Here is a 137,135-nt window from a genome sequence, read left to right on the forward strand (position 1 = left end):
GGATGCGGTGCCCACGCCAGGACGTGGTACCCACACCGTGCCCTGTCCAACCACCAGCAGCAACCACCCCAGCATTGCCACAGGTTTCTGTTTACCATCACCTTATTAAGGGATTATTCAGGCTGCGGTTTCCTCGCGCGTCCGATCTGTTTGTGCTCGCGGCCGGTGGCTCGCTGCCATCCCCTGAGCTGCACGCCGGGCTATATAAGCGCCCTCGCTGCCTCGGCGGCGGGCGGCTCGCACACAGCCCGGCTCCGCTCGGCGCAGGGGAGGTGTCGGGAAGCCGCAGCTCTCTCTTCTTCCCAGCCGGCTGCAAATCCCTGCACACGCAGCTGACAAGCCCTCGTCTCGCCCGCGGATCTCAGCTCGGCTGGCGGCTCTGTGGCGAAAAGACAGGACTCTCCTTAAGTGGGGTTTTTATGGCTTTTTAGGTAAGAGAAAAAAACCCCAATCCTGCTGTTTTCACTTCTGTGGCAGATAGTGGTTATAGAATTCTTTTGTGTTAAGGCGACGTAATTAAGAGTAGCTGTGATTGAAGGTGAGGTGGAAATTAATTACTGGGCAGATGACGGCACAGAGGCTGAAAAACATGGATGGGGATGCAGTTCCCTGCGTCCCGCTTCTCCCTTCCTCGTCCCAGGAACGGGCTTGGGGAAGGGTTACGGGACAGCTGGAGCGGGGCTCTGGGAGCTCTGCTCACGTGGGGCTGTTTCATCTCCCGCGGCTCTGTCCCACACTGGCTCGCACAGCCAGACAGGGGACACAGCTCAAACCCTCCCTGCTGCCAAAACCCGGCCGCTTGAACCCCCCTTTTTCAGCATCGTGTGTCTGGGTACGGAGGGATGTATCCCAATCCCAAACCCAGTGCTGAACAAGTTGCAGTCAGCTCCAAAAATAGTTGCCAAGTGGGAAACAGGATTAATTTTTTCCTGGTTATTGTCTGGCTGAGAGTTCATGACCCCACCGTAAGCCCACAAAACACCGCTCATGTGTTGCTTGTTATTTTTGCTTGACTGGGATTTGCTGAGCCATAATCAAAGTATTTCCTAGTCCCACATTCCCTGGTCCCAGAGGGGATGGTTAGTACCACTTACAGATAAGTGTTCTCGCCAGTGACTGCTCTTTGTCAGCCCCATTTTATGGGTAAACTGAGGCACCAAACGACTAGGGCAATATTTTCCCCTCCTCCCAATTCATTAATTTTGGGTGCATAAAATAAAGCACCTGGAATTCCAGCTGGTGTCACTAGGGATAACACCAGCTTCACAGGTACTTTTCAGAAATTAAATACCCAAATACTTGATGCTCTAGGGCAAAGGGACTCACTGAAAACAAAATCTGAAGTGGCTGAGCTGGTGAAGAATGACACAAAACCCGTCCCACATTTGTGCCTGTGGGAAAAGGAAAATATTGAGCTTCTTGCTACATTTGCAGGAAAGACTTGGCTTGTGCATGGGTTTTTCTGCTTTCAGAAGTGCTCAGGAACCTTCCCTCTCCTCACACTCTGGGATGTAGTGGGATAAGATGCTATCCTCACACTATGCCCAGTTTGCAGGCAGAGGGATGGAGGCATGGGGCTGTCCCTGCTCCTGTGGGGAGCAGATCTGGGTGCTGGGGGGCCTCCAGAGCTGTGTGGGCTGTGAGAGATCCCTGCAGAAGTAGTTAAGCTGTTCCTAGGCATGTTAAGGAGATGCTGTTACAAAGCAGGGCTCTGCAAAATAGATTTGGGCTCAGATGTGATGGTGAGAAGCAGGGGGGATGCAAGCACAGATGTGGAGCCCCTGCTGCTCCCCACTGGGGAGGTAAATGAAGAGCTGCTGGGGGTGGGTGAACAGGGGGTATAAGTGCCCCTGTGGCATGTTCTGGAGTGGTTCAGCCTGGGAGAAGCTCCCCAAAAGCAGCAGGATCTGGGTGAGCTTTGACACAGTTGGGCTTGTCTCTGCAGGACTGGGGAAAGCGTGGGACGGCTGCGGAAACTCCAGGAATCCCCTGGTCACCTCTGGACACAGCGATGGTCACCATGAAAGGCTGGATCCTCCTCCTCCTCTGGGGAGCCACGTCTGTTTTAGGTGAAGGTTAAACGTTTCCATTCTGGTCTCTGCTCTGTCCCCTGCCCACGCCAGTGCAGGCATGTCTGTTGGCAGCCGCTGAGGCAGCAGCCGCAGCCCGACATCGATGCCGGGCGCTGCCCTGGGTCACTGCGGCGTTCGCCCGGCCAGACAACTTCCACACAAGGACTGGCTCCCATCCAGCCCCCAGGGCTTGAGCAAAGCCTGTCTGCAACTCAGTGAGCCTCTGGTTGGCCAGGGATGAGCTCCCCAGCCCACTAATCATGCTAGGATCACCCCTGCCTGCTGTCTCTGAGATCCCATAGTGTCCAGTCTGCACCCAGAGGAGGACAGGGGCAGAGCTGGGCACAGGGGAGAGCTGGTGCTGGGGCTTAGCTTCCCAATTCCCAGCAAGCACCCCAGGAACCAGCCAGGGCCATCAGCTCCCCTCACCTCAGGCATGCAGGTGGCCAGCAAGTTCAGAAACCAGCCCTTGTCCCATAAAAACAACCAACATTATCCACTTTGGATTAAATTTTTTTTGCACATGGACAGGAGGGACATATTTTATCTCTCCAGCTATAAAAAGATTAGTTGATCTGAGCTGCTCCAACACAGGAAGTACAAAAAAGTTTTTCTGGGTGATAAGGGAAATAGAAAATTTGTATCATATCTGAGCTGCAGTGATGCTGTGGGACATATCCATTATGTCCCTATCTTGGTATCTCCTGCACTGCATCCTACAGGAGCTCTAACCAGACACAGTCCAATGGGAAAGCTGTAATATTGAGCCTAAGGATGTCCAATTCCTTGAATCTAATTTATTCTTTCATTTATTGACCCTTAGGACAAAGGATTCTGAAACCAGCCCTCAGCAGGATCCAGATAGGACAGAGAACCTTCAGCCCGCTGGTAATGCTCAGCTTGGAGAGTAAGTTAATTCCCATCTTGGGTGGATTTTCCTCACTGGACAATTTTCCCAACAATTTACAACTAACCAGTATTATTTGAGTAGAAGAGGACATTTAGGGTTAGAATCACTCTATGATTCTATGATTTAGGCAATGGAATAAATGTTAATCATCCATGACCTCCTGTAGGCTTTTGGCTATCACTGACACATGCTGTTGGCTCCTCTCCTGGAAAAGGGAAGGTCAACGTGTGACCACAGCCCCAGCTCCTGCGGGAGGCACGCGCAGGCTGGGAGGGTGAGAGGAGCCCAGGGATGGGCCAGCACACGCTCTGACCTGCCCCTACCCTGCCCAGCCTGTCCCCACCCCCTGGGTGGTTTGTGACACCATTCCTTCAGAATTAAAGCCTGGGGGGAATTAATTAACCTGCAGAGCCCACTCTGCTCATTAATCCCTGGGAGATGCCCCGACCTCTCATCTTTACTGTCCAGAACCAAGAATTTAAATTTCAGCAGGCTGAAATTTAAAGGGCTGGCCATGCTGGTCATGCTGAAGGATTTGGGGATTTTCCCATCCTTTTGCCTAACTCCCAGCAGCTCTCTTAGCCACTGGGAAGAATCAAAGCACCAAAACTATGAACACTGAGAGGTCCCTTCCACTTGCTGAGAGGTATTTTTTTGAAGCCCACTGGCAAAATAGTTTTCCCCTGAAAGTGGATGGCACAAGGCAGTGATACTGGGGCTGGCTCCCTGGCTGGCAAACCCTGCCTGAATCTCCCCTCTGCCCACAGGTACGAGGAGCAGCTCTCGCCGGGGAGACCCCACCTTCACCTACGTCAGACGCAGTGCGTTCCTGCCCACCAGTGCCACGGGCCAGCCCTGTCCCTTCCCACATCCCCACCAATGCTCCATCCCTCAGCTTCTCCCTCATCCTCCATGTTCTGCTTTTTCTGCTGTCAAAACGCTACTTAGATAATGCCCGGGATTCCCCTGCTCATTTCCTATCATCAGCAGCCCTGCAGATTAAAGCAGCTGATCCCAAACAAGCTTAGGATCTTGCTGAGATCCCGCTTTAATCTGTTGCACATTCAGTTTTTGCTTGGGGCAAGCACAAATAGGCATTCATCCACAGGATGTGATCTCGTCCCCAAGCCCACCTCCTCCTGCATGCCTCAAATTGCTAAATAAGTCATGGATCCCACTACTTGGTATGCTGAACTAGAGATGCTGATGTGCCAACAGATTAAAACCCTGCCCATTTAAGTGCTCCCAGACATGACATTCCCATATCTGCTCTCATTTAAAGGGTCTTTTCCACCCACCTGCTTTTATAAGCCAGGATTGTTTTCAAACACCCATTCACAATTTGAACAGTCCAGCCCTGTGCCTGTCTGCCTTTCTAGGAAACAAATCAACCTGCTCCATTACAAACTGTGTGGAAGAAGAGGTATGGGAGATGACATAGCACACGTCTCCAAGAAACTTCATTTTTAGAAACTTTGGTCACTAGTGCATCCTCATAAACATTATTAGAACACTGTCATTTTTAAAAAAGCCCAAACCACAGACTTGGAGTGGATCTCATCCATTCAAAGTAGCTTAAATTAATAACATCTAGTAGCCTGTTTAAAGAAATTCCTTTAAAAATATAACCTCATATTAAACTCCCAATGTGTTTTGCAAATTTTCTGTTTTACCAATCAGCTGCCTCCTGACATGTTCAGCCTGCTCGGTAGCATCTTAAGCTTTTGGTTTGCACTCAGTAAAAGTGGTGCTCACAATAGGACACACGTTGCCCCTATAGAAAACATATGCTGAAATTTGGTTAAAGACATTCAACATGATCATACCAACAATTTTATCCTTTTTTTGTAACTATTTAATCATTTTGCCTTCTATTTAAACATTTAACCACATTTGAAACAGACAAGTGCTGTCCCCCAAACAACATTCAAACGAGAATGTGTGTTTGATTTCCTTAAGCCAAAGTTATTCAACACTAAGCATGAGCTGCCTGCACTTTGCTCCCCCTGGGTTTATCTTAATCATCCTGAATTTGGAAGCCTGCAGGGAATTAAGCCAGAAGCCTTCAGACGCCTTCTCATGCTTTAATTCCCAGCTCCCTGAACATGCTCTGAGTTTGTTTAATCCATGTGGTATGTAATATCCAAATGTATAGTCTGAGCTCTGTAGAAGCTGCTAAAACCCAACTGCCCGTTTTTGGGCAGCTCTATGTGTAATGTGTCTCTCAGTAACACACCACTGATGTTATTCAAGGTCCACTGGTGCAAGATTCAAAAAGGTTTTTGTCTCCATGGTCGAAATGGAGCGAGTGCTCAGCCAAGTGTGGCCAAACCGGGGTGCAGAAGCGCACCAGATCCTGCCTGGCTGAGCCTCTCTGGGGCGTGCACTGTAATGAAGCAACTGAGGAAGGGCGGCTCTGCATTGGACATGTTTGCTCAGGTGCTCCTCTAAACTCACTCATGGGCAGGGGAGGATGTCGTGGTCTCACCACTGCCCAGGTGTTGAACTCCCTTTGCTGTCATTTTACCATCTTTCTCTCCTCTGACAGAATTTAGTGATTTCCAAGCAGGGTTGGACAGTGCAAAGAGCAGAGCAGGGTGACTTTATAGCCAAACAGAAAGATAACAGGGATTCACAATATCTTGGGGATATAGAAAAAAATCCCATTAATCTTTTTATAACAGCAGCACTCAAGGTAGAGTCAGTGACTGCAGACAGCTGTCTCCATAAAACCCCCAGGAAAGAGATGATTCAGGAATATCAAATTGCCATAGTCCCTGCTGAAGGGGCTTGTAATTAATTTTATTATTCTTATAATCTCCTTTTAACTAAATAATTCTGAAAAAATTCTCAAAATATGTTTTGTGCAGAAAAGTTGTTTCAGGTTTTCTCTGGTTTCTTACATTTATTTTCATCTTTGAAATATCAGATAGTTCCTGTACAGGGATGCTCTGTGATTGTAAAAGTAATGACCTGAGCCTTGAGAAACGACAGATGATTATTTAGGATTAATAACTATAGGTAAATGAGACTAGAATAGTACTTGTAAGCCCAAATGTTAAACCTGTTGGGTAATGCTCACTTGGCAATTATCCCACATTCTGCCCAAGCCAGGATATCATTGAATAAGGGAAGACAGCTTTTGGGATAGACCAAAATCACAACTTCTGAGCATACACTGGTAACAGAAACCTAGAAAGTTTATGACATTGAATTTGTAATCTTGCCAGGGTTGAGCTAAGAGCTCACATGCTGATCTGGATTCAAATTCCCCTGAAATTCAGCCCTTTGGGGAAGGTAAATAACAGTTCCTAGCTGTAATTATATCCACGTGGCTGCTTTCTACTAATTGTCAGGTTCAAAATGACATCGTCCCTGCCTTTCTAATGCACAGCTGTGGGTAATCAGGAAAAATATGTTTTGGATACAATTTACTCCTTATGAAGTACTTGCCTTATTGCATCTAAATGAAAAGCAGATGCAAGAACACGCTGTGAGTGTTCTGGGAACTTGGGGCTATTTTTTGACCTGTCTGCTTCTCCTCCAGCCTGCAACATCACCTGCCCCATGGGCCATGTCAACGCTGACTGTGACACGTGCATGTGTGAGGATGCCACGCTGCATGGGAAGGTGTCTCTTGAGGATGGGTCACCTGCTGCCGATGCCCGGGTCTACCTGCAAGCCAAGAAACTCAAGCTGTTGACAATGGCTGATAACAGAGGCATGTTTAGGATCCCAGGGGTTTGTCCTGATGGCAAAAACACCCTTAAAATAAAGAAAGCCAAATATGCAACAGCGACTGTCACCGTGCCCGAGAGCAACCGGAGAAACCTGGCGATCCAAGTGCAGCTGCACCGATCAGGTAGCCCCAAAGAGGGGGGAGCAGGAAGCCTTACGCAGGCACCAGAAATAAACTGTGGTTTTATGAGAGGAAGAGTAATGAGATGACATTTTCCTTCTCCTGCAGGCAAACCCTATGTTTTCAGGAGCCCTGAGGACAAAGCCAGGAGAGTGGGACAGAGTGTGTCACTCTGCTGTGATGCCCGAGGGAGCCCAGCTCCCGACCGCTACCTCTGGTAAGGAGCTTGAATTTGATCTGCCAGAAGTCTTAGCTATCCCATGGATGCCAGTTTTATTTCCTTACAATCTCCATAAATTGGGGGTTTAGTTATAAAACAGTTAAATGCACTGAGAACTGATGGCTGCAAGTGATCCTCTTCCTTAAGATGGCACAGCAATGTCATCTGCTGAGGGATTCACTGGAAAAATACACAAAGAGTTTAAAAAACTCATCAGACACAACTGGCAGCTCTGCCTCCCTGCCGGCTGTCCAGCAATCACAGTACTGCCAAAAGTAGGGGGAAAATTTTTAGGTGATGCCACCTAGCCAAACTAAAACCTCAGGGAAACTGAGGCAGGAAATCTGGCAAAATCCACATAGTAGGATGCAGGATTAGGCCATTGCTGTGCCCCAGCCAGATGGTCAGTTTCTGTCCCTTAACTGTTCCTGGCAGGTACCACAATGGCTCACTGCTGGATCCCTCGTTGTACAAATATAAAAACAACCTGATTCTGAAGAACCTGAAGAGAGAACAGTCAGGAGAGTATTTCTGCAAGGCCAGCAGTGCTGGGGGGTCAGCAAAGTCCCAAGTTGCCAAGCTGGCTGTCATAGGTAAGAGAAAATGTGCCTGGTGTTCTCCAAGCAGCTGGGGAGGTGTTGGTGTGCAGGAACCAGAAACTGTTATACATCTGGTAAAGAAAAGCCACAGGAAAAATTCTTGAGGTTTATGTCACTCATCTGTTTGCAGATAAGCTTTAGTGAGCTGGTTATGAACCAGACGCTCCCTACAAACCAGAGCTCTGGCTTGCAGGTGGCCTATCAACCTCAACCTGCTCCTGTCAGGAGATTTCTCATTGTACTTGCTGCCTGACATGGGAACATTTCTGCTTGTTTAGGGTTGTTTTTAAAGTCTTGGGATATATTCTAGTCTTGCCATAGTCAAAAAGCCAGGCAGCAGCAGAGCATGTAGCTGAGACTAACGAAAGTTGATAAGCAGGAGCAGGGAGGATTCTGCAAACAGCTCTTAATCAGGGTCCTACAGCTAAAGTTGAGCTACTTGCTTCACTGAAATGAGTTAACCAGTTCACCAAAATCCTGCAAAAACCTCACTGCTTTTAGAAGCAATGTTTAGCTCTGAGGTTTCAGACAACATAATGATAACTGTACAATTATTTCATGCTGCTCATTAAGAAATCCTATTCAACAGGAAGACAAGAGGCAGCCTGTGACTCCCAACCCCAAAGCCACCTCATCCGACTTCCTCACGATTGCTTCCAAAAAGCAACAAACTCCTTCTATTACGACGTGGGCAAGTGCCCAGCAAAGACCTGTGTGGGGAAGCTGGATAAGGGACTTCGGTGTAAGGACAATGTCTCCTACTGTTGTGGGGTATCCAAGATGGAAACCAGGGACATCTCCTGCGATGGCTACACGCTCCCCACTAAAGTCATCGTTGAATGCGGTTGCAAAATATGCACCGAGACCAAAATAATGGTTCGAGGCAGAGCCACAGCAGCAGATAATGGTGAGCCACTGAGGTTTGGCCACATCTACATGGGGAACAAGAGAGTGAGTATGACTGGCTACAAGGGAACCTTCTCCATCCACGTCCCAGCAGATATGGAGAGACTGGTTCTAACTTTTGTGGACCGGCTGCAGAAGTTTGTAAACACAACAAAAGTTCTGCCCTTCAAGGAAAATGGAGGTGCTGTATTTCATGAGATCAAGCTACTGAGAAAGAAAGCCCCTGTTACACTGGAATCCACCGAAACCAATGTGATTTCTTTGGGGGAAATGGAAGAAGATGATCCAATTGCTGAATTAGAAATTCCTCCCAATGCATTTTATAGGAAAAATGGAGAGGTCTACAGTGGCAAAGTGAAAGCCAGTGTGACATTTCTGGACCCAAGAAACATCTCTACAGCCCCTGTGACACAAAGTGACCTGAACTTTGTAGATGAGGAAGGAGATGTATTTCCGCTCCGCACGTACGGCATGTTTTCTGTGGACTTCACAGATGAACGTGGCACTGAGTCCCTCAATGCAGAAAAGGTGAAGGTTCATTTGGATGCTGCTCAGGTCAAGATGCCAGAGCATGTGCAAGAGATGAAGCTTTGGTCCCTGAACCCAGAGACAGGGTTATGGGAGGAAGAAGGGGACTTCAACCTTGAGAAAAGCACACGGCGCAAAAGGGAGGAGAGAACCTTTTTGGTTGGGAACATGGAGATCAAAGAGAGGCGTCTTTTTAACCTGGATGTCCCTGAGAGCAGACGGTGCTACGTCAAAGTACGAGCCTACAGAAGTGAGCGATTTCTGCAAAGTGAGCAGATCCAAGGGGTTGTGATTTCTATTATAAACTTGGAGCCAGAACCAGGGTTCTCCTCCAACCCCAGAGCATGGGGCCGTTTTGACAGCGTAGTCACTGGTCCCAATGGCGCCTGTGTGCCCGCCTTCTGCGATGAGCAAAACCCCGAAGCCTACGGAGCTTACATCTTGGCAAGCCTGGGGGGTGAAGAGCTCGAAGCTGTGCCCTCTGCTCCCAAACTCAACCCTGCTGCTATTGGGGTCCCACAGCCATACCTCAACAAGCTTAACTACAGGAGGACAGACCATGAGGACCCCAACATCAAGAAAACAGCATTCAGCATTAACATGGCCAAGCCAAGCCCTAATTCCCCAGAAGAGAACAATGGCCCTATTTATGCCTATGAAAACCTCAGTGAATGCGAGGAAGCTCCACACAGTGCTGCTCACTTCAGGTTTTATAGGATAGAAGGAGACCGGTATGACTTCAATACTGTTCCCTTCAATGAAGATGACCTCATGAGCTGGACTGATGACTACCTGGCATGGTGGCCCAAGCCCATGGAATTCAGAGCATGCTACATTAAAGTAAAAATAAACGGACCCCAAGAAGTGAATGTAAGATCTCGTAACATGGGTGGGACACACCCACGCACCATCGGCCAGCTGTACGGCATCCGGGACGTGCGCAGCATCCGCGACCCTCAGCAGCGGGACGTGTCGGCAGCCTGCCTGGAGTTCAAGTGCAGCGGAATGCTCTTCGACCAGGACCGCGTGGACCGCACGCTCGTCAAAGTGATCCCACAAGGCAACTGCCGCCGAGTGAGCGTCAACAGCATGCTCCACGAGTACCTGGTGAACCACCTCCCCATGGCCACCAACAACGACACCAGCGAGTACACAATGCTGGCACCTCTTGACCCGCTGGGACACAACTACGGCATCTACACAGTCACTGATCAAGACCCGAGGATCGCCAAGGAAATTGCCCTGGGCAGGTGTTTTGATGGCACGTCTGATGGCACATCCAGAATCATGAAGAGCGATGTCGGCATTGGGTTGACTTTCACCTGTTCAGAGAGGAGCACGACAGAGCAAAGCATCTTCCAGTCTCAGAGGAACTTGGGCCAACAGTCTCCAAGGGACCCGGGCCGGCAGTCTCCAAGGGACCCGAGCCGGCAGTCTCCAGGGGACCCAGGCCGGCAGTCTCCAAGGGACCCGGGCCGGCAGCCTCCGAGGGACCCGGGCCGGCAGTCTCCGAGGGACTCAGGCCAGCAGTCTTTGGGGGACTTGGGCTGGCAGTCTCCACGGGACTCGGGCCGGCAGTCTCCGAGGGACTGGAGCCAGCAGACTCCGAGGGACTCGGGCCAGCAGTCCATCCTGGTTCTGCCAGGGCAAAGCCCTGTGTACCAGAGGCCACCGGCAAGCCGCCATAACAACCAAGCCAGGATCCCGATGACGGGTCAACGTCCCACCTACTAGAGCTGTGTAGGAGCATTGGTAAAGTCACTCATGTTCAATTAAATATGATTTGAAAGTAACATCAACCTGCTAAATAACGTAATTGAAGGCTGGTAGGTGTCATTATTTATGAGACATAATTAAGGTGCCATTTTTTTCCCCCACTTGAAAGAAAAGACGTAAGGCGAGAACTGGGGGCCAGCAGAGGTAGTGAGTTTGTGTCTTATTAAATGCATCCATAAAAATCTTCTTTCTGCCTGACATTAAACAGCTTCACATGATAGCCTAAAGAGAAGACTAAACATATGATTCAGTTAAGTCATGTACATAAAACGTTCTTCTGTTCTGCATCTGCAGACTTTGCCAGCCCAAGTACCTGTACAGTAGTTGGTAACATGAAAAGGAATAAACTGATTTCCTCATACTGAATTCAACTGCAAGGTTTCGTACTTGAAATGTAAGTATTTTATTTATTTCTAGCTTGTTTTAGAATGACTGTATTCAAGCTAAACTACTGGCAGCTGCACTTCTAAGAACTCACATGCTCAATAGCACAGAGAAGCCATTTGGATTTGTAGGCTCCACATAGATACAGATAACTTTTCTCTTGCTTCTTGCATTGTTTGACAAGAAAATCTATGCTCTTTGATAGGGTAGGTTAATAAAAAAAGTAATTTTGTAACTTTGACAATGTGTGTCACTTTTGTGTTTGAAATGCCCAAGTAAATAAACCACAAGTAGAGCTGAGCAAAGAATAACCTGCAGGATTTCATCTTTCTGTTCACAAACAGGTCACAACTTTATGAGACTGACGCTGGATATGTGTGAGGGGTTTTGTGGATGCCTGGTTCTCCTGCAGCTCCAGGGTTTGTCCATGACATGCTGCAGTCAGGGAATCTCTCCCCAGCTTGACAAGTGGAGAGTCAGCAATGGTTCTGGGAGAATCAGAGCAGCAGGTCTGGGCAGGGATGAATTAAGGAGTGGCACAAGACAGAGGGAAAGGAGGGCTGGGAATTTGTGCTTTAAGGATGACAGGAAACCAGGCAATGTAGAGCAGTGCTGGGTGGAGATAGGGAGAAGATGGGCTTCCCTCCACACTCAGCAGCAGTGAGCATAAGGAGCTGGCAAGAAGCTGCTCTTAGCTGAAGGTACAGCTGGCCACAGAAGGGGTCAGTGATCCCTCTCCAAGGGACCTATTAAATTGTCCTTTCCACCCCTACCCTTCCTAGAGTGAAATCAAGGACCTCACAGCATGGAAGACACCTTGTGTTTACAGGCAAACACTGGCAATAAAATTTTGGGGTGCAGACAAACCAGCAAGTCTCTGACACCAAAACTCCCACCAAGAGAGATAATAAAAAGGTGGCAGTGCAATTGGATGCAAACTGGAATTCAAACACATGCTCCAACACGGATTTCCCATTCCTACCTAATCCCCTCCTATGGATATGAAACCAGTTCTAGGCCTATGCTGCCATACCCACTCCCATCAAGAGCATCAGGAATATTTCAACAGTGTTTAGCAAGCTTGTTCTCAGGTTCAACACAGGACAGGCTGAATTATGCTTTAACAGGTTAAAAAAAAACCTTAATAATCCACCCTTTTATGCAAATTGACAGTTATCAACGAAAAGTAGAAAAGGAAGAGCTGTGGAATACTCTGGCACATCCTCTTCATACCAATGAATTTAGACTCAGTGTGTTTTCTTTTGTGTCTAGTCTGCTGCAAGGGCTTGGCAGGAGCTGGAGCCAAGGCGGCCAGTGGGGAGCATTAGCTTGGACCTTCCCACAGAGCTCTTGGCTTGTGCAGGGAAATGTCTCTTCCCTCTGCTCCCCTCCTCCTCTGCAGACAGACAGCCAAATCCCAAACTTTGTTTCATCACTTTGAAAGTGAAGTAACACAAATGACTTCTACAGACAAACCCAAGAGATAAATGGATGAAAGCAGGCTGAGGATCTGATCCCTGTGCTGCATGTGGGCTTGCCAGTCAAACACAGCAGACTACAGAGCTCTTCCTTCTGGGGAGAAAAGTGTGTTTAACAGCACTGAAATAGTCACGGCCCTACAGCCTGGAACAGCCAGAAGCTCTCCAAGTTTCCCCAAACTGTCCCCCTCTGCAGCTTAGCACTGACTTGGAGGAACAAACTAATCTGTGCACTCACTGAGTCCCTGAGCTCTCCCAGGAGGCTTCTGGCAGACTGTGCTGGACACGGAGCAAGACAGAGGTTTCCATCACGGGTGCTTAAGCACTACCAACAGAAAACAACCATGACATAACCACCACTCAGTGCTAACACTTCACTGTTACTGATGAGCCACCATCCCAAATACACTAAAAAAGTTTACATAGGAGCAAAGCTACTGCAGGGTCCTGGCATCTGCTACTCACACAAATTTTATGCTACAGTTCAGTGTCAGTTCTGACTCCTCCAGCTTGTGTTTATGGTCAGTGTATGGCTGTGTCCCTTCTGCAGCCTGAAACCCAACGTACATTCCCACATATCAGAGAGCATCAGCTGGAGGAATGCAGCAAGGCTGGGACTCAGCTCCTCCCTTGGCCTTAGCCTTTGGACCACCAACCTTGAGGAACAGGCTGAAGAAGGAGACCTGGCTCCTCAACATCAGCAGGTTTGTGGCTAATGGCAAAGCATCTCCCATTAAGGTCACTTAGTTTCCAATCCAGAGATAAATCCAGTGACCTATCCCTCCTGTTTTTGAAGGAAACTATTGCTTCCCAGAAGCCATCAGGACACTAGCAGATAGGATAAACAAAAGGAGAGAGATTCTTGTCTGGCCTCAACCAGCAAATTATTGGGGGATTTTGCAAACAACTTTATAAAAAGGCTCAAGTACTTCTCTGATTAGTCACTTATACTTTTTATTTATTTGTAATGTATTCAGAAAACAGGAATAAAGAGGTTTCCTAGGAAGCAGGGGGAGTAGTAAGGTTGCGGAACATGAAACAGATGCATCTAACCGTGAGTCACCGGCATCCTAGGAAATATCACTCCCTCTACTAACATTTATTTGAAATCCATGATGAAATCATCCCTATCCAACACCAGAGCCCTTCTGGTGCCCAAATATTTTGCAGTTCTGCCAGTAATTTGGTCTCAGTGATGTTAAACTGAGCCATAGTGGACATTGGGTCTGTCAATACCTCTGTTGCTTTCCCTCTCTCCTCTGAGAGGAGGACAGCTGTTTTATTTTCCTAAGATCCCATTCCAATGGCCAGGGTAGCTGTACTCAACCCCATCAGTGGTACGGGGGATCGAATCACTGTGCACTGTGTCTGTGTTCCAGAGTCAACCCTGACATGCTATTCCACAGCTCATCAGTGAATGCCCTATTTTTGTTCTGTCTGTTCTGCAAAAATAATCAGATTTTCATTACTTACTGAGTTAAATCCCTGCAGAGCCAGGTGAAAGCAAAGTTTCCAAAGAGACATTTTGGCTAACAGCTGCCTGGGGAACACCAGTTCCATTTAAAACTTCTCTACCATGCCAAAAATAGCATGCCGAAGACTTTCTCCATAAAAAAATAAATTAATCTTACCTTCTTTGTCTCCATAAAATAACTTGGGTAAAGTTGTGTATATTCAGAGCTAGGACATTAGCTATTAAACAACTCAGAATGGCCTTATCTTTTATAACCTCTCACACAGAAAGCAAAAGAAGCCTTATAGCAAACTCTGCACAGATCAAAAGATTAAATTACAAGTACATGGGATCCTGGCTGAAATATGGTTTAGACATTATTCACTATTAAACAACTAACTGAAGGCATTCTGTACCAGATTTTCACCATCTTCTGTCCAGCTGTCCTTGGTTTTCACCCAAAAGGGATGCAGCGAGCTCCATCTACAGGGATTCTGGGCACATGCCACCTCAAACTTCCCAAAACACAGGCAAACTCTTCCTGTTGCTTTATGCTTTAGTGAGAGCCAGATTAGCGTCTGCCAGCAATAGGTCTCACACCGGACGTGACCTAAAACTGAGGATGAGAGATACACAAAGGAGTTAAAAGAATTTTCCTCATGGCACTGCTAGGAAGCAGCTATTGATTTAACACTTTGGTTATCTAAAAGACTTTAACCTGGACTATTCTGTCTGAACTTTTGTCACTGTATTCTTTCTGTGGGAGTCATGCCTCGCTGTTCATTTTGTTCAGGTTATAATGAACAAGAACTAATTTTCCAGTGCCTGAGGACCTGAAACATCTGAAAAGTTGGATCCTGAAACACTGAAATTGTTGAGTCCCAGTTAAGTAACACTTAAGTCCAAAACTCTTAATCATTAGTGCTTAAAATTATCTCTAAATTGTGGTGGTGGGGTTTTGCCATACACTGAGGTAGCAAGCCCCAGAAAACTCTCCAAACCACCCACTATCCCCACAAACCCACAGAAAACTCACTGACCCACCCACCCTTCTAGTGGCATAAAGCAATTACTAACATTTCCAGACTGATCTGAACAGAATAAAAACAAAGTGACTCCACAACTTGCACTTGCAAAAGGTAGCAGGGAGCAAAACACAAAAATACATAATTTTCTTGGAAGCAAACTTGCCAGATTTAGAATTTCTGCAGCACAAACTGCAGAGTCTGCGGTCAGGAACAACAGGAATTCTCTACAGGAGCCTGACTTCCACCTTGCTGTTGTTTCCAGTTTTTGACTCTGATTCATAGGCTTGGATTTCTTGGAGGACCATGTGTTTTGGAAAACCTGTCAGAGGCAATTAATTGATGATCTAATGGCAGTAGAAGAAAAATACTGCAGCAGCTGCTTTAACAGATGCTTCTTCAGAAACATTTTAATCCTTGTGATATGACATTTTTCTAGATTTTTTGCTTTTACTTCAGTAGAACTCAGAAAAAGGAGGAAAAAATTAGCAAATACTAGAAGAGCTCCTAAGATACAGCCAGTCTTTGCTCTGCTGCTATGCTCAGTGCTATATTACCTCTTCTAAGACAAGAAAGTGTAAGAATCAAAAGTTTTGGGGTTCTTGACATGAAATATTTCTTGTATATGCCATTAAGCAAAGACAGATTGAGGAAAATCTTGGATTAGATTAACTCCACATCAGGTGAAAACCTCTCCCACCAGAAAGTGAAATAGCAGAACAAAAACTTTCTGGATGGAGGGCACAAAAATTTTAAATGAGATGTATCTGAGGACATGAAAACAGAAAGGAGAGGGAAGAAAATTGTGAGGGACAGGGAAAGGTTCTCTTATGTTCCCAGCTAAGTTATTCACCTCAATGCAGGGATACAAAGTGAATTTTAGGATTCACAAGAATATCAAACTACAGTCTAAGTCCCAGTGAGCATTAAAAAAGCTCACTGGATTTTAGTATTTCCAGATTAAAGTAATTGTCCAAAACTTACACCTGAAGAAAATTATACCAAAGTCCTCAAAAAAACCCCCTGAAAATATTGTATAAAAATAAATTTATTTCTCAACAGTGGAAACAGGGATTTATTCAATATCTACAGCACTCATGGAGATTCTCTTCCTTAATGGGGAAAGAGAACAAGTATCTTCAGGAACCCACCATGAAAACATGTAGATGACAATAAGATCAAACACTATGGGAAGAAATCCCCTTATTAAGTTGACTGTTATAGTTGGGCTTTGAAATATTTTATATTAACTTACAGACATTAAAGAAATACATTTATTGCTTTATATCCTGTGCCAATATTCCCCTCTCTTTCAGAGTCTTTTTTGCCATGCTAAGTTTGAGTGTTTGAAATCTGCATTCCTGATGAACTGTTCTTGGATTCTGCTGGAACCAAGAGTGCATATATCCATTGTAGAAGTCAACTGCTGTAAGCTTCTTCTTTAAAACAACTGTTTTGATTCCAACCCAGCCTTCCTAAAAACAAAAACAAACAAAAAAAGCAGTAAGCTTCTTGTTTAAAGCTATCTTTAGCTCCCATAGGCTGGCTCACAGAATACATTTTATTCAATGTTAACAGGCTAACAAGTCCAATTCTTGCTTGCAAATGTGCAAAGCCTGTTAATGGAAATTAAAAGTTTAAGGTGTCAAATAAAACATCTGGTGCTGATCTAAACTAGCACAGAGACTAACAATGGATAATTAAGACAAAAGTTATGCACCACACAAATACTAAAAATCTCATCTTTAGGGCAGTGAATATAAAACAAATGGGGAAAGCCTACCTTGCAGCGAGCTATCAATGTTTGGGACATTTTATGGAACAACACTGAACCAGGAACAACTTCACAGTCATTTTGTATTTGATCTAAAAGCAAAGAAAGATCATCCTGCATTTTTATGCCAAAAAGTACAGAAAATTTTTGAACCACTTCTGTTCCTTTGAAGCTTGATAACCATCTTGAGTCACTATTTTGCTGAAAAATATTTTATTGTATTCTGTGTTTTATTATAACCAAATGATCAGAAACAATCAGAACAGTCATTCTCTGGCACTACTCCATATCTGATCCATGAACACTCACTAAGCCCTGATCATTCACACACCTTGGCCCACATGGCACTCAGATTCTTAAAGAAAATGGTTTAAAAATTTTAATAATTTAAGAGTAAATACCAGAAAAACCAGGGATATTATCCACTTCCACAAAATCCAGAAGTTTAATGGTAGTACCCTTCCAGAGTGTCTGCAAAGGAAACTGGAAGAAGAAACAAATGACACATTCAGAATGTTTTCACATTTCCAGGCTATTTTTTCCTCAGGCAAAATACCTGTGATAATAACATTAAGGGAAAATTTAGCTTTATGTTTAGATAGGAGATTTTCCTTATCAGACTCAGTTTTCCTTACCCTACCTCAACTCAAACCATTATCCTATGCAGAAATGAGTTAAGCAATTAGCTACAACAGCTCTTCACTGGCTGTCTGCTGTTTACTGCCATGCAGAGCTCTCACTGCAGCATTCCAAACCTCCTCAAATACATCAGAAAAAATCTCAGAGCTAAGGAAACAATGTAAAATTTTTGAGCTGATTTCACACTTGGGATCGAGCCCATGAAAATTCTCCTGCACATTAATTTCACCTCTAGTGACAAACTACCAGGACTTTCAAAAACAAGCTAAAATAACTAAAATTGAGGTATAGTGATTAGTTAAAATATCTACATTAAACTCAGCCATGCTACAGGACAGAAAAGGGTTGCAAAAAATCCAGTCTCACCATACTCCCTATTGCACGATGCAGCTGAATTATCTGTGCAGCTGTTTGCTCTTCCCATTTTATACAACTCTTCGCTATAGAGATTTTAGGAGCTGTGGGGAAAAGAGAAATTAGCGGACTTCTTAATTTGCTTTGCATCTTTTAGCAAACAGCTGTACTACTTTATCCTGTTTTAAACCTCATTTTTTCCTGACCAATAGTGGGTCTACCATCCAGCCAAGGCAGCTCAGGCAAAAACTGGAGAAAATATTTTGTAAACACCTCAATTTGGATTATTTTTTATTCCCAGTTGTTCTCTTTATTTACCCATTGCACCGCAAACTTACATCATGCTTATAAGTACAGTTCTAACCCTTCTGTCTGCATTACAGCAATGAAAAATAACAAACTCAGATCTTGTGACATCAATAGTGATTTTGACATTGTACAAGTAACTGGAAAAGAAGTCTGAAGAACTCTGAAGCATTTTTCTCCTGTATGACATTTTTAAGCCAGTGAAGGCCGTGAAGAGAGCATATTGAGAAATTCATCTAAAAAAATATAACCCAGTATGGCAGAAAACTTCAATTTTCCTGCTGATCAAAGAAGAAATGAACAAGTCACATGAAAAACAATGTGTACCTACCAAATGTTACTCCTTCTTTTGGCTGCTCTTTTTTATTTTTTAAACTTTCAGGCAAGTTCTTCAAAACTGCTAACAGCTGCAAAATTAAATTTTGTACAGAGTATTAGTCAAGCTAAGTTTAATCAATAATAAACAAAGTAAAACTTAATTTTTCAAGAGTGAAACTGTCCTGTGAGCTTCTAGAAAATTGGCTCAGTATATTCAGAAAATGTGTATCCTTGACACAGAGAGAGTAACGACATTCTTCCCACTGAATCACAATGAAAAAACGCAATTATTTTTTTATGGATGATCTCTTCTCTGATATTAATTCCAGAAGAGAACAAAAGCTGATTATTCAAATAAAAAAGCAGATATTAATTTAAAGAACCTGCACTGTTTCCACAGACAGCATTTGGGTTCTTCACTGAACAGAAACACAACAGCAACACAGAGGACTGACACTGACGCCTGACCACAGACCACTGAGCTCTCCTCTCAGCAAAGTCATCACAAACATCAAGTTTCACATCATCCTCCTCCTAAAGCTGAAGCCAGCTCAGAACAAGATTAGCAAGAATTCTGTTTGCACACATTAAAAGCAAAAGTACCAGTCAGAAGTGACACAGCAGGCAGGACTTTACCATGTCAGCCCCCATCTTTGCCAACATCCCTTCCAGCTCCTGTGCCGTGCAGCGGGGAGGAACAGCAACCTCTTCTTGCTTAATAATTGGACCTACATCAAACCTGCAAGGCAGAAAACACACAACCTTACTGGAGAAGCTGAAGCTTAATTAGCAGCTCAAAACTCTGCATTCAATACATTAGCTCAGTTACTAATTATCCTTTTTTATCCCCTCTAAAACTATTTTCAGATGTCATTTCACATCATCAAATGTTTGGTTCACAAGACAACACAAGGAAGAGAATACCAATCTTGGCAGCAAGATTAGACTGATATGAACACACAATTTACAGTTCAGAACATGAGATCTAAGAAGAAACAACATGAAATACTTAAGATGAAATTTGCTTCACACTTTCCTGGGATCTATTATTAGACAAGCATCTCAGAAAGAAAAGGTAACCAAATAATGTATTTTCACAAGCCTTTTAAGCTAGAGCTCGGGCTGAAAATAAAACATATAATCTTCCTCATGCCTAGACAAGTAATTTCTTGTCTTCTGTCCACTTACAGGATGTTACAGGGGACTCTGAAGTCTGAAAACCGTTCTGTCCTGTCATACCAAGCCTATTGATAAAGCTGTGTGACTGTTCTCTGTCTGTTTCTTGTGACAGTGCTAAAAATTAGAGAACAGGCCTGAAGTGCAAATTGCACACTTATTAAAATACTGTAATTGTGGCAAATGTCATATAGCTAGATGAACATTTTTAAGTGTTTCAAACCTTAATTACATACGTGAAAAAAATTGTGGTTATGTAGAATGAGTCAAATAATGACTTCAGCAGTGATTATTTAAAGCCCTGAGAGGCAACAGCAACAGTGAGTTGTCTGCAAAGGACACCAAACCCACCTTTTTGGTCTTATTTCCATAATTGTCACCCCAGTCACCTTATCACCATGAAGCACTGTGTGGACTATGGGTGCAGGACCACGCCATCGTGGGAGACAGCTGGGATGGACATTCAGCACCCCACTGGAATGAAATATTCACAGGTTAGAACAGGAATGGTACCTGAAACATACGTAAATGGAGTGCAACATATATTACAGTGAACTACTATCTGCTCATATGTTCTCATGTGTTACTGGCTTAAATACGCACCTGAAGGAAAATTCACACTATATAAACAGTTTATCAGCGAACACAGAAAGAGATGTGAGGAATAAAGGCAAATGTTCTGCTGAATATTTGCATAAATTTACACCCATGTGTCAAAGAACACTGAATTTCACCATGACAGCAATAAGGCTCAGGCTAAGCATATGAACCCAGGGAAGCTGACCTCACCTACTGCAAGTCACAGATGCTGCCTCAAAAGGAGAGTGCAGCTTTGCTAACAAAGCAGTGACAGATGTCTTGTCCACACACTTACTATGGGAACTGCAGAATGAGCTCCTCGCTTAGAAGACGTCCAAAAGATGCCACCACACCCACATCAAACTGCCCCGCGGGTCCCGTGTGCGGCCACTCGTGCACAGGCAGCTGGAGCTCCCTGGCACAGCTCCTGACGGGCAGGTCCCGGGCCAGGCGGGAGGGCAGGGTCACCACCTCCAGCCGGGACACGAGCGACTCCTCGCTGGGCTCCCTGGGGTGGACAAGGTGTTGAAGGCGTCGCGCAGGCAGACTGAGGCGAGGGCTGGGTCACCTCCACCCCTCGCTGTGCCCCTGTGCCAATTCCCTCACTCCATTATTCCGGTCCCTGTACCCACGCTCAGGTTCCTTCCCCGTCCCTTCTCTGCCATCCTCCCTGCCCAACCCATGGTCCCTCCCGCGCGACTCCACCTCATCCCTCAATAACCTCTGAGCCTCATCACCAGCCGTCATCTCCCATCCCTCGATGCCCACCCCTCTCTCACCCTCCCCAGCCCCGGCCGTGACCCCTCAGGCTCCGCGCCCCTCAGGGTCCATCTCCCCCCTCAGGCTCCTCCCTCACGTCCCCGTTTCCCGTGTCCCCTCTGCCCCTCTCTGCCAGCCCTGTCTCCCCTCAGAGCCCTCTTCCCCGTGCCCGGGCGGTACCCGGCGGCCCGCAGGGCTCGCAGGGTGGTCACGGCGAAGCGGTCGGTGCCGAAGAACAGGACCCGCCATGGCGGCCCCGCCGCCCTCACGCCCTCGCGGCAGGCGCGCAGCAGCCGGGCCCGCATCGCGGGGCTCCCGCCGCGCGCGCCGATGACGCAGCGGGACCCGCCCCGCGGCCGGGCCGCCCTCAGCGCTGAGGCGGCGCCGCCGTAGTCATAAAATCACAGAATTATCAGCGAACCTGAGTTGGAAGGGACCCAAAGGGATCATCGAATCCAACCTATAGCCCTGGTCAAGACACCCCAATAATCCCATCCGGTGCCTCATAGCGTTGTCCGAACGCTTCTTGAACTCTGGCAGCCTTGGGGTCGTGACCATTCCTTGGGGAGCCCCTTCCAGTGCCCGACCAACCTCTGAAAACCTTTTCCTGACATCCAGCCTAATTCTCCCCTGACTCATCTTTATGTCGTTCCCTCGGGTCTCATGTCGCTGGTCATGAGAGTGAAGAGAGCAGTGTCTGCCCCTCGGGGGGATGTTGCAGACCACAATGAGGTCTCTCAGTCTCTTCCAAGCTGGAGAAAACAAGTGTCCTCATGCACTCCTCATACAGCTTCCCTTCCACACCCTTCCCCATCCTCCTGGCTCCTTTGGACGCTCTCTAAGAGCAAAGTGCCTTCACATTAGCCTGGAGAAGACTGACAGGGGATCTCGTTAATGCATAAAAATATCCTAGGGTGCTAAGATGCTAGTGCAAGGGTCTTTTGGGTGGTGCTCAGCAGCAGGATGAGGAGCAATAAATTATATTGTCCATTAATTAAAACACGAGAAGTTCCATCTCAACATGAGGAAGATCTTTATGTTGAGGGTGACAGAGCACTGGGACAGCTGCCCAGAGAGGGTGTGGAGTTCCAAACCCTGGACACGTCCAGCTGTGTCCATGCTCCGCATGACCCTCCCTTGGAAGGAGGTTGGACTGGGTGATCTCCAGAGATCCCTTCCAACCCTAACAATTCCCTGATCTTGGTGTGGGGTGGTGGAAGCCGTCAGGGCTGCCCTGACAGCTCCAGCTGCAGTGTCGATGATCCTGAGTGGTGTCACCCATGGGCCCTTAACCCTGACCAGGAATTGTCCATGCTGCCTCAGTGCAAAGATAATGCAGAAAAACGTCAGGGACTGGAAGGGGTGTTGACCCCAAAGCCACTGATCTGGCTCTGACAGCATTTGAAAAACAGAGTTCAGTTTCTGACTCCACGGACAGCTTCATTTTAACAGTGACAGTAACTCAGAGAATGTTTTCTTGTAAACTATGGGGTCAGAATCACCACTTAAAGAACTGTCTCCTCCCATAACGTTAGTATGAAAATATTTTATCATTCTGCTAAGTACATTCTTTCCCCCCATGGGAAGATGGATTATTTGTGTAGCTTTTCATGTAAATCACATACACAAATTCCCTGCTCATCTAAATCACAGTCTGTCCTACAATCTTTGACACTAGGAATTTCTGCAGCATGAAGTGTGAGAATCTGTAAATGTCCTATATGCCTGGGGAAATATGTAAATTATTTGGAAAATTGATGGCAGAATTTTATGTCGGATACATGAGGGAAGGATCCATTAAAAAAGTGAAATTTTGTACTGCACTAAGCAGTGTTGTATGTGTTCCTTCCCTTTTTCATGTCTGTTTGCCCATCATTAGGGTTTTCTTCTCTCAGACATTGAAGATGCCATTGTCTCCTGTGGTAATAAGAAGAAAAGAATGAAAAATTGCTGTTACAAGTTAAATAAAAGAGTCAGGCCATCCTAACTGGGGTGCTTACATTCCTGTACCCTGAGAAAAGGAGAATATGCTACCAAATACTGAGGTAATTTCCTAATCAGTATGGAAAAATCAAATGCTCAAAAAACCTTACAATTCTCTGTTAACTGGGAAGTTCCATGAAAATACTTAGTTTAGTCAAAGGCAGTACACGTCAACTCTAGTCACCTCATCTTAGTGCATAAACGAAAGGTTATAGTTAAAATAAAATATAAACAAGAGGCCAGCGAGGATGAAGGAATGGCTTGTGCTTGAGAAGAGATTAAAGCTCCCAGCTTGGTTCATGTTGGAAAGTGGCTTGGAAAGAAGGGAAGGTGAACAGTCTGACTTATCACAAACAGGGAACAATTCGTCATTGCACAATAACTAAGTGATTACAGACACTCATGGCTGTCAGGCCCCAAACATGAGGAGTGCTGTTCAGCACAGAGTGTAATTTCAGGCCTTATCTCAGATGGTGAAAAATTTGACCTTGTGATATCTCAGATGCTGAAAAATACTCATGGTTTCCAGAGGCAGCGAGGGAGATTGCTGGAAGAAAGGCTGGAAGGAGATGTCCTGTGTGGTGATCACAAATACCAGTTTTCTGAGGTCTTGGGTGAAGCCCTGGATTTGTCACCAGCACTTCAGAAAGGCCAGGGATGTACGTGTATGCCTGGATTGCCCAAAAGATGTGAGTTTGAACCCAGAATCCAACTGCTGCTCAGTGTTAATTTCCAGGTATCAGATCCAGGCACTGAATATGTCATTGACACTGTGTGTAGAGTTTCACCTGCTGTTCCTCCAGGACTTAAGCCCAGAGATGGATTCTCACTTCTGGCTGTAGTTAACGCTCCTGGAAATGCTGTAACTCCACGCTGAGCTTTTGCCAAACATATGCACAAAGTGATTAAAGTTTCATTTGCAGTCAGTTTTTGAAGTGGACTTAAATTCCTTCCAGTACACTTGCTCCCACGTAATTCATCCTTGGCTCTGCTGTGACAGCACATTTCAAACACATCATGGCTGTTATTCATTATTATGCCTTCGACGCAATGTTCGTGAATTTTAACTGAAGATTTATTTTGATATAAATTTTTTCAGAATGACAGCAACTATCTGATTGTTTCACAAAAAAAAAAAAAAAAAATCTGGCATTCCTGCTGTATTTGAACTCTCTGCTTTTGTACATGGAAAGAAAAAAAATCTCCAACCCTGAATGTTTAGTTATTCTGTAACCAGGCATTTCAGGTCAAAGACACTGAAGGGATCAAAAAAGATAAGCAAAATTAAAACACCAAGGTCAGACAAATTCTTCCCAAGAGTAGTGAAGACAAATCTGAGGAGGAAACAGAACACAAATCAGATAAATCAGATCTTATCTCCACTTTGCTTCCTGGCCAAAGATGCTGAAAGTGTCTCCAAGAAGTAAAAAGATATCTCACAATGACCAGTGCCAGTGTTGTCAGGAGACACAGAATCAAGCACACCCTCACTGGAGAGGAGCACTCCTGAGCATGCTTGTGGTTCTCTGGAAAAGGAGAGGATTACTGGGCACAAGAGCCAACTCTAACCAGTGGGGAACTGGTTTCATTTCCATGTACATCATGCTGAGTCCTAAACATATCTCAGCCACCTACCTGCATCCTGACCCTAGATCCTGACCCTAGATATATACGTGAAGCCATGTAGAAAATTGGGATGAAAAGGAACCTTCTGGGGTTTTGCAGTCACCATCCTTATGTTAGTCACCTCTTCACCATGGCCAGTGTCTCTATCCCTCTACTCAGAGATTGTTCTGTGGGGGCCAAGTGTCTTCTTTGAGCTTTCCCAAGGCCAGAAGTTTGATTGTGAGACCACTTATGTCCTATTGCTGTGCACCCTGGCAAGAAAAAGCTCCAAAGATGCTAGAAAAGTGTTCCCCACACTGGTGGCACTTCTAGAAAGATCCAGCTGGAATTGAGAAGGAAAGACAGCACGATTTACCATGTGGTAGGATGTCCTGCATGGACATGCTTCCAGCAGCAGGGAGCAGCTCTTGTTTCCTGGGGGATGCATTTCTGAGCTCCCATCTCATTGCTGCCAGGCTGAGGCTGAGCAGTGAAACATCTCTGTTTGGGGAGCACACGTCTGCTGGGTGTATTTCACAGGTGCTGCCCAGGGAAACTCTGGATGTGAGATGGGATTCAAAGGATTAATCACAATTAACAATTAACATTGAACAAAGCTTCAGTGCCAGAGATCATAAAATCATAGAATGGCCTGGGTTGGAAGGGACCATAAAGATCATCTCATTCCTATACCCTTGCCGTGGGCAGGGACAACTACCACCAGACCAGATTGCTCCAAGCCCTGTCACACATGGCCTTGAGCACTTTATTTGAAGCTGAAAACCACCGAGAACAGGACAAACACGTGGATACTACACCTGCCATCTGCAGTTCAGCTGGAGCTAACCAGAGCTAGCTGTGTGTCCCAAGCCCATTGGTGAGATGCATCTCTCTTGCTTTGCAGTGTGCAGCTCCATCCATGAATCAGCTCCCCATTTCAGGGGGGAGGAATCCTCCTTTCCCAACGTGGCTGTCACAAAAAGCAGCACATCAGTCTGCAGAGCCTCTTAGCAGACTATTGACTTAGCCAGGCATTACCAGTACCTGTAAAAGTGGGATGGCAAAATCTCTGACTGCTGCTTCAAGCTTTGCATGCAAAGTTTTTTCCTCTGGTAAGATGCTCTGACAGCCTTAGAATGGCCATTCACTGGAAAAAAAAAAAAAAAGAAAAAAAAGGATAATATCTGCTTTATCAGGACATGCTTCCTGTATGCAATGAGGACTGAGCCAAGCAGAGTGAACATTATAATTTATTTTCACTGAAGAGTAACTTATTACTGAGTGTCATTCTACTCAGCGTGCTCTTCTAATACTGATTATGCCAATAACCTGAGCAAACAAACTGGAAGTTGCTACAGCTCATGCTTTGGCAAAAGGTCATTCACCTCGTGCTGTAAATGGTCCCACTAAAGAGGTGTGTTTTTCAGGGGCTGGAGTGTACCTCACCTGCTGAACTGGCCTTCACACATGACTCAGGAGCAGAGTGAATCACAGCTGGTAGCATACCCAGAGCAGCAGCACAGGGAGCCTGGTATTACCACGGTGCTGGAGGAGATGTCTTCGGATGACAGGGCTTAAAGAAGAAATGTAGCTTCCTCCCTGCTGGGAACTCCACGTTTCTGGTGAGTTAGCAGAGATTAACGGGCATTCCTGCTACACTGGCTGCTGGGTTAATTTATAGCTATCTGTAAAAAAAGGATTATTTATTTATTCCAGTTAGAAAGCTTGAATCCTTGGAAATTTTAAGTGAAGGCAGACTTTTCAAGGAGAGACTGTCTGAATGGCGAGTAAGAAGCAGGCTGAGGTAACTCCTGATTATTAAAGCAGTCAAAGAAAAATAACTTAGATATATATAATATAACTTAGATTTTTTTTCTTTAGCTTTTTAAAGGTTTTAGAGGTTAAAAAATAGCCCAGACTGCCTTCTTGCCTTAATATTTTAAATATTAAACAATTCCTTGTGTTCCTTAATGGGGCTCAGACCTTAATGTGCCTTTATAAACCTTACCATCCATTTGTATGTCTGTGGTGTGACATTGTATATATATCCTCTATGAATCCCAAAGACAGGACATCCCACTTTAATACTGTGTTTGAAATAACTGACCCATTTTAACACAATCTGCTAAGATAGGACAACCACCAGAGAGAGAGTCTGGATGACAAGAGGAGACTAATTTAAAAAGACTGAGATGTTCTAAATGCATTGTCCCATACTGTGTAGTGAGCTTTGAATACGGAGCCCAGAGGGACGTTATCATCTCAACAGAAGCTGTACTTGATGGTCTTTCCAAAAGATTTCCCCCCATCTTTACTTAAACCAGTATAATACATATCTAAAGACTTCTCATTTGCAGAATGAAGGTAAAATGTGTTTTGGTGAGCAGCCATGAATATCAGAGCTGACAAAAACCAAGCACAGGGTGGATTCACAGCACCACGTGCTGTGCCCTGGCTGGGAAGAGTCCACGTGCAGCTGTGAAGGTGTGTGTTCCTGTGTTCCCACATGGCACAGCCCCCTTGCTGGATTATGCCAGCATTCAGAGCACCAATCCCTCAGCTCTGCCTTCTGCATGTGACATGTCTCAGATCTTCAAGGGCTTTCCATTATGAGAAATGGTTTTACCATTTAAGTGCTGGGATCAATGCATAGAGCAAAAAGCAGTCCCTTGACATTTTCCTGTAGTATCTTGAGATTTCATTGAATGCCAGCAAAGTCCACAGATCCACAGGAGGATTTGAAATAGCGTTGTTGTGTGACTCTTTGTTCCTGAAATACATAATACTGTACAGATTTTGCAGCTTTTGATGTTAAAATCCCATTTGTAAGAAGAAAAAAGACGTTCAGGAGTCAATATAAACTCAAAATAACACGGTAAAATGTTTCCTGAGAGGCACTGGCCTCTTTGTTCTTTCTGCCTCCTTCCATAGGAGCATAAAATGGATGAGCTCTCTCTCATTTGAGTTTCCCCTGTTGTAAAGTTGGGGAAGCAACCTCAGAAGGGTCTTGGGTGCCTTCAGAGGGACAGGAAAACAAAGAGCACACTTGGAGTTGCAGAGGCGTGGATCTAAGGGCTCGTCCCTGTCCATCAGCCACCAGAGTCACTGCTGGATGTGCACAGGGAGCCATGGAAGAACATCCCCCACCTGTCCCAGCTGGTCTCGTGGAGCAGTGCTCGCCCACGGTGGGATGTGGGCAGCAGGGCAGAGCAGCTGTGTGGGGGAGGCTGCAGGAGATGCCTTGAACAATCTCTTCCAGCTGGAAGATCCAAGCTCCTCAGAGCATGTCCAGCCCAACTGTGGGAGTCACTGTTTTCTTACTGGGGAAACTGGTGGTTTAGGCAGAATTCTGCCCAGTCTCTGCTGGAGTAGACACACTCACCTGAGAACACTTTGTTTTGTAGCTTTGGTGAATGAAACTAATTTTGTTAATGTGATTTAGATGTAAAAGATCTCTAAAATAACAGAAGTTTCCCTTAAGGACATTTTACTTAAATGTCCTATTAATGCACAATAAGGGTCCATTCTGTTGCTGTGTTTTACCCACAAAGTTCTGGCCTCCCATATCTGGGGAGATTTGGCTGCTGGTCACTACTTGATGAAGTAGCAAAGTACTTCCAGCAGCTTTCCAGCATCCCTGCTGTGCACAGACACCAGGAGGTAGCCCACAGCTTATGAAACACCTTGGGGGAAAATCAGCAACATGCTTGTCAAATATCCCTCTTTGAGCAAATGATTACTCAGAAGCCTTGCACAGCAAGATTTAACACATTCAAGTGCCACTTCTTATTAGGGTGTAGCTGACTTGTAACTTATTTTCATTGTCACCAAGGCCTTATTTCCTCCTTTGTGAGGGGTGATCCATGTGAATAAGCTAAAGGTTACCTGGATGGAAGGGTAATTGGCACGCCTAACTGCAGGGAGCAGCTTTACCCATATTTTCTGAAATACAAAGGGGACCACATACTTGAGAGTCCCCTCCTCTAAGAATTGCTAGCAGGTGGTTTTCTGGCAGCAGGGAGTAAGCCTGCATGCCTGGTTAGCTATAAAATGTGAACTTTGAATTGTGAAGACATTGAGAATGGGGGGGAAAATAGTAGCAATCATTAGGTCTATAACCGACGGGACAAATGTTTCCCTGAGGAGTCAGCAGCAGCGTTGTTGACACGCCTGGCACAGTGGAACATGCTTGGGAAGCAAGTTTCAGACAGCACCAGGCCACACAGCAAAGGCAGGTAAAAGCTGGGAATATCAGACTGTCATAAAAGTCTTCATATAATAATTAATGGCCTGTGGGGCCAGAATGTCTGGGGGATGCCTGTGTGTTGTGGTGTGGCTGACCTGCCAGTGGGCGATGGCCAGTGAGCCATGGGCTGGGGAGAGCCACCTCAACATGTCACCAACTCACAGTGGGCAGCCAGGAACCCCTGCTCAGGGCAGGGCCCTTTGAAGGACGCTGAAGAACTAATTTGAAGGAGCAGCCATAAAAGTTGGATGGATGCCACTTATAAATGAGGGACTAAAGGTCAAGGAGGACTTTCTGTTTCCTTGAGGGATGGGAGACACGGTAGCCTCAATGGCAAGCCAGCCTTGCCTCCTCTTGGAGCTCAGCCTTCCACTTCCTCATCTCCACGCCCATATTCTGCCATCCATGGGTTGGCAATAGGTAGTCACATGCAAAGTATATGTTCTCTAGGGATTATGGCAGGGGAGCAAGCAGGGAGGCTTTGTTAGCTGGGGAGGGGCTGGCTCACAGCAGCTGAGCTCACATCTGTACAGGCTCACCTCGGGCAGCAGATGCAGTGCCAGACCCCTCTGCTGTCACCTTGGTGGCCCAGGGATTTCTGCACCCTGTCCTGGCAGGTCAGACTCATGTTCTCAGGAGGAAACAGATGCTGGGATACATGAGATCCCCTCTCTGCATAGAGCTGGAGTAGGGAGGGGAATCAGGTTCTCTGTCAACTCCTTAGTCTCTCTGTCTTTTGCAGGCATCTCCACGCTGAAGAAATACTGTGAAGGTGTGATCCATCACATCTGCATACACAAATATGAAGTTCTTCTGGATAATTCCATTTTTCCTGCTGCAAGGTAGAGTCTTGGCTCAAAGGATAATGGTGTGGGTAAAGTAGGTGCATGTGCACATGTGCAAAGACCTTAACTTCCTGGAAATATAGTTTCTTTCTTTCTTTCTATGGGGCTATTTTCCTCAGTGTACACCAGCAGCAGCCTGACTGAGCCAAGGAAAAACTCTCACCCCTGTTCCAGAACTGGGTGTCATTCCCATCTGCATTCTGTGTGCATGTTCTGTTCTTGGGGTTGGCCACACTTATATGTTGGTTTCTCTGCAGAAAGAAGCTTTTCTGATAAAAATTACTAGAGTCAAGCTGTGTATACAAGCCAGCCTGATAAGTAAGAATTTCTTGCTGGAGGACTGCAGTCCAGAGTCGGATTTCCAGGACTGGTCTGGGCAAGGCAACTCTTTGGTGAATTGTGGCACATGGAGCTGCCTCTCTGTGGTGGGAGATGGGGGATGTGGAAAGGCCTTACCAGCATTCTGAAATCTTTGCAGCCCTGCTGCCTCACCATAATGGGGTCTGCAGCCAAAAACACTCTCCACTTCTCAGTGCATGAGTTCAGGCTGTGCACTCAGGGCTGTGTTCTGCCTGCTTGGAGAGACATGCTGGGCAACCCTGGGAGTGAAGGGGAACGTCACCTCCAGTCTGAAGGGCTGCAGTGAGTGACTATTGCATCTTTGTCTTTCCACCACAGCTGAGGCAGAGCACAAGTACCTCCCAACCACCCTGGCCAGCACACACATGGATGAGCACACAGCAGGCAACATTACCCTTCCACTGGGCTTGGAACTGGAAGAGCTGGAGGAGCTGCTCTGGTTCTTCCGCAGAGAAGACCGTAAGTCCCCATTGGTGTTCCTGGGCTGAGACACAGTCCTTGGCTGTCAACTTTCTTGCCTAACAGAGATGCCTGAGGAGGTGATTTACCCCAGACACACAAACCCTCAGTCTTGCCTCTGGAGTAAGCAGGCCATAGGTGAAGATAGGCAGGAGGCTTTGCTGAGATTGTGTCTTTGGGGTTCAGCCTCTTTCCAGGCAGAGCCTGCCAAGAGAGCAAAGGTCTCCTGTGATTTTGGCAGGGTGGAGGGAGCAGATTGACATAGCAGCAGGTCAGCGTCATGAGGATCAACTTCAAAGCCACAAAAATCAAGGACAGAGCATCTTGGATGTCCTCAGAAAACCCCTGGCCAGGCCCTATGGGTCACACTGTGCTGTGCCTGCTAACACTCCCTCTCTGCTTTCCCTCAGCCTCAACATGGAATTACTCTGTTCTTGCGCTGTCCCTCGCGACCATGATTTTGGGTCTCGTTCTTCTGACCATTAACATTGTGCGAAACAGGTGAGACAGGAAAATTTGAGAATCTTTTGGTCTGTGGTGGTGCCCTGAAAGCCTCCCAGGCAAACAGCCACAGGGGTTTGGCAGGGCAGGACAAGCCCTGAGTGATGGGGAGAAGAGCAAATTCCTTTTGAACCATTTGCTCGCCTTGTGTCACTTGGAACAAGCCCCTTCTCTGGGCCCTGGATGGAATAAAGGTCTGCACGGCTCTGCCCAGCCCAACAGGGCTGCTGGGAGGGAAGTGGTGGTAACTGTGGTGTGAGGTGCTCTCCCTCTAAGTACAGGGCCTCTGGGGCAGGACTCCCAGCCTTTCCCCATCCACATCCCCACAGAGTTCCCCGGTGGCTGCACAACCCCGCAGCTGAGGAGCAAGTCACTGTTTGCTAGGGCACGAAAACGTAGCACTGAGTCAGACGAGAGAAGCGCTAAGGCTGCGAGCCTGCCTCGCTCTCCCTCTAGTGACGGCTGGCTGCGTGCTGCTCCTGGCGTCAGGAGCTGGGCGCTCCAAGTGTGAATCGCACAGCCGTGTGTGCTCAAACACTTCAGAGCACTTACCTGGCACAGCTCACCTGGCGGCGTTCGCCCACACGCAGCTGGCGTGTTCCAGGAACACGGTGTAAATTGATGGCTGTGACCCTCAGCGGGGTTGGTGCCCTCAGATGTGGGCTGGGCTTGCTGCTTCACTTCATGTGTCCTTGTTGTGCCTTCCCTGCAGGAAAAGGAAAATCCTCGTGAACGGAGAAACAGCTCAGCCCACACAGGAGGCTGACCTCGATGCTAAGCAAGCCCTGATGCCTGTGCAGGAATACAACCTGGCTGAGCCACTAAAGCAGCAGCCAGGGCCCCAGAGACCAGGGGACGTGATGGTCCAGTGGAAAGATGGGACTGTCACATCCCTGTACACAGAGACGTCTGAGGAGGCCATATAGTGGCAGCTGGAGTCAGCCCATTTAGGCCTTAAGGAAGGTATCAGAATGTCTCAGTTCACAGGGGTGCCAGTTTAAAAATGCAGTTTAACCTGGAGAAAGAAAAGCGTGAAACAAGAAAGCAGCAGAGTTGCACCTGCAGGAGAGGCCCTGGGCTCATCTCCTGTCTGGCTGGTGTTCCCCCACTGCTCTGGCTGCTTCCAGCCTTCCCTCCAGTGCCAGCTTCCTCTCCTCCCTCAGGTGCTGCAAACAGGTTTGACCTGAGCCAAGGAAGTAAGTGGGAAGCTTGGCCTGCAGTCAGCCAGGGAAAGCAGCCTCACTTCCCATCAGGAAAACAGCAACACTGAAGCTGAGACATTTTTATTCTTTTCAGAGTCCTCTTTATTAAAATACTTTCCAAAGTGGTTGATCAAAATGCCATATTGAATCTGTCAGTAAGGTCATATATATATATTTATATGGCTATATGTACAAATATACACATGGATATTTTACTCTGCAAAGTAACTGCAACTCCAGGGAGAAGCAGAACATTTAATCTGATAGAGCACCTGAAACCAAACATCCAGCCCTTGACCCTGGCTCAGGCACAGGTAGAGCCTGGTCTGCTCCAGGATTCCCTTTGTGTCCTTCACTGGGCATGCGTAGAAACCATGAAATAATTTAGGACATTACTGGAAATACATCAGTCTTTTAAACACAGACTTCGCAGACCATGTCCTTGTCAGCAAAGCATCTCTTTGCAAAGCCTTTGGAAAGGGATGCTATAGTGTAAAAAGCTGAGCAAAAAAGCAGCAATTTTGGTGTGACTTAGCTTGATGTGTGGATATAGGTTACAGGCCACCTGAGGCCTTTAAGCAGCTGAAACATTATCTGCACCTTTTTTATCTGGATTTTAAAAAAAAATAAAATTTCCTCCTACTTATTGCTTAGTCGGGGACCTGTGGGATGAATGAGATGGGTGCCTCCATGCTGGATTAATGATTAGTTCCTCATTCCTGGGCTTCGGTAGTTGTGGGCCAGGTGCCCAAGCTGGCTGGTGGCCGTGGAGTTGTCCCTTCCCCTCCCAATGGTATCCAACAGCTCTGGCTCCTCTGGAAGCTGCTGCATCCTCACAGAAAACTGGGCTGGCTGCAGTGGCAGTAGCAGGACAGGGTACAAACAGCGGGCAGGGGCAGGCAGAGCGATGCCACAGCCCATGTCAGACCCCGGCACTTTGCCTGCTCGCCAAGTTGCCACTGCTGGCTTTGCCTTGGCACAGAGACCGGGGCTGCCGTGTGCCAGCGGCTGCTGCAGTGCCCATGAGTCCATCATGGAAGGTCCCAGCTCCTGTGGAGCTGGGGGGATGGATGAGGGTCTCTCTCCTCCCTCTCTGCAGCCCACAGGGACGTGTCCTAAAATATCTTGAAGCCTTTCAGCAAGGTGAGCGTGGGAGCCTTCCTTTTGCTCTGAGCCCGCGAGGACTTGACGGTGACCAGCTTGGCCTGGGCCACCGAGGGCATCTCCTTGTAGTTGACGGGGGCGAGGGTGTTGAAGGTGCAGGTGGCCAAGCTGTGGTGGGTGGGCAGGGCCACGGGCGTGGCCACGGGCGGGCAGGGCCGCTCCTCGGAGATGAAGAGCGGCCGCACGGGGAGGCTCCACTCCGCCTGGCGCCGCACCTCCCGCACGGCCTCGTGGAACACGTGCTGCACCCGAGCGAAGTCCTGGCATGCCGACACCTCATGGAAGAGGCACCCGAACCTGCTGGCGAGGGACATCCCTTCTGCTGAGAGCACCTGCCTGGCGAGAGCAGAGGGGATGGGTGCAGGATCCCTTGGGGCACGGCAGCCACCCGAAAAAGGTGCAGGTAACAGATCCTGCATCCCACACCTCCTTCCCAGAGAGCACCAAGGTAGCACCTGCCCATCCCTGCCCTGGGACATGAATCCAAAAGAGTTCTGCTTTTCCCAAAATCCCAGAATAATGGTCTCTTTGTGTCCCTGGGGAATCACACAGCTTCTCCTGGTAGGGATGTGTTCCAGCAATCCAGGGGTGGGTGTGATGACAGTGCACTGGGAAGCAGGGAGGAGGAGATGGGGCAGGTCCTTGCTGTGGGGAGGGGGATACCTCCATCCTGGGAGCACGAGGGCTTCAGCAATGCATGTGACTCAGGGGCCCGTGGGACCACAGAGCAGCACAAAAGGCCAGAAAAACATATTGGGCACATCCAGTCCTGGCAGTGGGGCTGGAACTAGAGGGCTCCAGGGAAAGGAAGGGCATGTCCAGAGGGGCTTCTCTGGCTCAAGCCCTGCCAGGGATGTGACGCTGCCTCGCCACTCAGCCAAAAAACATCCTACTGAAAATACCAACGGGCTCAAAATAAACACATCAGCCCTGGGGCAGGAAATTCAGGGATGTGGGAGGATGTTCAAATGCTAATGGGGGTGGAAATACCCGTGAAGAAATCAGATTTGGGTCGGGCACGCCAGCAGGAGGGATGGGGATGTGTGAGCTCTCTCCCACGGGGAGCAGGCAGCCTTACCGCGTGCCCGGTACCTGTACTGCTCCATGTCCAGCTTGTTTCCCAGCAGGAGCACGGGGCAGCGGCGCTGGCAGCCCTGCGCGTGCAGGGCGAGCACCTCGAGGTAGCGCTGGCAGCCCTCGAAGCTCTTCCTGCTGTCGATGCTGTAGACAACCAGGAAGGCGCTGGCCCAGCACAGGTAGCGCTCGCAGTTCCCGGGGCCATCCTGGCGTGGGAGCAGTGGCTGAGCCCCAGTCCAGTCGTGGTCCAGCCATGGTCCAGCTGGTCAGCACACCCCCAGTGCCTTACCTGGTCAGCAGTGTCCATCACCTTCAAGAGCACAGGCTGCTGGTCCACCAGCTCCTCCGAGGAGTAGGTGTCCTCTGCAAGAAGAAGGGTGGTTGTGAGGATGGGCTGGCACATCCTGTCTTCTTCAAAGCCAAGCAAAACTCAGGATGCTTCGGATACCATGGAAAAATTTCAGCCCTGATGAGGAGCATCCTCCACCAAGTCCTCCCACCTTACTCCTTCCTGAGACAACATTATTTTGGGGGGTTGGTGGTGATGTTGCTGGGCAAGCCTGGCTAGGAGCAGTTATTTCTCCCCATGTGCTGCAAGCGTGGGCTCCCACAGGAGAAGGAGGGAGGGGAAGGAGCTTGGCACAACAATCGCTGCACCCAGGGCTCGGCCCTTATCTAAAAGCCATGGCCTGATGAGATAAAGCAAGCTGGGGGCTTGACATGGGACTGTTTCCCAATAAATCAAGCGAGAGGAATAGTCCTTTCTTATGGAAGGAGGGCAGGCAGGGAGAGCCGTTGAGCCATTCCCCCAGGAGAAAGATGCTTTCTTTGGGCCAGCTTTTAACCGATGCGTTTCGGAAAGGTTTTGACGTGGGAAGATAAAACCACATTCCCAAAAATATCTGAGGAAGAAAGGATTTATCCTTCTTTCTAAGAGTCACTGAATTATTAGCGGCTGGAGTTGGTTCTTGGACAATGTCCATATCTCCTTAATGTCCCTGATAAATCACTTATGGTTCTTCCCCACAGCCTGGAGTCAGGCCTAGGAAAATAGTTATTAATTACTCAAATGAATGGAAAAAAAAATACCCAGAACTGCTCACTGCAAAACTCAGCCCCAGGGTTGCCTGCTGTGCACCCGTCCTCATTTCCTCAGCCTTTTCCCTGCCCAACAGACATGAGATGCTCCTCAAAGAGCCTCAAGAATTCAGCTTTTGGTTTTTTGGGGGCAATGCAAGGAGCCAACGTTCCCATGGGAAGTCCCCCCAGAGAGGGCACTGCTTTCACCTCTGTTTTCACAGATGGTTTTGGGTTAAATCCAGCCCTTGTTTTCTGTATAATTTTGGGTGGGTTGTTTTCTTCTTTCCCCTTAAATTCATGGGAAACGTGGGAGATGGGAAGGATGCTCCATGGGATAAGAATGTGCCTTACCCAAGTTGGGATCATATTCACTGATGAACCTCTTGGTTAGAAACTTCACGGTCAGAGCTGCAGGAGGTGAAAGAGGCAGGTGAGGCAGGTGTCCCCTGGCAGTGCGCTCCCCGATGCCCTGCCCTGCCCGTCTCACCTGACTTGCCGGCCCCTCTGCACCCCAGGATGGCCACGTTGCACTCGGGGAGGGCGCTCTGGGGCGGCCGCTCGCTGCTGGCTCGGGGTTTGCCGAACATCGAGGACATCCTCGGTCCTGCGGGACAGAGCGGGGGGACATGGAGCACCCGCTGCCCCGTCGGATGGGCACCTTCTCACTGCCTGGCTCGTGGGTGCCCCAGCCTGGGGGAGAGAAGGGTGGGAGATCCCCTCTCCTCCATCCGCATCCCGAGGCTGGCTGGCATCCTCATCCCACAGTGGCGGCCAGCACCCCACCGAAAGAGAAGGACCCCCCAGCCCTCTGGCCACCCATCACACCTCAGAAAGAGAAGAGAAACGCAGCCTCCCACCTTAAAACCCAGGCCCGGAGGGGACGCGGGGCTCTCCGTGAGCGCGGGGCCGGGGCAGCAGCTGCCCCTGCACGGCCGGGGCTGCGATGAATGAGGCAGGCGGAGGCGAGCGCGGCTCCCGCTGCTCGGGCTCCAGCCAAACTCCTTGTAAGGAAAGCTGCCACGCCGCGGGGCCGGACACGCTGCCCCGGCCACCCGAGGACGGTCCCCGCGGCAGAGCACACGCGGCACCCCGAGCTGCCCCGGCTTCGGGCAGGGACCCCCGGTCCCAGACCTGCCGTGCCTCGGCTTGGCGGCCACCTGGCCGTGTCAGGCACCTTCCTGAGCGCGCAGCTCCTCGCCGTGTCCCGGCAAGCCCAAGCCTGGTCCCTCTGCCCCGGCTGAGGCCGGCGCACTCATCCCAGCTCCGGCAGGCAGGAGCAGACCCGGAGCTGCCGGTGCAGCCGCTGCCCGGCTCCTTCGGACACAACCAAGCCCTGACACCTTCCGCTGCCGGCAGAGGCTTTCCAGGGAGAGAAATTCCCTTCTGCCACCCAAAAGCCTCGGTGCCAAGAGGAAGAGGGAGCCCGGGGAGTACTCACCAGTGCCCGTACCAATCCATCAGCCGGCACCCAGCGGCTCTGAGCCCGAGTAGGTGGCGGAGGCTGAAGTCAGCGTTGTCATGGCGATCACAGCCATTTGGGATAGGGCTCGATGCCCGGGACCACAGGATGCGGCCCCAGGGCCGGCCCCGAGGGACTGCGGGGGGGCCGAGGCTGCTCCGCGGCCATGCGGGGCTGCTGCGCCCTTGGGAATATTGCCCGGTAATACAGGCAGGGTATTTTTTAGCCCTCCCAAAATAGTCTGGGAGTGTGGAAGCCCCTGCAAGCCCCAGGGATGGGGAGGATGGGGATCACAGGGATAACTCCCCTGCAGGAAGCAGAGCTCCTCTGAGGAGCCTTTACCACAGACCCCCTTTGGTCACAGAGTGCCTAAAAGCAATTTGAACTAAACATGGTATTTTAAGCTGGGTATCTATGAGGATCAATGACAGTGGTGTAAGTGCAAAATTCTTCTGTTCTTCCCTAAACTTGGATTTTTGGGGTAACCTGCTGTGGCCATGATCCTGAGGCAACAGCTTTGCCATCATGCACTGCCTGGAAAGTTCCCAGCTGCTGGGATGAAGGGGTTAAGGAGGGAGCAGAAAATAGACCTTCAACAGGATGAGCTGCTCAGGTTAAATTATTCATCAAAACAAAACACCAGCTGCAAACTAATCACAGGTAGTGATGGGGAGATCCAGGAAGGAGCCCCCAAGTGAGCCCTCTTGTCAGCCTTCCTTGGCACCCCATGGCAGAGCTGAAATGGGATTTCTAGCCAGAAAAATCTGTGATTAGCACACTAACAAGTGATGTGCCACAAATAACACTTTTCCTCACTGCCAAGCTCTGTGTCAGTAAACAGGGGTTTATCTCTTCCCACAGCCAGGTATTAGGGGGAGCTGGGCAAGCCCTGAGGCCAGAGGGGAGGTTTGTGGTGAGAAGAGGTTGCTGCACTTCCTTTTTCTCACCTTGAGATCCCCAGGTGAAGCACAGGCTGGCTTATGGCTCCTTACAGCTGGGATGGGTGTTGCAGATGCTGCTGCCATAGAAAGGGTCACAAAAGGTCTCTCTCTGCCCATGGTAACACTTGAGGAACAGCCAAGCTCCCTTCCCATGGCTGAGCTGGGTGGCAGTGAAATTTGCTGATGTTGTTTACCTCCCTGGGCTGTAAACTCCACATTTTAAAGAGAAAAAAAAAATAGTGTGGCCAGATCTTCTTCCCAGCCAAGCAAGTGTGTTGCCCTCCCCAGGCTGGGGACTGTTCCGTAGGGCATCATAAGAAGGATGCTTGAGAGTGGAGAAAGCAACACCTGGTTTCTCCTGAGTGGCTGGGCATATTCCATGAGATGATCCTGGCACCTCTGCCGTGCCCAGTGCTGGCTGGTGACACTGGAACCCTGCCTGAGCTTGGGGGGGCAGCTGAGCCTGGTGGATGCCTTTGCAGGGCCCTGGTCACGAGCTCAGCTATCTTTAGCCCAAGGTATTTATATTACAAGGCCACCGGGCAGCTCAGCAAAGGCATCAAAGGCTGGAGAAGGCCGAGGGGGCTGTGCAGGGGTACGGCACAGAGGGACATCGGGTGCTCCCCCAGCCCTGAGAGCTGCTGAGGTCCCAGGCGAGGATGACCCCAGAGGAGGAAGGTTCCCAGGCAGGGCCCCCGGAGCGGGTGCGTATCCGGGTGGAGGAGCAGTCGTTCTCGGTGGAGAAGGCCTTGCTGGTGGAGAGCAGTGAGTACTTCCGTGCCCTCTTCCGCTCGGGCATGAGGGAGAGCACGCAGGAGGAGATCGGCCTGGGGGAGCTGAGTGCAGCTGGGTTCCTCGCCATGCTGCAGGTGCTGGCGGGCGAGAGGCCCATCCTTGGCAGCGAGGAGACCTTCCAGGCAGTGGAATGTGCTGCCTTCCTGCAGGTGAAGCCCTTGGCCAAGTACTTGATCCACTCCATCAACTCTGACAACTGCATCCTGCTGTACCAAGCCGCTGCCATATTCGGCCTCCTGGATCTCTTCCACTGTGCCGCACTCTACATCAGGGACAGCTACGCTGAGCTGGAGGAGTACCTGGACTGCCTCCCCGATGACCTGCTGGCCTATGTGGAAGCCCTCCTCCCCAGCACCTTTGTGGCAGTGGGAGCCCATACACCCACCTTCGAGTTCTTGGAGGACCTCTCCAGGACCATCTGCTACCTGGACGAGGAGACCAACACATGGCGGACCCTCTCCTGCCTTCCGCTGAGCGCCAGCACATTCCTAGCCGGCATGGCAACCATGGATAACAAGATCTACATTGTGGGCGGCGTCTACGGGGCCAACAAGCAGGTGGTGGAGAGCAGCTTCTGCTACGATGCTGATGCCAACGCCTGGAGCGAGTTCCCCAGCCCTCACCAGCTGCGCTACGACGTCAGGCTGGTGGGCCACGAGGGCTACCTCTATGCCATTGGTGGTGAGTACGAGAAGATCTCGCTCAAGTCCGTGGAGAGGTACGACCTGGCCTCCAGCACCTGGACCTTCGTCTCTGACCTGCCGCAACCGAGCACGGCAGCGCCCTGTGCCCAAGCCTTGGGGCAGATCTTCGTTTGCTTGTGGCAGCCACTGGACACCACTGTCATCTATGAGTACGAGACCCAGCAAGACGCGTGGCTTCCCGTCACCGAGCTCAAGCGGCACCAGAGCTACGGGCACTGCATGGTGGCCCATCGTGACAACCTCTACGTCATGCGCAACGGCCCCTACGATGACTTCTTGCGCTGCGTCATCGACTGCTTCAACCTGACGTCCCGGCAGTGGAGTGCCCTGCCCGGGCAGTTCATGAACAGCAAGGGAGCTCTCTTCACCGCCATCGTCAGGGGTGACACCATCTACACTGTCAACAAGATGCTGACACTCCTCTACTCCGTGGAAGAGGAGACCTGGAAGCAGAAGAAGGAGCGTGCAGGTTTCCCACGCAGCGGCTCCCTGCAGACCTTCCTCCTGCGGCTGCCAAGACGTGACCACGACATCGCGACGTAGCTGCTCCCCCGTCCCACGTCAGGATGCTCTCCTTGCACATGGCCTCAGCTCTGCACTCACTGCTCCCCTGGGCTCCTACTCTTCCACAGAGCTGTGCTCAGGCCCAGGGATGCATCATGTTGGACCTTGGAGGTGACATTAAACCCTGCCAGAGGGAAAGGGCAGCTGCTGTCCCCTCTTCCTGCCCTGCACAGGCACAAAGCCCTGTCAGCCATAAGCTCACAAGCCAGCTGTGTGCAAGACATTGTGGCTTCTGCAGAGGACAGATTCCATAGAGATGCAAACATGGAATTTATTTATTCTGACTACACTCTGAGGGTGTGCAGCATTCCACCTCCTTTCTGCCTTGATGGGAAATCATTCATTACATGCTGGAATTAAAAGGAAAGCTATAGAAAAGCTTCTCATTACTGTGTTTTTCATTTACTCTTGAGTTTGGGGTTTTTCCTCCTGTGCTTCTGAAGGAAAATACCTCCTAACAGGGATCTGTGTCAGGACTCGCTTCTGCCCCTGAATGCTTTTTCAGCTGTGGCTCAGTTTCAGAGCCTTACGTGGGAGTGCAGTTCCCACAGAGCCCCACACTCCCCTGGGAATTCTCTGTGGCTGCAGCGGGGTCCTGGTAGGAGGAGGGGAGATGGGAGTGAAGGAAAGCAGGTCCTGGGCATCAGGTGCTTAATGTGCCAAGGGTTTTCTGGGACCTGGGAACCCTCAATCACCCCCCTCAGGCCCCAGCACAGACCCAATGGGGTGGCAAGTGCTGGCTCTCACCAGAACTTTCTTGAGCCAAGTCAGGGTCTTTTGAGGACATGGCAAAGCTTGGAAGTACAGAGTGCCAAAAGGGAATGAGGGCTAGGGAGCCATTACATGGCGATAACAGGCTTGCAGAGCTCCATAGCTTCCCATCAGATCCCACCACCTGGTGCTGAGGGCTCACAGCCCTCAACACCAGCTCTGGGGACAGCTGGTAGCACAGAGCTCCCCTTTGTGACCACAGATCAGGGCAGCAGCAAACCCAGACCCCAGCTCAGCTGGTTTCCCATCCATGGGGCAGGCTTTGGGCTGCCTGTGCTGTCCAGGCTGGGAGGGAACGGAAGGGATACCAGCTGGGATGCCTCAAATAACTCCGCTGCTGATCCCGCCAAGTTCTCAGCATTTTCAAAACAGTTCCCGCATTTGAGAATAAACCCACTCAATGCAACTGCAAACCAAAACAAACCAGAAAACCCCAGCCTGCACCCACAGCCAGATGGAAAACCACTGGATGTGCCTTGTCCCCATTTGCTCTCTGCCACTGGGCCAGGCCACCACCCCGATGTCACCCATGAGGGGACTGCTGCTGCTGGAGCTGCAGGCCTGGCGCGGACACAGGGGAGGCAGGGGACACCAACAGACCTGTCCCTGTCCCTGTCCCCTGCACTGTGGGCACTGGGAGCTGAGCAGCATTGCAGTCCCCAGGTGGAATGTTACAGCAACTTATCAAATAATTTTCCCCTTCCCAGACAAAGCCAATTAACATTTCACAGAATTCTGTGAATTAACATTTCACGTTGTCTTCTCCTGGGAGCAGCACATGGAAACATGTTGCTTTAAAACAATTTTAAGCTGAACAAACAGCTTAAACATCCATTAAAATGAAGTTAAAATAATTCTGTTACTAAAATATTTATGTTGGGCTCCTGTGGCCAACCTTAGACCACAGAACTTGGCAGGCTCACCCATTCCTTCCAGCTCTGACACCAAGTGATACAACCTCCTCCCCACTTCCACATGCTGCTCCACAGTTCAGGGCTTTACAAAGATATTTGTCAACAAATGCAAAAGGTTTTAAGATTTTAAGTGTAGCACTTGAGTGAAAGTGTGAGTCTTGGCAGGCAGTTGAATATGGCATGGATGCTCCCAAGAGCCATTTGTTGCATCCATCAGTCCAGACTGTGATCCAGAAAGTAACACAAGATAATTTTAGGTGCAAAGGAAGGAAAAAAGATACATTTCTTACCTCTGCAAGAAACGATCCAATATCCAGGACCAAGCAAACCACTAAGGAGGGCGAGAAGCTGCTCAGCCTTTGCACAGTGAGTTGGCACAATGCTGCCAGTGTGCTTTGCTCCACCAGAATTCAGCACCACTGGCACCAGCACAGCACCCTTATCTTCCCCTTTCCATCCACACGGTGCTCGCTCCGCCAAAGATCACAGTTGGAGGGACACAATCTGCCTAATCACAGCTTAACCTTCTGCAAGTCTCGTTTTTAAGGTGACATCATCTTGGCAAGGGGGAATGTAAGGAAAAGCTGTCTGTAGATGGACTTGCCTTATATGGGCCGTATCAAAAATAAAAGCTTGTATAACCAAGGGAAAGCAGGAGGAAAAACAGAGCTGGGAGTTCCAAAAAGAGCCTGTGAGCTCCCCAGGAATATCTCCCTAGGACATACAGGGTGCCACATTTTCCATTTCAATGCCATTAAAGAAGAGCAGGAATAAAGCATCCTTGGGGATGGATGGGTCAACTCCCCCAACACTTGGATGTCAAGTTTCCCTGTTGCACCCAGGCAAGAATCAATGCAGCCATGGAGAGCTGTACCTTCCTGTTGTTATCTGGCACCCACCTGGAGATCCAGGAAGAAGGGACATAGTGTTTTACCTTGATGGCAGCACATTGTGCTGGGAGATTGTTTGGAAGGGTACAATGGAAAATGGTACGAATGCAAGTAAGGATTTTCTCTGCTGGGTTGTGCCAGCTGGCATCCTGACAGAAAAAGACAAACATGTTGCAGAAGAACCCCCCAAGCATCTTTACTCAAAGAAATTACATCTGTTTCTAATTCACAGGAAAATAACATACTTTATGTGAAAACACGGTCCACTGTTCCACTGCCAAGCCAAGACACACATCCTGTACAGTGATCTGAATCTCCCATTCTCTGTCCTTCAGTTACATACAGAAATTCCCTTGGGCATACAGATGTTCCTGATGCTGATATTCATGCTTCACTTCATTTGGAATCACTGTCTTCACAGTTCAGGGACGCATCCCCTGAATTTTCCTGATTTGGGCAGAGCATGGGAGCAGTGAGCAGTTCCCCATCTCCCTGTTCTGATCTCATGAAGTTTCCTGAGGACAAACCTTTGCCTCCACCATTTTTCATTGCACTGGATAAACCTCATGTATTTCAGAGCAAGGGCAGCTTGTTTTCTTTCTTTATCCATATGGAACTGTGTATTTTCCTCACATGTCTGGTTTAAAAGGAGAAGCTAATGCGATCAAAGTGGATTTCAATTGACTAAGTCAGCTGAGACTCTTCCCAAGCCAGGACCAACACATGTTCCTGCAGGAGCCTTCAGATTTTAGGAAAACAATTTATTCTGTTGATTTATATAATCTTTTAAGAATCCCCACTTGGTTGTAGCTGAAAACCTACACCCATCACCCCAGGTGGAGGGAGAACACTGGTTTGGTTTGGTTTTTGCAAAAATCTAAGCCAAAGGCAATTTGGATCTTCTCTAATCTGAATAGCTGAGATGATCAAGGGTGGGGATGTGTGGGTGAGGAGATAAACATTCCTGCTATGCAGTCAGTGCCTGCATGACAAACACTCTTATGATCGATGTCCATAAAATGAGACTCCAAGGCAGAGCTTTGAAGTTGTGTGTCTGGTGCTTCCAGGGGTGGGGATGGAGCAGCACAATCACCTGAGTCCTTCTGGTCTGCTGTGGAGAGGGGAAGCTGTGACTGCTCCAGGATGCTGCTCAGTGAGTTTTCATCACAAGCTCTTCCAGCGCCCTCTCCCTCTGATTCCCACAAAGCAAAAGAACTTCTTTGATTTCATTTTGCTGGAAGCCCATATCATTAAACTGAGCCAACAGATGCAAGAATTCAGCTGCCTGGAGGAAGAAGGAGGAGAGAAGAATGATGCTATCATGGATGGATATATAGTGTAGCTGCAGAAAAAGCAGTGCTGTGGGACAAGGCTGCACTCAGAAGATCTGAGTTGTATCACTGTGACAGCAGATTGAGGGCACACATATCCCTGGTAGCATTGAAGTTTCTTAAATAGGAAATATTTAATAAAGTCAGCCTCTAGCTTCACTATTCCTTATAATGTTTGTATCAGTTCTATGCAGTGTTTGCCTGCACTATGAAGAGAGCAGGGAATGTCAGTGAGCACAACTGGAATTCATTTGTCCTCCTCCCCTACTTTGCTCACGCTGGGCCCCAGCACCACAACATCACCCAGAGCTGTGTCCTTAATAAATAAACCCATCCCTGACACTCAGACCCAGGTGCCCTCCCACTGCCACTGCCCTAAGGAGTGGTGACACGGCAATCCTACAGGCATCAGCATCCTGGCAAACACTGCCAGCCTGGATTTCATGCAGTTCTGCCTTCCCAGGCTCTCCATTACCCCCAGAGGGAGACTGATGATGGAGACAAATGCCCAGTTCTCCATGGTTCTCCTCCCTGGGGCTAGAAAGGAGAGCTGGCAGGGCTTGAGACAGAGTAAGTGCTGGTGGGCTCGGGACAGGGTTCCCAAGCAAAGGCTGAGTGAGCATCATTCCACACAATAGGGTGAGAAGAAGGGCAGAGAACAGTGAAGGAGCAGGTGTCCTCCCCCAGGGGTTCTTATGGTGACACTGCCCTAGAGGTCTGGCCCTCCATGAGGCTGCAGGAGGGCCTGTGGAGGCAGAGGGAAGTGTGCAGCCCACTGAAAAGGAGAGCCTGGAGGACACAGCACAAAGGGCTGGGCTGTGCCATCCCATTCTGACCTTCTTCTCCGAGTACTGGAACATTTCCATGGCTTCCTCCACCTGCCCTTCCTCATAGCCCTGCTTCAGCAGCCGATCACAGGCACCCAGGTAGCTCAGGAACTGCAGAGGAAGACAGACAGGTTAATCCAACCCTGCAGGCATGGGGAGCAAGGCCAGTCAGGAGCCCCCCTGCCACCTCCCAGGGACACACCATGGGGGCACATCAGCCACCACCATCTTGCCAGTTCCCATCTAATGCTCAGCCAGGGTGGTCTCTCTGTCTGCAGGATTTCCAGTGGGAGACAACATCTTGGTCCCCCTTCACCCTCCCAGGGTGGGAATGGGAACAAGGACGAAACCAAACATGTGAACACTCGAGATGGAGAGCAATGGCCTCCAGGGTGAGGCAGGGCCTGTCCCGGTGGGATGACTTTGCTCAGCTGACCCCGCATCCCTTTGATGTGCGGGGGTTCAGGCACATCTCTGCTGGGTTTATGTTTCAATAAATGGGTTTGCTCCAGGGTCCAAGAGCAGAGCCCACCCAGGGGAAACCTGTGTGCTATCATTACTGAAAGTAAACAGTTATTTTTGGCTTTCCTCGTTGTTCTTGGAGTGCTGACAGCACAATTCCCAGCAGCATCTTTTAAATACCGCGAGAATCACTCGCTGTCCAAAAACATATGGGACAGGCAATAATAAATGAGCTATACAATAGCAGGGGGAATAAAAACATCCCACAGGTCTCTCCAAAGAGTTTCCATTCAAGGAGAAGCTGATTCATTTCTCCCCAGATTCACCAGCACACAGACCTCCACCTTTCCCAGCACTGCCAGAGACAAGGAGAAGGACTCAGTGAAAGGCCATAAAACACAGGAAAATGACAAAAAAGTCTTTCAAACATTGAGTTGATCTATTTTGGCTGAAGAGTTGGGTAGGGATTTTCAGAAGTGTCAGCCTTAAGGAGCCCAGTAACTCAGAAAGGAGACAGGCACTGGTCATTGGCATTCCTCACCTCATGTTATTTCCCTTGTTACCAGGCTAATGACAACCCCAGATCATTGCTGCATTTTCTTCCCCTGTTGTGGCAGAACAGCCAGTCATCCACAGCATAACACAGACAGTCCTGGCAGCCTGGTCAAGCCCAGCATGAAATCAGTGCCTTTGTCAACTCAATGTTTTTTCTCACTAAAAATATTATATATATGTGTCCTCAAGACTAAACAAAAAAAGATTTTTTAACAGTGACAGCCTTTGTCATGTCTCAGCTCACATGTACATTGAGGGCTCCATGGACCAACAATGCATTTTGAATTGATCAATGACCATTGATCAAAATGGAATGGTGCCTTTTCGGCCATGACATCCTACATGACGAACCACTGGCATGCTGGTGCAACTAATCCTACCTGAGCCTTTCAGAGAAATTCTTCCACCAAAATTAGGAAAGCATTGCTTCTAAAGAAGGCTACAGAAGGCCTTGCCTTCTCTACCAGGGGGCTCTGCCAGTTTCTCTTGACACTGCAAGGAAGTTGAGCAATTTTTGGATACCATCTGGTACTTCCATCAATCCTCACAGTTGAAGTAGTCATTGTCACACATCAAAACCTCAGGCATCACCAGCAAGCAATAAAGAGCACAGGTCTTCTTTTTGACTTCAACTAGAACATATTTTCCAGGAAGATTTAGACTAATTTGGTAGTTTGGTACTTGTAAAAAATGCATGACAGGTCAGGCTTCATATTGGCTGCATTGGGCATAAATGGGAAAGATAGGAACTGCTGGTGAAGAAGGCATGGTATAGAAGGCAGACCTTGTCTTTTGGTGCAGTAATCTCTTCTCCAAGGGAGTGGGAGTCCTGGTGTTTATACAGAAGGGAGCAGGCTGTACCCATTTCCACCCTTAATAAGATGCACTGTTTCTTCATTTTGAAGCCAGCAGCTGCTACAAGACACCCTCGCATGGCTCTGTGAAACAACATGGGCAGGGCTCTGCCCATCTCTCTGTCCTAGATGAAACCTCTGTGGATTGAAGACATAAAGCTTCCCTTCCCACCTCAGCTCACCTGAAACTCCAGGGAGCTCTGGGGAGCTGGGGTGAGTAGGGAGGGAGCCGGAAGCTGCGGGATGACTCAGCCACAGAGCAGCTCTGGCCAGGCTGGCCCATGCAGCTCCCGGGGGAATGGGAAGGAGACTGGCAGCCAGCAGTGGCTGCTTGGTGCTCTGCCTGCTCATGCCCTGCCAGGATCTGCTCCTGCTCCCTGGCCTGACAGCCCCATGGAAATTCTTCTTGCTCAGCTGTAATTAAGACCCTTCTCTCTTTGCAAGAACTACTTGGATAATTTAGCCCTAAAGTCCTCTGCTGGGATGGGCAGTCCAGCCCCAAGTTTGCCAAGGGAGTCAGAGCCAGCAGCTTCCCTCATGTTATGGATGCTCTGAGCCCACCTGGACCTTTCTGACATTCATCTGGACAAACAGAGACATTGGGAATGGGGATGCAGCACAGCAGGCAGGGATGTACTCACATACCAGGGGTAGGAAGAGGCTGCATGTTATGTTTCAATAAATTTCAAGTTATTCTAGAGGGTTCCTTGGGAAAAGAGCTCTGGGACTCTGCTGCAGTGTTTTCATGGATTCCGTGCTTGCTTCAGCACAGGGAAGTTGTGTTTTGGAGAGAGCCCAACCAAATCTCCAAGGTATTCCTACAGTCCCACTCTGACAGGATGAGCCATGGCAATAATCACACGAATCCAACAGCTAGGAAAAATGATGTGCAAAAAGTTTCCATATATGGGGGCAAAATTTGTACCTCAAAAGGACATGACGCTTCACACAACAGATTGAACAGATAACAAAGCCAGCCATGATTATGCGCTGAAAAGCTGAGGGCGGCTCATTGCTATTTTATTACAGCAAAAGTGGAATCTCATGGAAAATCCTGTCAGCTGTGGCCCAACACCAAAGTGGAAAGGCAAGGTCGTCAAAAATCTACCCCAAAGAAGACAGCCATGCCTTTCAAAAGTTTCTCACAGTGCTGTGCCAGCTCCACCAACCTGACTTAAGCTTTGCCTTCCTGTCTTCTGGAGGGTGAGGATGGCTTTCTGGGTGGGGTAGCCCAGGGCTATGACGGGCTCGATGAGGTCTCTCTCCTCTTGGCTCAGGGCAGAGAGCAGGTCAGCCGAGGAATCTGGCTGGGATCTGTGGCAGCTCAGAGGTCGTCCAGGCGTGGAGGCAGGGGGGAGGCAAGTGTAGGGGCTGAGGGACTGCAAGGAAAAAACAGATGGTGTTACTGCTCCAGGTCATGGAATGAGGTGAAACAACCCGGGCTGGGGCAATGCTTCTGAATGCTGGTGGTTACCTTGCTCTCTCCAGAAAATTCCCACACAAGGAACATCAAATGAGCATCAAATGAGACTGGACTTAATTAAATCCAGGGTCAGCTACAGATACAGAAGTGTGCTCAGTGTGGGTGTTGTACAAATACACATGGGGATTTAATCTCTCCTTAATTACTCCATGTCAAATGCAGCTGCATATAAATAACCTGGTCATTCAAGTGTCTGATGGTTTTACTGCAGGTTTTCAGTAATTCATCTCCTACACCTCTCAAGCAGCTGGATTAGATTCAATTTCTTAAAAGCAGGGTGTAATTCAGATTTAAGTTGGCATAGTACTATTTACTCCATCCTTTCACATCACTGTCTCTATCACTAAATGATCTGTATTTCTAGTAGAAAGTCCAAAGTTTCCTAGAAAAGACATAATGACTGTAAGGGGACATTTCCCTATAAACCCTGGTTATATCTGTTAGAATGGGATGATGTAGCAAAAAGAGGACAACCTCTCCATATTTCACTCTTTTCTTAGTGTTTCAATTGAAAATCAGATTAGATCTCACTTCAGAAAAACACAGATGTTTAGGAGTAAAAGTAAAAGTGCACCCAGAAAGCTTCTTTCAACCTCAGCAACAAAATCAAACCCTTTATTCACTTCTGGTGAAAACTTCAGCAATTCCTCATGGGTCCAGTGTTTGCAAACCCCATTTTCCTTCCTTTTTGCTGGCCAGTCCCCACCAAATGAGACCAATTCGATGCCCTCCACCTCCCTCATCTCCCAGTGATGAACAAAGGGCCACCAAAGGAAGCTTCTCACCGGTACTGTGGGCTTGTGCTGCTTGATGGGAGGGATTGGTGAGGCTGTGTCTGGAGGAGTTGGCACAGCAGTGCCCTGCTGGGACACGTCTGGATCTGGCCTGTACTTGACGCTGCCGTTGGTGCCGGGGCACTGGGGCAGCAGCCGTGGCACCAGGATCCCCCTGTTCCCGGTGGCAGCTCTGTTCAAAGGATGCACCAAAGCAGCCAGCTTCCTCCTGGCGGCTTCCAGCTCGTTCTTCATGTTGTTAAATATCACCATGGATCTTCTCTGCTTGCTGGGGTCTGGGCTGGCTGGGCTGTGGACATTGTTCTCTGGCGAGGGCTCCAGCAAGCCGGGCGATGTCTTTGGTCGGGTCTGGTAAAAGCCGGGCCGTGAAGACACACTTCTCGCAGAGCTTCTCCTCCTGGAGAGGTGTGACTCGTCCTTGTCATTCTCTTCCCAAGAGGTGGAGGAGTACTCATCATCCGAGTACTCCCCCTCGTCTGAGTGCCAGGTGTCGCTCTCGGTGTCGGACAGGGCCGCCCTGCCCCGGGCGTGCCCGTAGGAGCCGTCGGCAGCGCTCAGGCTGATGGAGCGCCGCACCGCCCCGTCCCGACCCCGCCCCCCGTAGCTGTCGGCGGGGTCCACCAGCAGCAGCCAGCACGGGGGAGCCGTGGGGACGACTTCGGAGGTGACTCGATGGCGGGAGGTCTGCTGCTGAGAGGCCACCTCCACCCAGTACAGCACCTTCCTTTCCAGCGAGAAGTCGTGCTGCAGGAGAGTGAGAGGCAGCTGGTGAGGACATGTGAAACCAGACCAGGTGGCATGGAGCAAACCATGCACTCCACGAGGCATCTTAAGGGCTGCAGTCTTCCCATATCAGCTCCTATTTCCCTGAGCACTACGGCTGGCTGTAGGATTGGGCAGTACCAGCCACATCTCTGCAGGGAATCCCCAAATTTATATTTGAAAAAAGTCTTACCTATGAAGTCATTACTATGGTGAGTTGCACCTACAATTCTTTGGAAAAATATTTTATGCTTGGAGGTGTTTGTGTCACTTTGACTGTGGAAAGCAGCAGTGTGCAGACATCCCAATTTTAGGCAGCTGCAGAGAGGCACCGCATCCAGCCACAGGCTGCCCCCAGAATGGTGGCAGAGTTTGTTTGTGACCTTCATTAGCAGCGCTTGGCAGAGCCACTTCAGGGGCTCAGAAGCCACCAAGAGGGCAGATGCCACCTCGGGCAGAAGCAGAAGCAGCCATGGCATTATCTAGTGGCGCCAGGGTCTCGGCTGCTCCCCAAACAGAGTTGTCATTTCCACATAGTTCAGCTTAAAATATAAGTGTGTTTGTGACTGAAATCTGAGGGTTTTCCTGGAACAAACAAGCCTTGCCCGTCCCAGAGCTCTCCAAACAAGGTCTCCTCCTGACAGGCAGGCAAGTACATTCACAGCCCAGGAATGCTGTTTTTACTGTTCTTGCCACTTGGGTCAGCCGTGGACCCAAATCAGCCTCCCCAAGGAAAATACCCTCACGTCTCTCCATAAGGATCAGCCTGGACCAGGAGTACAATGGTTTGGCCTCAGAGGGGAGCATCAAATCATCACTAAATAGGGAGAAAGATGGGGTATATATATATATGTATATAAACTCTATCTATATGCTTCTGGCACAGGTAGTATTGCCTGATTACAGCTGGTAGATTTATTGGTAAATATTTAATAAATATCATTTATAAATGAGACAGTGATAACTCCAAAGGAGGAAACAACCCCAGAGCAGAGCCTGAAGTTTGTCCTCCTATCCCAGAAAAACCTAGCCTTCCTTCTTAGAAAGGATTTTTAAAAAGCAACCCCAAACCAACCCCATCATCACTGCCACACACCACAAATCATCCTCACCTCCTCCCAATATGGCTGCAAACCAGCCAGTGAGGAGGAGAACAGTTAGGTTTCCCTTCTTTCATGACAGCACTGCTGATTTCCTTCCAGCATCCCCCAGCAGTGGCTGGGTGTGGACTCACCATGGTGCTCATGAGGATGTCGGTGCAGTCAGGGAGCTCAATGTCTGGGGCAGTGACTAAAGGGATTTCTCCCTCTGAGTCCCCACTGAGGCTCATCGCTGTCCGGAAGGGAACTTCATCCAGGTAGTTCATTGCTGCTGCCTGATTTCTCGCTGCTGGAGGAAGGGAAACAGAAACTGTAAGAACATCTTTTAAGCTGGCTGGAAGGAGAGAAAGATGAGCTGTTTCAAGTGCCAGCTGGGTAAAAAAAGATTGGCAAAATCTTATTTACTGACACCAGGAAGCTTTGTCTGAACTAACCTTTGCTATTCTCAGCTTGAGCCAGAAGGACTTGACCAAGCTTATGGCTTCCTTTGGCAGAGATCCTGAGCATTTTTTTCCTCCATCTCTCCCATCCCTCCTGTCTCTCCCTCTCCCTCTGTTGCCATTGCACACTCCCTTCCCCAATCTGGGGATGAGCTGAGAACTTTTTCCAGTTCCAGAGGGAGAAAGCACAGCCAAGGAGGACACCTTGCAAGTCTCCCCTGTCTGCACAAGCGGTGGTGACAGAGCTCATGCACATGGCCTCATGCTGCTGAGCCATCACACAGAGCATCCCGAGGGACGTGGGGTGAGGGCATTCCTTTGACTGGGAGCCAGGCAAGGAGACTGTGCAGCAGGCAAGCTTGGGAACTAGGAGGATGTCAAACAATCCTAATTGTTGACAAGCAATTTTTAAGATTAGCTTTTAGGACCCATGCATTCATTTTAAGTGTGGTGATGGTTTTAGATTAGGAATTGCAGAGGAGAGGAAAATTGCCGGTGAATTGGGAATGCTGTCAGGAACATATTACTTCAAGTGTCTCCATCAGGTCCCTACAAATGTCTCAATTTACTAAAAAGCCATTACTTGCTACATGAAGCCTCGAGCTTTCAGCTTCCCAGTGATGACAGTGTGTAAAATCACTTCTTTTATAGATTATAAACTGTTAGGAGCTGGTAGCCAGTCTTCACTGAGTTCTGGTACTGGCAGCATGTGCCTGCTCATCCCAAAGTCCTCAGCACTCATCCTCAGGTCACACAGTAAATATGTATGTGACATCCCTAAGTGCTTTTCCCAATTATTTTTTTCCTTTAAAAACAAACAGCTTCTATGACAACAAGGATAAACATTCCACTAAAAGGAAATATGCAGAAGAATATACACAAGGATGACAAAACTGCCTGTTTAAAGCAAAAATAAGAGTCTATAATGGGAGATGGGGTTCAGGGAAGTTTCTTGTGTTGGCAAAGGACTCACAAAGAGCTTCCAGGCCAGAGAAAGTGACACACACAATCAACATGCACAATCACTCAGGCAGTGATATCAGAATGACAGCAGGGCTGTCACTTTGCCTGCTTACGCCAGGAGCCTTTAATGCCCCTGCAGAAGCAGAGCCCCAAAGGAGCTTTGTGCTCCTGCACATGTCCTGCCACTAACACACAGCACAGGCAACGTGCTGGGGTCCCACGTGGAGCCAGGCCACCTGCTCAGCTTAAGAGGGCTCAGCCTAAGGGACAATCCACGTCAGCACTGACAAAGGTGATGCCTGAAAACATCTGCAAGCAAAGCCACCTTCACTCAGCTTTCTGCTACTCCCTGAGCAGCTCCTGCAGGCAGGGGGACTGACCTTCCCTGCAGCTTGGGCTGTAAACTGGCTCTCCCCAAAATCCCAGGGTGCTCAGGAAAGCAGTGTCTCAGCATCTGTCACCCAGAATGGCTCCACTCAGGTTCAGATTTTAAGGGATGGTGATGGGTAGTGAGTGTGTCTGAAGCCACAATGAAGAAAATATGAGAGGATTATGGTATTGTAGCTCTGTATATGACTGCATAAGTACTGTGCTTTAAGAGAGGCTCACGCAAGTGTTAATTCCCAAAACCACAGTTTAGAAAACAAGAATTACTTTGGGGCAGGAGCAATCACAACAAAAATGCTACTAGAAAAGGATAAAAGAGGGTCAGTGATAAACACCAACTCCCACCAGAAGGCAACTCCTACAAGGGCCCTGACCTCATGTTCTCCAGAGGAGCCCTGCCCACTTTCACATCAAAGACACTGGCCAGTGCATGAACCAGTGCACATCAGGAAAATGATGTGCCTAAACAGCAGGAAAACCCAAACTGCACCAGGACCGGGGGAGGAATAGGTTACAAATGAATCTTGGAAACTCACAGCCAAGATCTCTCTTCTGATCTACACTAAGTTTTTAAAATTTAAAAACAGTGGGAAATATTATACTCAGAAAAATGGGAATGAAGTCTGAACACACACTTTTTAAATTAATACCATGTGTCCATGTATTTTATAAGTTGAGATTTTAAACATTCCTCCCCATCTGTGGCTTCAACAACTTCCTCACTAAAGCTATGAAACATTTTAATGCAGATGTCATTAGACAGGAGCAAATACACAGAACATACCCCAAGGTGGATCCTCCCCTGGCATTTCCAAGCCCTATGTTCATTAGCAATATGAAGCAGTCCTTACCATCAGATGAACTCATGGAGCTCTCTCCTCACAGAGCAGGGAGAACAGGGCTGCTGCTTTGCTGCCTCCTTATCTACTGCTCAGCTCTTTAAATTCCTGCAGTGTCAGACAAGCAGCTGACTTGGACAGCTTTAAGATAATCGTAGCTTAAGCAGCTGGCCTGTTCCATCAGACATGCTGATGGGATAAGGAGCCTAATTGTTTAAGCAGAGCTTCCTCTGGTCACTAAGCTGACTGAACTGAAAGTGTGGGGTTTGTATTGGTTTTATGCAGCTGTTTTTATTTTTATATTTTATCTTGTGCCTTTTCATCAGGGAAGACTCCCAGGATCTGACTCAGCCTTGGGTCTGGAGTAATGAGATGCTGGAAGTGACATTAGGGATGGGAGGATGTAGGGAAGAGCAAATCAGAACAGCACCTGCAGAGAACTTCATGGCAATCTGTATGGTGGGCATACAGAGCAAGAACTGCAAACTTCTGCACTCATGTTCTGTCAGGAACCACCAGTTCATCTCTTACTGACAGAAACCAGAGCAAAGGTTTAGCCAGGACACTACTGACATTACCCCTGAGGCCCAGGTGCTGAATTTAGGCAATGACACACGTGAATTACGCACTGCTGTGACACCAAGAGGCAAAGCATGGAGAGATTAACTCCATTCCCACACACTGGGGCTAGCAAGAATAAGGACTGCAGCTCTGGAAAGCTGCCACAGCAATCTGTGCAGAACAGCAAAGCTCCAAATCCATATGGCCCACCACAGTTACAAGCAAACTGTCCAGAACATGGAAAGCTTTGACACCAGGTGTCACCTCTGTCACCTTGCAGGAGGGAGAAGTTCCTTCACACAAACCTCCTCCCAACAATTCTCTCCTAGCTGGAGTTGTATCTGATGCAAAGTACTCAAACAAATCTCTTCCCTTGCGTGAAAATATTTTAAACAAAAATCCATTTTTCTCTATTTGTTCTGTACAAAAAAAACAACTTACAAAATAAAGCTGTGGTTTTTAATCAAGTATTATAGACATATACAAAAATATCTATATAGTCAAAACACAGTACGTTAGACTGCAGATTTTATTGGGTTTTTTCCAGCAGGCTTATTCATCAATTTTGTATTTATTCACATAGCTGTCTGACCTATTTCACCACAAATGGGAATTTTTTCCATGTTTTGGTATCAGCTTTAGTCCACAAAAGTATAAGTCAACAGCTGCCTTAATCAACCTTGAAAAACCCTGTCTTGTTTGTACTTCAGAATTCGTTTAAACTTGTAATAGGTTTGTCTCTACACCCAAAAATACAGGAACTATTTTGACAGTGATGCTTGACATGCTTCATTTAAGAAGAAAAACATGTTTACTAATGATCTCTTCTTTATTTAAAATTTTCTTCTTTTCTGAAGCTTTCATCATCCTTTATAAAGATAAAAGCCACTAAAAATATGATGTTAATACTGGCACAAATACCACCATCAGCAATGTTCCTTTATTAAGACTGAGATTTAGCAAGAACTCGCAGCTGGATTGTAATTCCACACCACGAGAGGCCTGGCAGCTCTGGGCTTGCTCAGCTATCTCCCTGCACAGTCAATCAGCAAAAACAATTCTTAAACTTTGTTTCAAGATGTTCTAGTAAAGACTTTGCAGTACCTGGCTGCCGAAAGAGAGGACGACACTTCCTCTTTGGGCCCTCTCATATTTACACGCAGTTATAATGAAGCAATCCTCCAACACTGAAATAATTTATTGCAAAATTATCTGACAGCAGTGGCCCAGGTGTCACTGGTGGGGAGACTCGGGAGAACCCATCCTGGAGGGATGCAGCTTCCTTCGGGGTGGTCAGCGGGCACCAAGTACTGATCCCATTCATGCCTTTAACAGAGAGAGCGTTGTTTGAGAGGAGAGCTGGGGTTAACCTGGTGTAAGATTTATTATACACCCACACAGATATTACTGACTGATACAAAACCCACAATACTTGTACTCTTAAACTTGTTTTTCAAAAGACAAATGTGAAAATTCAATGTTCTGGTTAAATGGAATGGTTATGCATGAAGTGCTCTTTGCCTCACAGGGGCATCTGTTCGATATGACTCAAGCAAGAAACTTGATAAAAACAGAACAATCCATTGCATAACCATATTTGGAAGCTGACAAACCAAAAGGGGCACTGAATTTACAATTGCAAAAAACAGTGTTTGCCATCTCTGATGATAAAATCCTTTCTTTGGTTTTACCTGATCTGGATTAGAGCTGCTACAGAATGTTCAGCTTGTAAGTAGTAGTCTCTGAAAGGCTGCAGCAGGTGGGCAAGGGGGAATTCAGCTGTAAAACAGAGACACAGAAATTGTTCAATAAGCCAGAAAAACCTTCCATTCTAGTGAGTCTCAGAAGCCCATAATTTGCAAAATCATTTGCTACTGCCCAACTGTAATCTAACATCAGGTCCTTAGGTAACATATAAAACTCAACTGTTTGTATGTTACACATTTCCTGGTCTGTACCACAGCTGTCAAAGAAAAGCCAAGACTAGCAAAACTTCCTGACTCCACCATCTAAAAAAGGGGAACATATAGACACTGAATCTTTACAGATTACCTGAGTCACACTTATCAAAGCACCAGACTAAAGCATCTATGGTGCTGGAAGTCTTCAATCTATTCTGTTTATTCTCACTTCGGTTTCATCTAGAACCTGTTCTTGCAAAACAACATGAAACCAGCTTGAGATGTGCTGCAGTCCATGTTGAAGAGCTCAGCAGTTCCTCTTACACCACAGGTGTTAACAGCACTATGTTTATCCCCCATTCTCAGACCATAAATTACTCCAGTGGATGATTCCTTTCCAAACTAGATCTGTGCCTGCATTTCAAATCGTGTCTGTGAGATGGGGATGTGATGTGGAAAAACACTGCTAAGAATGGGAGGCAGAATTTACCTGGATCCCCAAAGAGCTTAGAATCCATTTCCAGTTTCTGCTGTAGTAGTTTCTCCCTTTCCTTCTTCTGTTTCTTTTCCATTTCCCTCTTCCTTTCCTCCTCCTGTTCTCCCTCCAGCATAACCCTTAATGCTCTTTCCTCAGCTTCATACAGTTCTGTGCGAGTTTTGAGCAACGTTTTGAGACTCTCCACCTGATTTTCAAATGCTTCATCTGCTGAAGGAGGTGGACAAACACCTGAACAGAAAGAGAAATGATTTTAAGTTTTCAGATTCAAATGGGGGTTTGATACCAGATTTGAGAGCAGAGCTGGGAAAATCTCAGAGGAATATGAATTTAACCTTGTTAACAGACAGAATTCTTACTGGAATAATCGTTCTTCCAGGAAGATCTTGGAAACATATGAACACAACAAATGAATTCAGCACTTTGTACCTATTCTTGTAATTAAAATCACAATGAAGACACAGCTTTGTGAAGCTGTGCCTTGCTAGTCAGCACAGGGCACCCTCATCTTATTTCCTGTGTGTGCAATTAGAAAAGTTTAGACCAATCTTATAACAAACCTTTCCTGGCAGCAGCTTCTTTCCTCAGCTTCCGAAGCTTCTCCAGCCCGCGCAGGACGTCCGTCATCCTCTTTGTGTCTGCTTGTTTCTTCCTGACTTCTGCCAGGACACTGTCAGCAGCAGCCTTCAGCTCTTGTTCCTAGGAAAGGAAGGAAAAAAACACATGAGGTCTGTGAAATATCCCTCAAAGACACAAATCAAATGGTATTTTCAGAGATTAGCAAAGCACTGGAGAACAGAGTGACTTCACAGTAAGAGCAACAAGTCAAGCCAACCATCCAGCCATGCTTTTTTATGAAAAAAGGGCTAAAATACCACGGATTTCAGAACAAAAAATGCTTTGAGACTCATAAATTTGGGCTAAATCACAGAATCATGGAATTGTTAAGGTTGGAAAAGATCATCAAGTCCATCTGTCAACTCAGCACCACCATCATGTTCACCACTAAACCATGTCCTCAAGTGCCACATCCACACATTTTTGAACACTTCCTAGATGATTTGTGAATGATGAAAGCCTGAGAATCTTTAACCACAGAAACTTAGGGTAAATATTTTACAATAAACAGAAACCATCCTGATTCCACAGTTCTGCAATTAAGACCATTAACCTGCCACAGTCTGACCACAAACCCTACCTCAGCAGCTGCTCTGGACCAACCCAGCCCAGATCAGCAGAAAGGGAGTTCTTTAGCCAAAAACAAACAGAAGAGTTTGCACTTCCCAATCAGTCTAATTTGAGGTGGTATTTTTTGCTTTGGAGATGTTTTACTTCCCCATAACATCAAAAAGCTTGTAAACCACAAACTTTAGAAGGATGAAAACAGGAGGGAAGGCCGATGGATACTGAAACAGCACCGACCACCACAAGGTAGTTGTGTGGACAGGCCGACATTTGGACCACAGAGGAAAACCTCCAGGAGTTCAGAAACAACTTAAACCCCAATTTCATGCCAAGGCCTAGAAGATGAGGATGGCAAAACCGAGATGCCCACCAAGACTTCAAAGCAAGAAGGGCTGCAGGCCTTGGAAACAGCACTTCTCTCAGTATGCTGAAGTCATGGAGCACCTCAGTGGCACCCGCTGAAGCAAAGGGGTCAAAGCCGGGTGTGGGAAAGGCACAGCCCACCGTGACCCCGCTACCGGCAGGTCACCCCTGCCCCACCGCGCTGCCCTGGAGCCCCGGGGAGAGGCAGGGCCAGGCACTGGGGACCATACCCGGTTCTTTTCCTCCACCTCCTGGATGCACTTAGCCCGCCACTGGTCGATCTTGGCCTCCCGCTCGGCGGCCCGGGCCGCCTCCTCCTCCTTGGCCGCCCTGGCTTCGAGCTTCCTCCGCTGCAGGCGCAGCCTCCTCTTCCTCGCCCTCTCGGCCTTCCTGCGCAGCGCCTCGCCGTAGCCGGGCTCCCGCAGAGGCCGCACGACCTCCCGCAGCTCCCGCAGCGCCGCCTCCGCCTCCTCCCGCGCCCGGGCCCAGCCAGGCTCGTCGGGCTGCTCCTCGCTGCGCCGCAGGGCCCGGCAGAGCGCGGTCACCCGGGCCACCCGCGCCAGCGCCGCCACCGCCACGGCCCGGGCGCTGCTGGGGCTGGCGGCGGCGGGCGGCGGCGGCGGCGGGGGAGCGGCGCGGCGGCGGCCCAGGAACTGCGAGAGCCACAGCTCATCCTGCTGCCGCTGCACCGCCTCCTCCTCGGCCGCTGCCCGCGGCGGGGCCGCCGCTAAGTAGGGGACGCCCGGCGGGAAGCGCGGTCCCCCCTCACCCGCACTCGGCGGCGGCGGCAAGAAGAAAGGCGGGGGTGCTACCGGCCCTACCGCGAAGGGCGCTGGGCGGACGGAGGGGCCGGGGAAGGGCGGCGGGAAGGCGCGGAAGGGCGGTGGGAGGCGAGCGGGGAACGGCGGCGGCTGGGCCATGCTCCCGCCGCAGGCCTCAGCGCGCCGCCATGACAGCGCCTCAGCGCCGCCTCAGCACGGCGCCCCCCTCAGCACCGCACCACAGCGCCCCCTCAGCACCGCACCACAGCGCCCCCTGGCGGCCCGGAGGACCCGCCCCGCCCGCATCGCGCTCCCCCCGTAAACATTAAATTTCAAAGACTTCTCCTAAAACTTAAAATATGCGGGGATGACGTCAGGGATGACAACTCTCCACTGCTTGAATATTCGCTTTTATTCAAACGCCAGAGGTGAAGTACAAACTGTAGTTACACGGCATTTTTATTTCCTTAAAAACAGTTCTTGGTTACAGAATTCCAAACAACTTTCAAAACTAAGTTGTTGAACAGTTTCACCTAAAATGTGGTGGTTTATTCTATCTGTTTAAAAAAGGATTTGAATTAAAGGATTCAGAATTAAAAGCTGTTATGTTTTTTCACTCTACAAAAAGGAAAGTGAGGATGCAGTTACAGACAGTTCACCACAAATTCCCATTGAGAGGGGACCAAGCTTCTAGAAATATCCTCAACTCCAAACACAGCTTTTTCTGAACCATTAGTGGGTCATTTAACCTGAAAAGATCTGTAATCCCACGGGAAGTATCTGTTGCACCTGGCTACAATTGCATGTCACACTGCTGCTAGGGAAGAACACAAATATTACATAAAATTTACATGACAGAAATTAATGACAAAAATAGGGTCAATAGATTTTCTGTATCCTTTCCTGTCCTAAAACAGTCACTAGACTAAAAAGGATGAAAGTTTTATTTAAATAGCGTGAATTAAAGTTTTAGGGAAACTCAAGTCCACGTTTTCACCGAAGGACAAAACAAAGTTTTAAGTGACAATTTTAATTCCAGAAACAAATCAAAAACATACAGGTCCTTTAGTGTTTTTACAAAGACATTCCTAAAGGATCGAAATAATTTTGGTGGAGAACAGAATAGGGAGGATTGCTTGCTGTGAGATTAAAATCAAAGACAAACCCACAAGATGCAATACTAGCATTTGAGAATATAACTTAAAAAGCACTGTCATGTGAACAATCACTACTGATTACAGCAAAAATATTATACATTTACTTCTTTCATCTCTTAACATTATAAGATAGGTTGGGCAAATACCTGGCACCAAAAAATTGATGCATGATAGTTCCAATACGTTAAACAAAATGTACTATATTAGAACATTAATATTTAAAAATTTATGGCGACTTCTCATCCAAATTTAGATGGTTTTACTGCTTCCTAGGAATCTTGTTTACCCCTCTGGAAAACCAGACTTCACCTTCTTTCACAGTATCCAAGGTGATTAAAGCTCCCAATGGAGACGTGAATGGTATTATTGGATATTCAAATGACTGTAACAAACCAGTGTCACATTTTAGCAGAATCTCCCAGCAGTGTCACAAAGCGTGTCCCCTTTTCCAAAGGGCTTCCTCCCCCACCAATGTAACAAGCCACTCCAGTGCCCACTGGGTTTCACACCCCAGCAGGACTCTAACACTGACCTGAACAGAACCCCCTGTGAGCCGTACCAGGAGCTAAGATAGTTTACTCACCCTCTACTAATTATTAATTTTGATTTCCCACTTGTAGAGTAACATTATTGTTAAATCTAACTATTGGCAGCACCTGCGCTGCTGGTTTAGTTTCTGGCAAGGGCAGTGCAGGTGCTGCTGCATTTGCTATACATTTTAATTGAACAAGTGTAATATACAATTCATAGTTGAACATTATGCCATCCCAGTCCACACTCTGTCCATCAAATCAAGGTGATGCTGCAGTAAAGTACACGATCTGATTTAGCTAATGAAGTTCCTCAGCAGGAATTGTATCCGAGGCAGATCTGGTGCCCTTGGGGCCAGGCTGGAGCCAGAGGCAATCGCAAGGAAAGAACCGAGTGAGCTTTCTGCAGGTCACAGTTCTGACAGTGTTTAATGGTTTGCAGCATCTGCCTGGCGAGGCCAGCCCTCCTCCTCCACTCCAGAGTCATACTCCTCTTCTGATGAGTCCTTGGTGGGAGCCCTAGGATTGGAAGGAATGATCAGATACCTTAGACACAGAGGGAAAAAACAAGAGGCACTTTCCACAGCTTCTGACAAACGTGTCACATGCACAGAGCCCCGTGACAAAGTTCTGACCTTCTGATCTGGAAATGCTGCTCTGCACATTTGCAGTGCCACCAGCACACAGGCTCATTAGCTGAATTCAATTAGCCTCCTGACTTTCAGTAAGTTGTTGGATTTCATCACTAAATTTAGTATTTATGGTGCTATACAGAATCACTTCAAGCAACCATCAGTGTAATACTTTTCACTCCAACAACACAAGACTGAGCCAAGCTTCAGCACAGACAAGGTGCTGGAATGAGTAAATGTACCTTAGTGGAGAAAGCCACTCAAACAACATTGTCTTGGTTTCTATCACTGACACAGGTCCTAAATTTCAAACCTGAAATTTGGAAATTAATTTTTTAACCAGTTTTAATCTGACCCACTCTCTCTCAATTCCATCCTTCATTCATGGAAATTGTTGGATTTTTTTTTTAATGCAGATTTGTCCAGTGTTTTCAACATTCCACATCATTACCATACTCTTTACAACATTAAATTGATTATTTTAACAAGAGTTCAGCAAATCAATAGATGTGCCTTTGTGGCTCTCCACTGCTGCAAGAGTAATGTAGAAAATTGTTGCAGCCTGGAGCTTGTATAAAAACCCCACATATGTGGTAAAAAGCAGGAAGAAAGAAACTGTTTCATTTCAGAAATTTCAGTACAATCACAACTGAATTTCAAATTTTTACTGTTACCTTAAAATTTGCTTCCATTTCTACAGGTAAACACACACAAAAGTAACTTCACATATGTTTATTTTAAAATTTCTGCTTAAAAACTAAAGCAATACAAATCCAAAGTCTCTAGGACAGAACAGGCACTAATTCAGCTGTGTACAATATACAGAGCATTGAATCTTTTTTAGGTTGTGTGCATGGATTTGTGCTCATTCCATCAGAATACCTGTCTAGTTGTATTACTGGTCTGTTCTGCTACTTCTGTTACCGTTTTACCTAATGTATCCTGGCTCTTTTTTGCCTTCTACAACATCTTTGTCAACTTCCACACATACGATGTCAGAATTGGGCACTTCAAACATGGGCTCCAGCAGCAGCTTTTCCTGCAAGAAAATAGAGGGGAAAATATTTCTGTAGAAGAGGGCATACAGAAACAAGTGATTTTCAGAGAGTCTTCTTGGAAGAACTCTTGAATACTCACAGCTTTAGAAAGACTTACTGCATCCATGTAAGGGCCAGAACTAAGTGTGGCTGTCACTGGAAATGGGCAAGATTAGGTCCATACACACAAATCCAGGAAGCTTCACTTGTTGTTTATAAGATTTAATTTACTCACCATTATAGATCGAAGACCTCTGGCACCAGTTTTTCTGTCCAGGGCCAGTCTGGCTATAGCCTTCAATGCATCTTCAGTTACATTTAATTCACACTACACAGAGAGAAATGGGAATAATTTCATTTATAACTCAGTGTGGCGAGTACAAGCATGACTGAAACCACTGTATTTATAAAAATGAACACCAAGAGTCACCAAATGAAAACTCAAACCTTATCCATGCTGAACAGTGCCTGGTACTGAGGAACCACAGCGTTCCGTGGCTCCGTCAGGATCCGCACCAGGGTTTTCTCATCCAGGCTGTGCAGGGGAACCACGACAGGCAAACGTCCCACAAATTCAGGAATCATGCCAAACTCGATGAGGTCCCTGGCTTCCACGTGGCGCAGCAAGCGATCCTTCTCCTCAATATCCTCCTGTGGGTCAGACTCTCCACTGATATTGGCAAGATCAGCTGCTGCTGCAGCCCTTCTGCCTTTCCCCATGTTAGATGGTGTCCCAAATCCCAGGTACTGCAAAAACAAACATGTGCTGCTTAGAGAACTGTAATAACAGTGTTCTTACTCACTTTCCACGAGTATTAAAAAATCTGCAGTGACTGATTAGGTCATTACATACTAATTCAAGCTCAAGAAACTGCTTAGAGTAAAATTAGACCCCTTGCATACAATCAGTTTCTTATAAGACTGAATTTCCTCAGTGAAGGATTAATGCATCAGTACAAGAGCAATTTTTTCTTAAAAGATTATCAACCTGTTCTGGTCATTTTACAAGTACCAGTGACACTTCATAAGTGAAACAGGCAAGTTTGCTTACATGGGAAGCTACATGAATTAACATGAACAATAACTTGAATTTCAGTCACTCCTTTAGTGTTAGAGACAGGAGCATATTTTGTCAGAATGCTGCAGCCAGAACTCTGTCCCCAGACATTAATCTACAAAGCAGTGAACTGCAGGATCAGGTATTTTAAGATGATTATGGTTTTTAGCACCACTTGCTGAAATAAAGAAATTTAGTGTGTTTACAAATACAGCGAGACCTGTAAAAGTCAGTATTGCAAACAGTGATCAAGATGATGATTTTTCAGCCTGGATACAGACTGATGCACTCACTTTTTCATTTTTCCTCCTGCTGATAATTCTGTCAAGACCATTAAAAGCACCAGAAGCTACAAACAGAATGTTTGTTGTGTCAACCTGCACCGTTTCTCCGCGTAGTTTCCGAGAATTCTTTTCTGGAACGTTCACTATTGTGCCTTCAAGTAATTTTAGCAAGCCCTAAGAAGGAAAGAAGAAATAAGCAATAAAAAATTTCCATTCTGTAGCATCATGTAACAGGGCACACCATGATATGTTCACTTTCACAAATATACTCATATTTTTTGCTCCCTTTTGCCTTTATAGTAACAGTAAGTGTCCAAAAAAGTCAGTTTTCCCTATGAGATGATCCCACTCAAGGACAAAAGCATTCCTTCAATGTGGCTCCCATGCACATTTTGCATACAATGATTAGCTGCTTTAAGAGTTTTGTTTAAATGGGAATTGTTACCTGTCCTTGTCTACATTATGAACTGGCTGGCTGAATGCTGCAAAGACATTAAACTAAAATGCTTCCATGAGGATGCCTCAAACTGCTTTTGAGATTATGTTTTTTAATGAAGTCAAGAGGAAAGCTGTGTCTTTTGAAGGTGAATAATTAAGGAACTGAAGAACTGCGACTCCATACATTCCCATGCTGTTTGACATGACAGGATCCCATGTTCTGTTCACTCAGTAAGTAAAATCACTCCATGGAAATATTTACCTGTTGAACACCTTCTCCCCCAACGTCCCTTAACTGATGGATACCAGGAACACTGCCAATCTTATCTACTTCATCCAGAAAAACAATTCCTGCAGGTACAGAAAATGGGATTAAAGATAACCCTACTTTTAAAGAGAAGCAAGAGTTTACAGAGAATAATAACATTTGAGGGAGCAGCAGCTTGTTCTACTTCCCAACTGCAAAAGCATGTGTAATTTTGCCAAATTGTGGACAAAACCAAAAAAATACACGTTGAGCTCTTTTCAGTGTTATTCTATCTGATTTAAAATTTGGGTACATGCACAGGACACAAACTTCAGGAATACTGCTGGTCTCAAAAGCTTAGAGCACTTCAACAAAATGAACAGTCTCTGTACCACACATGAGAAGTTTACCTTGCTGTGCTTTTTCTATGTTGTAGTTTGCATCTTGCAGGAGTTTAGCAATGACAGATTCAATGTCTTCTCCCACATAGCCAGCTTGAGTCAAGGTGGTGCAATCACAGATAGCAAAAGGGACATCTAGACATTTAGCCAGAGTCTGAGCCAGCAGGGTTTTACCTGGTAAAATAAAAGCTGCATGTCAGAACTGACACACATTTCTGTTGGAACACACAAATCCAAGTACCTGGACAGGGACTTCTAACAAGGGCATGTAGTGACAGGACAAGGGGGAATGGCTTTAAATTGAAAGAGGGTGAGTTTAGATGAGATATTGGGAAGAAATCCTTGGCTGTGAAGGTGGTGAGGCCCTGGCACAGGGTGCCCAGAGAAGCTGTGGCTGCCCCTGGATCCCTGGAAGTGTTCAAGGCCAGGCTGGACAGGGTTTGGAGCAACCTTGGATAGTGGAAGTTGTCCCTGCCCATGGCAGGGGTGGAACAAGGGGAGCTTTAAGGTACCCTCCAACCCAAACCATTCAAGGATTTACCACAGGATCATCATTACTCTTATTAAACATTCTGAGTCCTACTAGCATCTTAATATAAGAATATTTTCCAAGGGAGATAGCTTTCATAAGAAGTGGTTTTTACATTGGCAGGCTGTATTTCCGGTTTTAGTTTAATAATACACATTTAAGGCAGCTTGAAATGCATACAGTACCACAAAATGTCACACAATATAAAAACCATAATACATGTACTTGCAGAGTTTAAAGATTAAATAAATCAGTAGTCCTTTGCAGACACTCAGGGTGCAGTGCAAAGTCCAATTGCTCCTGCTTTGAAGTTGGGAAGAAACAGAATTAAAATATTGTTTAGCGAATGTTCTCCCAAGAAGTCTGCAAAATGCCATCACTTCAGCACAAACACTCCCAAGTCTTATGAACATACAAAATAATCTCTCTTTCCAACCCCCTGCAACTAATCTGCCCCAGAGGTGAAACAGCACTAACTGCAGCATCTCAGCTTGCCAGCTGAAGCAGTGGAACTGCATCTGCCACTTTTTAGTCAAAGTGGCATCTTTTATTCAGTCAGTAAATAAAGGTGTTAAAAAAAAAAAGAAAACCACACAACTACAGCTCATTCCTTTTTAAGGCCACTAGCTCATCATGTTAACATGGCATGAAAACACTGGAATCCAAATCTGAAATTCACAGTTTAGTTTTTTTGTAAACCAAATCTGAATAATTACAGAAGAGGAAAATCACCCATTAACAACAAATTCCATGAAAAATATGACACCTATGGAAACATGCAGCTGTATACCTGATCCAGTTGGTCCAAGCAGCAAAATATTACTTTTTTCAAGTTTAATGTCATCATTGGCTGAATCTAGTACTTCTCCTCCCCGTTTTTCCTGAGGTATCTGCTGGTTCATCTGTTGCTGCATTGATGCTCCCAAAGCATTACCATGAGGACTGATTCCAGCAATCTGCAGGAGTTCTGAAGAGAACAATAACAGCACTGTTTGAGCACCAGCAAGCTCTGTCACTACTTTAAACACACAGTAACAGCAAGGTTCTTCTGCAAACCTAGAATTCTCTCTGTACAGAAGCTCACAGAGAGGAAAGCAACAGAAATACAGCACAATTATTGCACAAACAGGAGTTCCAACCACACTTTTGCAGAGGCATATAGGAAAAGAATTTCCAGTAGCACAGTGGATTACCTAACAGCATTCCTCTACATTAAAAAGCCAGAGAAAGTTTCAGTCCTTATAAATTTATTCACTTTTACTATAATTTCTTATATTTCTTTTTAACATAAAAGAAGAAATAAACCCAAGCTGTTGATTTCCATGACAAAAAAAGTACAAGCACTGGATTTCACCCAACATTTCAAACTAGCAGTCACTAAAGACTCTTCTCCATGTCATAAAGTAGGTATTGCAGAGGAGGACATGAGGAGAGGGTTCACTTACTTGTAAATCTGTACTCATCCTCCCGTCTTCTGATTTCTAATTCTAAGAGAGAGGATGAAAACAGTCATAAAAAAGTAAGTCTATAAAAGCTTATAAATTCTCCACCTCTTGCCCTCTTCTGAATACATCTCATCACTGTCTATGAATGTATTTCTGACAGGAAATCCCCACAAGAGCTATTTTTATTGCTGTCAAAATTAACCCAAAACCCAAACATGTTTTTGAAATGCCAGCAAGATATCTACTTCTAAAAACAACAACACTCTATTACCTCTAATTAGATTTCCACTTTACAGCCAATTATAGAAGGGAAAAAAATAGAACAACAATTTTGGTTTGAAGAGGCTTCCTTAAACTCTCCCTGAGTGTTACAATGTTCCTTGTTATAAGGCAGAACTCTGAAATATGTAAACATTGACTGTCAGTCTCTGTGGGTATGGACCATGTTATCTCCCTGAGGAGGGTCAGGAATTCCTGGTGCCAGGTATACAACTGCCCTTACCAGAACAGTGCTACCAATGTTCCCTCCTCATTTAAAAGACTTAATTCAAAAAAAGAAGATTTCTGTGGTAACTTTTGCAAGACAGAACAAAACACCTTTTAAAAAAACCACCGAAGGTACACTTTGAGTCAGAGATGGCAACTTAATCCTACTTCTAAAAATAAATTAGATCAACATAGCTACACACTTACTCAGCAGCAAAAGTACTGCCAAGAGTAACTCCATCTACACCTGCTAGATGTGGAACAATACTGTGGTGCCCAGCAGATGCTGCCAGCAGGAGCAAGGGAAGTTAGAAATCTAAGTACTCATCAGTTTACCTATGCAAAATATCACCTTCCTGATCTGCATTGTTGCTGCAGATTCAGCAGCAGATTTACCATTAAGTAGTAAATGAGATTAGAAAGAAAAAATTAGGAGACTTGGTTAGAAAGTTAAAGGAGAATACCCCATAATATGTATCAGCAAAAAGGGCTAAGCATTTCATATGGAAAGCACCATAAACCTTCTGATTACCATTTAAATAAATCACAGAAGTTCACAGTGAAAATTATATTTAGTAGAAATTCTTATAATTTCAATTATAGAACATTTAGTGTCAAGGTAGAACCTTTCTTAGATTTCTCAAGTTAGAGCCCTGAAATGGTAATTGTTTTGACCAGAAAAATACCAAATATCATACAAACCTCTTGGTGTTAAAGAAGTCTGCTTCTCAACTTCTGCTTGCTGTCTCAGGTTAGATGGGATATTATTGTAGATTCTCTTGTAATGATTATACACAGCAACTGAAAGCACCTTCTTGGCAAAACACTGACCAACAACATATTTGTCGAGGTAGTTGTAAATCTGCAAAACAGATTAACCTTAGTAACACTTCTAAATCATCTTGCAGTAGAAAAGGAAAAATAGTATATTGTGCCAAAGATAGACTTTGGTCTGAATGGTTACAGACCTGAGAAATAGAAACTAACATCTAAAATACAAAATATATTCCTGTTGATAAGTTCACTTAAGAAAACCTGATGCTTACACACTCATATTGTGTTAATACATAAGCCCATTGCTTATTTTCACCCAAATTTTTAAGAGGAACAGAAATTTTAAGAACACTTATTTTCTTAAAAGAGGCCTATCAAGGAGCTGTGTGGAGTAACCATTACAGTCCATGAAGAACTCAAACATAAAAAGGTTTCCTCACTAATCTCCAGAGGGAAACCAAGTGACTTCAGAGGGACCATGGCCACAAATTAATCAGCTGCAGCTCTCACCCAAACCCACACCAAATAAAAGGCTCTGCAGCTACAGAAAGAAGCTGCTAAAATAAAGACACAATGCAAGGCCACAGTGAAAAAGAAAAGTTACTGTGGTTGGTGAAGGCTGAGGTCAGTCTCAAGGACACAGGAGAAAATGAAATCACAAGACAAAGAGGAAAACAAGCTCCAATACCTTTATTGGATCTACTTGTTCCCTTTATCAGTGCCCTGCTGGGTCACACAGCTCACAAAGGTTTAATCTTGAGCTAATCATCTTTATTGTTTGTTGCTCTGTCCCAGCAGCCATTACACACCTGATGCAGATTAAGGGAAGCATTTCTCCGTGCTGCAGCAGGAGGGGGCTCTGGGTGGAATTAAGAATGTACCTTTTTCGGTGGAGGGGGTGGCTTCTGCTGGAATGCCAATTTCACAGCTTCTGCTGCTGACTCGGGCTCTTTAATGATGCTCTTTTTTGTGTCTGCCTCTGACAGGACAACAAAAAAGTGGTGACACTTTTCACACTTCACAAAACGGGTGGAAGCTGCAGAAAAAGTCAAACAAGGCAGTGAGAGGAATTGCTTCTGTCCCAGCTCATCACACAGGACAAGCACCTGCAAGACAGCACAGCCTCCCTGTGTTTGCACAACACTTCTCCCTCACTCACCTTAGAACATTTAAAAGCTACTATTGGCCTCTGAAATTTGACACAGAGAGAACACAATTTGCCCCCCCAAAAAATCAGAATGCTGGGCAGCAACCAGACAATGGATTAAACACAAAACTCCTTTTGATACTTCTCCAGTAGCATCACACTCACTTCTGAGAGAGACAAAATTAATGAAGGCTTTAGCTGTGCAGGAAATGTTCCTCACTCTCCAACTGACAGCAAAATAAGATATTGTGGTTAGGCCCAGACTAAAGTGCAGGGAAGCAGTGTAGAATATCAAAGACAGCATTACAGGAGGGCTCTGGCAGCTGCTGCTCTCTGCATCCCTCTGGCTTTGGAGCACTGTGGAAGCACAGGGGGTCACCCAAAGGGTTCATCCCAACAAGAGGCAGCTGTGGTATGCAACAAACCATCAAGGACTTTGATGTTTTGCAACATCTTCTGCTTATTTATTTTTACTGTCAAGACTAGGACAAATTTCTTTCAAATTCCAAAAGCTAAACCCTCCTACTGCTGACTTTGTAAACTATGTCTTAAGAAATCTGTAAAGGTTGGTTTCATAAGCCTGAAAATGAGAACCTGCATTGCTCTTCTTTTCCTCTGGCCAGGCAAAGTTGAAATAATAAAAACAGACAGTAGAGAAGAATAATAAAAGTAATTCAGAATAGATCCTTTCTAGCCATATTACTGTGCTGCTAAATGCAAATCACGAGCAGTAGGATAGATTTAAAGAAAATATACTAGTAAATGAATTTAATTAAAAGTAAAGTAACTGTAGAAAAACAACCCTTTGAAAACTTCAATGTCAGAACTTCTGAACTCATAAAAAGATTTTAGAAAATGGCTTGAACACTACAGCACCAGCTGACTGTAACAACACCCTGTAGCAATAAACAAGCTGCTTATTTATAACTTGTTGTCTCCCACAGGACTGGCATCAGCAAAAGAGGAGTGGGTGGGGTTTTTCTTACCATTAATCCCACCTTATACCTGGATAAGCAAGACCAACAGATTACTGTAAGAATGTAGCAACTAATACCGTGACCAACACAGCTTTATTAACTTTACTTCAAAGAAATTCTGGGTAACAGCCTGGAAGTTCTCCTGGCAACCTTCCAAATTACTGTTATCTGCCTCATGGGAGTGTGATGGAAATCCACTTGCACAAACCCATTCCTCTTATGTAACTATTATTTAGCAACAATATTGTAGGGAAAAAAACAACCCAACCTTTCTCCTAGGGCTCACTGAAAACACCTCTGATTATTTGTGATGACCACAGTGCCATGAGGCTGTTTCTTCCTTATCCTTATTTAGGATAGAATAGCCATGAGAATGGTTGGTCCCTTTACAGATCCACAGGAATTATTTAAAAACCTCAGAAAATAAGGAGTGCACTGTAAGAGTAAAATGGGGCATCTTTAAAATTTCACTAAAAAAAATACACAAATGAGTTGCAGGAAACTTTGCTAATCCTAAATACTGGCATGTTTTCATATGTGATTTTAGCAAGCACATAAAAGAACAACAAAGAACATCCATGGCAAATTACCTCCCTGTCATTAAGGTGTCTGCAAATATTTACAGTGTGCCAAAATGCAAGTCAAGTGTTGTTTTTAATCAGACAACATTGCCACAGAGGCTGCATTAGCACAGGCACTTATAAAGTCTGTGTGAGTTGATCTTGCCAAAGAGAAAATGCAGGTTTTTACAAAACATACAGGAAACAGAAACAATCAGAGGGTTAAAATTAAAAAAGAGTTGTAGGGTTGAGACAATGGGCTGCTATCAAATTGCTTTAAGGTAAAAAATAAACCCCAAACCAGGAAAAAGAAAGCAGGGAAGCTTCTGAGAATGTACAATAGCAGGGAAGTGCTGCTTGGAGGGTGGAGTAACCTGATGGCATCAGGTGGAGACAGTAAAAGCAGCATCCAGATAAGGCTTCTTATGCCAATCAGCTTTACAGCTATTGGATTTCAATCCACATCTGAGGATCAAGTCTTATTTCACTGATCACAAACTCCCCTTACAGACTTTCACAACCCAAAACAATAATACAGGAGCTGCTGAGAAGGGAGGGCAAAGCAAAATGACTTTTTGTTTGCCTCACATTTTCCCTTCATTGTTAATTACTGGAAAACCATTGCCAAGCAAATCTTTCTGCAAGATTTGCAGATACAAAGAGAAGCTCCATCAAAAACAAACTCCACTGGAAAACCAGCCTGTCACACTGCCACTCACTGGCAATTAATCTTCTAATGAACATGGCTTTTATTCAGTATTTTGCTTTCCTACTTCTCTCAAAATGACTAAAAATCTAATATTTAAACTGAAACAAATGCTAATTGCATGTTTTCCTTTGGTTTTAGATATTTATTTAAGGCTCTGCAGGTTGTTAATTCTAACCAGAACTGTGCAAATTCATCATTTTTCCTGACTAAGCAACAACAAAAAAATCAAATTACAGTAGGCTTAATAAAACTTGCAACCCATTCATTTTGGGCAGAATGGGACAGATTTATTTTTCTTAGTTTTTGTTTTCTTTTTTCAAACAAATTTTAAGATAATTAGAAATTCTGTTTTCCAGCTGCCTTACAGAGTGTGGTTGGGAAGCAGTTTGCTCAAATAACCAGAATAAACCAGAATAACACAGGTCCAGAAAAAACTCCACCAGGACTCACAGGAGCTTTGGAAAAAAGTGTGTTTCCAGTCCCCAGCTGTTTACAGAACCTGTGTTATTCTGATGCTGCAGCTCAAGTGGGTTCACTACTTGGGAATTTTAAATTGCATTTATCAAGGTATGTTCTCCCATGGTGTTGGTATGAATAAATCAATAAATCCTGCTCCCAAGGCATGCTTAAGAGTTCCCAGCAACACTGACAAAGCACTAAATCACATCTCTGCTTTCCAGGGATCGTTCTGGGACAATGCTTGAATGGTATTTCCAGACAAAAGCACAAACTGCAGCACCAAGGGAAACACACAGTGAAGTGAGAGAGTTTCAAAAACATCTCTGCCTGCTCATGAATCATAAGAAGGTAAATGAGATCAAAAATCCTTCTAGCTTCCAGCCACACCTAGTCCAGGGAGAGACCACATTGAACACAGACAGGATCAGGTTTCCAGTTCCATGAACTAGTGCCAGGTTTTGCAGAATATCTTGTTGCCTATAGTTTCAAACAAACTGGAAAAACAACCTTATTTCTGGGGAGGACAAGGACTAAGGACTGATCTTTTCTCTAAAGAAATCTATTGTTATTATTATAGAGCTGCCTTGTGATTTATTGTGACATTTGATCATTTTAAATATTATTTTATACGAGTAGCAGCAGATCACAGCACATCCACTCATTATTTCTGCCAGCTGTTCTATCAACAACTGCTGAACACTTTTATGCTGACCTTGTCTTAAGCCTCTTAGTGCACAAGTCTGATTATGACTTGATACTTCCTCCTTGAGCCCCACCACCCAACAGTGGGCATTGGCTTTCTGACAAAAGTTCTTGTTTACTAAGCTGGTCTCATCAGTGCTGAAATAAGGTATGAAATATCTTCAAGACTGATAGAACCTAAAGAATAAATGGCATTAATTTGGATTATATTTAGAAAAAAATAAAATAGGAGCAATTGCTGCTGGAGAACAAGGATTTTGGATTTTCTAGCTGGACTTTCCAGCCTGCTATTTGGAATGTATTATAGCTCTGACTTTGCCATGGAAGACTGTTCTAGTAAGCCATCTGTCAGATTCTAATTCCTCTGCTGGATAAGCACTTTGGGTATAGTACATGCAGGATTGAAGTTATATTATTTAGGAAAGAAAGGACAGACATTACAAACGCACATATATAAAGTATATACTTATATAACAGAGATATGAAAGTGTCTTTAGTTCAAATGGTATTAAGTATAAAATGCCATGAACCATTTTAAAAATGCATATTCCCAGATGTAATGTGAATTCCATTGCCACATCCCCACACATGACGGGAATTACACAAATGTACCCACAGAGACAATCAATGCTGGTCACACCAACAAGGCCAAACTAAGCATAACAAAATTTGTGACACCATGGAATTAGGCAGAAAGGACTGTGTTAAATCACAAAGTCACATCTGTGCCCCTGTAAAACAAGGAAGATTGAAGGCAAACTTACACACAAAGGTCTCCACGTGTGTGCACAAGTCCCCACACTTCGGGCAGCGCAGTTGGTTCCCTCCTTTCCCAGAGCTTCCAGAGCTGGACTTTTTACCACCACCCTCACCAACAGATTTCTAAAAGAGATTTCCAGACAATTAGCCCCAAACAATGGAGCTGGTACAGTAAGCATTTAGTAGCATGCTTCTGGAAGCAAATAATTTGAATTTTGCAACAGCTGAATGACAAAGTAGCTATTGTCAGGATTTTTTAAAGGCTTTGAAACATAGAAGAATGTGACATAAACACTTGGAAATGTTTTACATTTACAAATACATCTGCATTTCCCAGCTCTGCCAGTCTTGGATGCCCATGGAAGAGGGATCCCACACCTGCATTAGAGCTGATGACTGGCACTAGAACAATAACAAGCTCTGTCAAAGGTGTTTTAATAGTGTGTTTTAATGTTTTAATGCCAGACAAGAAAACAAATCATATTTAGAGAGTATTTTATTATCTCAACTGCATGGATTCTAAGGGTTTCTGAGGCCACAGCTCCTCTCATTTCCTTGGCAGGTGTAGCAATCTGTGCTAAAACATGCATTTCAAAGTGCTTGGAAATACTCATTTTTTACTTGTATCTCTATCTATGCCTTCATACTCTGATTATTATATTTTAGGAAACAGCAAAAATCTCTCTTCCCATTTCTAAGGCAGTTCTTAATTTTTTAAACCTGTCTTGCCTACTGATTTCTCCTTACAACCCTTTTCAAGAAAAAAAAAAAATTAATTTCTTTTATCTTCTTTATTTATTTTGAAAAAAGTTTAATTGCACCTTCAGAACAGACCTGTGCCATCTGGACAGTTCCTCAGGTTCACAACACACCACACTAAGGCAAAGTAATTGCCTGTGAACTCTCAAAATGTTATTTGCTGACTAAAGAGCAGTTTTATTCTCAGGTAATCATTTATTTGAAGAAGCTGTTTATTAACCATAATTACAGAGAATGACTGGGATAAAAATAGACTACAACTGACTAACAAGAGGTGAGCTCATGTCCTCACTGACTTGTCTTAAGACAAACCAGTTCTAAACCCAGAAACATTTAAAATGGAGTTTTAAAAAGCCTACTTGGGAGCACCAGGCTTTTGAAGGAGAACAGCTCTGATTACTCCTCTTTCCTGAAATCCTGTTCTTGATTTATGACATCCAATACAGTTTTCAAGTTTACACCAGGCAAAGAGATTTATAAAACTGGGAAAAGCATTGTAGGATGTGGAAAAGGTTTATCTCCTAACAAATTCACAATACAATTTATTTTTTCTTCACTGCCAGTTACAGCAATTTGAAGGATTAGAAATGTCATGAATTGGACAAAATTTCAAGATTAATTCTAAGTAAATTTTTTTTAAAAAAGTAAGGGACATTTTACATAAATTATTGAAACCTCCAGTTTGTGGAAATTACCTTGTTTCCATCTCCAGAACCATCCTTGCTTGCACCATCCTTTGAAGCAAAATATGCTGGTGTTTCTGAAAAGTTCCTAAGAGGAATTCGTTTTAGAGAACAAGTTTCAAAAGTCCCAAGTTTTCCTAAAACAGGGATGCGTGTACGACCACAAGTAATACCTAAAAAAAAAAAACAAAAAAAAACCCCAAAAAAATAAAGTTAAATACTAAAATACTCCTGGTTTAATTCCATTGCTATCAAATCTCAGAAGTGATTTACTTTAAGTGGAGCTAAAAGGTTTTGGCAACAGAATTCAGCTCTGAACATATTTTAATTATCCAAAATAAATAATCTTTGCCACCCCAATGTTCCCCTTGTTGAAAGCTACCTTGGTTGTCCAAAAAAGACTCCAAAATAATTTAAGGCCCTCTAACATCAGACAATGGAGAGTCCTGTTGTGGCATGAAATAGGGAACATCCCAGTTATGAAACTGATCCTCAGAATGATAAACACAATCAACTCAGAGCTCATATTGTGAAATAATCCAACCCCCTGAGAGAAACCTTTCAAGAGTCTCTTCATTATGCAAAGATCAGGTGTTTCAGACTCAGTGACTGCACGGCTGGACTTGGGAACTCCACTAAAAATTCGTTTCCAGGAATCTGAGGCACCTCTTGGCAACAGGAATTGTGCTGAGGGAAACTGAGCTGTGTCCCATTTGGCACCCACCGACAGGCAGCACCGGCAAACTCAGCACAACCTGAACTCTGCTGAAACCCCTCCCTGCCCACGTGAAAAACCCTCCGAGACACTGAACAGCCTCTTCCTCCTCCTGCAACACGGCAGGATTGCATTTCATGGCAGGGAAGACGTGAGCCAACATATGCTGTGCTTGTGATTTCAACATCAACAGCAGCCTGGAATCCACATCTCTCATCTCATTTAAAGTGGCAAATTTCTCACTCGGCTCGCTGGTTCTGATAAGAACTCTGTGTATTACTGACAGCAGAGCTATGCAGCAACAATGGCAACTACAGACCTGCTGACAACACACAGTGTTATTGTTAAGGGATCAGAGAATCCTATGGAAAATCCAGAAACTCTTCAAAAAAATAAGAAAAAGTAAGAATAGCAAGAAGAGCACAGCTCATTTGTTCTGAAAGAGGAAACAACAGCAACCAAGAGATGGGAGCTTAGCTGAAAGAGGACACACTGAAAATTCACCTTGTTACTTTAATAAGAAGGGAGAAAAATAAAGAAGAGGAACCTAAATTCACCAGGAAAACTCTTACAGGATCTGCAAGCCACAATGAAGATGACAGTAACAAATGAGATTTGAAGCTGGTTTATTAACTTACACACTGCTTAAGAGTCCCTAACCTGAAGATGACTTGTACTATTTTTAACATGACTGAAAATTAATCTTTTCAAAATCTCTTAGCAGCACTGCTTCTGTCTGTAAACGTGAGGGAGGAATAACAATCAATGAGCTTCCCCATTTTAAATTCCTCTGCTCAGTGCCACTGCAACACATTTTAGATTACACAGGGTAAGCTACAAAAACATCACAGCAAAGCTGAAAACACTGGCTGGCTCTCAGAAGCAGTTGTGCCTTTTAGTGAATGTGCAGAGAACTCTGAGAGCCCCGTGTGCCAAGTGCACTTGTCAGTGAGGAACAAGCTGTGTAAGTGTTTACAATGCAAGAGCTGTGCTGAGCAGCTTCTTGGAGCCCCATTCCTCAGAGATGGCTCCTTTACTGAGATTTGGTTTAGGAACTGAGAAAAGACCCCTTAAAAATCAAACAATGACCACCTCTCCTCCCTTGAGCAAAACCTGGAGTCACACAAGTGACACGGGGGGATTTGGCCTGTGGAGAAAGGCTGAAGCACTCCACAAAAGCTGGAACATTTCAGTCCTCATTTTCATTCAGAGTGCTCTTGTGAGACAGAAAATGCACTGAGAACTGTATGGGCTGAACCATGAAACCTTACACAGCACTGAGCTGTGAAAACTAAATCAGGGGGAAAAAAATCATATTACTGCTACATCAGCTTGTGGCTGAGCATGAAAAGCCACACGTGCTTATCGTGAGGTCTGAGTGGTGTTTTTGGACAAAATATCATTGTATAATTACACAGTGAAGCAATAAGAAAGTCATCACCACAACTTCCTTGGGTCAATAAACCCAGAGGGAGATTTCCAGGGGAAATCAACATTCCAGCTCAATGCCTGGCAGGTGGCACTGAGGGATCCAGCCTCTGATAAATGTTCCAAACCGTAACAGCTGGCAGGACAGGCTCACACACACAGGACGTGCTCACACACACCTGGCAGGATGGGCTGACACACACACACCTGGCAGGGTGGCTCAGGTGATGTTTTTTGGAGCACTGACTTCAAGGGATGTGTCCCTAGCTGCTGGCAGCCAGGGAACCCATCCAGGGTGCTCGGATTTGTGAGTTAAGAAACTATGAAAAGCTCCTTAACACCTTATTAATTGATACTTGACAGAATAAATATTGACTTTTGGGGCAAGCCTGGGGAATCTTGGGGGCGTCTGCCGCTCAGGAAAGGGAAACTGTGACAAACTGTAGCTGTCCCACATAACACTCCACTGATTACACTGATCTGTGCACTCTGAACTCTCTCAAGTTTGCCCCAACCAGCAACAGCAAACAAAGCACCTGCCAGATGACACAGTTTAATATAAAATACACACAAAAGTAAGGTATATTTCTTTTTAAACAACCTTCATTGAAAGCTGATGGATCAACAATTATATTGCTCTCTCTGCATTTTATTCTCATTTGCTCTTTTACATAATCCTTTCAAATCTTAGTTCTGACCAAAAACCCCACAAAACTTTTTAAAGATAATTCTGTAATGAATTCCAAACAGTACTTGCTTTAAAGTTGGTTGTTTCAGAGGGGTTGCATAAGGGCAGACAGGCTGGATTTGAAAGCACAGGTCAGAACCTTTCAGCACAGCTGATATTTGAGATACAAATGTAAAGGCACCTACAAAGAGTTAACTCACCTCTTTGGGGCAGTAAATGATCTCTGACTCATCAGGCTATTGCTGAGGGTAGAGTAATTGAAAATATTGTTGCAAATGTGGCAACACAGAGATCTTTCAGCACAATTTGGGGGTGCTCTACCTTTCACCAAAGCAGAACATGGTTTGTCTGCTCTCAGCACCCCAACAATACCATAAAAAGGGTAAACAAGGAAAAACAGTAAAAAAGTAACAACCTCCCACAGCCCTCAACTTCTAGTGAGCAGCTGGCACAGTCTCGCCCTTCTACCAAGTTGGAAATAATGAATTTTGCTAACTAAGCCCATCTTTATGAGAAATATTTCAAGCTTAGGCTACCACAAAGGTAGGCTTTTAATTAATTAAGGAAATTAAGCCATTTTAAAGCCAATTAAACACATTTACTGGCACTGCAGAGTAGCACACACTGGCCGGCAGCTGCTGAGCATCACCTCTGCTGAAATAAACTCTTTTCTCGCGTTACATTTCCCCACAGCGAGGGCGAATTCCCCGAAACTTCCCGGCACGTAACGCTGCCCTGCCCGCGGCCCGCACCGCGCGGGTGCCGCCAGCAAACGGCTCAAAGAGGGAAAAGGGGAAAGGCCGCCGTGCCCGCCGCTGTCACGGCGCGATAAGGGCAGCGCGGGGCCGGGGCTCCCCTCAGGCCCGCGGCCGCAGGGCCCGACCCCGCCGGGCCCGGGGAGGGAAGGCTGAAGCGGAGCGCGGTTACCTCTGCGGGCGGAGGGCAGCGTGGAGCCGAAGAGGCGGGCGGCGGCGGCGCAGCTGTGGCAGGCGGACATGGTGCAGCGGCCGCGGGCCAGGCCCGCTCCCCCCGCCACCGACAAGGCCTCGCTGGCGACGGTCCGGCCCCGCCCGCCCCGGTAACGCCCCCGTGACGGCGCCGCGCGTCACCGCAGGACTGCAGATCCCGGCGGGCATCGCGCCGCAGCGCGCCCTGCGTGAACCCACTCGCCACGCCGGGTATCATGGGAAGTGTAGTCCCAGAGGCGAATGGGTGCGTGGGCGCCGCGTGGCATTGGGGGAAATGTAGTCTGCGACCAGCAGCGCCCCCCGCCTCTCTCAGTCTGTCCTAGGCACACCGTCCAGGTGTGTTTATTCCCGGTGATTCCGCCCTTTAATTCCTCTTTCCAAATACGATATGAGAGGAATATTTCCCTTAGATCACAGAAATGGGGTTATTTAAAAGCCTTTCGTGAAAAGATCTGGCTGAGACAAGAGCAGAAAAGCTTCAGGCAAACTGAAGCGATATTGAGAGCAAATAGAAAATGATGCCGCGTGCTGTGGGGTGGTCTTCAATCAGAGAAGAGCACTATATAAATATATGTTACCTAATGGAGTGTATCCTTTAGACAGGCCTTATGAAGAACACACCTATAAGTGTGAACACACTATAAGTCTGGTTTTTTCAGCTCACCTTCAACTCCTATTTATGACATACCAATTAAACGGGGCTAATTGACTCCACCTGCTCATTAGAGGAATGACTCAGTATCACCTGTCGCTCTCCTCAATTAACCTGAGCTGAGGGAAGTGTTCAAGGCCAGATTAGACGGGGCTTGGAGCAACGTGATCTAGCAGCCCCTGACTGTGGCGGGGTGGAACAAAACGCATCTTAAAAAGTCCCTTCCACGCAAATTATCACATTAATTATCACAGCGGGCACGTGACTTCCGCCTCAGTAGCAATGGCGCCCGTCTCACTCACTTCCGCCTCGGTAGCGATGGCGGCGGCGCTGTTTCCGCCCCGCCCGCGCCCCGCCCCGGGTCACGTGGGCGGCACGGCGCAGCACCCGGAAGTGGCGGCCGGCGGGTGCCCCCGGTTGGGCGCGCGGGGCGGGAGGGGCAGAGCGGCGGCGGCCCCGGTGCTCCCAGTCCTGCTCCTGCTCCTGCTCCTCGTTCCCGGGCCCTGCCAGCCGGTGAGCGCCCAGCAGCGATGGGAACGGCGGGAGTCTCGCTGTGGAGACGGGCCTGCTCTGATCTCAGCGCCGCGCACCGGGGAGGGGGCTCTGAGGGGCCGGGTGGGCGCTGAGGCGAGCGGGGCGGACTCTGCCCCTCGGGACGGCTCCGCTCCCCGCGGGACAGCGCCAGCCCGGTGGGCACGGGGCACCGTGCGGGGCGGGGATGTTCTGGGCTCGGGAGCGGGCTCGTTCTGCCCCTGAGGGAGGGAAGGGAGAGGGCCGGGCCGCGGCCCGCAGCGAGCCCGGAGCCCCCTGGGTCTCTCGGGGGAAGGGGCTGCCTCGGCCGGTGCTGCCCGAGCTGAGCGTGTGGGGTTTGTCCCTTCCCCCTGCAGAGCTGGGAGCCAAGGGTGGGTGGGGAGGGGAAGGGGCTGGGGGCAGCTGGGGCAGGGTTGGTGGGAGCGGTGTGAGGGACAGGGGAAGGTGCTGCTGCCACATCCCGGTTACCCATAAATCTTCTTTCTCATTGTCTTTTAAAATCAATAATGAATGGAGGATGTCATTAGTGTAGCGGAATAACTCACAGGGAGACTATTACCAAGTGCTCTGAGCACATCCAAGATTCTTCCTGAGGAATTGTTTTTAAAATGTTGAAGTTCCTCATGTTGTTTGGTTTTACGAAAAATGAAACCTGGGTGTTTAGAGGCTGACCATGACCAGCATCAGGCTCTTTGTGATCTGAGTTACCTTCAGTAGCTGAATCCCTGTTTTGAGTTCATGGTTCAGCTTCTCTGTGCCTGGAAAGCACATGCAGTTGTTGTTAATGTGAGTATTCATGTGTACAAACTTAGTGCTGCATTTCTGTGCAAAGGAGAAAAAAAAAAAACCAATTTCAGTAAGAGGGCAGTGTCTAATGCAAGTTTCCTGTTGCCTGGAAAGAAAGGCAGCCCTTAGGAGTGGCAATCACAGATGCTCCTTCAGAAGAAAGCTGGTGGCAATCAGCCCAGGTGTTGGTGACCAATAGCTCCCTTCCATGGGTGATAACAGGTGAACTGGCAAGTTCAAGATTTGGGTTTCAGGTGGACTCTGAAGTCGCTGTGGTAGCAGCCAAGGTGCAGGGCCAGCACAAAGTCCTCCTGCACGGTGCCTTATCCTTACCCTGGCACAGCTCTGTGCTCCCAGCAATTAGCTTTAGGGTGCTGAGGGACTGGGGTGGCAGGAGCAGAGGGGTGATCACAGCAGGAGGAGGTTGCCAGCCCTCTGTGGCAAGCAGAGCCCTCAGAGCAGCAGGAGGAGTCTCCTCTCTGGTGCCTCTGTGTCCCTGCAGGGCCCTCACTGTGACTTCTGCTTCTCAGCCCTGCCAGTGTAACAGTCCAAGATAATGTGTGTTTTAAGGCATTTCCTGTCATTCGTCTGCCACAGTTTTGACACTCTGTTGTTTGCTGAAGAGCTTTTAGGAAGCCACTGATGTGTGGTTATGGGAAGGAATTAGTGTGAGCTGTGGTTTCCTCTCTCCAGTGGCTGCAGACCCCAGCCCAGGAGAGCATCCTTTCCCCTGCTCTGCTTTGCAGGTTCTTGAATAGATACTTTTTACCCTAGCTGTAATTTTACCTGCTGCCAGACTCTGATAGAAAGCAGAACAGTTGGTGCAAGCACCAGAGGGAAACCACACAAAATTTAAACAGCAGCCACAGCTGAACATCCCACCTCAAACCTTTGAACATGGGAGGTGTAGCATGTGCTCTGTGGAAGGTGTGTGTTTGCAATTTAGAAAGTACTTTCCCTTTTAAAATTAATGTTTTCTGCCCTTGGAAGATGGCAAATGAAGACTGAAAGATGAGGAAATTGTAGTTCCCTGTTAATCCAGCTGTAACCCCATAAACTGGTTAAGCTGTCCACCAGCAGCTCTCCTGCAGGGACAAATGAATTGCAGTGACTCACAGAACACAACAAAGTCTTATTTTATGAAGAATTAAGAAACAAAACCTATTGATTTAGACTTGGCAACTGTTAAGTAACAAGAGCAAAAGTTTCTTTGTTTTTCTATGCTCAGTGCTGTGTGTGAATGCATGAAAATAATCTCCCAAGGCAGCTGGCTTTCAGGGTGAAGCTATTGAGTCTGCAAACTTCAGAAGTGTTTGATGCCATTTGTTGTATAAATGGAAGCTAATGGTCTCTTGCTGCTTAAAAAAAAAACAACCCAAACAGTTAAATCTTGGAGCTACCTCAGTGTTTATTACTAATTAATGGAGTATTATAAGATACTCATTATGTATGCTTGGACATTCTGGCTGGGGAGTGAGTTAGTGGCATTCCTGTGTGGATCCAGCTCAGAATCAATTTGCGCTGTATTAATTGGTGTGCTTCAAGGATTTCTTCATTGGTAACTCCTGACAAGAGCCTGCTTCTGTGTGGATAGAATTAAAATTTCAAGGATTTTCTGTAAATTAAGCCTCGGATCAGGTGATGTTCCTGATGTGCTTTGGGACTCGTTTGGGTCAGTTATACTCAGATGGAAAAACGTGACCTGAATACTGAATAGGTTCATAAAATAATGTCTGTGATGTGAATTCCTGAGTGAATTGTATGAATATTTATTAGCTATAAACTTGGAGTGCCTTATCAATTTAAAAGAAACCCAGAAGATGCTTTAGGTTTCGAAGGCACTTAGAGCCTGCAACACAATTGACTTTCTCTGCAGCTGTCACACGGGAATGCTGCTACAGAAGCATCATCATTTCATAATTAGGTGGTGCAGTAAGGCAGTCAGGTGACTGCCTCTTGGGAGAATAATTGCATGCTTTGATGAAAACTGAGCAAAAGTGAACTTGTTGTGAGTCAGAGGTAGTGCCATCAACTGGTAAGAGCAAATCAGCCTGCACTGCTTTATTTACACAGCACAGCTTTTGAGCTGCCCATGCTGAAACTGTGCTATTGATTTCTCATTCTCTCTCTTTTGCAGGCTGACCCAAACTGAGTTTTTTCTAAACATCATGGGAGAGATTAAAGTCTCTCCTGACTATAACTGGTTCAGAAGCACAGTTCCTCTTAAAAAGGTATGTACATCTAGTGGGTGAAATATCTCCTCTTGTGTTTGAGGGGAAGACACTCAGTGTGGCTAATGCAGAGCAGTTGTGGCTGTGCTACTGAGCTGCTTTATCTCCTGAGCTGTTGTCCCACATGTCATGTGAGTGCATGAAAGCACACCCTTCATCTTCACATGCTTCTTGGAGGTCACTTCTGCCTCTGCTGGGGAGCAGACTCTCAGCTGTGAGCCGTGGCCATGCCAGTGCCATCCCAGTGCCATCCCAGTGCCAGCCCTGCTGGGGAGGGTGCTCCAAGGCAGTGCTGTGTGCTGGGCATCACCTGTGTGGCCTCTCAGAGCTGCCTGGGGCACTGGACTGAGCTGCCAGAGCCACCCCCACTGTTCCTGCCCATTGTCCTCAGGCCAGAGCCATGTCCAGGGCACCTCCCCAGCAGTCAGGCAATGTTCTTAACCACGGGGAAAAACCCAGACAGTTTCTTCTGCTTAGTCACACTGCCCAGCCACTTTCTCCTCTTGCTTGGATTTCCCCACTGCCTTTCCCTGAGCCCCAGGAGAGTGTTTGAGGTGTGCAGGGCTCCAAGTTCTGCTCTCTACGTGCTGGTGGCAGAGGGCATGCAGTGCAGTGTGTAACTGCTGACCCACTCAAGCACTGTGTGCCTTCTGCAGGTCAGGCTTGCTGTGCTGTGGTCACAGAGTGACCTGCAGCAGCCCAGACTGTGCCAGGCAGAGGGACAGCCCTGCCTTGGCACCCTGCTGCTGTGGCACAGGCACTGCTGTGGCTCTGCAGGCTCAGGTGTGTAATGGTTTGATTATGGGCTGAGCTGACTTTGGTGTGCTTCCTTTGCCTCCATGACTGTGTGGGCTGCAGAAGCACCTCTAGGGAAGGGCTGCAGGATTCTCACTCATTTTTGCCAGTTTGTGTCCTGCAGATGAGAAAGGTGCATTGCTGCTGACCCCACGTGCTCTGTGGTTGCCCTCAGACAGAGCCTCACTGGGGCACCACAGCCAGGGCCAGCACAAAGATGTGAGGGTGCTCTGGGGCTCTGCTTGGTGGGATGCAAGGTGGTGAATGGAAGGAGCTGCAGGTTTAATTCCAAGGAAACATGGTTCTGCTGCAGCTCAGGGCCAGCAGCCACTGCCTTCAGCTGCTGCCAGTGCTCAGGGTTTCATAACTGGGGATGTGTGTAAGCTGAAGCTGATGGTGACCTGCTGACCTTCAGCCCCGGGAATGCCTTACCCTCCTGAGTGCTGCTGTCTCCTCAGAAGGCAAATGATGCCACAGGGCTGAATGTGGGGGATGAAGAAATAAACTGACTAGTCCTGGTTAATGGAGAAAGAATTTTAAAAAAAGCTCAATTTGAAAATGTAATTAGTCTCTGAAGCAGTCTAATGCATTTGCCTGCACTATCCCCTCAGAAGTGCAAAGCTTGTGCAGTACAGAGGAGGGAATGACCAGCCTTGGTAACTGCTCTCAGATCAACCTAAGGAAGCAGAGCCAGAGCAGTTTGTTTGAGAATGTGCTGAGATGTTTCTCCTGACAGGCACAGGAAATGCACAGCTCCATCTTCTTTCCTGCCCTGGTCAGATATAGGAAGTACAGCAGAGAAAATAACATTTTTTTAACCTAATCTGCTTTGCCTGTGTGCCTCTGTTTGCATACACCACTTACTCTTATCTGAGTCCTTCCTGAAAGTTTTCATCAAGGGACTCCCTGGCCCTGCTGAAAAGTTCTACTCTTTGTTTTGAGGCAGTGCAGGTTTTACCTTCTGTGTGAGCTGTAGCTGATCTTGATTGATCAACCAGAACAAGAAAAAGGTTCTGACCTCCCAAGTCAGGAGTTAACCACACTGCTGCCTACACAGCTCAGGAGCTGGGGTTAAACTGTCCAGCATGTGGCTGGAAATCAACCAGAGCAAGTGCTTAAACCATTGATTCACTGTCTGGGCTCAAGGAAAGAAACATTGCCTGTCTGCCTCGGCTCTCTTGCCATGAGCTAACTTTGGTGTTGTTTTTCCAAAGACTGTGGTGTGCCTTTGGAAACACTCCTAAAGGTAAACCTGGTAGCAGGCACCCAGAATGGATCCAGCATTGCTGATGGAATTACAGCTGAGAGCAGCAAGGCTGGAGCCCAGGGGCTGTGTGCAAGGAGTTGTTGTGGTGGGGATTGGGAGGGCTTTTGTGCAAGGTTTATGTTTAAATGGTTTCAGTGGTCTGGAGGCTCTGGTATGCAATCTGTCTGTTTTTATAAAGACTTTAGAAAACAGCGTTACCATGTGATCCCTCACATGCTCCCAGAGCCTGAAATACTGGCTTTATTAGGAGCAGATTTGTTAGTCAAGCAAATCTGATTTGTGATACACTGTTCTCCTCTGATTGCTGAGAGGCTTAACTGCTGGGTTTGAAAAGCAAATTGTGCTTGTATATTACTGTTCAAAAAGCTATAAAATCTTGATATAGAGGAGATGCATTCTGGCTGCTTAACTCAGGCTTTCTCCAGAGGTTTGTGCTTCTTGATCTGGTACAAGATGCAGCTTCTTCTGGGTTGTGGAGTTGAAAGAACATCTGGAGTATAGCAAGCAGTTTCTGGTAGAACAGGCCTTGTCAAAACAAGTCAGGCTTTGGTGCTGCTAGAAAAGAATTCTTAACATTCCTGAAGGCACTAATTTTGCTGGGACTTGTGGTACTGTATGAGGAGCTGCCCATTAAGGATGGCACCTTAATGAGTGTGAGTACTCTCCCTCAGCCAGCCGTGTGTCCTGGGCAGTCCAGAAGCTCCTGAGATGCTGCCAGGTGATTGATAGAAGCATTTTCCCCTCCAGGTCAGCCCTGCAGTGCTGCCCTGGGAGCTATGTGTGTCTCTGTTTCTGGCAGGCAGCTCTAAGCATTTCAGATCAATAATTTGTGGGGCTAGCTGCTTAATTCCAAAGGCCTGTGTGGTTCCAGACCTGTAACATCTCCTGTCTGTGGGTGCAGATATCAATGGTTGTTTAAAAAGCTGTCCCTGGGGCAGTGCTGGCTCTTGCAGCCTCCAGCTGCTGCTCTTGGTACCCTGAACTGACCTCCTGGGGCTCTCCTGAGCATGTGGCTCCTTTCCTGAGGTGCAGTTCATTATCCAGCTTATGTCACCATGCACAAAATATTCTGTCTGATGGTGTGTGGCCACAGTTCTGTTCCAGCTGTATCCACATTGTCATTCCAGTTAGAAAACAGCCTGAAAGCTATTGTGAAGAGGAGTAAAAGAAAGTCTTGAGTGTTATAACATTTACTAGAAGTTGGAAATGTCTAGAAGCCATCCTGGAAGCTGGCAGAAGAAGAACCTCACCTGTCTTGTGTTTCTCCTCCCCTCTGTGCCTCTCTCCCCAGATTATAGTGGATGATGATGACAGCAAAGTCTGGTCACTGTACGATGCAGGGCCAAGGAGCATTCGCTGCCCTCTCATATTTCTCCCTCCTGTGAGTGGGACTGCAGATGTGTTTTTCCAGCAAATTCTGGCACTGACTGGATGGGGCTACAGAGTTATTGCTGTGAGTATTCTCAGTCCTGTGTCAAAGATGGTGTACTTGTGCTTGTTGCTCTGATTAGGGGTTGGATAATGAACTTCTTCGTTTTGACTTAGGGAATCCACCGAAAAACTTTGTGCTAAGTTGCACTACAGAGTATATGGATCCAGGCTGGAATCTGCTATATGTCCACAGCAGCATTTGCCAAAACCTTGTTGACCTCTCAGCCTACTTTTCTCCTTGTGTGTCCTGGACACCAGTACTTTTTGCCTCCAGCTGCATCTTTGTTAGCCCTGAGGCAAGCACATGAGTTAGTTCAAGGTTTCCATATTTTCCTTTGGGAATGTGGATAACATGGTTCTTAGACTGTATAATAGCTGCAGATTCACTCCTTAAATCCTACCAGCCTGCTCTTCTGGGGCTTCTCAGCTCCTGAGCTGAATGTTGATTTGTACAATATATTAAACAGCCTGGCTTTAGGAGTACCACTGTCTTTTGCAGCAGTTAATGACTTTAGTATCTGTTACATGCTGCAAAATCACTGAAGAGCCACTCCAGCCTCCCCTGCCCCTGATCCCAGAGTGAGGCAATGCTGCTCAGTGGCACTTTGTGTGTTTTTGTGTAACTGAGGGGGAGGTGTTGGCACCCTCGGGCTCTGGGGACCTTGAAGAGGAACTCCTTAACATGGGAGAGGCACAGCACTGTCTTGAAACCTTTCATGTGAGAGCTGGTACAACTTGGAAGCAGATTGATCTCAGTTTTTTCTAACTTTGTGCTATTTTAGTTGCAGTATCCAGTGTACTGGGATCACCTTGAGTTCTGTGATGGATTCAGGAAACTCTTAGACCACCTTCAGCTGGATAAAGTGAGTGCTCCGAGACAAGGCAGTGGACAAATTGTTGTAATAAAAACCTGATGTTTGAAACAGTCTCATTTAAGAGCCAGTGCAAAAAATAGGATACAAAAATACAGCCTATAAATAAAGAGGCTGTGTTGCAATTTCACATTTGAAACCAGTTTATTTTTGAAGGTGAATGCCCTTGGAAATTGTAATACTTGGCCTAAATTCAACTGCTATTCCAGGCCTATTAAATTGTATGGGTTAACTTCATTTTTTGTGAGATGCTGTGGAAGTTACCCTTCCTAACTCACATAGTACAGAACACCACAGTCAAGTCTGTTGGGCTGGAATAGCTATGGAAATAAAGTGAAATATTCGGGTTTTTTCTTAAGCTTGATGAACACAAAGAAATTAGCACTGTGAGTCTTTGGGAAACATTTCCTTTTGTTAGTATTTATCACATTTATATTGCACATAAAACCAGGAAATGAATGGAACAGTGATTCTTTCAAAAAATGGGTTATGAGGACAAGGTAAACTTGAATGACCTATTTTTGTAATGAAACACTCTGCTCAGAGGTCACATTTCATCATCTGTTTGGTTTTGGTTTTTTTTCCTTGCATTAGGTTCACCTTTTTGGAGCTTCTCTGGGAGGTTTTCTGGCTCAGAAGTTTGCTGAATACACACACAAATCTCCCAGAGTCCAATCTCTGATCTTGTGTAATGCCTTTAGTGACACTTCTATTTTCAATCAGACATGGACAGCAAACAGGTAAAGCAGACAGACAAGCAAACAGACTCATGGCATTAATTTTTTTGCAGTGAAATGTCACATTGATTAGTTGGATATGTGTCTAACCTGATTCCAGCCTGGGGAGGGAGGTGTGGGATGGAATACTTGTGACTTTTAAAAGCACACCACAAGGAGAGTGGAAATGTTAACAATTGAGAGTGTGGAATTAGACAAATTGTTCTGTGATCCTCTGCGGATGTGTGGCCAGATTTAAGAACTCTGCCTTTTGTCTAACAAAACCATTTAGAGCAAGAATAATGTTGTTCGTCATGTTTTTTGCCATGTAACTAGAAGTTTCTTCAAGGATTTAATTTGAAGTTAAAACACAAAGCCTCTGCAAGGAAAGAAAGCATTTACAATACAGCATCTTGATGTTGAGTCCTTCGTGCTTGAAGATATCGTTCCATCTTATTTCTGTTTTAGCTTTTGGCTGATGCCTGCTTTTATGCTGAAAAAAATTGTCCTTGGGAATTTTGCATCTGGTCCTCTAGATCCTGAGATGGCTGATGGGATTGATTTCATGGTGGACAGGGTAGGTGTGCTCTGGTGGCTGTGGTGTCACTCTGCAGTTACTGAGAGGGAGGTTGGAGATATTTCTGCTGCTTTCTTCATTCACTGACCCAGGAGGGAGGAGTGGGAAGTGGATCTTCAGCAGTGTTGACTGTCACAGCCCCAGCAGTTCAACTGATTCACTGACCCCCTCTACTTTAGTTCTGTTTGTTTGTGTCAATGAAGAGGAGTTAAGGAACTGAGGTGGAAAAGGAGAAAATGCTGGGATAGATCTGTAGGCCACACTCTGGAGACAGGAACAACTCATGGAATGTGATTTAGGCATTTGTCTCCTGCAGAGTAATACTAAATTGGAATTATTACAACCTTCATCCCTTTAAAACTCTCTCCTCTTTGGCTGTATTATTAATATTGCATTGACTTCCTGCAGTGAAATATGTTGTTAATCAGTGTTTCTCTCTCCTGTAAGCTGGAGAGCCTGGGCCAGAGCGAGCTGGCCTCAAGACTCACCCTCAACTGCCAGAACTCCTACGTAGAACCTCACAAAATCCGAGACATCCCTGTAACCATTATGGATGTAAGTGAATCTCAATTTTTTTGTTAAACACTATTTCCTCCCTTTGGCAGGTGCAGCCACACTATTCAGTCAGCAACTTAGCAAGCATTTGCAGCATGTAACTTCCTATTTAGGGAAGCCTTCTGCTGACTGGGCAAAGCTGTGACTTTTCTGTGCTGCGTTATGAATTAGATATTCTGTGCCATATGTTTCAGTATTACAGTATTGGCTTGCTAGCTGTCAGTGCCCAGGTTTGCTTGTTCTGTTTCATTAACACCATTCCACAAAGAAGCTGAGGGTCTCCTCTAGGAGCAGCATGCAGCCAATCTGATGTAACAACACAATCTGAGGTTCAGAACTCACTGCTGGGACTTGTTGCACAGGTGTTCGACCAAAGCGCGCTTTCAACAGAAGCAAAAGAGGAAATGTATAAGCTTTACCCTAATGCCAGAAGAGCTCACCTCAAAACAGGAGGCAACTTCCCCTACCTCTGCAGGAGTGCTGAGGTCAACTTGTACATTCAAGTGAGTTCCTGAATTCAGTCTATGAACGTGTTTAGCCACAACAGCAGAAGGAAACTCCTGTTGAGCTTCTTTTGTTACTTAACTTCCCTGTGTGCTCTGTGCTGTGGTACCAAAGGGCAGGGCTGGGAGCAGCTGTGTCCATGCTGGGCCAGCTTTGGGGGTTTTCTGTCTCTGAACTCCTGTACTCCAGAGCCATGGTTTTACCTCACAAAAGTTACTCAGAAGGAATGTTTCTATTTCACCAAAACACTGCTCCTACACCTGTCTCTGTGTTATTTCCTGTGCCCAACAGATCCATTTGCTGCAGTTCCACGGCACCCGGTACGCAGCCATTGATCCCTCCATGGTCAGTGCAGAGGAACTGGAAGTCCAGAAGATCAGCCTTCACACCAGCAACGAGCACGAGGAGCAGTAGGCTTGGGAGTGCCAGTGGAACAGAGGCATTGGCTTGGTGGTCTTCCTGTGTACAATCAGCTGTTCCCACTCTGCCTTTCCCTTGTGTCGGCCGATTATCACTGTGTGATTCCAACAGGATCAACAGTCGGTGAACTACCCGTGGACAGCAACCTCCAGCAGTGTAATGGGATAGATCTGTTTCATTTTTAGTCTTTGGATTCAAGGAAGCATCTTAGAAGACTACACTTTTAAAAATAAAAGACATTTTTTCTACCAAAGTCTTCACTGTATCATGTTCTTAAGCAGAACGGTATTTCTTTTTATATTTTTCACTTGGCTGTATATATTACCACATGCAGATTGTGTACTTATAAGCTGACCTATATTTTTGTTGAATATTTGATTTAAAAGATGTTTAAGTGTCAATATTGCCATCACTTATGTGCTTCGTACATTGTGTTGTAAGTTAGTTTGTTTCTCTTTGAAATAAAGCATTTGAATTTTTAACTTTCTTGCTGCATAAAGATGGTTTTCAATAAAACTTCACTTTCAGCAAGTGTCTCTTGTTTTGACTCCAAGAAAACAGCAGCTGAGCTCACTGCAGTACTGGTTTGCCTCTACAAACACCTCTGGAAATGAAGACAACCATCACCACCTGCTTGAATTCCTCTCAAGCTTTAACTATAAGGTTGTACTGGTTTAGCTCTAAGAAAAAATGCTGTAGTGTTTTTTTAATAAAGATAACAAGATATAACTTGCAACTTTAAAGGGTAAAATCTAGATTTATTGAAATACAGACATTATTTTCCCCTTGAGATGCTGTAAAAAATAAATATGAAGGATTACATGACAAATGAAAAGATATTTTGAAAAGGTCAGTCACCTATTTGATTCATAAACATACACGTTAATGTACATTTATAAACAGCATATGTTTATATTCTTCTCAAACTTTTTGTGAAGAGTCAAAGCATTAAAAATCACGACCCCTCAGCTCCAAAAGGACCAAAGAGTGGCTTTGATTTTGCTTAAATTCTCTTATGGGGAGAATGTATGGACATGCCTAAGACATGAGACACCCCCATAAATAAGGTATGTAAAGAACATTCCTGAGAACAAAGCCTTTGCCCCCATTAACTTAAAAACTTGACAACTGAAAATTTATATACAAAACTGTGCTGTAGACAAGTTACAGTAGAACTGTAATATTTCCTGATGCAGTATGGCAAGTAAGGCTTGCTCACCAAACTCATTATGGTGCCCAGACCATTTGAAATTGCTGATAAAAATCTCCCTCCCTGAGGAGGCGTTTTTGACCATGAGCATTTGTTTTACCCTTGTCACTTCCTGTCCAGAAGGGTGCAGCAGTGCCAGCAGTTTGTGACAAGAAGCCCTTAGGTTGCATCTGCCTTCTCTCAGCAGCAGAGAAGTGTTTCTCTCTCTCATCCTGAGACCAGCTGAGGATGCTCCTGGTGTTACATTGCTGTGCATTTCCGAGGAGAGGTGGAGTCTGCATTTGCTTTTTTCCTGATGCTTTCTGTAAGAGAGAATGATCTGCTGCACAGAACAATAAAGCCATGGCAGGATCTGTTCATTTATCAAACCTGAGAGAAAGAGATTGCATGTAATGGAAGCAAGGGGGCAGAGCAGGTGCTTTCAGCTCCTGTGAGTTGGCTTCACTGAAGTTTTCCTCTGTGCATTTGTCTAAGCACAGAATTTGGGTAAATTAATTCAAATAATGCTCAGTGTGCATTATTTGAAGGAAGACAAAAGTATTACCTGCTAAATCTCTTCTCCCAATCCCCACCAGGCCTTCGTACAGTCCCTTGATTGGATTTTCTCCTGCAGTGATCACACCATGGAGCCAGATCAGCAACATTCTGTGCCCGTGTTCCCTGTGGCTTTTAGTGCCTGGATCAAAGCACAGATGAAATCCCACACTCAGAGTGCACAGCCCTGACCAGAGCAGATTTCTGCCCTGGTGGGTTTGCACATCCCTCCCTCCTCTATGGATTTTACTAGGAGGCTGTAAAGCATGGTTTTAATTCCTGCTTGTGATGGGATTGCTGGATTTATGTGGAACTTAATGGAGTGGCTATGGCTGAGCTTGGGTTTGTTGCACAGCCTTTCATGGCAATACAGTTTCTGCCTTCAGAACACAGCTTGGCCCCTTGCTCACATCATCCAAACTACAGCCAGAACTAGCAGTGATCTGTTCTGACCCTCAGACCCTGCTTCTGCTAATGTATTTCTTAAATTCTAAAGAATTCACTTCACTGCCTTCTTGCTACTCCAAGGAAAAAAGTAAAACCAGCAAGTTCCTTCTGTTCTGTAGAACAAGAATTGTAGCAAGAACTCACAGGCCTGCCAAATGTCTCCTAAGGAGTGAGCAAAGAACTCTAATTCCCCTGCTTGCATGCCTTATTCCTAGACAAATTACTGTGTGTAGGTAATTCCACATTCAGAAAAACCAGAATTTTTAACCTAATCTTTTGGTTGCTTCAAATAAACCAACTGGTTTTCTTCACGCTTTGCTCTTACTGCAGCTTTATCTCCTAGAAACAAAGTCCAAGGAAAGAAAGGGAAATACCTGGGAAGCTTTTTTATACCTGTCCATTGTTGCTCAATGGCCCTAATGTGGTCATCAGTGAATTTCCAGTAATGTGCCAGCTTCTTCCATTCCCCGGGTTTGAGGTACTTAGTGGCTAATCTCCACATGACTGAGCGGATGTGCTGTGTTTCCAGCCTGTGATCCTGCTTAAAGGTCAAGTGCTTTGCCACCCATGAGCCGGAGTCGCTGCTCAGGTTGTCCTGCAGAGCCAGAACAGGGGTGCTGCAGCAGTGCCTGTGGTGCTGCAGCCTCCCACACCTTCAGCTCTGTGGTCCCTGCGAATTCTTTCTGGCACAGCTCGAGTTTTTACTCCCTTAATTCTCGTTTCACTCTGTGCTCATCGGGGTTAAAACGCCGTTAATGGCCACTTTGTTAATGGCATCTTCGCTGTGGAAGCCCATGCGGATCACAATTTGCATTTCTACATTCCCTTTCATCTGGGGTTTGGGGCAGAATCATTTAATTAAATCTGCTTCCCTGCAACATCAGCTGTGCTCACAGTGCTTTACATGCCAGGCTGCATGACATTCTCTAGGGCTGCATGGAAGCCAATGCAAGGGCCTGATCCAGTGAGCATGACCCTGAAGCTGCACCTGAGCCACAGGCACATGCTTTCCTTTCCTTCCTTTGCTTCCCCCTCTGGAGCACTGCCATGGGAGGACAACCAAACTCTGAAGAGCATGCAAGGGATGTGACATTGGGCTGTACTTTCAGCTCACTCTGCTCAGCTTGGTTTGGGCACAGGCTTGGGGTGGGCAGGGCTTCAGAGGGGAGATGGGGCTGAGAGGCTGCACTTGGAGGGAGAAGTTGGTTGTATGACTCCAGCAAGAGCTGTCTCCTTCCACTGCTGAAAAACTCTCAAAATCCCATTTTGGTGACCTGAGGCCAAGCATTTTTTCACTCAAGTCCTTCAGTTTCTCCTTCTGGGAAAAGGAACTAATTCTATCCCTTTGGGAGCAGCTGTTAAATAATTTTTGGAAACCTCTATTCCCAGCAGTGCCACCTGGGATTTCTAACAGCAGAGGCCTTTTTAAATAAGGAAAACCTTAAGCAGATGCTGCTGGCATGGTGAGGACTTCTGTTTTTCTTAACTAAGGGGATGAAAATAGAGGTCACAGGATGTCCTGTATTTCTTTTTCTTTGACAGCTGGTATGTGGAGTGTCAATGGAGAGGAGAAAGCACAGGGGCTGTTGTGTAAGCTGCTCACCTTCTCCCATTTGTAAAATCGATCAGCTTTGATAATCATGTCCACCAAGATGGTGTGATTGCCTCGGGCAGCAACATCCAGAGATGTTTTCCCTTGCTGAAATTAGAAAGGAAAAATGAGCTGGAAAAGACTTTGTGCCTTAGGAGGTACAATCTCCATGACCTGTTCTCCACCTGTGAACTTCAGAGGTGAGCTGCTGTCAAGCTCCTGCATTCAGGGCATGGGGAGTGGTTTTCCAGGCTCTGCAGCATCTCCTCTGGTGCTACAAGGGATCTGCCTGTTTTGCAGGAGCCACTGGAAAAGCTTCACCAACCAACTGGAAAAGCTGCAACCCACCAACATGAGAGCAACCATCAGAGAACCAGCTCAGCTCTGCAGTCCAAGGTACTTTACAGCCTTTTGCACAGCAGGTTTGCTGACACATGAAACCAAAATGATTTATACAACCTCATTAACTTTACAGGCTCCAGATATACATGATTAAAAATGGTCTCTTAGGAGAAGCACAGGCTGATGAGGCTATGAAAATGTGGCTATGTTCCTTTCATGAATATGATTTTGGATTGGGCAGGGGAGATTTGTATTTCTATCTGAAATCAGAAGGCAGAAAAGAACGAGGTTTGAAAGTTGCATGAAGGAAAGTAAGCCAGCCCAGGCACCAGGCATAACAGGAAGAACAGTTCATCTGCTCAGATGTGAGCAGAAACCCAATTTCATACAGGAAAGTGTGAATGTGTCCCCTGTGCTGAGTGTCACTGCAGTTCCACAGAGTGCTGAAAGGTGACAAACATTCACCACAGCTGAAGGCCAGTTCAGCCAGGTGCCTTTCAGGTCTGCACTTGCTCTTACCCACTGCGAATGGCAATCCCTATTTTAATCCCTGCCCAAGGGCCTCCAGCATTTTTGGGCACATGTTACATTTTCAGAGCTCTTGAAATTCATTCTGCTGATTTTATTAGATGCCAAAAGCCCCAAAACTGTGCCAGATCTATACCAAACAGATCCTTTCAACCTATTAGAATATGTGTGCTGTAATTTTTCAGGTATATCACTTACCATTATTTGAGGAAATCTTTGATATTACTGTTCATGATAGTACAAATAGAAGGAACCAGAACAACTTTGAGAAAGAAAACATTGTTCATTGCGTTATCTATTTTCTACCTGTCTAAGAACCAGTCACTTATTTCCTAGAAAACACACCAAAATTACCTACTCAGCTGTGTTTTAAGGGCTTATCCCTGGAAATACCTAAATTTTAATATTACTAGCCTGCCTTGAAAATCATGGAAAACATTAGCAAAGACCATCTATGTATATTTTCCCTCCATACTCCCACAGAACCTGCTTCACCCATGGAGACCTTTACCTTGTCTGTCAGCTTCAGATTAACTCCTGCAATGAGGATCATCTCAGCAATGTCCTGCCTGCCGTGCTCTGCAGCAATGTGGAGTGAGGTCTGCTGCCTCTGCAGAAGGAGGGAGAAAGGGCCACACTTCAGAGAAAGACAAGTGTGAGGCTGGAAGGGCAGAACACTACCAGGAGGAGCTTGGGAGTGTTTAATGGAAACCACTAAAACTGAACATAAAATGTGTCAATTTTATGGTATCATCAATAGAGAACGTTGCCACAAGTATGAAGACTAAACAAAACAAGCTACACAAAGCCCCTCATTCAGAAAATTACAGTTTGGTGAGACAACCAGTTACCTCCAGGCCTGCCTCCTATTCTCAGCCCTCTAGACATTTTGCAGAATATATTCCATCTTGAAATTTCTCCTACCAGCTTCCAGCAAGGATGAGAGAGCCTGACTATGCAATGTTGCAGTGTTGCAATGTTGCCCTCATGTTGAACACCATCAAGTGATTACCTCACTGCAACAATTAGAATCATTTCACAGGTTTCACATTTCCTAAGCTGCACTTCCAGGTTCTCCACATTTTAAAGCACTCCTTTTTAATCCTGTCCCCAGGGTGATAAAATCCCCCATGAAACTGGTTCACATTTCAAACACAAAGAACAGGAGCTGCAGTCTTACATTATCTGGAATGTCAAGGTCACACTCTGCACTGATGAAGAGCTTCACCATGGCTGGGAAGTTCTGCAGGACTGCAATGTGCACTGCTGATGCATTTTGCTGTGGAAAGAAGATCCTGCCCTTAGGGAGAGCTTAGCTCATAGCACTGAAAGGACCATGCTGTGCCCAGTATGTGCTGTTCTATCCCAGCTGCCAGTTTGCACTGGGGGCTGACAAGGATACTGCACTGGTCCTTCCAGAGTTGCTTTGTGCTCTTGAGCAGCTCCACAAACCGGTTTTACCTTATTTTTAGTGGTGAGAGCATTGAGAGGGACTCACATGATTGAGAGCATCCGTGTGGATTCCAGCATCCATGAGGATCCTGGCTATCTCCTCATAGCCATGCAGTGCTGCATAATGAAGGCAGTTCATCTTTTTCTGAGAGGCAAGGCAGAAGAGAGGAGTGGTACTCAGGGATTCTTCCCAGGGGCTGCAGTGGTTACAGACTACCCACAAAGAGCTCCCTGCTCCCTCCTGCAGGAGTCCCATGGCCAATCTCCCAAATTCATGGAGATTGTCTCCAGCCAAACCAGTCCTAGGGAGCTTCACCTGCCTCTTTGTACACAACCACGTTTACCTTCCTCTAAACTCCCTGTGCTATTCCTCAATGCAGGGCTCCACATGACCTCTGTCTATAGTGGGTGACCTGGGAAGCCACAGGTGTGGGCATAAATCCACAAAGAAGGGTTTGGGAATGGAATCACCTCCATGGAGCTAACCTGGGTTTGGGCATTGACATCAGCACCCACTTCCACGAGCAGCTTCACACAGTGGCTGTGTCCCCCCTCAGCAGCCAGGTGCAGGGCCGTGAGTCCTTCCTGCACAAGGCAAGAAAGGACACAAGCAGCATTTCTGTAGACAAGGCTGAGACAGAGCAGCAGAACGAGTCACAGACTGCACCCCATCTTCTGAATCCATGACATGTTACAGTACCAGTTCTGAGGGCCAGGGATCTCCAGTTGATTGTTACAAAAATACAGGACACAATTATCTGCCCTGGACATACCAGAGTACTGCTCTGTTCTGAATGTCACTGGCTGTGGGCCACAAGACAGACATTGTGTCCACCATCTTTCCTCCCCTCCAGCCCGTCAATAAACCAAAAAGGATTTCACACAGACAGCAAAGACAAACCATTTTCCTGGAATAGCCCAGAGATAGAACTTGAAACCTGTGACCCTCTATCACTGGTTTTCCCTTCCAAGGGTTGCAGCTCATTTCATTACAAGAAAACAGAAGCAAGCAAGCAGAATTCCTAAGTGATTTCATCTGGTTTTATTATTGCTCTTTGCAGAAAGGGCAGCTCATGTGGGGGTAGACAAATGCTGCCAGTTACCACAGAAGGTGGCTCCCCCTTTCCTTCAGATCTTAATCACAATCAAATACACTTTTCAAAGACAGTAACCAAATAAGACTAAAAAAAAATGCTGATAAACTTAATTGGGAGTGTGCCCTGGAATAAATAACAGTGATACTAAGCCAATATTTGCTATCTAAGTCATTAACTGTGTTCCAGCCACATAATTTTCCAGAGCAGGTCTGTCAAAAGAGAGATCTCAAACAGAAGGTCCATATGTTCAGTGACTAAGTCAATACTTCAAAGCATGGTGAAGTTTAGTTTAAAACACACTCAATAACCATTTAGGCACTTGAATGTACAAGGGTCAGGGAGAGAAAGGGAGATTAAATGGAGTGATAAGGTAGGTGTGCAGACACAGCAGGAAGAGAAGGCAACACTTTAAAGCTGGAAATTGGTCCAAGACGGATGTTGCCTTTCACTGATGCTCTGCAAGTGTGACCTGCCTTTACCCACACAGGCTTTAGATAAAATCAGCTATTTTCTAGACCTCTCCCAACAATACTGGCTTTTCAGCCTGATGACTGTGGCAGAAGAGTATTTCTAGGGGGGAAAAGGGCAAAACTGATGTGGTTTTGATTTAATTTAAGTGTACTTACTGAGTTTTTTTCATCAAGATCCACTCCGACATCTATAATCTTCTCCAGCACAGAGAGGTGTCCATTTTTAGCAGCTAAATGCAATGCTGTATTTTCTTCCTGAAAGTAAACGTTACTTTATAAACATATGTCTCACAGGACTGAGTGTTCATATACCACAATCTTGCACAGAGTGTATCCAGTGTGGCTGAAAAGGAGGTTGTAACCAGTAGCATGAATATGAAGCAATCTTCCTACAGTTGCAGCAGCAAGGGAAGAACCCCTTCTACCTTAAACTGGAGCATGGTCCACCAGGCTTGCTGTGTATCCTGCCTGAAAAATCCTGGAGAGAAATCATGAACTAAGCAATAAAATGGCTTGAAATGGATAGGGAAGAAAAGCCCTGACATACCACAGCCATAGTAACAACTATGGACAACTTGCCTGCCTGAGCCTCATCTGGGATTCTGTTCCCTGGTTTTCACATCCCCTAATCCTTGGACTTCACTTCCTTTGATTGTGGTTTTGAGCCCATACCTTGTCTTTGGCACTGTGAGAACAACCCAGTCGAATGAGGAACTCCACCACCTCCAGCTGCCCGTGCTCTGCAGCCAGGTGAAACGCTGTCCTGTCCATCTTTGGGAGGAAACAGAGAAACACAGTCCAAAAGGCTCAGAAAGCACAAGATCACATCATCTGCTGCAAGAAGCTTGACCAGAGCCGGAATCCCCATCATCCCTAAGCTCACTCTGCAGGAAGACTTCTGGGAGTCTGACTCTGATTCTCTTCCCAAGACCAAGGGCAATATTCCTGCTAAGCTCAGCGCAGCAAGACTAGACTTCATAAAACAAAGCTGTGAAAAGCCTTTCTACCTTGTCTGTCTCATCCACACACATGTCCTCCAAGTCCTCCATGATGAACTCCATGACCTGGATGTGTCCCCTCTGAGCTGCACAGTGAAGTAAGTTCCTGCCATTCTGGAGAGGAGACAAAGGACTGCTCATTCAACAAGTCCAATACTGCAGGACAGTCAGTCTCTTTTGACAAACAGCTCCTGTTAGCAAAGGCCCATTTCATCCTCCCTTCACCTCTAGGACTAAAATTCCTTGTGCTGCAGACAGCAAGTTAAGACTGAAATATCAATCCCCCTTTTCCCAGACAAGGTCTGTTTTAGAATACAAGGACTGCTGATTCACTAAGCCATTTCCCATTTCTAACGCTTCCACATCAGCACTGCACAAACATGAGGTGAGGAAGCTGTGTGCATCTCCACAGCCCCAATTATTACACCTGCCTCAGGGATAAGTCAAAGTGCAGATGGCAGTCCCCAGAGCAGATGCTGTCACACATGACTGAGCTCACAGGTAAACCTCTCTCTGTCCCCCAACACTGTCTAGGGCTGTGATGGATCCACATGAGGAGACCCTCACCCTATTGACACAGTTAATCTTGGCCCCAGCATTGACAAGGATCTGCAGGACACGGAGGTGGCCAAACCAGGCAGACAGGAGAAGAGCATTCATTCCAAACTGGGCAAAAAAGAAAGAGACTTACAGTTAAACTGCAGCCATCACCATCCCCCATCCCCACCCTGGAGGGAAGCTGTCCTCTTAGCTTAATGAAGTTTTCCAAATGTATTTGTTTCTCACTAGTATATTTTTTTAGTTGCACTTTCTCCAATTATTATTATTCTTGTCACAGATATTCACAGCAGTTGAGCAGAGACCTGCTTCTTGGCAGCTACTACCTATTTAAAGGTATTAGCCTGGCTGTATGGGGAAGAGAAAACTTTTTGGCTGTCACTGTCATCCTACAAGCCCCACCAACACAACCAGAAGAAGCCAAGCATCCCCATGCTCTATGGAAAACTTCACAGATTCCACCAGCCCATTCCAAGTCACTGTGTATTACTGCGACTTGAGGTGGTCGCTGGGGTGAGAGAAAGATGAGAATCTTGTTTCTTGATTAGAAGGCTGGGTTTAGTGATATATGATATATAATACATTATAACTATACTAATAAGAAATAAAGAGAGAAGTTGCAGATGCTTGCTAAGCTAAGAATAGAAAAAAAAGAATTTATAACAAAGTTGTGTCCAGGGACTCTGTCCCCAGCTTGCTCCTGTGATTGGCCCTTAATTATAAACATGGGAACATGAACTAATCACAGGTGCATCTTATTGCATTCCACAGCAGCTGATAACAATTGTTTACATTCTCTTTCTGGGGCTCTTGCTTCCCAGAAAACAAACAAGTTTCAAAGAAAGATTTCTATGAAAAAATGTCTGCGACAACTGTGCATGCAAGGAAAAGGCCACAATACAGAGCACAGACACATGTGCCAACAAGGCTTGTTCAGCAGGTGCAGCGTGCCACCCTGTGCCACCCACCCAGGGCCAAGGTGCAGTGTGTAACTGCTGGCCCAGCACCCGGTCCCCAGCACTGCCCCAGCACCAAACACGTGTGCAGCACATGCAAGGGAGAGTGGCCTCTGTACACTGTCCTCGTCATCCACAGGGGCGTCGTGATCCAGGAGCAGCCGCACGGCGTCCACGCTCCCGGCCCCCGCAGCCCAGTGCAGGGCGCTCCGCTCCGCCTGCAGGCAAGGACAGAGGCAGGCAGGGCTCAGTGTGCAGAGTGGGGCTATCCACCAGCCCTTCTGAAGGCCACAATAGCCTTGGCCATCTGTGGAGCCAGAATTTCTCGCACTGTGCAGAGTTTCTTTGGACCCAGCCCTCTGTCTCTGCTCTCCTGTCAGCAGCCAGGTGTCAGTCACCTTCTGCTCAGGAGCTGCAGTTCTGTAATGACAGCACAGAGTGAAGAACATTGCTGACCATAAATGGACAGATTGAAACACTAGGGATGGGGGCAATCCTGTATCTCCATGAACCCACGAGCCAACAAGGAAAGATCTGCATCAAAAACAGAGGTTGTCCCACAGTCTTAATGTACAGAGACAGCAAAATCAGAGCCTTTCATGGCAATCATGTCTATCTGGCAATTGCAGCTTTCCAGTTGGCCAGGATGATAGTGCTGGGGGTCTCACTGTGTTGTGAAAACTGCTTGGTTGCTACAGGCCCTATTTGGCACTGGGTGTTGTATTTTAAAGCTTTGACAAATTAAGCAGTTAATGAGAAGAGTAACGTTAAGGAGCTGCAGATCTGAAACACACCTCAGCACTTCCTGCAGCTTGGAGGTGGAAAAACCCAGGACTTACATTGTTTTTGGCTTTGATGTCAACTCCTCTCCTGATGAGCGCCTCCATCCTGGCTGTATCATTTCGCTTTGCTGCATCATGGAACTCCTTCTCTGACTGAAGCACTGCAGCAGAGCAGAAGAGTGAGCATTACAGCAGCGCTGGCAAGGGGCATGGAGCAGCATGCCCCAACAAACCTCCCCTTCATCTCACCGGCCCCGTGGCTTCAGGGAAGGATGATTGCTGAAAGATTCTTCCAGCAAGAATCCCAGCCCTACAGATGTTGGCATGCTTGCTGGATTTATATCCTGCCACTGTCTCTCCTTCCCTGTGCCACATCAGTGCTCTTCCAGTCCTACCCACTCCTCTTCTAATTCAGTGTCTCTCTGCATGGATTTGCTCCAGCTGCAAAACCTTTTGATCCATGAGGTCCATATCCTCTGGGCACCCTCTGATCAGTGTGAAGGCTCTGAGATGACACAGACCCTTTCCTCCATCCTTCCACCTACATGCCACTGCTCCACAAGGAGGCCTTTACACATGGTTCTCCCTCCAGGCAACCTGAACCAGCCAAGCAGCACAAAACTGCCAGCTTGGCCTGTGATTAGTGTTGCATCTCTTAATAAACCATGGCAGCTCTGCACATAATTTACCATGACTGGCACTACTTGTCCTGCACAGTTAGGCACAATTTAAGAGTGTTTACTCCCCATGCTGGGCCTTGCCCCAGCAATCTTCTCCTTCATCAAATAAACCTTCCTGCCAAGAAACAAGAGCAAGGCTGTGACTGCCACAGCCCAACAGGGAGGCTCTGAAGGCTTTTGGCAAGGCTGGTGTCAGTGTTTGTTGGACTCAGTCTCTGTCCTAGTGCTTTTGGGGAATTCTTTCAAGAAGTGCTTGAGTCAGACCCTTGGTCTGTCATATCCTACTGGAGAGTTGGCCTAGAGGGTCTGCTCTCTTCTACACTTCTCCAGAACCCAGGTTGCAGCTTGCGGGACTCAATGACAATTCAGTTTGCTCCAACATATCAACTGCATATTAAACACATGCCATACAAAAGGCATCAAAACATATTATTGTTCCCATTCCACCACACTGAGGGAGAAAACCAGGAGACTTGTTGCCTGAATAGCACAATTAATCTCTTCAGAGGCCACAGAAGAAAGGCATCCCTACCGTGGTCTCTCAGAGCAACACAGGTATAACCTCATCCTCCAGTTTCCACTCCCCTTGCCTTCAAACAAAAGAACTTTAGCTCAGGAAAAACACAAATAACACAAATTTTAACACCAGACAGGATTATTCAACAGTGTGTTTATCCACTTAACACCAGACATGGGCATCTGAGCGTGTGTATTCAAGAGTGCTGGACCTGCTGCTACAATGAAGGCAGTAGGATTTGGACACTGATTTCTGCAAGAAACAGGATTTCCTACACTGTATATTAAGACTCTCTTATCACCTTGTCAGCTGTGTTAACAGGATTGCATTTCACCCTGCATGGACCCTTCATTGGAGAGGAAATATCAAGAAAACTTGTGAAAAACACTGAGATTTTGTTAATTATTAATACCAATGGCTACACACATACCACCTCCTTGCACATGCTTATCTCCCTTCAGTGGAATAAATCCTATGTTTCAATTAAGCAAATGCTGCTGACCCTGCTCTCCAGGTGACAGAAATGTTTTCTTACATTTTATGGTCACACAAAGCATCATTTTCAGAAAATGTCAAACCACCTTATTCTTTGGATAGCTGTGAAGATGCAATAACAAATCTGGCATCGCTAAGGCTGTAGAAGCCACAATTTATTTATTTTCAGCAACACATGAGTAACAGCTTGATGGTCTGAGTTTCCTCCTTAAGATCCATAGCAGCTCTGTAAGTGTAAATGCACTCTTCATCATGGCATGCACCTGTCCAGAAGCAACATTTCAGTGGATATTTAGCAGTGTTCCTTCTCTTTCAAGCTCAGATTCCAGGGTACTTCACAGCTTACTGAATAGGAATTCAGTTACTGAATAAGAATTCAGTTGTCATAAACAGCGTGCAAAACATTTAAAATTATTTACCCTCAATGAAATGCACCAACTCACAGGCAGTTTATTATGCAAGAGATGTAAAAAAGCAGCAAAGGAGGAGAAAGACGTGCAAAGAAATGTACAAAACCCATCGACCGAGCCCTGCCTGGGGCTGCAGGACACAAAGACAACTTGGGATGGGACCGAGGGACCAAGGAGGCCAAAAGCCCCAAGTGCGGGGTACCAGAGTTATGTGCAGCATCTCAGCGGTGCAGGATGCTTTTGGACAGCAGCAGTCCTGAATCGCGGGTAGGTTTAACCACCTGCTTTGTTTCCTTGTGGATTTTCAGGTGTCCGGTTCTATCCTAGGGCATCCCGACTCTGCCCCTCAGCCCCGCCGGCTCCCGCCCGCCCCTCGAACACGAATCGCCCCTCACGGAGCTGCCCCCCCCGCCCCGCTGGGGCAGCCCCGGCCCGGCCCCACTCACGAGTGTCGCCTTCCGACGCCAAGTCGTCCCCCATGTCGCGACACAGCGGCCCCGCCGCCGCCGCCGCCTCAGGGCGGGCTGAGGCGCGTCCCCGCCGCCTCAGAGCGGGCTGACAGGCGCGTCCCCGCCTCCTCGCAGGCCACCTCGTCGCCGCCGAGCTGCTCTTTTGCTGCTCTTTAAAGCTAAAGCTCATAAAACAAGCCCACTTCCCGGCAAACACGGTATTTTCGGGCCGTTTGGGGAGCGAGGACATCCAGCTGCCGCCATTTCGGCCAGGTGCCGCCCTTCACCTCAGTGCGCCTCTGCAGAGTGCTGCTGCTTCGAGGTGGTGGGTGGTTTAATTTAAAATTAATTTAATTCAAAATTAATTTAATTCTGTTTCCAGAGCAGTTTGGGAAGAGAGAGATTTCTAAGCAGTCGAAAATATGAGGGGTTCTTTTTGTTTTCCCGTGAAAGCAGGGCTCAGGGGTTGATGTTTCCTGGGAATGAGGTGCTCTTGTTACCACACGGCCCTCAGCAGGTGCAGGAGGGGGCAAAAGGGCTTTTCCCTCAAAGTTTTAGTGAATTCTCCGGTTTCGGCATCTGGACTGGTTTTATCTTTTATTCTGTTCTCCATTTTGATAGTATGATAAGGAAGAAACCAGGTTAAGCTCAGGTTTTGGGGATAATCAGATCTGTTTCTGTGGGTCCCCCACAGTACTCCTCCCCTGTAAAACTGCTTCCATCTCTGGGCTCCCCAACATCAGAAGGCCATGAAGCAGCTGGAGTGAGTCCAGAGGAGGCCACAGAAATTATCCAAGGGTCGGAGCACCTCTGCTCTGGAGCCAGACTGAGAGAGCTGGAAGTGCTCAGCCTGGAGAAGAGAGAGCTCCAGGGAGACCTTATATGAAGCCCCATCCCTGAAAGCATCCAAGGCCAGGCTGGGTGGGACTTGGAGCAGCCTGGGATAGTGGAAGATGTCCCTGCCCATGGAAGGTGGTGGAACTGGATGATCCTTAAGTCCCTTCCAGCCCAGATCATTCTGTCATTCTTTGCTGCTGGTCTCAGACTAGGAGAGGTGACATCAGGTTTGTGGCCTGTCCCTAGACCATGCTGGCCCACAGATGGTCTTTGTCAGGACTCCCTCGAGAAGTCCCTCTGGAGAAGTATCCCTCTCTGTACCGCTGATTTTGGCTGTGAGCTCACTCTGGTGCCTTTCACCACATGAGGGTGCCAGTGTTGTTCACCTGCCACGACTTCCTGCTCTAGCAGTAGAGTCCAGGGTGCAGATGGGGCTGTTCCCTGGGCTCGGGACAGTTTTGGGGGACATCCCGATCTCGAGGACCCTTGTGTGGATCCGTGCTGCTCCTGTGAGAGAGCGTGGGGCCTTTGGTGTGTTGGAAGATGGGGAGAGGCAGATAAGAAGAGACCCTCTGCTTCTCCAAACATGCCACTCTGTGCACACCAGAACTGTCTTCAGGGCAGGGAGACAGTGGTTTCCATTTCACTGAAACCCACCACCGATGGATTCAGTAGCCAAGTGCTTGCTGATGCAGTTGGATCACTACGGCTTGGCCTGCCGAGCTGTAAAATGCAGAGGTAGACCTTAAGCTCTTGAGCAAATACAGAATGTGTGGAGGTTTATGGATAGCTGCTTCTCTGAAAGATTTGGATTTGTGTTTTGTTTGCCTTTTATTCAAACTGAAATTAAAAAAAAAAAAAGACTCTCTGATAGGAAAAGTGAACATAAGGTCTGTCTGGATAAAGGGGAATCCCTTCTTTTGTGCAATAGCTTAGCGGGTAGAGCATCCTCCCCGAGGAAAGGGGAAAGCTGGGCTTGATCCTTGTTTCTGCCGGAGGGAAGATGCAAACCTCGGGCCACACAAGACCCCAGAGAGCACCGTAAACAACAGGCTGCAGGCATGTCTGATGCGGACAGTTTTTCTTGCTCTTTCCTGTTACTTTAAATAATTAATGATGTGATGGAGCAGGGAGTGGGGAAGGCAGGTGTCCTGTTTCCCTGGGGAGCAATCTGTGCACCCGGCAAGACGGAGTCTTGCGCTTTCTCCATGAATATTTAAGTGTCTTCAGACAAACTGGAACGGCGCCAGCAGGAGTGACTGAGAAGGGCTGAGCCCTTCCCACTGGGTATCCTGGTGCCTGGGGAAACAGCCCTGAATAGGGCAGGGAATAATCCCTGCTTGCACGGACTATGGAGGTACTGTGCATCCCAGCCTTAGATGGGACCTCCGGCTCTTACTAGCCTTTTGTTATGCTGTTGGATGGAAAGCTGTCTGGATTTAAACTGCCACTGTTAATGTCATTGTCTTCCAGAGCTCGAATCAGCCAGGACTCATCACCCACGGCTCTCCTGCGGGTTAATGCTGATCTCGGAGGAAGAACAGCGCAGATGCACTGAGAGTTCGCATCTGCTTGTCAGCTTGGATGTTTCCAGCAGGCACAAAAAAAGGCAATGTAGGCAGTTCCTTCTGTCCTTCCCAAAGTGGTATGTGTGCAGGGGTGGAAGGGACCAAGACTTTCTGCTGATACTGAGTACAGAATGCTGAGACAATTTGTTAACGACACTGAACATTCGCCTGGTGATCCATTTATTAGCTAACAGACCTAAAACAGCTCTTGGATTTTTCCACTAATGTTGAAGCACAGAGAATGACAGGAGGAGGAGGTAATTTGACCCCTTTTTGCAAAATATTCCAGACATTGACCCCATCTTCAGGATGGCATTAAAATCTTCGGCTTTATTTCACTTGAAGAATAATTTTAGCTGAGCCAGCTTTGTGCTCTTTCTCACTTAGAAGTGAAGCTCTCTGTCAGAGAATTTTGTGCTCTTATTTTGCAGGCACAATTTTTAGGCACTGCTTTAGGACAATCATTATTTTTGATCACATTCAAAAATCATGAGCCAGGCTGGTTAAATCCATGTAATTTTAAAATGTGCCTCTGTTAGCTCCCTGGTTTAGTTGTATACAGTGTGATTTTCAAGCCAGTCAGATTTGCAGTTAGCTGTGTAATACAGCCCACAAACCAGTATGTGTTTATGCAGAAACAGTTGCTTACCTAGAGGTTTAGCAAATTGGACTTTAATTTATAATCTTCCTTTGGAAACAAAACTGGAAGGTGACTCCTCCTGCCTGCAGCTGCCTGTAATTTGGGAAGCCAAGCTTCTGCTTCTCTGAGCTGCCCACAGAAGGGGAGCCTGGCTTGAGGAACAGGGAACAGCTTCCATCCCTGGAGGATTGTCTTTTTTGGCATATGCTGGCACAGACAGGAAATTGAATACTGCATGGGAGAGGGAATGACCACGTTCCTCTTTCAGTGCTGAGGGACTGTTTCTACGTGACAGGGTGTCAAACTTGCCAGTGTGCTGAGATAGCAGCCATGGGCTCTGCCTGGCAGCACCTGAACCAGACCTTTGGGCACTGTGATACCCAGCTGCATTGATGAGGAATTGTATGTTTGTGCTTCTTTATGTCCCTGCTGTGGGTATTCACAGGGGAGCAACCATGCCAGTTCTGTGCTCTTTCAGAAATGTCCCATTAGAATGGAATACACGTTACAGCTCTGGCTACATGGCTTCATGTGTGGCTCCAGCTTATTTATTTTTTGTCTGGGTTTGGCTTTTAGTTGTTCTGTAGACTAGGTTATTTTTGGTGCTTTCTTTGATAACTCTGTTCCTGTGACATGCTGCGGAGCCAGAACTCCTCTGGGAACATCCCAGAAATGCACACAAACATCAGCCCTGCAGCTTCTAACACTCAACATATGGAGCTTTCAGAAGGCCTGGACACCTAACGGGACTCCACAAACCCACTCTGGAAGCCTGAGAAGGGTTCCAGCAGTTTCCTCAAAGGCTGCATTCATTTCCTTGCAAGGCTTCCACAGAGGAACAGCTTGTTAGAGGGACCTGTGGAGCTTGGAAGCTTTGCCAATAATAATTCAGGCCCAATTCTGAAGTCAAATATTTAGCTAAACAGAGACTTGTCTGATGACTGGATTAAACACAGACTGCATCTGAGTGAGCTCGACATTTCAGGTTTTTGTTAGTGTCCATTTCACGAGCCTATAATTCCATTTTTCCTGTCTTCCCAGACTCAGCTCATGCTGTGTAGTGTTTCAGACAGCACAGAATGAGGTATTTCAGCAGAGCTGTTGCTCCTAGCTCAGGAAGCAGCCTGAATCACAAAGTGATGTTCTTTGCTTTAGGCTTAGGAATAATCCAGTATTATGGGATTGGGAGGAAATCATGTTAGAGAAACTGAAGGGTTTGTTTGTTTGTTGGTAAGAAAAAGTCTCAAGGAACCAGGCAGAGATGTCAGACAGGGCTGGTGAGTGAGCCTTGCCAGTGCGCTGCATGGTGCTGACACAGATAGCTCAGTCCATATTAACAGCAACTGGAAGTTTGAGCTGGTGATTTGGCACTTCCCTCTCCTGTCACTCTCACTTCCCAAAGCCGATAGGCCTCTAAATCCCTTGTAAAGATAAATGAGCTTAAGCTTCTATGTAGCTTTGAAAGTGAAGCTTACATGTAATTAGCGCTGTGGCAGGGGTTGTTCTGACCACCAGGCCACTCCTGCTGATCCCTGGCCTCCACATGGAGTTTACTGACATATGGCCTCTACATCTTCCAGCTCAATATATTCTTCTCTCAGCTGTGGAGAATTGGGCTCACATCTATCCTGCAGGAAAATGTCAGAGGCAAAAAAATACCTCCCCAGTGTCTTTTGTACCTGAATGATACCTGAGAAATAACTGTAAGAGAAAAAATCTGTTATTTCTGTGATGCTTGGCTGAAGGAGGTCTATATGAGCCCATTGTGTTCAGACTTGGTGCCTGAGGACCAGGTTTGACCAGTAATGTGGTCTTAAACAGTAGTGTGGTCTTAAAATATCTACTGTGTGACCAAAAGCAAATGTAGCAGGAAAGGATCTAAAGGCAGAATATTCTTTCTTGAATTTAAGAAGAGAAATGCTGTGGTGGAGCTGGAGTCACTGCCCTCCCTTGTTTGAATGTGATGGTTAACTGAGCAAGTGTTTGGTTATGGGAGGTGGGAACGGCTGCCTCGGATAAACCAAGCTTTAATCGGGACACTGAATCCTAATCCCCTCACTGACATGCCTGCAGGCAATGTTTTTATTCTCACTTTACTGCATGTGTAAAAAGAGGGAGGATCCTCTGCTTCCTGGGCCTCTGAGGATTGTCTGGCTCCTAAAGGCAATCTCTCCCTGTTCTTTTCAAGACAAAAGTGCAGATGAAATGTAGGATCTTTTAACCATAAACCCGAAGTGCTGAAACCTACTTCCAGAGGGACGCCCCTGAGCTGCTCTTATGCCATGCTGAAGGACTCAGTGCAAAACTTGAAGTGAAGAAGAAAATTGGGTTTGAGGATTTAATAAAAGCTTAGTGGAAGCAAAGGGTTGCTCAGTGATGCCATTGCTCCCTTCTAATCTGACCCCCATGCAGTCCAACAGGAGCAGGCAAGCACAGTGCAGCTTTGGAAGTGTTTAATTTCTGTCTCTCAGCAATTTTCTTCCAGAGCCCCAAACATCTGTCTCTGCCTCCAGCCACATGCAAGTGCACCGGGAGTGTTTTGTTCCAAGCCTAATGAGTAATTTCATGGTCTTGGAATTGGAGGCAGGGGGAGGGGGCTGGGACAGCAGCCACAGTCTTGTGTTCTACAAGGAGCTCTGCTGATGTCACATTGTAGCCTGATGATTTTTACTTTACTGCAGCCCACCAGGCTTCCCTTTAAAGTCCTCTGCTGCAGTTGGTGGTGATCATGCTCTGACATGGGCTTCTGCATTCCCAGGGCTTCTTCACTGCTGGGCTCAACAAGCAACATGGAAAATAATGACACCAGTGGAGAGAGGGGGGGAGCTCAGCTGGGCGTCAGCTCCACTCTGCCTGTGGAGAGAGCACACGTGAATGCAGAGAGCACACTTTGCCTATCCTGCCTCTGGCTTCGGTGCTCAGGAGGGATGAGGGAACAAACAACCCCGGGCAGATGTGTAATCACATCACTCAGGTGTTGAGCAGATGGTGCTGAGATGAGGTGATACACGTGGTCTGAGAACAGGTACAGAATGAACTGACTCAAATTGTCACTGATATCAGCAGCGTTTTTAAAGCACAACCTCAGCTTTCTCTTTGAGAAGGACAGGGTTATCTGTAGAGAGAGATAATCTGTACACAGCACAGGAAACAGAAGGCAGATGTTGTCATATGTTTATCATATATTTCCACCACGAGGTCTTCCTTTGGGACAGGCTTGCAGATCCTAGGCCCTGGAGCAGGACTTGCACAGGGAGGGACCATGCTGTGTTTATCCAGGGCAGATTATACAGAACTCTTCCTCCACCTGCCCAAGCTCTCTTGGTCTGAAAAGCAAGTTTATATTCACTCACTGTGACTCAGCCATAGAGTCTGACTCATTTTCTTGCTGTTACTCATAGAAAAAAAAAGCCAAATGGCAACCAGTCTGTGCCTGTAGCCACCTGTAATTCTCCAGATTTCTGCTGTTTTGCTCTGGATGAGTTTCTGTTTATCGACACTAACACACTTACCTTGCTGAAGCTTTTAATACTTCTTTCTACAGAGGAAGGCTGATTAGGAAATAAAATTTTCTACCCCTAAAGCAAAGAGGAAGTGTGCTGAATCTCCATGGCTGCATGTGGACTTCCTGAAATAGGACTGTTTCAAGTGGATGCTTCACAAAGATAGTAGTAACAGGATGGGACCAGATAGAGCAGCCACCAGGCAGAACTGGGAGCAGCTGCAGAATTGCTGCAGCTCCTGAGCTGACCTCTGTGGTCTGGAGGAGGTTGCTGGTGGTCTGTCTCTTAAAGGTGCTCAGTACTAGGAGCTCCTGCTTCCAGCAGTGATGACGTGTTGGTCACCAGAAATCTGTCTCACCCACTCTCTGGGCTGGACTCCCACTGCAATAGAAGAACTTGAGCTGCTTGGGGTTCTGTGGGCTGCCAGTCCTCAAAGAAAGGGATGGTGTTTTACTCTGTGTAAGCCTCTGTTGCACTGCCAGCTCAGGAGTCTCTGCTCTTTTCAGACCTGGCTGTTGTTCACTTGCACATATTTTGTCCTCATCAGGGTGCAGGGAAACACCAGGCTCTGGTTCCTTCTCTTGCAGTGTGATAGGTGGCTTATTCTGTGCTAGAGACAGAAGCATGAGTCAGAGTTGAAAACCTCACCCAGGAGAAGCTTTAGCTGTGAGATGGGAATTGGTGCCTGCCACTACAGCTGGGCCAAACCCAGCCTTGCCCATTTCAGCTTCATTCCATGTAAAAGCTGCACAAGAGAGCACAGTGCAAAGCTCCAGGTGGGTGGGCTGTCCAGAGGACAAGGAAGTATCCTGGATATGGAGCAGGGCTGTGTTAGGCAGTTTCCTCTTGGTTATGGGAAGCTGAGGTTCAAGTCAACAGGCTGAGGCCACCCACCATGGGGTTCTGCTCCTTCATCATCCTCCTGGATCCCATCTTAAGAGTTTTGATAAGAATTGTTCCACAAATTCTCAAATGAAAAGCTGGGATTTTGGTTACTTTCTGGTGGAAAAATATTTAATTGGAAATATTCCTTGGCATGCTTTCAGCTGTTACACTGCCTTCCCCTCTCTGAAAATATTGCTCATTTTGAGTGCAAATGCTTCTTGTGAGGGTTTGGGGGTTTTTTTGGGTTGTAATCCCTCACTTGGGTTTGTTTTTGCTTTAAGCAGATGATGGGAGTTGGCCTCTTGTTACATGGCACTGAAGTGACGTCCTGGGGCTGCCTGTGTGTCCTGCAGCCCTTCATGGCAGAGCATGGCAGAGCTCCCTGCAGTAGCTGTGGCATGCAGGGAGCGGGCACTGCCCTATAGGGAGCAGGCCCTGCCCTGTAGGAGCAGGCACTGCCCTGTAGGAGCGGGCACTGCCCTGTAGGGAACGGGCACTGCCCTGTAGGGAGCGGGCCCTGCCCTGTAGGGAGCAGGCCCTGCCCTGTAGGGAGCGGGCCCTGCCCTGTAGGGAATGGGCACTGCCCTGTAGGAGCGGGCACTGCCCTGTAGGGAACGGGCCCTGCCCTGTAGGGAATGGGCACTGCCCTGTAGGAGCGGGCACTGCCCTGTAGGGAGTGGGCCCTGCCCTGTAGGGAGCAGGCACTGCCCTGTAGGGAATGGGCACTGCCCTGTAGGGAGCAGGCACTGCCCTGTAGGGAACGGGCCCTGCCCTGTAGGGAATGGGCACTGCCCTGTAGGAGCGGGCACTGCCCTGTAGGAGCAGGCCCTGCCCTGTAGGGAGCAGGCACTGCCCTGTAGGGAACGGGCCCTGCCCTGTAGGGAGCGGGCCCTGCCCTGCTGCTCCTGCCTCCTGCTCTCAATAGCCGCCACCGCCCCCAGCTCTGGCAGCCGTGCCTGCAGAAAGCTCTGCGGGCAGTGGCAGTGAGCTGGTTTCTTCATGACAATGTCGTTATCCTTTTAAGGGAAAATTCCCTCTGGGAGCCAACCCTCAATTACCTCCTGCTCCAGTGCCTTCTTGCTGGAGATGGCTTGTAACACAGCTGAGTTACAGCCACAGGAACTCAGCTGAGTGCCCAACCGCTTGGAAAAAAAATCATAATTAAACTCTGTTGGCCTCTGTTGGTTGCTGAATCTAGAAATTGGGGTCAGAACCCAGTGGCTGGCTCTCCTCATCAGTGCATTTGTGCAAAACCAATCTGTGGATGTTACATCTTCAACCCCAGATGCTTTCTATTCCCACGGCATTTCTGGCACGTGCAGACCCCTGTGTGCTTGTTCTTCCCTGAAGCAGTTTGTTGCAATATTTGGGAGCTCGAGGTAGGACAGGACTGGTAATAATTAACCAATGCAAGTATCTACTAAATGCCAGGGAACTGGGGTAGGCAGTGGCTGCATTTCAATTTGCTCTTATTCACTCTGCTGAATGGGAAGGGTCCTCCAAGGGTCCTGATTTGGAGGCTGAAAAATTCCTTCTATTCTGCTGACAGGTCTCACAGGCCATGGAGGGGATGTCTGACCAGGATGGGGCTGCTGTGGATGTTGCCCTCTGTCTCAATGAGCAGAACAGGAGCTGTAGAGAACAGCCTGTGCTCTTTCTATTCTATAGGAGTGGTGGCCTTGGCTGCAAGCCCCCAAATTTACATCTCTTGTGCTTAGTGCTGAAAATACTTTGATTCCAAACAAGCAGCTTACTAGAAGAACATGACATTCTTAAATGCAAACTTGTCACAGGAATGAGACCAAACTCCTTACAGATGTTCTGAGGATTCCTTCTGATGTCTGCAAATTTACTGGGATTGTGTGGGCATTTTCTCTCATTTAAAAAACCAACCCTGTACCTGTGCAGCTGCTGTTGTCTTGGGACAAAATAAATGGGCCACAGCTCATGGATTGCCTGGATCATCTCAGAATGAAACAATGACCCTTTGAGGAGCAGAGGAGCCAGGCTGGAACCTTGTGCCTCATTTTGAATGAAATGGATGGGAATCCTGCTTTGCCTAGATTGGACTGAAAAAGCTTTCCATCTTCTCAGCTTTCCCAAGGGCTTAAATTTTCTTCCCTTTAGCTACAGCAAGGAAAAGCATTTTAAAAATTTTAAAACTTTTGTGAGAAAACAAGAAACAATCACATGAGCTTCATCAAAATATGTAATTTCATATTTAAAAAATGCTTGGGTTAGTTACTTAAGAAATTGTAAACCAAAGTGTTGAAATCATGTTTTCGAGCTGCAGAGCAAAATTGTCACCTTTTGAAATGTCAGCTTCTCAAAATTATTTTTTGTACATTTTTTTAAACCAGCACACCTTTCCATATCTGCAGCTCTCTGATAACAGCCTTGCATTGCTGTTTTGACCTGAAAATGTTTTGCCTGAAGATTTCTCACCAGCAACTCCCACGAGGCCCTGATTCCACCCTAGGTAGGTGGTTTTGAACCCACCTGGATGGCAGAGCAGAAGTGTGGCTGAGCTGAGAGCAGTCCTGCCCTTTGAATACATGACTCTTGTTTGCACTGCTGACCTTTCACAAGTTCATTAGCTCTTGGCCATGGAAAACAAGTGGAATATATTTGCCTTGCTCAGGAAATTCAACCCATGCTGTTGAAAATTCAGCGTTGCTCCAGAGAAAGAGCCTGTCAAAAGCTCTGTGGTTGGAGAGAAAGGTTATCCACGGGCTGGGGTATCTCCTGTGATCTCCCAAATGACATCTGGCCGTGTTTTTTCCTTTGAGCTTCCCCTCACCAGTCTCTTGCAAAGCTGTACAATGCATGAAGAGCTGGGCAGTGCTTTGCTGTCATGGTGATGTGGTCTAAACAAACCCAGAAGATTTTGCCAGCATTTCAAAACTCACTTCTTGTTGCAAATGAAATAGCTGAGGAGCTTGCAGTTTTGTTTGCACGGATCCTTGCCCAGTTAGTCATGCTGGCTTGCATATCTGTTGGACTTCTGGAGATCTTATGTTTTATCAATTTCAGTGATAAATATCCCAGTGTGCAGTGGTGTGCTAGATAACTTGTATCTAAAACAGATTAGAATTTGTCCTCTAAGAAACATTTCTTTCTGTGCAAGGCACGTTTCTCTGGAGGGAAAAAATATCTTTCCTCCAAAACTAAGGTTTTTGTGGAATGGAAAAGGAAAAATATTAATATGGTTAAGAACTTCACAAGCATCTGAAACTATTTAGAGACCAAGAGGGAATTAAATGTTTCAAGAAAGGGTAAAGGAAAGTCAGTTATCAGCATTCAAATATCCTCATTTCTGGATTTGTCCTGCTGTGTAGTTCTGTGGGGAAGGAGAGTTTGAATCTGTTTGCATTGCATAAATGTCATATCCTTACCCATGAATGACAGCTAGGACTTGGCATTGCATTCCCACATCTTGCCCTCTTCCTGCCTCTGACCTCTTCTCCTGATAGTCTCTGCTCCACATGGCTTTGTCTTTTCCCACAGAATATCTCCAAAATACTTCACATTCTTATTTCTTGTTTTAAATGAACAATATTTTAGATATCATAGATATATACAGTATTTTCATAGTATGTCTTATCCACTTATGGCCTGGGAATACAAGTTCTTTAACTGTCATATTGTCCAAAACAAGCAGAATTTGGATGTTCATCCCAATCCCTGTTAAGGGTTAGAAAAGTCACTAAGGGACAAGTTCTCAGAATTGGCTTTGTTTGTTTGTTTTTTTCTGTTTTTAGAGGCACTTCATGTGGTCATCGGATATTCTGGTTATTCAATGTTTATTGCAAAATGTCAGTAGTTCACCAACTAAAAATAAAAGTATCTGCTGCAGGAGAATGGGTTTGGAGCCCACCTCTTCAATGCTCTGTGCCTTTGCCTTCATTCTGCAGGGTGAGAGGCTCTGTCATCTCTCCTGGGTGCACCACAAGGCAAAATTAATTCATGGCTACAAAACCCCTTTAGGTCTTTGTACTGGAAGACACTATAAAAGAACCAGCAAGAGAGGCAGTTCTAGCTTTGAACATTTCGATGCTTTTAATTCATTTATTTTGAGCTAGTAATTTTAAAATTCATTTCAAGAATGCCCATGTTCTGAAGCACAACCATCCTTCATGGGCATGGAGTGCAAATAGGAAATGTAAAATTGGGGATTGAAGATGCAGGGGATGTAGAAACTGGATTGTGAATCTGATGACGGTGGGAGTAAAGATTTTCTTGGCAGCTGCACAACTAAAACTTTTGGAAAGTTTCTGTCAACACAGTTCTGGCAGAGGAGGGGCATGAGATGGAAAAGTAAGGAAAGATGAGAACTGAAATGTAGAGCAGAAGACGAGGATCCATTTTGGGAGAGCAGGCCGGGTGTGAGCAGGGTCTGCAGGGACACCACACTGATCATCTCACAACTCCTCAGTGAGAAGGAGGCCAGGGTTAAAGACCTGAACAGCCTGTGAGGTTTATCATTCCCTGAGTCTGTTAATGTTTTCTAACATCTCCTACCAGTGGTTATCACAGGAATATGGTGGCTGGGAGCTGTGAGGTAAGGCTCTAGAACACAGTGACGAAGTTTCCTGGAATCAATTAAGCACAGGCATTTTGAAGTGTGTGAATTTTCACAGCAGTAACAAAACAGTGAGCTCCATTCTCTAAACACTGGGTACCTTTCGTGTCTACAACTTTTCTGAGTCTTAAACTGGAAAGGGGAAATGTTGGAGAGCTTCGCTCTTGATGAGTCATGTTTAAGATAAAACACGCATTTTTTAATAGCAAGAATAATTAGTCATCAGTGTAGGCTAGCTCAGGCTGTAGTAAGTCTTCTGGCCCCCTGGGACTGGAAGAGATCTTTCTGCTCCTTTTCAGTAGGAAATTATTGAGTTCTGGAGGATCACAGTAAGGAATCTAAGACCTGCATTGTCTAATTCAGAGTTTATTGCACAAGGCAGTCACTTCAAAGCAGTAAACCATAAATATCCATTGAATTAAGAGCAAGTCACTACTATGTATGTTTTCTTTTGCATTTTTTAACATATTTTATTATTTCACATTGTGCTAGATATTTCCCTTCCTTATCAACAGCAATTTCAGGCTGAAATGTGATGTGTTGTGTGTTTTCTTAATGAGAGAAGAGAGTGCCTTTCTCTACAGTCTATCTTTAGAAATCACCCCGTGTTTTAGAGGTTCCTTTGAGGAACTGCCCCTTTCCCAACAAGGGGTTAGAGGGTTTGCTAACCACAATTTTTTACCCAAATGAATGTTCTTATTGTGCAACAGGATGGCACGTACCCTTGCACTCTTTTCCCTGCTTCCTCCTAACTTTTGAACCTACTTCTTACCTACTTTTGGCCTGTTATTCCAGAAGGGAAGCAGACACTGTGATACCACCCCCTTCTCTTGCTGCAGCTTCCTGGCATCTGGGCAGAGGAACAAGGCTCTGGTGTTGCTCACCACCAAGGAACGAGTGCTGAGTGGGCTCCACATTCTGTAGACACCAGTGAGCCCACATGAAGGCGCTAAGAGCAGCCCAGCCAGCTCTGCTGGAGACTGCACTTGCTGAGGTGAAGCTTCCCACTGTTTTCCTGAAGGAAATCCTGGCCTCTGCCATGCTTTCTGGCCAGGGCAGCCAAGCTGGCAGGCAGGGATGAGCCAGGAGCTGCCCTTTGTGCAGCAGCAGCTCCAGCTCTGTGCCAGCTGCAGCCCTCAGTGTTTCTCCTTCCTCCTGTCTTGTGGTTAGCACAACACCAAGCTCACCTCAGCCTGAGCACAGCCTGTGCAGCATTCCCTCCTTCAGAGCAAAGCCTTAATGTGCTGCTTCTGGTGGCACTTCCTTGCTCTGCTTTAGGACAAAGTCACTCTGAAACAGCAGATTTCTAAAAGGAGGTTTTATTGCCAAATCTCAAAGCTCTTTACAAACAGGAGACAAAGTGCTGCCTTTCCACGGGCTGCAGCAGCTGCTTTTCAGATCGTCATCCACACTTGCTCACTTGCAAACTCACTTCCTTCCTGTCACAGACATGTAAACTGGTGGCACAGCCCAAAACACAGACTCACACTCAGCACTCCAAGCCCAGAGGGTTTTCAGGCACAAAGCCCCCTGGCCTTAGTGCAGCCAGGAATTAGATGCAAGTTTAAATGCATGTTTGAAGGAAGATTAAAAAAAAAAAGTGCATGGTGGCAGGATGTACACTGAAGATGGGAGTTGCCATAGAAGGCTGGATGTTTTAGGATGAAACTGCTAAATCTATTAGAAAAAATAGTTAAAACCAAGAGTCTCTACCATAGTATTTGCAGCAGTAAAGTTACTGGGTGATACAGAGATTCCACTTAAGTTATACCTATTTACAAGACATTATACAAATCTAGTGAGATCTGTTAGTACAGCATACACAGTAATTAGCTGTAGGTTGAAAAATTATTTAATTTGCCCATTTCCTAACAGGTAAAGCGTATTTATCTGTTAGGACTCCTACTGATGGCTATTCAGTAAAATGTCAGACATTTATTCATTAGAATATTGAGTATAATATAAAAATATACAGTAAATATAAGCACATCCTGTAGGTTTGGCTGTAACAGAGAGGGATGTCTGGGTATTTTCACCAGCACTTTACCAGACAAGTATCCACAGAACACACTGCCACAAGAAAACACTGGAGAGAGCAAAAGCATTTGTAAATATATAAATTAGGGGACTGAGCTACCCCGTAAGCTGTTGTCATTCTCCTGGATTTCAGTGCCAGGCTTTGATTTGCCTGTCCTGAAGTTTAGGATTGGCTTCAGCTTTGGGATATGAACCTGTTCCCAGAGTTTGCCCTGGTTTGTATATACTCCTGTTAGTGTGAACTGGGTTTTCCCCCATCTATGTATTGTTACAGAACTGCATCTTGCAAAAGCCTGCCTGCTCTCTGGAGCTGGTGTCCCTCCACTTCCAGTGCACACCAGGTTCTGACAGCTCACATTCATACCACACAGTGTTCGGTAAACAAAAGTGCACATGCAGAAAAATACATTTAGATAGCAGATAGGCACTGAATATTGTCTGTGTTCTTAGCCCTTATCCTAAGTGTGTCTGGAAAGGTGAATATGACCCAGAGTTATGGCAGTAAATGCCACAGGTCCAGAGTTTGCTTCAGGCTGTGTGCCTCAGGGTGGGCTTAGGACACTGGAAACTTCTTGCCTCAAAGCAAAGCTTTTTGGCACCTGAGCCCTGAGTGTCTGACCATGTAGAACTTTCCATGTGACAGAATAACAAGTGAACTCTCATACATCTGTGTCTTGAGAGGGAGACTCACTACCAAAACCAAGGCTAGTTTAATCAAAAGAGGCAGAAGCATCAGTTATGGTCATTATCTGTCTTGCTGGCTCCAGGTGGTAGAAACCAGGGTATTTGGAAGCCCAAAGCCAACCTTTCTGTGCTCAAACCTGAAGTACCTATGCCTAGCCTAAGAGGAGGCTCAAAGGAAATTTTACTGCTGCTGTGGTTGGTGTTTGCAGCCCCCTGCAGACTTGTGGGACCTGGGAAATGAGGAGAAAAAGAAATGGATGAGCTAAGAACAAAGTGCTGGAAAATGAGAGAAAAGAGTTTAGGTAGCACGTTGCTCCTTAAAACCAGACTGGGAAGATTGCCATTTTCCATGTTTCCAGAGCCTGGCTCAAGCAAAGGAGAAGCCCTCTGGGCTGTCACACAATTCTCCTCAGAGCAAGGAGAGAGAACAGGGGAGAGGGCCCAGCTCGGGTATGGGGCTACACAGTAGCAGTGCAAAGACACCATTTTGTCACTGCTGTAATCACTGAAGGCCACAGGAACTGTGGTGGACAGGGGAGACTGTGCGAATCGTGCTGGAGCCTTCTGCAATGCCTTCCTCAGATCCTTCCATAGCAATGCATTTTTATTTTCATATACTTCAGCCATTGGGACCAGCCCCAAAGTTTTGTGTGCAAAATGCCTTTCCCTCCATGTGTGTAAATTGGAGAGATCTGGGCCAAACCATGGCTCAGGCTGGCTAGGACACACAGCAGGTAGAGATGTGCTCAGTGGGAAGGGATATCTCATCCAGACCCACTGCCTGATGTGCATGCTCCTGTCAGTTACATCCCAAGACAACACTAAGGGAACACACATCCCCAAAGCTGCTCTGTGACAGCTCTCCTAGGAAGCTCCTGGGGATCTCCTGGACTCGAGTTCTCCAAATGCCTGGCTATTTGCTCCTAACAATGCTGAGGGAATTCAGATAGGTACGTTCCTCAATAATAAATGTGTTGTCTTGGTAGAAGACACTTTCACAGGCAAGGTATAATCTCAATTTCCCTATTAATGAAAGAGGAACAATCAATATTTGCCTGGCAATGATGCTTTGAGACTTGTGTTCACTCATACAGTGCTTAGCACACCTAAAGCACTGCAGAGGCAGCCTCAAAGTGCCTTCATACAGCTGCTCCACATCAGGGACACTACTTGGAGTCAGGAATTGGCCAGTTTGGTTTGCCTCGGTGTGAGGTCACTTTTTAACTGTGGATGTGGTTTTATGAGTATCTTTGGAGAAGATTAAACCGTTTATCTTTACATTCCTAGATGTCACTGGGCCAGGTGGTCTGGGAAACCATGCCAGCAAGCGAACAAACACTGACTACATTTATCCCTAAATGATTCAACTGGGAAAACCAGATAGGTGCCAGTGTAATCTGGTATTTGCTTGCCTAGAAATACAGAGAGACAGGGGTTTTTGCTAGAATAGCCATTCTGCTCCTTTCAAAAAATCTGGCTTGGTCTGATTACCAGTAATTTTTAAGGCCTGATCCATTGAAAGGACTTTGGACAGAATCCTTAAGGAGCATTCACATTTTTGAAACTGTTCACTGTCCTGTAACCTTCTGCTGTGCTAAGAGGATTAGAACCAGACTGGTATGTACAACATGAAGAAATAAAGATGCTATAACTGAAAGCTCAATTCTGTCCCACAAACATGGTGTGTGCACAGCAAAACACCATCTTTAAACACTGGCCTAGCAATGGTACAAATCATAAATGCAAATGTTTAGCTTTGATTTTGGGAAAGAAGTCTCTGCAAAGTGTGTCAGGGAGCACTTCTCCTATAAAGAGTCACTAGATCCTTTTGCTTTTCTTTCTGTTTCTGTGTTCCTTCTTTTTTCAGTTCTCCAAGACCTTTAATTTCTTGCAAAACTTGTGAAGCTTGCCGAAGCTGTTCCACTGCCTCATTGAGCAACGTCTCTGCCACCACTGGGGGTCCATTCCCATCCTGGGCCTGTTCCAAACCTTCACGTAAAACCTTCTGCAGAAGCTTTTCTGCTTTTTCCCTTTCATTGGCAACTTTCTCCTCCATTTTAGCTATGCATTGATGGGAATCCTTTGGGAAACCTTGGCCTGGAAGTGCTCTCTGTTTGTTTTTGGAATCAGAGAGCAAGTCTCCCAGAGAAGAACAGCGAAGTTTGAGAACTGAAGTGTTTTCTGTAGAATCTTTCTTCTCAATAGTTGCTTTTACACCCTCATGGTCTGTTTCTGTAGCTAAGGAAGTCTCTGTCTCTTCTGCTGAAGTTTGCTGTTCCTTCTCAGCTGCGGTCCTCCCATTTCCTTCTACTGTTTCAGCGGTTGGGGATGTGAACTCTGCTACCTCACTGGCTGTGATCCCATTCACTGGGGGCTTGGAGCTGCCAGACTCCTGCTCTTCCCCAGCTTCCAGGTCACCATGGCTGGAGCTCTCTGTGGCAAGCATTTTCTCTGGCAAAACCTTAGGAGGAACAGGAGGCTTTGAAACATCTGTAGCAGCAATCTCAGCCGGGTTGTCTTTGCCATCATCTCCTGATGATTCCAAGTCTTCTGTCTTTTTAGGTTCAATGGTTGGTTGGTCCCAAGCTACTTTCAGCTTCTCTGGCACACTCTTAGGAAGTGGAATTGGAGCTTTTGATATAACCCTGTTGCTGACCTCAACGAGGTTCTCCTCGTTCTCCTCACTTGGCTCTTGGGATTCTTCCACGTCCTCCTCTGGAATTCCAGAGTCCTCCTCCTTGGTATTTACACTGTCCTTTGATTTGATGTTTTCCTTAAGCTTCTTATCTGGAGGCAGTGGAGGAGACAGAGGTTTTTTATGCTCCTGGTCAGGAACATCGTTCTCTGCCTCCTGGTTTTCTTTTATGCCAGTGGGTTTTGTGGGTGGCATAGGGGGCTTTGGAGTTTCTTTTTGAGGTGGTTCATTGTCACTTTCATTGATAGTAGAGTCAAAGGTTGGTGGTCCATTGTCTACTATATCCAGATCTAGTCGCAGGATACCATCTGATGTACACTTGGCAGCCTGAAAACAAGGGAGAAAGTTTTCAATTTCTATCACTGATTCTATGTTTCATCCTTTAACTTCAAGTTAAAGTGCAAAACCCTTGCAACCAGCATGGCAAGCAAAGGGTTGCTGCTTCAAGCTGAGAGAGTGGGGGCTTTTCAGCCAGGAGAAGAGAAGGCTTCAGGGAGACCTTAAAGGCCCTTCCAGTGCCTAAAGGGGGCTTCCAAGAGAGCTGGAGAGGGATTTTTCACAGGGCCATAGAGTGATAGGACATGGGGGAATGGCCTTAGGCTGAAAGAGGACAGATTTAGATTAGATATTCAGAAGAAATTCTTCACTACAAGGGTGGTGAGGCCCTGGCACAGGTTACACAGAGAGGCTGTGGACTCCCCATCCCTGGAGTGTTCAAGGCCAGGCTGGAAAGGGCTCTAACTAACCCAGTCTAGTGAAAGGTTCTTTGCCCTTGCAGATGATTTTTAAGGTCCCTTCTAACCCAGCCCTTGATTCTAAGAAAAGTGCAGAACTTATTTTACTACTCCTTTTGAAAAGACTGTCTTAAAGCCTGTACCACAATAACCTAATTTCTTGGTTTTCCTGTGGGTGCTAAGCTCTGTCTTTTTATTCTTTGTCCTGTGGTAGTGGGATCCCTGTACCCCCTTCATTTACAATGTGCCCCCAAAGGCTCACTTTCTGCTTTGGAGCTTGTCATAAACCAAGCTGATCTTTAGATCACTTGGCCAGGGATTGTAATCCTGTTGCCTTCTGCTTGTTTCCTCTAACCCAGTGTCATCCTGGCCTGACCAGGGCCAAGCCTCAGCTGGTTAAGCCTCCTTCAGACCACAGGCTCTGTGAAAATCTCACTAGTAGGGAGGTTTTCCTAAAAAGGATGGACTTAGCAAAGACACTGCAGTGTGTAAGCTCAGTGCCCCACAGGGAGAACCGCAGTGACAGTTCCTGTGTGAGGGAACCCAAAACCACACAGAGGCATAGCTGCAGCCAGGGCCAGGCTCCTGCAGTGCAGAGACTTTAGTTAAAGCCTCTCTCTGCCTTTCCAGCCCAGCAGAGAGACAGAGGCAAGCTGCATCCTGGCAGCTTGGCCCTGACCCATCCTCACCTGGCCTGCTTTGAACACTGAAAATCCATGTTCATGCCATTTCCTTCATGAATCTGCAGCCAGCAGCCATGATACACATCTTTCTGCAGGCTCTATCCCCTCATTCCTGCTGCTGAATTTGTAAGTCAGTTTCCCCTGATTTTGGCTGAGGGTGAGACATCTTGGAGGTATTAACCTCAGGGGTATCTTGTGAAAATAGTGATCTGAGCGGGGAAGAGAGATGTTTTTAGTGCCTAGGGAAGGGCTCCCCACCTTACTGAACCCGTATTAGGCAAGAGAATCCACAGTTCATTGTTGCTGTGACTTTTGTCATGTTTTCTTCTGCGGTTTTGTGGAGGATGGGAATCTATGATTCATTCTCATGCATTTCTCTGGGAGAGACACTCTCCCTCCATTTCTATGCAAAGTAAAAAGTCTCAGGGTATCTCATTTTCTGCACAAGGGTCATCTGAGTGTTGTGCAGGCACATAAGTCAGGGTCTTGGAAGTCTGAAGAAAGAAGGTTTGATTTAAAAACCTTCCTTGCTTGTGATTAACGCTCTGCTAAAAAATGAATCTGTCTGTAGAAACTTCTTCATAAATCACAGGAATCAAACATTAGTAAGAACCTCTCCCCTGGAAATGAAATGCAGGTTTGTGGTTTTTTTCTTTTTTTTTTTTTTAAGTGACAGACCCAGAAAATCAGTTAAAAGTAGACAGGTTAGTCTATAAAACTGCCTGGGAGAATAATGTATTCTGTTTCAGACCTAGGGAAGGGCTTGTAAGCTTGAAAGCTCGTCTTCTTTCTCCAGTTAGCTTAATAAAAATACAGCTTCTCCCCGTGGACCATGCAGTTCTTCTACCTTTAGACCACTGTGGCTACAAAATTATCACATCTTTGAAAATAAATATAGGAGCTTCAGTCTCTAATGGCTCTGACCAGATGGTGAAGCAGCTTATGAGTTATGAAAAGCTAAATATATGGTAACGTGCTGCAGCAGATAGAGATCTATGGGAACCTGGAGCTTCATTAGAGAGGTGCTGGCACAGTCTTTCCTGCAGGAAGTTGTTTCCCTGTCAGCCTTCTCTGGGGTTCCCCTGGGGTTTGGTATCTGTGTGGAAGGAGCAGCTCTGGGTGATCCCAGCTGCTGGGATGGCTCACTCCATCAGGGTGCACTCACCTCCTTTAGGTGACTTCTCGTGGGGGGCCGACGTCCGTGGGACACCTTCACCCTGTCCCGAGTCACGTGGTCCAAGGAAAGGCTCTCGTCCACTTTCACCTTTAGCAGGGGGAAGAGGAGGAAAACAAAAAAGGAAGAGGGTCATTAATTTCTCAGGACACGTCCATAAAGTTGTCACTGTCACACATGAAATGTTGAAGCATTTCACCTCTAGTCTTCACCTCAGAGCTCAGTTACAGCCTGCCTGCAAAGCCCTGCACGTATGTGATGGATGTTTAAGGTCTCAGAGGTTTGTAATGGCTAAACTTATCTCCACCTAAGAGGCAGGGAAAAAAGGACACAAGGAGCTTTGTCCTCACTGCACCCTGTGCTTGGACCAGCTCCTGCACATGGCAGAACACAGCACCAAAACTGCTGTTTCCATCTTAGAGGTGAAAGCTCATTAATAACCGTGACCTGACTGTGAACTGTATCAGCAGCGCTTTGTTTCAGCCCTTCCCTTCCACAGCTCTAATGACTGCAGGATGCTGAGGAGAAGGTGTGAGCAGTGACCTGGATTAATTGCAGATCCAGCTGAATTAACAAATTTATTTCCTGGAATCAGATGAGAAATGCACTGCCTCATACTCCTAAGGAGGAAAGTCCAAGTGCCCTGACAGGTATTTCTCTGTGCTGGCTCAATGACCATCCACCCACACTGTGATGGCCAAGGGCTGGAGTCTGCTCCCCATGACCAGGGACACTGAAACATCTGTGTGTCCTTGGTACCACAAGTTTGTACAATAGGAAAGCTGGCGAGGGTGAAATAGGGATTTAAAGAGAAATTATGGCAGAGTGGTTTTACAGCTCCTTCTGGATAATCCAAGTGAGCTGAAGGCTTGACCCATTACCCTGTGCCTGGCCTGTGTGGAAACACTTTAAATCTGAGGTTTGATCCTTACTGGAATGACTGAGAATTAGAGGCTGGATCCCTCTGTAAGGAGGATAACCCCATTTCACAGGGCAGGGAGGTGATCTGAGATCCCACCTTGCTGTGCTGCTGAAGGGTGTGCAGAGTTCACTGCCCGCTGTACTGAATAAAAGCAAAGCCCAACTTCTCAGAGTTTACACCTCTAGCACTGTATCTACATGAGTTAGCCCTTTTCTCAGAACTTTTACTCATTGCTTTGGTTTCCTTTGCTAAACAGTTTTGCTGATTTCCTTGTCCCTCCTTACCCTGCTCGTTTTCTCTTGTGTCATTCCCATGGTGGTGGTTTTGTTAATTTCCTTTCAGTTACGGAAAGAACTGCAGAAGAGATGCTGCTCCCTTGGTTTAGCTCAGGGCTGATTTACAAACTAAGAGGGAGCAGGACAAGGTTAAACGGGCTCTAGGCTGTGCAATTATCCTCCCCTCCATACAGGATGGGAGGAGAATTTGAAAGTGCAGGTGTGCTGGGGCCAGCTGAGAGGCAGGCAGGTTTGGCCAGGACCATGGAGTAACTTTCCACCAGACTTCTCTCCAGACTGCAGGCGGAATAGCTGGTGGACTGAGTCACTTCAGACCTTTCCAGTCCTGAAGACTGGGCTGCATCCTAACCAAGTGCCTCCATTTCCAGGCTGCTTGGTGCTGAGGACCATGGCAGTGTGGGGAAGATGAGTCCCTCCAGGCTGCATCCCAGCTCTACACAACTCAGTGCTGCAGCTGCTTCTCTGCACCAGCTGCTTCCATTGGGAGAGGGAGACTCACAGAAATCCTGATCCCAAGCTCTGAAGGGAAGGAACCTGCCCTACCTTGCACACCACTTTCTCTTTCCCTGGACTATGGCTGGCATGCAGGAAAGATGAGGAGAACAAGAGTTCAGGCAAGTTCTGCTTTTAGCTAAAGGAGCCATGGATGAGAACAGACACAGAAACATAGGAGTTTGAAAATTGTTTATCTTACCTCATCAAATACTTTGTTTTTGCCTCTATTGATCCCTTCATTAAGAGCTTTTATCCACGATTCCTTTTCTTCCAAAGTTGGAGCTTGAAATTTGATATCATGAACCTGCAAGAGCAGAGAGAGAATTCCTGCCTGAGCATTCCTTGTCAGGACCAGAGATACCTCTGAATCACTTCAGTTTCTATATAACATGCACTTCTAACCTGTGTTTAAATGAAAGATTCCTTTGTGCTTTGGCATAGCTCCCATAAACAGCATTTTGTTATGCTGGACAGCTTTTTGTTGTAGTTTTATTTTGGTAACTACTGAAGTAGTAAAAACGTAAGTTTCTCCTTTCTGCAAAACTTGGAATAGCTCTTGGAGCATCAGTGAGTTGTACAGCAAATGGTCACACTGCACAGAGTCAGACTGAAAGTCCAAGTCATACTGGCTGGTTCAGATGAAGTAAAACATGTTATCTCCCACTTCCTCCAGAATACCAGGAATGGGAAGGCTGCACGCAGTGGGCCCTGCCTGCTTCCCCGTTCCTGTGGCTCTGCAGAACAGAACTGATACTGGAATGTGGGGCACTGCCATGGGCTGCTCTAACCCTGACCCAGCTGGGCACAGACACAATGAGGCATAAGAGCAATGTAAGTGCAGAAATTCACCATATCTTATTTCTGTTCGCAAAGGAAATCCAGCAGTGAACGCTGCAGACAGGTATCTCTGGGGTCTGAAGAGCTGCCCCAAGAAGAAGGGAAGAGCTGGTCATCTAAGAGGGAACTGGGTCACAAATAAGGAGGGAGGATGGGTGATTCTATGGCCTGTCCTCCAGCCAGCCAGCTCTTCCCTTCCTCCAGGACAGCCCCATGGCTTTGCTCAGTGTTTCCAGTCTCTTCTTGCCCACAGCAGTGACAGTAGGCAGGGTGTTATTTAATTCACTGCTGTTTCCTCTGAGCACCTCACCAGTATTATGTAGTATTCCAGGTGAGAGAAATATCATCTTCACCCTACAGGTGGCTCCATGGCAGACCAGCTGGGATCCAAACAGCTCCATGTGGTGCCCTCATCCACACTGAGCACAGGCACACAGGAATACTCCTGTGCTAAAGGACACCAGCAACATTGCAAATGAAGCACTGAAAAGTCAGACACTCCCATTGTTTCCGGGCTGCAGGGATGTCAGCCTGCTGTGTGTGCTCCTCCTAGCACCATCCCTAACAACAGGGTGGCACTTCTTACTCAGTTATTCCATCATGTGTTTTATCCTCCTGGGTCAATATGTCTTATTGATTCCACTGTGCTCCAGCCCTGCCCTGAAAACAGAATTACTGATTCCCCTGACAGTCTTTTTTCTTTCCTGCTTATCACTACAGTATCTAGGGGGCTTCACAAATTCCTTTTCAGGGCAACTGAAATTATCCACCTCTTCCAGGTGGAGAAATGAACTACAGAGAGGCTTGCTCAAAACACAGCCTCATGGGGGTTTTGCCTGGAACAGCTTTTTGGGGTATTTAACATCCTTATAGATACTCTGCACTTTCCCATTGCCTTTAAGAACAGTAGTAGCCTCAGCCTTTTTGTAAATGAGGCCCCACATTCCAAAATCACAGCAGTGTCTATATAAAACAGGGACTATATTAAATGAGGGGGACAAAGCTAATGGTGACTGACAGACGAGTGCTCTTAGCAGCTCCCTGTTCATGGCACAACAAAGCAGCAACTGTTCTGGGTCTCAGCAACTTCTGAAGGGACCATCAGAAATTCTGCAGAACTAAAGCCTGATCTCCTTACACCCACTCTTGCTGTTAGAAACCAACTGTTCTTCCTTTCTGTAGTTATTTCTCGTGTCAGTGCCATGGATTTACATCACAGCTTCCAAGTGCCAGACACTCACAACCATCACGGCAAGCAGGGAGTTATTATTATTATTCCTTATAATAATAATTCCTTATTATTATAAGGAATAATTTGGGGAAAGATTCTTTATTTGATCAGTTTGCACGTAAGGTGAGGGGACCACATGCCTTTCTGAGGGCTCAGAGGGGAGGTTAGGGCCTGACCCACAGCCCTCTGGAAAAAGAGCCCTTTGTCTGGGATGCAGAAGAGCCACTCTAACCAGGGACTGTAAGGGAAGGCAAAGCTCCAAAACAGAGCCACGGCCAGATTTTGTTTTAGTCCGAGCTGGCCTGGTTTTGTGTGTGCTTAAAAACTTTTTTTGTTTGAAAACGATTTTGCCCCAAAGCTTTGTGATTATAAAAGCTTATGAGAAAGCTCTACTTGTGAGCAGCTGAGCTGCTGCACTGCCTGGCAAAGACCTGGCAGCCTGCACCAGGGTTTAGAAATCTCCGTACACGTTGTTCAGGGGAAGGATTCCTGCCTCACTTCAAGCTTCCTCTTCCAATGCCGCTTTCTGTGCCTCATTCCAAATAAAACTTCCCAGTCTATGACTAAGCACTGGTGTCAGCAACTCTGTGGCAGAGCAGAGAGAACCTCAGGGGGGTGGTTCCTCGTTAATGAGAAGCTGAGATGTCCCTCTGGCATGCAACCCTTTGCCATCAAATGCAGATCCAGTGGATGGAGAGAGAAAGGGACTCATGGTGGCAGCAGAAGGGGCTGGGTGAGGGAGGATGAGCAGCATGGTGGGACCCACAGGGCAGTGGGGGCAGTGCCAGCCCTGCTTGCACAGCTCCCTGGGGCTGTGACACAAAGGGGCAGATTCCTCCCAGTACCCAGGTATATTGGATTTTTTTTCTCTCCTTTTTATAACACATCCACAGACACCAAGGCAGAGTCAGGCTGCTGGGGCTCCGAGGCTCGTGCTCAGGCTGCTGCCAGCCACAGCCTTTTGCTGCCTGGCAGTCCCTGCTCTGCCTGCATCCATCTGTGGCTCCTGTCCTCGGCCAAGGCACTGGGGGAAGGAAGCTCACCCAAACCAGGATGGGAGCTCTCTGTAAAGCAGGAAGCTGCAGAGGAGAGGCAGGAAGAAGCTGGTCTGTCCTGCCTATCACTGGGACTCTGCACAGTACTCTGAGACTCCCAGGCTCTCAGCAAACAAGGAACAAATTTCTCTTGTCTGTATCTTTACTCATTTGAATACTTACAGATACCAGCAGATGCATCTAAAGATGGGTATTTCCTACAAAACATTAAGCAGGGTCTGCTCTCCAGCAGGAATTTAAGGCAGAGTCAGTGACGCCAATATGAGAGGGCAGCAGGCAGGGTAACACATTTGCACTCCTTCTTGCTAAGCCAGCTGAGACTGAGTCATGCCATAAACAACAGGCTGATGTGCCAGGAAAAGCTGTCATGGCCAAACCTAGTGACCATTGTAAGCCATGAATGCAGGCTACACAATTTACTGACAGTTCCTCAGAGCACAGCACAGCTCCTGCTGAATCACTGCCGAGACCTCAGGCAGGAGAGCTCCCACAGGGATCACTGTCCGTGACAGCAGCGGGCACCAGCTCCCTCCCTGCTCCCTGTCCTCCCTGAGACATCAGTCTTCTCCAGCACTGACAGCCTGATGGCAATGCCAAGCCTGCTTTCCAGGAAAGAGAAGTGTTCCTGGGGTCAGTCTGTTGTACCTGTGCTAAGTGATTTAACAGACAAGCTCTGGAGAGCTTGTAGCTGCAGTTTAAGACTGTCACCAACACTTCTTTGCTGAGCAGTTCTGCAGATCTGCTGCAGAGATAGGTGACACAAACCTGTGCTTGGTCCTTATCTGTTTCAGTGCAAAGCCTGGTGGGGCTGGGCTAAACTGGACTGTGAATTGCCTGTGCACTGCTGGGGGGATGTGTTCCTTTCTGATGACTTTTGGTACAGGGTGGTCACCTCCAGCACAAGCTGCAGCAGAGCTGGGTCAGTAACATCTCAACTACCATGAGTGCAGCAGAGTCTATCTGCCAGATGGGAGGTCATTTCTTGCCTTCTTCTACATGACTTTGTCAGGTTATATATCAAGAAGGGGAAAGGAGAAGACAAGGGACTCCCTGCCTATGACAGGGAGGTTGGAACTAGGTGATCTTTAAGGTCCCTTTCAACCCAAACCATTCCATGTTTCTATGAGATGACTGTCAGAGGATTCTGGTGCTTTTCTGTAGCTGAACCAAGAGCTACATCACCCCTGGGAATAATGCAGCATCTCTGCCAGACTGGCAGACCCCAGGAGCAGACTCCCCCAAACCTCACTGCATTCTACTGCAGCTTCCAGGCTGGGCCCCTGGTGAAGGCAGTTCCAGGTACCTCAAAAATTGATGGAGGGAAAAGTAAGCAATGGAAGTTTCCATCCCTGACCACAGGTGCAAGGATGCCTGAGAAGCTGCAGGACTTGTTGGTGGACTCTTTCCTTACTACCACCCTCTTCCCAATATTAATACTTCCCTGCAGCTGAAGCTTTTCAGATCCACTGAACACCAGACTTGTGCCAATCTTGGTAATTTTCAGAGTTTACACCAAGCATCATTTACACTGCTTTTCTGCATTGTGAGCAGTACATTTTAAAGTCTCCAGGCCAAGGCTACTGCCCTTTCTTAGAAGCCCAGCGCTCTGCATCCAAAAGTTTTCACTTAATTGCTGTGGATGGAATGAAGCATTTGAGATTTCTAAGCAGAACAGGCCTTTTGCACACTGCCAGCTTCCTTCACTGAAGAACTGAAGCTCAGGGGGCAGTGCTTTCTTTCAGTTCCATACCAGTGCAGGCGAGTGACATGCTCATATAGTCACAGCTCAACAAAAATGTCATCCTTGTCAACAGGCCAAGCAGAATCTGGGGTACATTCATCAACGACCAGTGTTTAGCAGACAACTTATTTATTCAGGTGCAACTTCAGCTGTAGAGTAGTTTTAACTGACTGATTCATCTCTGCTCAAAAATATCCCAACCAAGATTAAAACTGGGATTCCCCTGCAACTAAACTGGGCTCCCTGTATTCAAGATTTGTGCACTGAAACAGAAATGGCCTTTCCTAGCTTGGTGCTAAGTCCCTCAAACTCATTCCTCACCATTATGCTCCAGAGAGAGGGTGAAAAGAAAAAAACCTTAGCAAGATGTGGCAGGGTTTGGCAAGCTGGCTCTCAGGGTGATTTTAAAGTGTGGATGGCAGCAAGCCTCCCAAATGGAAAATGTTTAACTGATATACATCGCCACAGCTGTGTATTTCAAAACAGAAGAAGGACAGTTGTGTACGGTGGCCTCCTAATTGAAGCCTGTGCTAACATCTGCCAAAGTATGTTGTGTGTCAACACCCTCACCAGATTCCCAGCCAAAAGAAGGGCGGGAGGGGAGCCACAAACAGGGGACTTTTCATTTATAAAAGCCCTTCCTTTCACCAAAAGAGCCTTATAAAAAGTAGCCTCTATCTAGGTCTCCATTGAATCAGTGGCATGAAAAACAGGGTAGCTGTAAACTTGCCAGCATGCCAAAAGGATGAAGTTACCCTTTTGGGCACAGTTTGGGCATATTTTTCTCATAGCAAGAAATGAAAGGTTTGGGAACAGGTCTCACACGCTGTATTGATTCATGGAGCAGTGCAGAGACAAATGCAGCTATTACACAAGTCTCTCTCAGTAACACACTGGCAGATAATACTGTTCCTACCGTGCTGCCCATCTCTGAGCACACAGGGTATTATTGGTCTCCCTGGGAATAGGTGGACACTTAGAATCACAGAATCCTAGAATCTTTTGGCTTGGAAGAGAAAAAACATCTAGTTCCAGCCCTCCTGCCATGGGCAGGGACACCTTCCACTATTCCAGGGTGCTCTAAGCCCTGTCTAACCTGGTCTTGGACACTTCCAGGGATGGAGCAGCCACAGCTGCTCTGAGCAGCCTGTGCCAGGGCCTCCTCACCCTTGCAGGGAAGAATTCCTTCCTAATGTGTTCTGGGCTCCAGCACTCTGCTGGAGCTCACTAGCCCAGGGTTCTGGGGCAGGAAAGTCCTTGTTTTGTTGTTTTGAATCAAGTTTAGCACAATGGTGCTCTGAACTCAGCTGGGGTCTTATTATATGTGTAAACACTAAGTGACTGGAGTGAAAGAATAAGCAGCAGTGACAACAAGGACTAAACAATCTCCATTTATTTAAACAAAATGGAGATGGGGGAATGCAGCAACTTGGTATTTGTGTCTGTTCATGTTCTTATAGAAATGAATGTGTTTTGCCCCTCACAACTTCTCAGATTTGCATGGGGAGATTTACTAAGAACTCTAAGGCCAAAAAAATCACATTGAAATTACAAGGCAAAGTGTGGTACCCCAAAGCAACAATGAAGAGTTCTAGCCCATAAAGATGCTGAAATGGATGGCATGCAAGTAGGAGCTAAGGAGAACATCAAAAGATGTGTAGTGATGATGACTACAGATAGGAAGTAAAGCAGGATGTCCTTGCATCCACCCAGTGCTCAGATGGATGTATAGTCACTTTGCAATGCCAGCCTGGTTTTTAGCTTCTGGATCTAACCAGATGCTGTGCAGGATGCTACAGATGTAGGGTTTCATGAATTCTGCAAAATAAATCTTTTCTCCTAGGAACTGTTTGGCTGCAAGTAAATTTGCACTGGAGTTTCTCAGATCAATGGTTCTAACTCCAGGAACTGTCTCAGTACATGGATTGGAATTATTGATTCCGCTGGACTCGGGCAAAGCTGCAGCATCCACAGGTGCTCTGAGGACATGGAGGAACAATAGGGAATGATGTAAGTAGTACAACTTAGGCAGTACTGGAAGAAAGAAAATGCTAAGGCAGGGAAAAAAAAATCAAGAGGAAAAGGTCGAGCTGCAGGAAGACGCTTTCCCCACAACAAGAAAGAAATCTACATGACAGTGGCTTTCCTTCTTACACACTGTACACCCTTCACAGCTACATGTCACTCTCCCAGCTGCCAAGGAGCTCAGTCTCAGAGCTTTTCATCTGCTCTGGGCACAGCTGGCTGGAACTCACTTGGGAGTTAGCAAACTCGAGGGTGATGAGAAAGGCAATCCTACCTTCTTACCCGGGGAGCGGATTAAAATGAAACGATTTTTCCTTTTTAGTAGTGCACGCAGCTCCTGGCACTTGTCATAACTCTCCAGTTCCACCGTTTCTATGCACTTCTGTTCATCCTGCAGAGAGGGAATGAAACATTACTATGAAAAGGAGGCATTGAAATCAATCATAGACCATCAAATTCTGCATTTCTTCCCTTTGCAACTGTCGAAAAGCTCTTCTGCCTTAAAAATAACCTGCATGCAGCCAGAAAGCCCCATAAATCAGGCTGGCATCTCATTAAGAAAATACCCTGGTCTTTAAGCTACAGGCCTAGTGGTCCACAGTGGCTGAGCAAATAACAGGTTGGGGACAGTAACACCAGCTTCTGTCATTGCTGTTCGCCTCATCCAGGCATCTGCAGCCAGAAGTGACACTACCTCCATCCCACAAAGAATGGAGGAGATGTGATTCTGCTTCTTCATAGGGAAGATGACATAAGCATCACGATGGTCCAAGCAGCCCCCTCAGGAAGCCTGAGCCAGAGCAGGGATGACAAGAGAGCCCTGTTGCCACACTGAGCTGGGGCAAACTGGTCCTCACATCACAAAGGTCAGCAGGAGCCGTGTGTGATGGACACAGTCCTCTTGCAGCCACACTCTGAGCTGTCAAAACGCTTAGGATTGGAAATACAGCCCTGTACAGCCGGCAAAACTGTCTGGGCCAGCATCTCAGTGGGGAATATTTATCTCTGGAGTATCTCCACTGATGACTGCCGGCCGCGATCTTGGCTCATTTCTGCCGGCAACATAACTAAAATTCCACACGTGGTGCGTGGCTCAGTTCAGCTGCAGAGCACCATCCCTAATAGGAATTGCAGCGTAACACTGGGCAGATAATATTCTTCATGTCTCAGTAGCCCAGCAGAGACCAAAGCTCCCTTTTACTAAGCACAAATGAGCAGTGAGAATCTCAGAGCAGTTCTTGCCAGTGAAGTGCTACAGTCAGCATGGCTCATGAACCTCTCCAGTACCCTCCTGAATTAAAATCACTGGCCATAACCACCCCCAGCTCAGGCTCTGCTCCCAGGGCAGCTCCTTGTGCCTGTATGAGTTTGTATTTAGCAATTCCTGTAGTGGAGAAGGGGGTGTGGGATGAGGAAACATGTTCTAGCCAGGAAGCTGCTGCGTGGCTGGAGGCAGGGAATGGAGAGTTCAGAGGGAAGTGGGCTGCGGGGAATTTCCTCCCTTTACCACTTGACATTTAAGTCGCTGTGCAGAACTCAGCCTGCGTTTCAGTTTTTTTAACCCTCCTGTCTGGGGATGGGGGCCCGGCAGAACTGATGCCAGTACACAGAGCAAGCCCTGAGCCACCGAGGGACGTCTGGATCTAATTTAGGTTTATTATTGTAATGACATTACTGTTTATTTCATTTAACACTGAGTAGATGAATGTGAACTGGGAAAAGGCACACTAGGAGGAGGAGATGAATCCCGCCCAAACCTAAAACCCAGCCGGATAAAATCCTGCTGACGCTACCGGGCCCTTTGAAGGCTCCTGCTGCAATCCTGGTATCGCAATGTCACTGCAAAAGGACAGGGATGGAAATAATAACCCCTCTGCGGCCAAGAAATGACAGAGGAGGGTGAGGTCAGGAATACATGCCTCGGGGATGGGTGATCTCATCCTGGCCTTCGGAGCACGACCGCCCACGTTACAGCCCTGCGCACGGCCGGTGCAGCTCCCAGCTCCTTCCCTGGGCTCAGGATGCAGAGAGCTCAGCAGAGCTCTGAGCTGACACCAGCCCCAAACCTCCTGCCCACCCTCCCTGCTCTCAAGAGCAGCTCAGTCCCCAGCAGAGCCCCTGTCACCCTCCCTGTCCGTGCCATCCGTCCTGCCTCTTGGACAGGAACTCTTCCCTGCGCAAGCCGTGTGCCACATCCTAAGGGCTGCGGAACACCAAGCTGGGGAACAAGGGGACTTGGCAGGGTGGAAAGGTGTGGTTTTGCTGTGAGATTGCCTCTTGCCTTCCAGCTGCCTGTCTTCTCCCTGGGGAGGCTTTGGGGACTGTGACCTGGCCATGGAACAAGGGCAGAGAGGATGGGGACATGCAGCATGCTGTCTCCCAGAGACACCTTGACTGTTCAAGCTGTGGTTCCTTCATCTCAGGGACCTGAACTTTTCAAGTGAGTTATCCTCTTCAGGAAAACCATGGAAAAAAGCAGCCAGAGAAATATAAAAACTCCATGTATGAGGCAAAGGAAAAGCATCTGAGTTCAGGGAGCAGCAGAATGGGGCTTTTGTCTATGTTTTACCCTTGGCAAGCAGCCATCCCCACTCTGTGAGCCTACCTGGGTCACAAAGAGATCCTTTATGTCTGTCCTGCAACACTAAGATAAAGAACGAAAGACCCGACCCTGACACAGGTCCCCAGGTCCCTTCAGCCTCCTGGGACCTGGAGGACACTCAGCACCATGCAGGGACAAGGTCACTTCCAGAGTCCTGCCCTGACACATGCTCTGGAGAAGCTCAATCCTGGTACAGAGCCCCCTTACATTCATGATTTAATGCAGAAAAAATATTCCATTAACTCCTCATGAGCACGTCCTGTGACTAACATATCTGTGTCTATTGGCTTGGCCCTTAAGAAGAAAGTTACTGAACACCTGGACATATTAATGCATATGCTTAACTGAAGAATCACACTTGGCAAACAATTTCCTTAATGAAAAGTTTATAAAAGGGTGGGGGGAAAAGACTCCCTGAAATTTTAATTTATATGAAGGTGTAATTCCCAGCAAAAACCTCCTCATTGACTCAGGGGCTGAGACCTTCCATTCAGTGTAAAATGTCTGAAATAATAATTTATTTCTCTATCTGAGGCTCTCAAAGTGTTTTAACAAATCAGTTTTGGGTATACCTTGCAATTACTTTACGAGGGGCAAAATGCAGATGTTAAATGTCCAACTGTTGAATGCCAAGTGGATTCTCTGGTCTCTGGAATTTAGTAGGATTTTTCCCTGTCAAATAACACACTTACAAAAAAACCCTAAAACAACAAGAAAACAGGTCTAAGCACCAGCTGCTGTTTAGGAGGTAAAAAAATCCAAACTCAAGACTTTCTAATCCATGAAGTGATAATATTGATTTGTCTAGTCACCCTACATTGGGTTGCCTGGTCTTCAGACAAAAAGAAAAATCTGTAAGTTTTTTTTTCTTGCAAGAATATGCAGAGAAAAGAAGACAAGAAACCCAACTAGAAAATAACCCACTTGGTTCTGTGCAGACCTGCACAGCATTTCCTGGGATCCGAGCACCCTGTACCTGCATCAGTGCCTCCTTTCCTTACATTTGGGTATGGAATATACAAACATATTGCTTAATTGCAAGGGTACAGATGCAGGCTGCTGTAGATGCAGGCACAGCAGAGAACAAGAAATCCATCTCCCTTCATTCCCCATCCTCTAAAAGAAACCTGAAGCCCCGTGGGATGACTTTCACCCCATCTGCTCCAGGTAACACAATAGGCATTTGCCATTTGCTTTAAACCAAACCCAAAGCCTGACTAGCAGATGCAACTTGGGGAACACGTTCCCAGGGCAGGTCAGGGAATCAATCTCCAGCACATTCCAGGAGATTGCTACTGATGATGATATATGGTATCTGTGTGCTGCTCAGGCTGTACTTTCCAGCAACACTGTACAATGTTCTTGTCTGTATCTATCTGGTGTTGGCAGTCCCCTCTGCTCTTGTTTTGCACCTAAACCTCAGCTACACGTGCAGCCAGGCTCATGCAACTGCACCAACAAGGCAGCCTGCATAGGAAACAACGGCTAAAGGCAACATTAGCAGCCCTTTGTGAAGGGGTGGGCACGGGAGGGACTGAGAACAGCACACTGAGTCCAAGGCACCACTCGGTTCCTGGAAATCGGATGGGCTCAGACCAGCTGAAAGGCTCAGCCTCCAAACCTGCCTGCCCACACGGCAGCCGACCCCCCGTTTAACCCATCCAAGTCTAATTCAGGATAAATACAAAGAGATGCCTTTTATTCCTGTTGCCTGAAGTTTTATCTCCTTTCCTTTTCAGCAGGCACAGAACAACCCCATTTGTAAGTGTTTCAGTCTGAGGATGGTCTGGAATGCTGTGTTCTTTTCCAGGGTCACACAGAGCAGATATGTGGAGATGGTCCAGTGGGAAAAATGGCACCTTGAACTCCAGAAATGCAAACCACCAGCACACTGCACCACAGGCTCTGCCTAGACATCAACCCTTCCCATCTCAAAAACTTAGTTCACCATTTGTAAGATAGAGACAGCCACACTGTCCTGATCACTTTAAAGGAAGATAAATACAGTAATAAACATGAACTGCCTCAATTCTGTTGCAACAAGACCCCTCCTGAGTGCAGAAAATTGCCATTTCCTTTGGTTTCCCTGTAGTAAGTCTGCACAATCACATGTTATCCTATTGTGCTACCAGATAATTTTGCAGCAATTTCCTCTCCTAAGACATTTGACTTCACTGTAAGCCAGTTTAATAGCCTATAGATATTAACATGATCCCTTATTTACAATAATGGGACCTTGCAGCTACTGTAGCTTACAGATGCAATTTATTACAGGATGTTACCACAATCCGCAGGCTACCAGAAAACATTATGCCTGGTTGTTACAAATGCCATTTTCCTTCTTGAGATAATAAAATAACCCTTTAAATGATTGGGATTTTTTTTTCCTTCTTCTGAATGTCTGTGAAAATTAATCTTACTTTAAAAGCCTCCTTTTCCCTTGTGGTAATGAGAGCCTCCATGTATCTTGTTTTTAAAGGCATGCCCTTTTAAAAAAAACCTACGTCATGTTTATAGATTTTGAATCTTCGAGTTCCTGAAGCTTCAGCTGGAGTCAACAGGTGTCCATGGCACTGGGAACTGATCTACAGAGAGTCAACAGTTTGCAGGACCAAGCTGCATCCCTCTAGGTAAGAGAACTCCCCCTTGCTTTTCCTGCCTTCTGAACTGCTCATCACCTGACATTGACTTCTCCTGTCATTATTTTTGCACTCTTGATGACATTTCACATCTAAGAACAAATGAC

The 137,135-nt window shown here is 46.6% G+C and overlaps 11 protein-coding genes across 18 annotated transcripts in view; 4 read left to right on the forward strand and 7 right to left on the reverse strand.

Annotated features, from left to right (window-relative positions):
* Positions 1 to 368: 368 nt before the first annotated feature.
* CILP (cartilage intermediate layer protein) lies at positions 369 to 11,528 on the forward strand. The gene is made up of 9 exons (XM_054273081.1): positions 369 to 431; positions 1,946 to 2,069; positions 2,896 to 2,979; positions 3,750 to 3,803; positions 5,236 to 5,421; positions 6,530 to 6,844; positions 6,950 to 7,058; positions 7,497 to 7,654; positions 8,250 to 11,528. Exons 2-9 carry the CDS (start codon positions 2,012 to 2,014, stop codon positions 10,826 to 10,828), a joined length of 3,543 nt encoding a protein of 1,180 aa, XP_054129056.1. The 5' UTR covers positions 369 to 431; positions 1,946 to 2,011; the 3' UTR covers positions 10,829 to 11,528.
* A 4,077-nt stretch (positions 11,529 to 15,605) lies between these two features.
* On the reverse strand, positions 15,606 to 21,425 carry MTFMT (mitochondrial methionyl-tRNA formyltransferase). The gene is made up of 9 exons (XM_054273085.1): positions 21,296 to 21,425; positions 20,652 to 20,864; positions 20,129 to 20,251; positions 19,238 to 19,340; positions 18,615 to 18,690; positions 17,990 to 18,081; positions 17,386 to 17,467; positions 16,994 to 17,076; positions 15,606 to 16,685 (listed from the first exon to the last, which is right to left on the reverse strand). The coding sequence occupies exons 1-9, from the start codon at positions 21,418 to 21,420 to the stop codon at positions 16,485 to 16,487; spliced, it is 1,098 nt and encodes a 365-aa protein (XP_054129060.1). The 5' UTR covers positions 21,421 to 21,425; the 3' UTR covers positions 15,606 to 16,484.
* A 7,632-nt stretch (positions 21,426 to 29,057) lies between these two features.
* Positions 29,058 to 32,040, forward strand: SLC51B (solute carrier family 51 subunit beta). Its single transcript, XM_054272987.1, has 5 exons — positions 29,058 to 29,064; positions 29,692 to 29,721; positions 30,473 to 30,613; positions 31,024 to 31,114; positions 31,827 to 32,040. The coding sequence occupies exons 1-5, from the start codon at positions 29,058 to 29,060 to the stop codon at positions 32,038 to 32,040; spliced, it is 483 nt and encodes a 160-aa protein (XP_054128962.1).
* A 1,004-nt stretch (positions 32,041 to 33,044) lies between these two features.
* On the reverse strand, positions 33,045 to 37,386 carry RASL12 (RAS like family 12). Of its 2 annotated transcripts, none has more exons than XM_054273089.1 (6): positions 37,076 to 37,386; positions 36,125 to 36,241; positions 35,989 to 36,045; positions 34,847 to 34,920; positions 34,573 to 34,763; positions 33,045 to 33,816 (listed from the first exon to the last, which is right to left on the reverse strand). In XM_054273089.1, the coding sequence occupies exons 2-6, from the start codon at positions 36,231 to 36,233 to the stop codon at positions 33,432 to 33,434; spliced, it is 816 nt and encodes a 271-aa protein (XP_054129064.1). In that variant the 5' UTR covers positions 36,234 to 36,241; positions 37,076 to 37,386; the 3' UTR covers positions 33,045 to 33,431. The 2 variants fall into 2 exon arrangements, with proteins under 2 accessions (XP_054129064.1, XP_054129063.1); XM_054273088.1 differs by having other exon boundaries at positions 36,125 to 36,327.
* A 98-nt stretch (positions 37,387 to 37,484) lies between these two features.
* On the forward strand, positions 37,485 to 40,650 carry KBTBD13 (kelch repeat and BTB domain containing 13). Its single transcript, XM_054273082.1, has one exon. It carries the CDS (start codon positions 38,697 to 38,699, stop codon positions 40,077 to 40,079), a length of 1,383 nt encoding a protein of 460 aa, XP_054129057.1. The 5' UTR covers positions 37,485 to 38,696; the 3' UTR covers positions 40,080 to 40,650.
* Positions 40,651 to 42,775: 2,125 nt separating this feature from the next.
* On the reverse strand, positions 42,776 to 55,218 carry UBAP1L (ubiquitin associated protein 1 like). 3 transcript variants are annotated; one of them, XM_054273020.1, is made up of 6 exons: positions 55,138 to 55,218; positions 50,978 to 51,132; positions 48,973 to 49,725; positions 47,874 to 48,083; positions 44,843 to 44,944; positions 42,776 to 43,960 (listed from the first exon to the last, which is right to left on the reverse strand). In XM_054273020.1, exons 2-6 carry the CDS (start codon positions 51,107 to 51,109, stop codon positions 43,826 to 43,828), a joined length of 1,332 nt encoding a protein of 443 aa, XP_054128995.1. In that variant the 5' UTR covers positions 51,110 to 51,132; positions 55,138 to 55,218; the 3' UTR covers positions 42,776 to 43,825. The 3 variants fall into 3 exon arrangements, with proteins under 3 accessions (XP_054128995.1, XP_054128996.1, XP_054128997.1); XM_054273021.1 differs by having other exon boundaries at positions 50,978 to 51,129; positions 55,138 to 55,211; XM_054273022.1 differs by lacking the exon at positions 42,776 to 43,960 and adding an exon at positions 45,622 to 45,650 and having other exon boundaries at positions 44,854 to 44,944.
* Positions 54,549 to 58,920, reverse strand: PDCD7 (programmed cell death 7). Its single transcript, XM_054273023.1, has 5 exons — positions 58,209 to 58,920; positions 56,991 to 57,129; positions 56,425 to 56,661; positions 55,725 to 55,812; positions 54,549 to 55,359 (listed from the first exon to the last, which is right to left on the reverse strand). Exons 1-5 carry the CDS (start codon positions 58,896 to 58,898, stop codon positions 55,242 to 55,244), a joined length of 1,272 nt encoding a protein of 423 aa, XP_054128998.1. The 5' UTR covers positions 58,899 to 58,920; the 3' UTR covers positions 54,549 to 55,241.
* A 213-nt stretch (positions 58,921 to 59,133) lies between these two features.
* Positions 59,134 to 78,392, reverse strand: CLPX (caseinolytic mitochondrial matrix peptidase chaperone subunit X). Of its 3 annotated transcripts, none has more exons than XM_054272821.1 (14): positions 78,270 to 78,392; positions 74,524 to 74,684; positions 73,075 to 73,192; positions 68,638 to 68,792; positions 67,685 to 67,844; positions 66,497 to 66,538; positions 65,842 to 66,018; positions 64,532 to 64,696; positions 64,137 to 64,225; positions 63,446 to 63,610; positions 62,543 to 62,842; positions 62,331 to 62,423; positions 61,991 to 62,097; positions 59,134 to 60,945 (listed from the first exon to the last, which is right to left on the reverse strand). In XM_054272821.1, the coding sequence occupies exons 1-14, from the start codon at positions 78,337 to 78,339 to the stop codon at positions 60,855 to 60,857; spliced, it is 1,893 nt and encodes a 630-aa protein (XP_054128796.1). In that variant the 5' UTR covers positions 78,340 to 78,392; the 3' UTR covers positions 59,134 to 60,854. The 3 variants fall into 3 exon arrangements, with proteins under 3 accessions (XP_054128796.1, XP_054128797.1, XP_054128798.1); XM_054272823.1 differs by having other exon boundaries at positions 60,857 to 60,945; positions 61,941 to 62,097; XM_054272822.1 differs by lacking the exon at positions 66,497 to 66,538.
* Positions 78,393 to 79,463: 1,071 nt separating this feature from the next.
* On the forward strand, positions 79,464 to 90,174 carry SPG21 (SPG21 abhydrolase domain containing, maspardin). Its single transcript, XM_054272671.1, has 9 exons — positions 79,464 to 79,475; positions 82,417 to 82,510; positions 85,864 to 86,025; positions 86,786 to 86,866; positions 87,470 to 87,615; positions 88,060 to 88,168; positions 88,616 to 88,723; positions 89,086 to 89,226; positions 89,519 to 90,174. Exons 2-9 carry the CDS (start codon positions 82,448 to 82,450, stop codon positions 89,639 to 89,641), a joined length of 933 nt encoding a protein of 310 aa, XP_054128646.1. The 5' UTR covers positions 79,464 to 79,475; positions 82,417 to 82,447; the 3' UTR covers positions 89,642 to 90,174.
* Positions 90,175 to 90,384: 210 nt separating this feature from the next.
* ANKDD1A (ankyrin repeat and death domain containing 1A) lies at positions 90,385 to 103,413 on the reverse strand. 3 transcript variants are annotated; one of them, XM_054272667.1, is made up of 15 exons: positions 103,161 to 103,413; positions 100,670 to 100,773; positions 99,950 to 100,048; positions 98,884 to 98,982; positions 98,326 to 98,430; positions 97,991 to 98,089; positions 97,475 to 97,573; positions 96,238 to 96,336; positions 95,798 to 95,896; positions 95,480 to 95,578; positions 94,811 to 94,909; positions 93,442 to 93,537; positions 92,232 to 92,433; positions 91,402 to 91,533; positions 90,385 to 91,159 (listed from the first exon to the last, which is right to left on the reverse strand). In XM_054272667.1, the coding sequence occupies exons 1-15, from the start codon at positions 103,411 to 103,413 to the stop codon at positions 91,098 to 91,100; spliced, it is 1,746 nt and encodes a 581-aa protein (XP_054128642.1). In that variant the 3' UTR covers positions 90,385 to 91,097. The 3 variants fall into 3 exon arrangements, with proteins under 3 accessions (XP_054128642.1, XP_054128645.1, XP_054128644.1); XM_054272670.1 differs by having other exon boundaries at positions 99,914 to 100,048; positions 103,161 to 103,362; XM_054272669.1 differs by lacking the exon at positions 99,950 to 100,048 and having other exon boundaries at positions 103,161 to 103,350.
* A 14,303-nt stretch (positions 103,414 to 117,716) lies between these two features.
* PLEKHO2 (pleckstrin homology domain containing O2) overlaps positions 117,717 to 137,135 on the reverse strand; it is a 25,249-nt gene continuing 5,830 nt past the window's right edge. Inside the window, exons 3-6 of the mRNA XM_054272594.1 lie at positions 132,062 to 132,178; positions 125,098 to 125,202; positions 123,177 to 123,275; positions 117,717 to 120,921 (exon numbers count right to left, since the gene is read on the reverse strand). Coding sequence (XP_054128569.1) covers positions 119,689 to 120,921; positions 123,177 to 123,275; positions 125,098 to 125,202; positions 132,062 to 132,178 — 1,554 coding nt within the window. The 3' untranslated portion in view covers positions 117,717 to 119,688. The remainder of the gene's footprint in view (positions 120,922 to 123,176; positions 123,276 to 125,097; positions 125,203 to 132,061; positions 132,179 to 137,135) is intronic.

The sequence above is a fragment of the Melozone crissalis genome, unplaced genomic scaffold (assembly GCF_028551555.1).
Source record: "Melozone crissalis strain CALT ecotype California unplaced genomic scaffold, PUWL_Pcris_2 ptg000014l_1, whole genome shotgun sequence".
In the NCBI taxonomy this organism is placed as follows: Eukaryota; Metazoa; Chordata; class Aves; order Passeriformes; family Passerellidae; genus Melozone; species Melozone crissalis.

What these genes read in the sequence shown, in the direction of transcription:
- CILP (XM_054273081.1), top strand. Translation starts at nt 2,012, where the DNA reads ATGGTCACCATGAAAGGCTGGATCCTCCTCCTCCTCTGGGGAGCCACG. An exon ending in AGTGCAGCTGCACCGATCAG is followed by an intron (nt 6,845 to 6,949) that starts GTAGCCCCAAAG and finishes CTTCTCCTGCAG; the next exon opens with GCAAACCCTATGTTTTCAGG. An exon ending in TGCCAAGCTGGCTGTCATAG is followed by an intron (nt 7,655 to 8,249) that starts GTAAGAGAAAAT and finishes CCTATTCAACAG; the next exon opens with GAAGACAAGAGGCAGCCTGT.
- MTFMT (XM_054273085.1), bottom strand. Translation starts at nt 21,420, where the DNA reads ATGCGGGCCCGGCTGCTGCGCGCCTGCCGCGAGGGCGTGAGGGCGGCG. An exon ending in CGAGCCCTGCGGGCCGCCGG is followed by an intron (nt 20,865 to 21,295) that starts GTACCGCCCGGG and finishes TGTCCACCCCAG; the next exon opens with GGAGCCCAGCGAGGAGTCGC. An exon ending in ATGGAAATAAGACCAAAAAG is followed by an intron (nt 19,341 to 20,128) that starts GTGGGTTTGGTG and finishes TCTGCCTTGCAG; the next exon opens with GTTTGATGTAGGTCCAATTA.
- SLC51B (XM_054272987.1), top strand. An exon ending in GCTGAAGAAATACTGTGAAG is followed by an intron (nt 29,722 to 30,472) that starts GTGTGATCCATC and finishes TTTCCACCACAG; the next exon opens with CTGAGGCAGAGCACAAGTAC. An exon ending in ATTAACATTGTGCGAAACAG is followed by an intron (nt 31,115 to 31,826) that starts GTGAGACAGGAA and finishes CCTTCCCTGCAG; the next exon opens with GAAAAGGAAAATCCTCGTGA.
- RASL12 (XM_054273089.1), bottom strand. Translation starts at nt 36,233, where the DNA reads ATGTCCTCGATGTTCGGCAAACCCCGAGCCAGCAGCGAGCGGCCGCCC. An exon ending in TGAATATGATCCCAACTTGG is followed by an intron (nt 34,921 to 35,988) that starts GTAAGGCACATT and finishes TTCTTCTTGCAG; the next exon opens with AGGACACCTACTCCTCGGAG. An exon ending in TGATGGACACTGCTGACCAG is followed by an intron (nt 34,764 to 34,846) that starts GTAAGGCACTGG and finishes CTCCCACGCCAG; the next exon opens with GATGGCCCCGGGAACTGCGA.
- KBTBD13 (XM_054273082.1), top strand. Translation starts at nt 38,697, where the DNA reads ATGACCCCAGAGGAGGAAGGTTCCCAGGCAGGGCCCCCGGAGCGGGTG.
- UBAP1L (XM_054273020.1), bottom strand. Translation starts at nt 51,109, where the DNA reads ATGAACTACCTGGATGAAGTTCCCTTCCGGACAGCGATGAGCCTCAGT. An exon ending in AGCACAAGCCCACAGTACCG is followed by an intron (nt 48,084 to 48,972) that starts GTGAGAAGCTTC and finishes TTTTCCTTGCAG; the next exon opens with TCCCTCAGCCCCTACACTTG. An exon ending in GAAGGCAAAGCTTAAGTCAG is followed by an intron (nt 44,945 to 47,873) that starts GTTGGTGGAGCT and finishes CTTCCTCTGCAG; the next exon opens with TTCCTGAGCTACCTGGGTGC.
- PDCD7 (XM_054273023.1), bottom strand. Translation starts at nt 58,898, where the DNA reads ATGGCCCAGCCGCCGCCGTTCCCCGCTCGCCTCCCACCGCCCTTCCGC. An exon ending in AGGTGGAGGAAAAGAACCGG is followed by an intron (nt 57,130 to 58,208) that starts GTATGGTCCCCA and finishes TTCCTTTCCTAG; the next exon opens with GAACAAGAGCTGAAGGCTGC. An exon ending in AGAAGCTGCTGCCAGGAAAG is followed by an intron (nt 56,662 to 56,990) that starts GTTTGTTATAAG and finishes CTTTCTGTTCAG; the next exon opens with GTGTTTGTCCACCTCCTTCA.
- CLPX (XM_054272821.1), bottom strand. Translation starts at nt 78,339, where the DNA reads ATGTCCGCCTGCCACAGCTGCGCCGCCGCCGCCCGCCTCTTCGGCTCC. An exon ending in CACCCCCTCCACCGAAAAAG is followed by an intron (nt 67,845 to 68,637) that starts GTACATTCTTAA and finishes TCTGTTTTGCAG; the next exon opens with ATTTACAACTACCTCGACAA. An exon ending in AAAGAGCCAGGATACATTAG is followed by an intron (nt 60,946 to 61,990) that starts GTAAAACGGTAA and finishes TTCCAATCCTAG; the next exon opens with GGCTCCCACCAAGGACTCAT.
- SPG21 (XM_054272671.1), top strand. Translation starts at nt 82,448, where the DNA reads ATGGGAGAGATTAAAGTCTCTCCTGACTATAACTGGTTCAGAAGCACA. An exon ending in GCACAGTTCCTCTTAAAAAG is followed by an intron (nt 82,511 to 85,863) that starts GTATGTACATCT and finishes CTCTCTCCCCAG; the next exon opens with ATTATAGTGGATGATGATGA. An exon ending in ACCACCTTCAGCTGGATAAA is followed by an intron (nt 86,867 to 87,469) that starts GTGAGTGCTCCG and finishes TCCTTGCATTAG; the next exon opens with GTTCACCTTTTTGGAGCTTC.
- ANKDD1A (XM_054272667.1), bottom strand. Translation starts at nt 103,413, where the DNA reads ATGTCCTCGCTCCCCAAACGGCCCGAAAATACCGTGTTTGCCGGGAAG. An exon ending in ATGTCAATGCCCAAACCCAG is followed by an intron (nt 95,897 to 96,237) that starts GTTAGCTCCATG and finishes CTTGCCTCTCAG; the next exon opens with AAAAAGATGAACTGCCTTCA. An exon ending in ATCTGAAGCTGACAGACAAG is followed by an intron (nt 93,538 to 94,810) that starts GTAAAGGTCTCC and finishes TTCTAATTTCAG; the next exon opens with CAAGGGAAAACATCTCTGGA.